This window comes from Molossus molossus, unplaced genomic scaffold, assembly GCF_014108415.1.
Source record: "Molossus molossus isolate mMolMol1 unplaced genomic scaffold, mMolMol1.p scaffold_m16_p_12, whole genome shotgun sequence".
NCBI classification, from domain to species: Eukaryota; Metazoa; Chordata; class Mammalia; order Chiroptera; family Molossidae; genus Molossus; species Molossus molossus.
This window is the reverse complement of record NW_023425347.1, coordinates 94681545-94788742: the sequence shown is the minus strand read 5'-3', so window position 1 is coordinate 94788742 and position 107198 is coordinate 94681545. Positions and strand designations below refer to the sequence as shown.

At 54.2% G+C, this 107198-nt stretch overlaps 4 protein-coding genes across 6 annotated transcripts; all 4 read left to right on the top strand.

The window, feature by feature from the left end:
* Positions 1-6695: 6695 nt before the first annotated feature.
* Positions 6696-47408, top strand: PLEKHM2 (pleckstrin homology and RUN domain containing M2). 3 transcript variants are annotated; one of them, XM_036256915.1, is made up of 20 exons: positions 6696-6765; positions 30141-30247; positions 30605-30714; positions 31215-31314; positions 31872-31959; positions 32717-32903; positions 34290-34349; positions 37163-37388; positions 38376-39218; positions 39641-39710; positions 39839-39929; positions 40441-40505; positions 40679-40767; positions 41560-41692; positions 42419-42609; positions 43010-43075; positions 44589-44748; positions 45467-45643; positions 45710-45826; positions 46495-47408. In XM_036256915.1, the coding sequence occupies exons 1-20, from the start codon at positions 6706-6708 to the stop codon at positions 46627-46629; spliced, it is 3075 nt and encodes a 1024-aa protein (XP_036112808.1). In that variant the 5' UTR covers positions 6696-6705; the 3' UTR covers positions 46630-47408. The 3 variants fall into 3 exon arrangements, with proteins under 3 accessions (XP_036112808.1, XP_036112809.1, XP_036112810.1); XM_036256916.1 differs by lacking the exon at positions 34290-34349; XM_036256917.1 differs by lacking the exons at positions 45710-45826; positions 46495-47408 and having other exon boundaries at positions 42419-42601; positions 45467-45572.
* A 1272-nt stretch (positions 47409-48680) lies between these two features.
* Positions 48681-52943, top strand: SLC25A34 (solute carrier family 25 member 34). Its single transcript, XM_036256837.1, is given in 6 exon segments — positions 48681-49232; positions 49722-49787; positions 49878-50030; positions 50337-50471; positions 51020-51233; positions 52918-52943. Coding segments are annotated over 6 exon segments (1008 nt in total). The 5' UTR covers positions 48681-48818.
* Positions 52944-52965: 22 nt separating this feature from the next.
* Positions 52966-56870, top strand: TMEM82 (transmembrane protein 82). Its single transcript, XM_036257356.1, has 6 exons — positions 52966-53088; positions 53224-53296; positions 53474-53648; positions 54267-54684; positions 56308-56495; positions 56743-56870. Exons 1-6 carry the CDS (start codon positions 52998-53000, stop codon positions 56830-56832), a joined length of 1035 nt encoding a protein of 344 aa, XP_036113249.1. The 5' UTR covers positions 52966-52997; the 3' UTR covers positions 56833-56870.
* Positions 56871-69135: 12265 nt separating this feature from the next.
* FBLIM1 (filamin binding LIM protein 1) lies at positions 69136-91026 on the top strand. The gene is made up of 8 exons (XM_036256909.1): positions 69136-69169; positions 73229-73498; positions 79710-79891; positions 80884-81001; positions 82279-82448; positions 84504-84682; positions 86102-86219; positions 90913-91026. The coding sequence occupies exons 2-8, from the start codon at positions 73249-73251 to the stop codon at positions 91024-91026; spliced, it is 1131 nt and encodes a 376-aa protein (XP_036112802.1). The 5' UTR covers positions 69136-69169; positions 73229-73248.
* The last annotated feature ends 16172 nt before the right edge of the window (positions 91027-107198 follow it).

Below are 107198 nucleotides of genomic sequence, written 5' to 3'. Positions count from 1 at the left end.
CCTCCAGGCCGCTGTCGACCTCTCTGCCTTCACCTCCCACGTCCTCACTCAGCTGTGCCCTGACCTCCACGCTGGACCTCACCACGCTCTCCCACCTCAGGGCCCTTCTGGTTGTTCCTGGTCTGGAATGCTCTTTCCCTAGACACCTTCATGGCCTTTTCTCTCCCTCCAGGTCTTGACTTAAATACCACCTTAGTGAGGTCTTCTCTGGCTACTTTGTTTGTTTGTTTTTTATCCTCACCTGGGGACATTTTTGCATTTATCTTCAGACAGAGCAGGAGGGAGAGAAGGAGGAAGAGAGAAAGAGAAACAGCGACGTGAGAGAGACACACCGACTGGTTGCCACCCACACGACCCCAACCAGGGCCGGGGACAAACTACAACCAAGGTACTGCCCTTAGCAGGAACCGAACCCGGGTCTCTCTGCACCATGGGCCTATGCTCTAACCACTGAGCAACCGGCCAGGGCTTCTCTGGCTACTTTTTATAAAATTGTAGCCACTCATCTCACTTTATCACTTCCCTTATTAATTTATTAATTTTTCTCTTTAGCGGTGACCACTACCCAACATACTCTGCATGCCATTTCTGTACCTAGTTTATTATCTAGTTTATTATCTATGCAGGTTTTAGGGATTCTAGACCAGGGTGACTGTTGAGTTTGAATTGAATGTCGCTTTTAAAAGACAAATGATATTCTGAGGTTAGTAAGTTTGCAGACATCCATGTGGTGTAGTGCTTTTTATTATACCCACATAGAAGACTAAATTGGGACATTGACAGACAGCATCTCTCTGCTAATGGTTGTACAGATTGACCATAGTTCTTCACGCACTACTTCCTAGAATGGAAAGGCCCATCAGGTATAAAGAGAAGCAGCCTTATATCTGGCCCTGGTTCTCTTTCTGGCCTTTTAATTCTGTAGATGGCCAAAAAAACAAAAACAAAAAACAAAAACATTCTGCATTCCTATTGAATTAAAAATTAATCAGAAGATGTCAATTCAATAAACAGTATCACGTGCCAGATTGCATGAGCTGAGCAAGGTGCGTCTTCCTGTGGACCTCACATTATGGCAGTCTCTTTGCAGAAGGACAACAAACAGAATCCCACGTAGTAATAAATTCCGTGATGAAAATGTAGTAGATTGGCATGCTGGAAGGGACTAGAGGCTACTTACTGTTGAGCAACCAATGAGACAGGTCTGAGAAGTTAACCTTTGAGATTGGACAAGACTCCCGCCACATGAGGATTTGGGATGTTTTATGTTAGTCCAGGCTGATGAAAGAAAAGTCAAAATCTCAATGATTTATTACAAAAATAAGTTTTTATTTTGCCTATGTGATAGTCCAAGACAAGCATTCCTGATTGATAGGCAGCTCTCCTCCATGTAGTGATTCAGGGAACCAGGCTCGTTATGTCTTGTAAGTCTGACATCCTCTTTGTTTCATCCTACCGGGTAGAAGCAGCAGCACCGTGGAGAAGTCCAGCCTAGAAGTGGATCACTTTATTTCTGTTCACGTTTCTCTGGAGAGAACTTGATAGTAGAGTCATGCCTACTGGCAAGGAGGCTGGGAAATGTAGTCTAGCACTGTCTGGTGACAGTGCTACCACTGTGGAGAGAGCAGATTGGGGTGAACAGCTAGAGACCTCTGCCACACTGGGAAGAGCATCCCAGCAAAGGCCCTCAGATATGTACACACTGGCATGTTTGAGAAACAAGGTTGGTGGGGACTGGCTACACCAGCAGAGAGATTAAGACATGAATCAAGGACACCGGCTGGGTCAGATCAGCTATGGCCTTGGAGGCCAGAGAACAGAGTATGGATGGCATTCCAGATGTTAGGACAGAAAGCTGTTGGAGAATTTTAAGCTAGGATGTTGACTGATAACCCAGTTTTCACCAACTCTTCTTGCTGACTGGACAGTACTGAGGAAGGAATTGGATGTTCAACATTTTTAAATAAAATCACGTGAATTAAAGCTGCCTTGTTTGGGTTTACTCAGTCCCAGAGTTGTAGATTGTACCTGTAGATGCTAAAGTTAAGATGGAGGAACCTGGGCCACTGCTGTTAGGTACAACCAGCCCCTCCTACCTCCCTCTCTCAGATGGGGATCAGCTTCACAAGCCTAATAGACAAGGAAATATTTATTCCCTCCTCTGGAAACACAAATATATTTGCTTAGAGTTGGGGGGAAGGAGAGAAATTGGTCCCATAAACCATCCTCCACTTGTTTTTTTGTTTTGTTTTTTTACAGTCCTGTCCAATGATCTTTTTTTTCTTATCCTCACCTGAGGACATTTTTCCATTTTTTGTTCAGGTAGAATGGGAGGGAGAGAGAGGAAGAGAGAAAGAGAGAGAGAGAGAGAAACATCGACGTGAAAGGGACACATTGAGTGGCTGCCACCCACATGACCAACCAGGGCCGGGGACAAACCGCAACTGAGGTACATGCCCTTAGCAGGAACCGAACCCAGGTCTCTCTAGACCGCAGGCCGACACTCTAACCGCTGTGCCAAACAGGCCAGGGCTCCAATGATCTTTTAAGGATGTGATAGGATGACGGTGCCAGAATGTTTTTTTTTTCAATCTCTTTCCTCTTGGAGGCATAACACATCTTCGGAAAGAACAGTAAAGGAGTCTGGTGGGCCAGGGCTAGGGTCTCTCTCTGCTCTTGCCTTTCTCCCCAACTTCTTCCTGCATCTAGTGGAGTTTAACAGAGGAGACTTAGGTTGAAGACAATATTAAATGAAGAAGAAGGAGGAAGAGGAGAAGAGGAACAATAACAACAAAATCATTTTTCCTGTGTCACTGGTTTGGAAACTAGGAGTGATTTGCCCGAGGCCCTGGCATGAGTCCCTTGAGGCTTTTGATTCTTGATGCCTCAGAATCTCGTGCACTTCACACGTGATCAGCAAAGTCTTGAGCAATAAATGACGGGGCTTCAGTGATGAGTCTGAGTGACTCCCAATAACAGGATTCATAGGCATCCTGGTTTGGGGTGTTTTGTGTTTTCGTTGTTTTGTTTTTGAGTTGCCTTGTTGTTACAGGCAAGGACCGATTCCACATTTGAGCTGTAGGCATGGGACAATTACCTGCGCATGAACATCCACACTCGGCCCGTCTCCTTTTCTGCAGAAAGTCACGGAACGAAGATTTGCCTCTCTTCTCCCACCCACTCACACACCCATGCAAACCTTAGGAACCGGTAGGCTGTGAGACCAGATGTTCCTCCTGAGTGTTGTGAAAAGTTGAATGAAACCCTACCCAGTGTAAAAAAAATGAAAACAATATGGCAGAAATACCACCACCCTCTCACATCACAAGGATACAGCCAAGCGATAAAAACTCCTGTTGAGCCCTGGCCGGTTTGGCTCAGCGGTTGGAGCGTCGGCCTGCAGACCAGAGGGTCCCGGGTTCGGTTCCCGCTAAGGGCATGTACCAAAAAAAACAAAAACGCCTGTTGAAGCTGTCATGTGCCCAAGCACATGACAGGAAGGTGGTGTCGGGCAGATGCTGCCCACACGATGGCTTGCTACCTAACAGCAGTAGAATCACAAAGCTAGTTGGTTCCACTTTGGACTGAATGGATTCCCGTGAGCCGGGGTTGCATCCAACAGGCTGGGGCCTGTAGGCACCCTACCATGGGTGGAGTAGGAAGGGAGTGCACCAAAGCTCTGAGACTGGTCATTCAAGCTGGCGTTCCTCCTACTTGCCGCAAACACCTTCAGACAGCTGACTATTTCCTCGTTCAAAGTGAAGTGTCCTCTGCGCTCAGCCTCTTCTCTACGGGTCCAGTATCCATTCTGCCCCTGCACGGCTCCCCGGAGGCTATTTCTTATCTATCTAACTCAGGACTAATAAGCAAATGCCCTGACTTTACAGATTTTGCTTCTTTCTCGAAAGGGTTAGATCAAAGGGGTCACCTCCTAGAGTAATGTGAAGAAATGAAAAGATATCCTTAGCTCAGAAAAGGATACAAATGGTTTCTGGGCTCCACTATTGGCTATATGGCTATATAATTTTAGGCGAATTACTCCCATCCCTTAATTTCTTTCTTTTTTTCTTTTTGTTGCTGTTAAATTATTCCTGATTATGTTTTCAATACTAAGATAAATGAATTTTTTTTTTATCCTCACCCAAGGACATTTTTCCATTTTTTGTTCAGATAGAGTGGGAGGAAGAGAGAGGAAAAGAGAGAGAGAGAAACATAGACGTGAAAGGGATACATCGAGTGGCTGCCACCCACACGACCCAACCAGGGACAGGGACAAACTGCAACCGAGGTACATGCCCTTAGCGGGAACCAAACCCTGGTCCCTCCGGACCGCAGACCGATGCTCTAACAGCTGAGCCAAACCAGCTAGGGCTCTTTCTTTTTTTTTTTTTTAATTATTTTTTTATAATATCGATATTGGTATTTTTTTCTCAATTTTTATTAATTTATTTTTGTTACAGATGTCCCCCCCAGACACCCTCCTCCCCATCCAGCCCCCTATCTCTCAATTTCATCTGTACAAGAATGTTGTAAGGGTACATGAGACAAATGTAAAACATTTAGTTCAGTGCATCGCACAAGTCGGTATCCCTCAGATCGTCATCGTCATTCCTGTTAACAGCTCTTGCCCTAGATCCTGAAGTGGTAATAAGAGGCAGCTAGCCCAGCTTCTCAATTAGCTGTTCTCTTTCCTTTTCCAGACATACTATTTTTGAAAAAATATGTTTTTATTGATTTTAGAGAAAGAGGAAGGGAGAGGAAGAGAGAGAGAGAAAAACATCAATGAGAGAGAACATCGATTGGCCACATCCTGCATGCCCCCCACTGGGGATAGAGCTTGCAACCCAGGCATGTGCCCTGACCGGGAATCGAACTGGTAACCCCTTGGTGCATGGGTCGATGCTCAACCACTGAGTCACACCAGCCAGGCTTCCTGACATACTTTTGTTCCCTATTCAGTCACATAAAAACAAAACCAAAACTGCCACCATCTTGGGCCTCTTCTGGGGAAGCTGAGAGATAGGCAGAGATCTCTGAGTGTGTACGGGGTGGGGTCCATTTAGGATAAGCTGTAGAATCGGTGTTTCAGACAGGCGCTGAAGCAAATAGGTCTGGGAGGGGGAGGCGGTGGGGGGCAGTGGTAACTTGAGCAGCGAAGAGGAAAAGCTGGGGAGTTGAAGTTGAGAAATGGGGTATTGCCCGGCTGGTGTGGTTCAGTGGATTGAGCATCGTCCCATGGACTGAGAGGTCCCCAGTTCGATTCCTGGTCAGGGCACATACCCCAGTTGCAGGCTTGATTCCTGGTAGGGGCATGTCAATTGATATTTCTCTCTCACATCGATGTTTCTCTCTCTCTCCCTTCCTCTCTCTCTAAAAAATCAATGAAAACATTTTTTAAATTTTAAAAAAGGAGAATTGGGGTATCTTAAGAATAAAAAGAGGAATGACCATTTAGCAATATTTACATATATTGAATCATGCTGTATACCTGAAACTAATGTTGTCAATTATAACTCAATTTCTTGAAAGTGAAAAAAAAAGTATATATTGACGTTTAAAAAATTAAAAAGGAGAGATGAAAGGATGTATCAGGAATATATTTAGGACAAACCAATAAGTGAGCCAGGTGCGAGGCTGAGAACTCTAAGTGTAGGTGCTTCATAAGAGGGTGGACTTGGAGAGGGGCCTGAGGCAGGGGAACGGGTGTGGGTTCCAGGGCTGAGGGAGCGGGCGCCCTGAGGACGTGGCGGCTGGCTCAGGGGATGCAGGCAGGAGGAGGAAGGGGCCTTGGCACAGCAGGTGAAGCACGGAGGGTGTGTTTTGGAGGTGGGCAGGGGCACCAAGGACCTGACAGCGTAGGACTGAACTGTGAGGGGGAGGGACTGAGCAGTGACGGGCCAGGGAGGGAAGGAGGGCTGGGGGCTGGGGCAGGTGGTGCCGGGGTCTCCAGGCTCCTCCGAGCCAGGGGTTCTGGTCGGTGCACTGGAGGGGTCTGGGGTCCCAGCGTGGCGGGCCCTTTGAGCTAAGGAAAGGGAGGGTGTAGGTGGGGTCTCCACCAGGCTGAAGGGGTCTCCAGCTGGCAAGGCAGGCAATGTGTGTGGAGGTTCCAGGGCCCCCGCTGGAGGGGTTGGAGGGGCTTGAGGTCGCTGAGGGCTGGGCCGAGGTCTGTGGGGTCCCTGGGGTCTGTGGGCTGAGGGGGGTCTTGGGGTCCCTGGGCTGAGGGGGTCTTGGGTTCCCCAGGGTCTGTGGGTGGGGTTTCGGGGTCTGTAGGGGTCTCAGGGTCCCTGAGGTCTGTGGGGGTCTCGGGTCCCCAAAGTCTGGGGGTTTCGGGGTCTGTAGGGGTCTCAGGGTCCCTGAGGTCTGTGGGGGTCTCGGGGTCCCCAGGGAAGGTGGGGTTTCGGGGTCGAGAGGGGTCTCAGGGCCCCAGGACCCCAGAGCGGCGTCCCCGCCGCCGCCGGCCCAGGCGCCGCCCCGCCTGACATCAGTTCCGCCGCCGCCGCCGCGCAAGCCCGCGGCCTCCTTCCCGGCCGCGCTCGGGAGCCGCCGGGCCGCGGGAGCGAGGGGCCGGGCGAGGCGAGGGCCGGGCGGCGGGCGCCGGGCCCTGCGGCCGGCACGACGGAGCCCCCGCACGGCCGGCCGCAGCGGTTGGCGGCGGCCCCGGGCCCCCGGCGCGGGAAGCGGCGGCGGCGGGGCGGCGGCGGCGACATGGAGCCGCGGGAGGTGAAGGACCGGATCCTGGAGAACATCTCGCTGTCGGTGAAGAAGGTGAGCGCGGCCGGGCCCCTGCCCCGGGCTCGGGGCCGCCCTTCCCTCCGCGACCCCGCCGGGCCGGGCCGGGGCCGCTCACGTGAGCGCCGCCGCCGAGCTATTTTTAAAGAACAAAGTTGAGGTCAGCGCCCCGGGAGCCTCCAGCGGCCGGGCCCCGGGCCCTCGTCCCGCGGCCGGGCTGCAGGGCCCCGGCGGACCCGGCTGCAGCATCTCGGGCGGCATCGCCGCATCCTCGGCCTCCGCCGCTGCATCTCCCAAAGCCCAGGCGGGGCAGAGGCCGCCCTCGCGGCTTCCAGCCCCCGGCCGGCCGGGCGACATCGCCTCCCTCCTCGGAAGCCCCCCGAACAATCTGGCCCAAAGACGGCAGTTTTGAGGAGGCTTCTCAGAGCTGCGGTGGGGAACTTGCAGCACCTGGGGACTGCGTTTCGGTTGGGGACTTCCAGGACTTGGTGACACCGCAGGCCCCATGCTGGGGGGTCCCTGCAATAGCATCTCTGTCCCAAGTCTAGGCAGAAAGAAATGTGACTTGTTGAGGGGTGTGCCTGAGGAAGTCAGCTTGTCTGAAAGAGGGTCAAACTCTAGAAGGTAGAGTTCATAGTCACTTAAAGCCAGACTGAAATAGACGATCATTTCAGGGTGTTGTTGGTTTTCTTCCCTAATTTGAATTCCTAGATCACCTGATAGTCTCAGAAACTGGGGGTGACTGGGGCGAGGGGGCTTATCAGGTTATTTGGTCACTTCAGCAAACCAAAATGAAGAAAATGAATTAAACCAACCATTATATTTCAGTAACTTTTTCCCACTTCAATTCCCCAAAACTAACACAGGGAAGCAGTTTGACCTTTCATAAAGATCAACATGGCTTAACGAGAAAAGTAGATTCAAAACGCTCTTACTAAAATATTCCTTTAAAAGCACAGCTAAAAGTAACATGGTAGACATCCAACAAAAGTTTCGTTCATTTCGTTTTCCTGAGCTTGGCTAATGCAATTGGGGCATCGTTTTTGCTTACTCAAGGAATGCAGAATGAGCAAATACTCTGTTAAAATGCAATGCATTTCGTAATGGAAGAGAAAGAAAGATCGCTGACTTCACTGATCTCATCTGGGCTGGTTATGGCTTCAGGTAGGCCAGGCGTTTTGTCTTTGGATTTCCAACAAGTCATTGGGGACAGCCCCAGGTAGAAAGGTGGTGGATGCAGACGCCCTGACATCCATGTAAACATGAATCTTTTGAAGGCTGAGATCCACTCTGTAAACCAGAGGAGTAAATTATGAAGGAGTTGTTTGTCGAAGTTCTTGTCACTGTATGGGTTTGGACAAGCACATTTTATTGAGCTGTAGTCCATGCTGGAAGACACGGGATGCACACTAGAAACCAGAAACCCATCCCTAAGTACTCCGCAAGGGAAGGCCTGACTGACTAGCATCATGCTTAGGAACATGGATTCTGGAGCCCAGCTGCCTAGGTTGAATCCCTGCCCTGCCAGTTAATAACCCTATGATCTTAGGTAGGTTCCTCAACCTCTCCATGCCTCAGTTTCCTCACCTGTAAAGCAGGGATAAAATAGGGTCCTTTTGAAGAGGTAAGGGGGTTATGTATGTAGAGTGTTCTGCACGGTGCTTGACCCAGTCTCAGTAAGCTGTCTTAGTCTGTTTTCGCTGCTGTAACATACTACCATAGACTAGGGGCTTATAAACAACATGCATTGATGGGTCACAGTTCCCCTCCTCCAGGTTGTAGACTGCTGATTTCCCCCAGTGTCCTCACATGGGGGAAAGGGTGTGGGAACTCCCCTGGGTTTCTTTTTTTTTATGTTTTTACTGATTTTTTTAGAGAGAGAGAGAGAAACATCGATGTGAGAAAGAAACATTGATCGACTGCCTCCTGCATGTCTCCTACTGGGGATCGAGCCTGCAACCTGGGCATGTGCCCTGACCAGGAATCAAACGGGCGATCTCTTGGTGCATGGGTCGATGCTTAACCACTGAGCACACCAGCCAGGCTCCTGGGTTTCTTTTATAATGGTGCCACCCTCATGACCTAAGCACTTCCCAAAGGTCCACCTCCTAATACCATCACATTGGGGGGGGGGGGGATGACACAAATGTCCAGCCTATAGCATTAGTGGTCGTCATTTCCATTTGTTTGTCATAGTGCCAATAGCTCACTTTTACAAGATCTGAAGCTGGCTAAGTGCCTCACCACCTAAAGGCTGTTATACAACACCATCGGGACTTGTCACCTACTTCCTTTGTATGCTGCGTCTCAGAGAACTGTTTTCTGAGTCTTGCACCATGAGGTGCATTTGGTTTCCTGAACCAGAGTATCTGCTTCTCATAGGAATCAGTTAGTTCGATGACAGCAGTAGGCGTTGAGGACTAGCGGCCTTGGGGGCAGGGCTGTCCCGGAATACCAGGGTCTTAAATTTGTTATCCAGCACTGTAAGAGTGGCTTCGCCTTTTTCTTCCATCCTACTACCAGTGAAATGGTCTTATTGAGTCTTGTTGCACGAAGAAAATGAGATGTGTATTTTTTTTTCTTTTGAGAGAGAGAGAAACAGATGTAAGAGCAAAACATCCATTGGCTGTCTCCTGCATGCCCCCTACCTGAGATTGAGCTGCAACCTGGGCATGTGCTCTGGAATTGAACTGGCAACCTTTCAGCCTAAGCATCCCCACGGAAGTGGAGATGTCCAGGTAGTCTTCTGAGAACAGCAAGGAGACAGAGCAGTCTCAGGAGTGCGGAGGGTTCTGCTTGATGTGGCTGGGACGTGCTTCCATGAACACTGTACAGCGTAGTGGATGCCACACCGGCTGGGGCAACAAGTGTATTTCTGTAAAAAAATAAAAAAGATCCATTGTGTGTTACTATGTTGGGAGAGGATAGTTTAGAACTCTTGTTGAAGTAGAATATACCTGCATCCTGTACACTGGAGTGAGTTCTCCCAGGGTGCACACGTTCACATATGCACCTAGGTCGGGAGACAGAACATAACCAACATCCCAGAAGCACCCCCACCGGGGTTCCTCTCCCAGACACCACACTCCCAAGTGTAACCTGTCTGCCCAAGCACTGCTGTCAGGTTCAGCTGTTTTCACACCTAGATGCTGTGATGACGAACATACACTGTAACACCTGAGAGGTGAAATAGCTGTTATCCTACCTGGATCCGAGGGAGCCTGTGTTCTGATATGAAGGCAGGATTCCTGGGGGTTAGATAGAGAGAAGAGTTTAATGGCACAGGTAAATGAAAATGGTCACAATGAAAGCAAGTTCCATGTGTTGTCAAACGGGAAGAAAGTAGCAGAAACATCCCAGGTGCAGAAAATAAAGCTTGCGGTTGCTAATTTGTTAATTCAAGAGAAACGTCCGAAGTCAAAGGCTGTTGGCATTTTGCATTGGCATGGTTCTAACTAAATCGCCTCTTCTCCAGGGGAGGGAAGGCAGTGGTTTTCATGGGAGTTTTGTTTTGTTGTTGAGGAGTGTGGGTGTCTGTCGCATGCATGGACAGTCTGAGCAAAGGCTTTGTGCTGGGAGAAGCAGCCTCTGCCCCCCGCCCCAACAGTTCATATATTGGTTGGAGGGAGAATTTTAAAAATCAGCAGGGCAAGGAGAAGCCCTCGGAGGAGAAGGGCTTAACTGAGTCTTGACAAATTGGTTGAGAGAAAGAGAAGAAGCAGGCATTCAAGATAGAAGGAACAGCCTGGCTGGTGTGGCTCAGTGGTTGAGTGTCAACCCATGCACTGAGAGGTTGCCAGTTCGATTCCTGGTCAGGGCGCATGCCCAGGTTGTGGGCCCGATCCCCAGCAGGGACATGCAGGAGGCGGCCGGTTGATATTCTCTCTCATCGATGTTTCTATCTCTCTCTCCCTCTCCCTTCCTCCCTTTCTAAAAGGAAAAAAAAAAAAAAGATAGAAGGAACAGCCTAAGCATCCCCACGGAAGTGGAGGTGTCCAGGTAGTCTTCTGAGGACAGCAAGGAGACAGAGCAGTCTCAGGAGTGCGGAGGGTTCTGCTTGATGTGGCTGGGACATGCTTCCACGAACCCTGTACAGCGTAGTGGATTCAAGCCCCAGTTCCACAGGGCACACACCTGGGGCTGGGTTTGTCGCTGACTGTGTTGACCCTGGCAGATGACTGGACCTCAGCTAGCCTCAGCAGTGAGAACTCCCTCATGGCGTTGGCATGAGAATGAAATCACCGGAGATACCACACTCACAGCATGCAGCACAGAACCTCGCACTTACCAAGGCCTGAATAAAACATTAGCTGTCCTCCTCACCTGCGGGCACCTGTGTGAACTCTGCGTTTACGCTTGGGCCGTTTTCAACGTTCTCACACCACACTTTTCTGTTTCTTCAAGCTCAGGGTTTGTCAAACTTCTTAAAGGGCCAGTTGGTAAATGTTTTCAGCCATATCGGTTCTGCCCTTGCAGCTGAAGGCAGCCATAGGCAGCCCATACTTGTCTGCAGGTGGCTGTGTTCCAGTAACCCTTTGTTCCCGGTAGTCAGACCACGGTTCTCCAAGCCTCCCATCTTGAGCAATTGGCTTCTCAACCCGACACCCCTGTCGTGCTGATACCTGTGTGATCAGTCACGCGCCTCTCGGGACGAGCAAAGGAGAGTGTGCGAGGATCAGTCAGCTGACCGCTGTTAACATCTCAGGAAATTGTGCTGTGAATAGTTTCGTGTTTTTTAGCTTTTGTTTCTGCTTATTATTATTAAATTTTCAAATTTTACCGTACATTTCATTTTCTTCATTTACATTCCATTATTATTAAATTTTCAAATTTTACCGTACATTTCATTTTCTTCATTTACATTCCATTTCCTTTTGGTTTTTAAAGTGTTTATTTATAGATCGAACAGTACATTAGACATGTACTGTATATAAGAAAGGTTAAAACGGAATCATTTGGGAGTTTGGAATGGATTAATTCAATTTACATTATTTCTTTTTTTTTTAAATGTAAGCAATTTAAATTTTTTTTTTTATCCTCACCCGAGGACATTTTTCCATTTTTTGTTCAGATAGAGTGGGAGGGAGAGAAAGAGAGAGAGAGAATCGTCAACGTGAAAGGGACACATCGAGTGGTTGCCATTTGCACGATCCAACCAGGGCTGGGGACAAACTGCAACCGAGGTATGTGCCCCCAATGGGAACCGAACCCGGGTCTCTGGACCGTGGCCGACACTCTAACCACTGAGCAAAACTGGCCAGGGCCAATTTACATTATTTCTAATGGGGAAAAAAATGCTTCTGTTTTCAAATAGCCTTCCAAAACTAATTGAGTTCGAGAATCAAGGTTCCACTTATAGGCTGCAGGCTGGATTTGACCGGCTGTCCTTCATATATGTATGTGCGCGTGCGCGCAGAAAAGCCCTCGCCAGGGTAGGCTGGGATCACTTTCAGAGAAATTGGTTTGACCAGTCCAAGAGAATGAGGATGAGACAAGAGAATAAGACTTTCGCCTAAGAAAATGAGCAGTTGTTTTATTTATTTATTTATTTATTTATTTATTTATTTAATCCTCACCTGAGGACATTTTTTCCATTTTTTTGTTCAAATAGAGTGGGAGGGAGAGAGAGAGGAGAGAGAGAGAGAAACATCGGTGTGAAAGGGACACATCGAGTGGCTGCCACCCACACGACCCAACCAGGGCCGGGGACAAACTGCAACCGAGGCACGTGCCCTTAGCAGTTGTTCTAAAGAGCACACACACACACACAAAATAAAGAGCACACAAAGAGCTCAGAAGTGTGTCAAAGAAAAAGTAAGTGCCCTGGCCAGTTTGGCTCAGCGGTTAGAGCGCCAGCCTGCAGTCCAGAGGGACCCGGGTTCGGTTCCTGCTAAGGGCACGTACCTCGGTTGCAGTTTGTCCCCGGCCCTGGTTGGTCGTGTGGGTGGCAGCCACTCGATGTGTCCCTTTCACGTCGATGTTTCTCTCTCTCTCTGTTCCTCTCTCTCCCTCCCACTCTATCTGAACAAAAAATGGAAAAACGTCCTCGGGTGAGGATAAAAAAAGAAAAAGAAAAAGTAAGCAACTCCTGTTCTCTGTCTCCGCAGCCTCAAGTCTGCTCCCTTTGAACAGGGTAAATAAATGGATTTTAATAAAGTAACCATCCTTCAGAGAATGTTGCTGGGCTGTGACAACCTTCCCTCGTCTAGGACCCCCCAGGTCTTCCACAAACTTCAGTTCAACTTCCCTACCAGTTCGGGCTGGTTGAGGTTTTGCTTCTGGCCCGGCACACCCTGCCTGGGAACGGGGACTCCCAGCTGGGGTCGGCTGGGGAGTGAACAGCAGCTGCCCAGCCTAGCCTCAGGGCAGCTGTGGGCGGTGGGCTCCCCGTCCCCATTTCCCACTCCTGTAGATGGGTTAGACCTGCCAAGACATGAAAAATTAGCTAGGGCGGCTCATTTCTAGAAAGGACCTGGTAGTTAGAGATAGTGGGAGTTACACTGACCATTTGGTTTTCATCAATTGTTTTATTCTCTCTGGTTTCATGGAAAACTCTTAAGAGTTTTAAATATCTTTTTTTTTTTTTTTATCCTCGAGGACATTTTTTGATATTTTTGTTCAGATAGAGTGGGAGGGAGAGAGAAACATCGACTTGAAAGGGACACATCGAGTGGTTGCCACCCGCATGACCCAACCAGGGCCGGGGACAAACCGTAACCGAGGTACGTGCCCTTAGCAGGAACTGAACCGGGTCTCTCTGGACCGCAGGCTGATGCTCTATCGACTGAGCCAAACCAGCCAGGGCGAGTTTTAAAGATCTTAAGAGTTCTGCCCGGCCCATGTGGCTCAGTGGTTGAGCATTGACCCATGCACCAAGATGTTGTGGGTTCGATTCTTGGTCAGGGCACATGCCCAGGATGTGGGCCTGATCCCCAGTGGGGGGCATGCAGGAGGTAGCCAGTCGATGTTCTCTTTCATCATTGTTTCTATCTCTCTCTGTCCTCTCTCCTCTCTCTCTAAAAATCAATTAAAAAAAAAATTCTGAAAACCCCTCAGGAATCCCCTGGGCAAAGCTCTAAAGAAAATATCTAGCCCTGGCCGGTTTGGCTCAGCGGTTAGAGCGTCAGCCCGCGGACCAGAGAGTCCTGGGTTCAGTTCCCGCTAAGGGCACGTACCTCTGTTGCAGTTTGTCCTCGGCCCCGGTTGGGGTTGTGTGGGTGGCAACCAGTCAATGTGTCTCTCTCACACTGATCTCTCTCTCTCTCTCTCTTCCTCCCTCTCTCCCTCCTGCTCTATCTGAAGATAAATGCAAAAATGTCCTCGGGTGAGGATAAAAAAAAAGAAAGAAAATATCTACACACACATTTTATAAACTGAAGGCTAAGGGTCAGGGGTGCTTCTCCTCACTTCCTCTTCCCCCACCCGAGTCCCAACGTTGACAGTAGCTATTTCTCTGCGCCCCCCCCCCCCCCTCACTGAATAGAGGCTTTCTAGCGAGGGGTGTGAGGGACCGAAGGCCTCCCCGGGCAGCACAGATGTGTGCACCTGATCCTGGGAGTGACCCCAGCCAGGCCCAGCGTTAGCGACCAGTGGAGAAGTGTGAGCTGCCCTGCCCATTCCATTTTAAGACAGTTCTCCTTTTACAGAATGCTTCTCTAACACTAGGTTTCTGTTTGAGGCCTCGTGACACTGTGGTCCTGTCCCTCTTTCTTCATGGCCTGGCCCTGTCTGATGATGGAGAAACTCACCTGCACCGGGGTTTAGACACACACGGGTTGCATCTGGCAGCAGCAGGCCCCTGGCAGTCGGGGTGGGCACGCTGCCTCTTGTAGTCGCGCTGTAGTCACAGTTACTGCTTGGAGTTTCGGATGGAGCCGTGGCGTGTCTGCAGCCCCACCCCCACCCCTCCACTCCCTGGAAACTCGTCCCGCTCGAGCCCATTGGGAAAAGAAATTCCCAGCAAAATTGAAAATCTTGCTGGCAGACAAAAATGTTAGGTCTGGTCCAGCCGGTGTGGCCCAGTGGTTGAGCGTTGACCCATGCACCAAGAGGTCGCCGGTTCGATTCCTGGTCAGGGCACATGCCCAGGTTGTGGGCCAGATCCCCAGTGGGAGGCATGCAGGAGGCAGCCGATCGATGTTCTTTCTCATCAATGTCTCTCTCTCTCTCTCCCTTCCTCTTTCTCTAAAAATTAATAAAGAAAAATAACTTTTTTTAATGTTGAGTCTGGAAACTAATGTTGAGTAAGGGGTGGCAAAGACGTGTTTTTACGTGGAAAGAAAGAGCTGGTACTGGGAGTGTGATCACTGTGGGAAGAAAGGTTGGCATTTGTAGGGGCTCTTGGGTGGGTCATTCTTCGCCCTCGAGGCTTTGGTGCTCATCTCCGGAGTTACCACCATGCAAGAGAATGGTGCCTCCGAAGCCGGCGGTGCCCTTGTGTCTGGGAAGGCAGGGGGCGCTTTTCTCCCTTCGGTGGCCTCGCTGCTGCTGGAGCAGGTTTCTCACGTGGGGCCGGAACCCCAAGTCCAGAGTGGGGTGACCACCTCTGGGCCCAGAGTGCCCCTCCCTGGTTTGGGTGAACTTTCCTTTCCAACCTCCTCCTCACTGCTGCTCACTCACAGTGCAAACGTCCTGGAACTTCCCAGAACTGTTTGGGGCAGGAGAGTAAGGACCATTTCTGGGAGAGTCCATTTGGCTGGAGCTGAAGGGTCAGGTCACTGACCTGTCAGTTATTAAACCACCTGGGGTCCTGGCCCCGCCCCACACACACTCTCCCAGTTGTATGGACTTGGACTTCATCTTCTTTCCCTCTGCTTCCAAGTGTTCGCCCACATCACAGAAACTCACTGGGAAGAAAGTATTCGTGCCCTGTAATCTCCCTTTCTCCTGAGTCACTGAGATTCTAAGAAACCCAGTAGTATATGAGAACAAGGAAAGGACTCTTAGAGAGTTGAAATCCACAGAAATCTCAAAACTTAATGTTTGTAAATTGTGAACCTCTGTTTACACTGTTACCCTAAGTTCTTTATTTCTGCTCTTGGACTAGGAAGGCATGAAATGTGCAGACACCGAGAGGTCGGGGAGCCATACTACCAGAGGGACCCTTCCCTTGAACGCACTGTTCAGACACCTGCTGTTCACACACTTCCTCAGTCAGGTGCACAACAGACTTACAGGCTGGATCGTGATCCCTTTGAATGCGTGAGGGAAATGAGCTTTGAGGAGGAACCTGCCCAAGGTTATAACCCTTGTAAGGGGCAGAGCTGGACTGGAACCATTTTTCTGTCTTGCTGTGTCCCTGGCCCTTTTCTGTCTCCACGATGTCTGTCTTGAGATTATAACAGATAATCTGGGTCAACCTTGCAGGCCAGTCTTCCATAAAGCCCTGTTCACTGAACCAGTATTTGTGGGGTGACTGTGAAGTGCTGAGCTCTCTCCTAGTCCCAGGAATCAGCAGAGGACAGAGCCCACCAAGTCCCTGCCCTCTTGGGACTTACACTCTGGAAATAGGAACAGACAGTAAACAAGTCACAGTGGGTTAGGCCTCCTGATGTCCTTTAATAACCATGTGGCTTTGTCATGCTATAGGTACAGCAGAGGAAAGGGAATGAAAGATGAACATGGATCAGTGAAGGTTCCTAGGCTTTGAAAGACTGATTAAAATGAGGCTTTGAAAAACTCCCTCCCTCTCCCCGCCGGTGCCACACACCCTGGACGCGGAGCGCTCAGAAGGCAGCCTGCAGGGTTTCCCGGCTCCTGCTTCCACCCAGCAGCCAAGCGGGCGTAGAGTCGTGCGCGCCTGGTGGCTGGTTGGCTGCTAGGTCCCTGGCGTTTGCCTCGTGGCAGAGCCTCCTACCATTTCCCTCCTCACTCCAAAGGAGGCCTTGGTTCCTCCATAAGAGGTCAAGGCCCTGTGCTGAGTTCACAGGCAGAACAATCCTAGAACCCTGGGGCTGGGACACTCCCCTGCCAGGAAGGAGAAGCATTTAACTGATTTTGGACACCGTGTTCTGTCAAATGACCCAGGAGATCCGTGCCTAACTCGGCCAGCCCCCTCCTGCTGTCATTGTCCCAACGCCCCAAAGAGAGCATAAAAAATGAAATCCAAGTACCTGCTTTATTCAGCTTTTCTCCATGCATGCCTTTTTTTTTCATTGATTGATTTTTTTAGAGACAGAAACATCGATGAGAGAGAACATCGATTGGCTGCCTCCTGCACGCCCCCTACTGGGGATCAAGCCTACAACCCAGGCATGTGTCCTGACCAGGAATTGAACTGGGACCTCTCAGTCCATGGGACTGACGCTCAATCCGCTGAGCCACACCAGCCGGGCTCCCCCTGCATATCTTTCAACAGAGTTGCCAATAAAACAAGGACCAGCCAACTGTCCAGCAAAAGGGCCGATGAGCAGTGATATGGGAGCTGGAAAAGGAAGCTGAATACTTGGGTGTATTTAGTGGTAAATGAATGGTTAAGGAGCATCGATTTCACCCAGCTTGCTTAAGGAGCAATGTGGGCCCATGGTAAACGGACAGACACGCTTTATGACGACTGTGGGTGGGAGGGTGCCAGTCAGTCCCAGGATGCCTCCCAGCCTGGGCACAAACCCATCCCGGGCAGGGGCATTGGCTGAAGGACAGTGTTTTTCATGACCACTGAGAAACCAGTAGTCATTTCTGAATCACAGGATCACTGATTGGTTCTCATACATGCGTGAGTTCTAGGTCCTCTAGTTCTATAATCTACTGTAATTGATTGTCACTGGGAATAAAATACCTTCCAGGCTAAGGTGGGGTGGGATCTCAGGGACTTGAAAATTCGGAGAATAACTCAGAAGCACTGTGGTTACCTGCGTTGGTGGAGCAGGCGACACCTCGCGTTGTTTGGGAAGAAAGCAGTCAGGACATTCTGGCATTGTCCTGCGTCCCCCAGCTCCCTTGTGCAGAGCCTCGGGAATGGTCCAAGGCCCCGACTGCTCAGTCCCTCTTAATAAGGTGTGGGGACAAGCACTTTCCAGGTGGGTACAGCAGGTGCCCTGGCCTTCGCTTTGTGCCCAGGTGGATGGGAGCAGCGGGGCCCAGGGGTGGCTCAGGAGGGGGCTGGCCGAGGCCCTGCAGTAAAGTACAGGACCACTGGACAAAGCCAGGAGGTGTGAGAAGACTCTTCGCCTCCCTGGGCCCCAGTCTCCCTGCCTGCAAAATTTGGGTCCTGGCTACGTGATTTTTTTATTTTTCCTTCTGGTTTTCAGCGTATTCAGAAGTCAAAGTTCCACTCACTGATAGCCTGTCTCCCACTCACCCCTTACTGAATGAGAGGCTTCAGGAAACTGCGCAGCTAAGAGGTGTCTCAGGGCTCCTCTGCTCTTAGACCCTGAAATCCTCCAGCCTGGCCAGCGCCCGGCCTTGTCGAGCCCAGGGAAGGTTCTTCACAGGAAGGCCGTGAGCTCCGGCCTTCTGACCCTTGGATCATGTGAAAGGGGCATAATTGCCCTTAGGAGCTTTGCTACAGGACTTCAGGCTGCCTGCCTCATTTGACTATATATTTATTTTTAAATCCTCACCCAAGAATATTTTTCCATTTATCTTCAGACAGAGTGGGAGAGAGAGAGAGAGAGAGAGAAACACTGATGTGAGAGGAACACATCGATTGGTTGCCTCCCGCACGACCCCACCCAGGGCCGGGGATCAAACCGCAACCAAGGTGTGTGCCCTTGATCAGAATCGAACCCGTGACTCTTTGGGCCACAGGCTGATGCTCTAACCCCTGAGCCCAAACCGGCCAGGGCTCATTCGACTATTTGTTGACTTGTTTAAGTTGATTTGGTGGCTCTCGAAGGGGTTGTTGGGTGGTTCTAACCACACCAGCCCTTCTGCAGCTGCCACTGTCACGGGTGAGCCTTTCTGGGGTCCCTCTCTCTGGGGGAGTCCAGGCGTCAAGGTGTGAGGACATCCCAACCCCAGGGGTCATCCATAAGTAGCATCACACAGCTTGAGCTCTGCCTTTCTTTCCCCTGAAGGTCAGCAGCCCGGAGGGTCGGTTTCACCCAAGTCGCCACACGCTGCATATGACTCCAAAGGCAAGGCAGGCGGCTCTCTCTCTCTCTCTCTCTCTCTCTCTCTCTCTCTCCCCACACACACACAAGACCCGCCCTGGCCCACGGGCCCCTGCAGCAGTGTCCAGTGAGGCGCACCTCGGGGATTAGGTGGCCCAGAGGGTCCTGCAGCTCAGGGTGGCTCCGAGTGTGAGTTGAGCTCAGGTAGCAGCTCCGTATGATGGATTTAATTTTTAAAAGCGGTGATTTTCGGGCAGGTGGCAGTCCACCTCTCTTCTATTTGGGGTCTTTTCCGCGTTTGGATTTCCACCTCCTAGACATGGACTTCTGAGGCTGTTGTAAACTTGCTGCTGCTTAAGTCAGCTGGTTGCATGGAGCCCCCAGGGAGACTGCTGTTCCCTGGCGACCTCGTCCCGGCCGCTCCTGTGTGCGAGGTCCGGGCCTTCTGTGCTGATCGGGGTGGAGGCGGCAGCACTGAGCCCGCAGCCAGACTTGCGACTCCCCTGTGGTTGGGGCAGGGTTTCATCCTGCTCTGTGAATGTGAGTGGGGCCCCTCCCTCCGCCCTCCCCACCCCCCACCGTGCAGCCTGTGAGTAGCTCGCAGGGTCTTCCGTCTGGATCTCACCGGGCAGCCTCCCGGCCTCTTTAGTCTTGACTGACCAGGGGAGAGAAAGTAGGGCACCTGCAACCGTCTTCTTTTCGTGTGGCTACTTCATGCTCTTTCCCAGCTCTTCTGAGCCTTCTGTGAGGGACGGTGCTGGGAGGGTTTCTCGTACCAGCCCCAGCACCAGAAATCAGTTTGCGGTTGTGCGTCTGTAAGAAAGAAGGTGGAGAGGGCCGGGCGCTGGCAGCTCAGGCAGAGGGTGGGACGAGCCCTGATGAAAACGCTCTGAGTCAGGCTTTCTGGCCTGCTGGACTGTGCCACCCACATTTCCCCGCAGCCACGGGGTCTGGCGCCGCTCGGGATGGCCAGTGCTCCCAGCATGCTCGGCAGGGAGCACCGTCCTCCTGACTCTGAGAGCCTGGGGCGGGCTGCGCCCAGCTCTTCCTGGCCTGGTGCCCCAGCACCCAGAGGACGGGGCAGGGAGGAAGGAGCGGCGGGGCCACCCCGGGTGTGGTCTGAGAACAGGCCTGAGTTACGGGAACCACGGCTTTTACAGTTTCTCCAAATGACTTTAAATCTTAATCCTTCTCTTCATTCTCAGCTGACCTTGCTTATATAAAAAAAAAAAAAAAAAAACAGCAATTTTTTTCCTTTATCCTTTATTGATTTTAGAGAGAGAGGAAGTGAGAGGGAGAGAGAGATGGAAACATCATGAGAGAGAACACGGATTGGCCGCCTCCTGCATGCCCTCCACTGGGGTTCGGAACCACAACCTGGGCATGTGTCCTCACCGGGAATCGAACTGGTGACCTCTTGGTGCCTGAGTCGATGCTCAACCACTGAGCCACACCGGCAGGACTGCCCTTGCTTATTTTTAAATATCCCTCTTTTGAGAACATTTTCATCCCCCCACCATCGAGTGTACCAGCTGTCCTGCATCTGGGCTCCGTCTGTGGCCACCACCGCCCTGGGCAGCGGGTCCCATCCTGCCCTTCCTGCCCAAGGACTTGACGTTTTACTCCACCCTCATTTTCTTGCCACCCTTTTGGCAGAGCTGGTCAGAGGGTTTGTCTGTATTGCTGTCTCCTCTTCTCCCTCCCTCCCTCCCTCCCTCCTTTCTTCCTCCCCACCGCCCTCTTAACCAAGAAGAGGCAGTACTTTACAGAGACTGAAGCCCCACGCACAGTTCTTACCGTCTCACGGGCCGTCTGTGTCTGCTGAACCCCCACCCCTTTGTTAATTTGAAGCAGATCACAGGCATCCATAAACTTTTCAGTAAACGCTGCTCGAAGATGAGGATTTTTCCCTCACATCACCCAATACCACTATCCCACCTTTAAAATTTTTTTTTTATCCTCACCTGAGGACATTTTTCCATTTTTTGTTCAGATAGAGTGGGAGGGAGAGAGAGGAAGAGAAAGAGAGAGAAACATCGATGTAAAAGGGACACATCGAGTGGCTGCCACCCGCACAACCCAACCAGGGCTGAGGACAACCTGCAACCGAGGTACATGCCCTTAGTGGGAACTGAACCCGGGTTCTCTCTGGACCGCAGGCCGACGCTCCAACCACTGAACCAAACTGGCCAGGGCCACCACCTTAAAAATTTTGATAATAACTTTTTCTCAGTACCATCAAATATCTACCAAGTGTTCAAGTTCCAATTGCCTCATCAATCTCACTCTAAAAATACCTCATTTGCTGGAAGCAGGATCCAAATAAGCTCTGACCCTCCTTGACGAACTCCTACCAGGCTTTTGTCCTACCCCATTGCCCAAATTGCTTTCATCTGGGCCAGTGTGACTCGGTTGAGTGTCGTCCTAAGCACCGTGCACCTAGAGGTCCCAATTTGATTCCCGTTCAGGGCACATGCCCAGTTTGCCTACTTGATCCCCAGTAGGGGGAGTACAGGAGGCAACTGATCAATGTGTCTCTCCCTCGTCAATGTTTCTCTCTCTCCCTCCCCTTTTCTCTAAAACCAATTTTAAAAATATATATTTTTAAATAATTTAAAAAATATTTTAAAAAGTCAAAATGAAGACTCAAACCTTTTAAAAAATTGTTTACGTCAAGGTCCCCAGCACCTCCCTTCATATGGAAATGTGACCATGATGAACTGATCATTCCCACCCTTTGCAAACTTTCTTTACTTGGAGAAAGTTCTGGGGTGCAGCCTGTCCGGATTTTCCTCCCGCCTCACTGGCTGTGCCCCCTCAGTTTGAAGCAGTGACCCTTACCCCTGGCTGTACTTTAGAATTACCTGGGGAGCATTGAAAAGAAATGCGTGTTCCTGGGCCCCGCCTCCAGTTTCCGATGTAGTTGATCAGGGAAGGTGCCTGGCCATTGATTGCTGTTTCCCTCCCGTTCCCCGGCGGTTCTGCCGTGCGGATTGGGTGAGGGCCCAGCTCTGACAGTGGCGTGCCCTGGCTCAGTACCCAGGGCCACTCTCTGCACTCCCCCGATGATCTCATCCAGTTCCACAGCTCTAAATACCACGTGAAGGCTGATGGCGCTGACCTCTCCCTGAACCCCAGGCCCACTTATAGAACTGTCTCCTTGACACCCATCCCCACTTACATATGCAATGGGAATTTCGAACTTGGGACCAGAGCAAAACTCCACCCCATCCAGAAATGGCGCCCCCATTCTGTTGCTCAGACCAAAAACCTGAGAATCATCGTTATCACCTTCCTTTGTCTCATACCCCACATCCAATTCATCCGTCAACCCCGGGGCACCACCTGCGGAGTAGATCTTGCATCTGACCCTTTCTCACCCCCAGCTCTGCAGCCAGCTCCAAGCCTCCGTCATTGATCCACGCTGGCGACCGCCTCCCAACCAGCCCCCTTGGCTGTGCACACACCACACTGAAGCTTTGGCGGCCTCGTAACATTCATATTGTATTATGTTACTTCCCTGTTTTCTTTTAATTTTTTAAATTGTATTGATTGATTTGAGAGAGAGAGAGAAACATCAATTTGTTGTTCCATTTATTTATGCATTCATTAGTTGATTCTTATAGGTGTCCCGACTAGAACTGAACCCACAACCTTGGTGTATTGGGATGACACGCTAACCAACTGAGCTACCTGGCCAGGGCACTTCCCTGTTCTCAACCTTGCAGTAACTCCTCATAATACTGGTAATAAAACATAAAGTCCTTACTATGGCCTGTATGCCGGCACATGATGTGGCCCTTGGCTGCCCTCTGACATTATCACTCCCTGAGCTCCAGCCATACCTGTCTCCTTACTGTTGCCCCCGCCCCAGGACGTTTGCACCTACTATGCCTCTGACTCTTCCCCCAGCTACCTCGGCAGTCATTTTGTCATCAAGATCGTCTCTGACCCTATATTTTTAACAGATCCCTTGATCCCTGCTTTGTTTTTACAGTATAATTATTCCCTGACACAGTATTATATATTTGCGCATAGTTTTATCTCTGTCTGCCACTAGGACGTAAGTTTTACAGGGAAAGAATTTCTGTGGAAGACTCGTATCTGATAGACGCATAGTAGATGCGCAGTACGTATTTGTTGAAGTATATGTATCTTCAAGGCTTGAGTCTCTCCTTCTGGCCACTGCTGAACTGAGCTATGGGCAAGAGACAGGTCCCAGCCCACCTGTCCCAGGTGTGCATTCCTTTCCACCTCTGCTCAGGGGCTCTAGACTGGAGGTCATCAAACTTGTTTCTAAAGGGCCACATGGTAAATACATTCGTTCTACAGGCCATATGGTATCTGCTGTATCTACACCACTCAGCTGTCATAGCCCAAAAGCAGCTGAAGAAAATACCAAACAGATGAGCGTGGCTGTGTTCCAATAAAACTTTATTTACAAAAATGGGCGGTGGACCCACTGGCCATAGTTTGCCGACCCCTGCTCCGAAATGTTCTGCCTTTACCCCAAATCTACATGGACAGAAAGGACACGCTCAGAACTACTTGGCAGTCTGGTCAGCAGGGTGGATTTCTTCCCAGAAGTGGGGGCAGCTCCTCCTCGTGTTAACCAAGCCATACACATCCTCCCTGGGGAGCTGTCAGCATGAGGCAAAAGGAGGGAGAGTCATGGGCAGGCTTCTTACGATGTCGCTTTTCAGTTCCTGTGACTTGTACGAGAGGGGACTGCAGAGTATAACATTTTATATATATTATTCATTCAGGGATCTTGAACCCAGCTTAGATGAAAAGATTTCAAAATCAGGTTCTACCACTTACTAGCTCTGTGACCTATTTCATGGGAGTGCTGTGATGATTAGTTTAAATAGTATTTGTAAAGTGAGTCATCATCACAGCTGCTAACATTTATTAAGTGTTTTCAAGGTATTATGCACTTTGCCATGATATAAAGAGTATTTGAACCCTCACAACAACCTATGGGGAGGGTATTATTACTAAGCCCATTTTACAGATGAGGGAACCGAGTTTAGAGGAGTTAAATAACTTGTCCAAGGTCATTCTGTGAGTGAGTAGCAGAGCCCACATTCAGATCTAAGTTGTGTGACCCTGGAATCCACACTCTTAGCCACTCTGCCGCCTTCCTAGTGTCCCTAACAAGCATTCAGTAAATGATGACTTGCCCGGCTGGTGTGGCTCAGTGGTTGAGCGTCGACCCATGCACCAAGAGGTTGCAGGTTCAATTCCTGGTCAAAGCACATGCCCACATTGTGGGCCAAATCCCCAGTGGGGGGCATGAAGGAGGCAGCCAATTGATGCTCTCTCTCATTGATGTTTCTATCTCTGTCTCCCTCTCCCTCTAAAATCAACAAAGAAAAAAATTTTTTTAAACCTGTAAAAAATAAAAATAAATAAATGATGATTCTACCCAGCTGGTGAATTGAGTGTCGTTCCATGGACTGAGAGGTCCCGGTTCGATTCCTGGTCAGGGCACATGCCCAGGTTGTGGGCTTGATCCCCAGTGGGGGGCATGCAGGAGGCGGCCAATTGATGTTCTTTCTCATTGATGTTTCTATCTCCCTCTCCCTCTCCCTTCCTCTCTCTCTCTAAAAAAAAAAAAAAAATCAATAAAACATTTTAAAAAATTAATGATGGCTCTAATTATAGCGGATTTAGCTCTAGCAGGAGGCACTGTATGTCATCGAACACTAGGATAAAAGTTGGTGATTGCTCCCAGGGTGAGTGAGGGTCACGATGCTCGTTCCGTTGCTCCTGCTGCTCAGGAGCCCTCATTTAGTGTCCGCGTTCCTTCCACTCCTTGTTTCCGCAGAGCCTGGGGCTCGCAGAGCCTGGGGCTCTTGCTGGTGCAGTAAGCGCTACCTGCTGAATAGCTCTGCTGTTTACCCTTCTGTCCTGCTGCGCGGATCAGCTCCCCAGGCAGGATCAGGCTGTCGACAGCTCCTGAAGTTCTGCCATCCTTCCACAGACATTCCCATTCTTCCTGCCCCTCTCAAGAACTATGCTAAGTTGGAGCATTGATTCAGAATCTCCCTGTCCCCTGAGAAAATGGAAACTTCTTTCAGCCTGCTGTAAGAGTGGTTAGAAAACAGGCTTTGGAACCACATGCTAGGGAACTAGCGAACAGAAGGTCAGTCCTTGAGAGCAGAGTACACCATCCTGTCTTCTTGGTACCTGAGTTTATTTATGTTTAACCAAGTGCTGTGTCGTTGGTTTGACAAAGACTGTGGGCTCATAATTCCTAATAATCGTGATTAATGTTTATGTAGCACTTGCTGTCTACCAGGACCCTGTGCCAAGCCTTTTACGCAGTTTATGTCATTTGCTCCTCCACACCGGCACGGTTCAGTGGAACTTTCTGTAGTGGTGGGATGTTCTGTATCTGCTCTGTCCAATGTGGTGTCCACCAGCCACGTGTGGCCTCTGAGCATTTGAAAGGTGGCTTGTGCAACTGAAGAATTTAATTTTCTTTTCATTTTATTTTAATTAATTTAAATTTAAATAGTTACATATAATTAGTGGCTACTGGTCCAGCCGGTATGGCTCAGTGGTTGGTTGAGCATTGACCCATGCACCGAGAGGTCGCCAGTTCGATTCCTGGTCTGGACACATGCCCAGGTTGTGGGCCCAGTCCCCGAGGGGGGCATGCAGGAGGCGGCCAGTTGATGTTCTCTCTCATCGATGTTTCCATCTCTCTCTCCCTCTCTCTTCCTCTCTCTCTCTAATCAATAAAGGGAAAAAAAATTAGTGGCTGCTAAATGGAGAGTTGTAACCCATTTTCCAGACGAGAGTTAGAGGGTTAACCCATTTTTAAAATGAAGGTTAAGTAATTTGCTAAAGGTGCTCAACTCTTGTAGCAGAGCCAGGCTTTGCACCCGTGACCCCTGCCAGAGCCCCCACTCTGCACTACCATGTTATACCCCCTTTCTATCTTTCTATTAGACTTTTTACATGAATTGTTTCCCGGTTGCAGACTGCTGCCTAATTCACAATACTGTGTGTCTGTGTGTATGTGTGTGTATGCAACCCACCTGGAAATAAATGTACAAGACCTATGTAAAGAAAGCTGTAAATGTTACCAAAGGAGCCTGGCCAGTGTGTCTCAATTGGTTGGGCACCATCCTATGCACCAGGAGTTCACTGGTTCTATTCCAGGGCAGGGCACATGCCTGGGCTGTGGGTGTCAGTCTTCAGTAGGGGACTTGCAAGAGGCAGCCAGTTGATTCTCTCTCATTGATGTTTCAGTCTCTCCCTCTCCTTTCCTTTCCATAAAATCAATAAAAACATATTTTAAAAAGTAAAATAAAGCCCTGGCCGGTGTGGCTCAGTGGTTGAGCGTCGATCCGTGCACCAGGAGGTCGCCGGTTTGGTTCTCGGTCAGGGCACACGCCCAGGTTGTGGGCCCGATCCCCAGTGGGGGGCGTGCAGGAGGCGGCCAGTCGATGTTCTCTCTCATCAGTGTTTCTATCTCTCTCTCCCTCTCCCTTCTTCTCTCTCTAAAATCAATAACAAAAAAAAATTTTTTTTAATAAAATAAAATGAAGATTATGGGCCCTCATTTTAAAAAAAACTTACCAAAGGAGTCCAGCTGGTGTGGCTTAGTGAGTTGAGTGTTGTCCCATGGACTGAGAGGTCCCGGTTCGATTCCCAGGCAAAGCACATGCCTGGATTGTGGGCTCGATCCCCAGTGGGGGGCGTGTAGGAGGCAGCCAGTCGATGTTTCTCTCTCTCTCTCCCTTCCCCTCTCTCTAAAAAAATAAATAAAACATTAAAAAAAAGAAAAACTTACCAAAGGATATAGAAGAAAACTTGTATAAATGGGGGGGGAGGGGGGGGAGGGAGAGAATTCCATGTTCCTGGATAGGAAGACTTAGTACTGTATTACAAAAGTACCATTTCTCCCCACAAATAATCTCTGGATTCAGTATATCTCTATTCCATATCCAAAGGGGAATTGTAATGAAATTTGATTCTAAAGAATGTACCAGAATGGTCAAAACAGTTTTGAAAATGAATTTGGGGGGTGGGGTAGACTTGTTCTACCCAAAAGCAAAAAAACATTGTAACAAACAGGATTAAATTCTTAACGAATACAGAGCTGCAGCAAATAAGAAAACACAAGCAGCCAGAAGATCAGGCAGAGGTTATGAATAGGTAATTCACAGAAATATTACATTCAAATGGCTAATAAAGATGTTGAACTGCATTTGTGATCAAAGAAGTACAATTTAAAACAATTAAGTACTGTTCTTCACCACTGGGACTGGCAAAAATTAGATGAATTAAATCCGGTGTTGGCCAGCATGGTAGGAGTGTAAACTGACCCAACCTTTCAGAAAGGCGGATGGCCGGTTCCAGCCAAGTTGTAAATATTCATGTTCTTTAGCTCTGCGGTTCTACTCCAAGCACTCACGGTGCAGAAATACCCACACAGGCATCCACCCACGTTTGTTGCAATATTTTGTGTAATATCAAAGAATTGGAGACAGTAGCCATATCTAACCTGGTTAGGGCACAGTACCTCACATCTTAGAATACAGTGTGGCTATGAACATGGATGGAGTGGCCCTGGCCGGTGTGGCTCAGTTGGTTGAACATCATCCTGTGCACCTAAAGGTCATCAGTTCGATTCCTGGTACATGCCCAGGTTGTGGGCTTGATCGGAGTGTGTACGGGAGGCAGCTGATCGATGTTTCTCTCTCTCTCTCAAAAAAAAAAAAAAAGAATATAGTGGATCTGCATGTAATGATACAGAAATATGCACTTGATGTATTGTTAAGAAACAGCAACTTTCAGGAGCAGGAGGTTTTTATATTTACATTCGCTTCCATATCACTTGTATTTTTATGATGAGCAAATGTTGTTTCTGGAATTTTTTTTATTATTATTTTTACTGTGAAGAAAGTACTTTATTTATTAGAATAAAACATGCCGAGCTCTGCCGGGACACAGAGGTCATGCTAATGTGTGAGCCAAGGATTCTTTTCTTGCTTTAGTAGAAAAGATAATAAGCTGCAAATCACTAGCACGTGGGGTTGGCTTGATTTAAAATGCACATAAATATAAGAACAAAGGTCCAGGAAATCATTGTATTTATAGCTTGCCTACATTAGTCAGTGGAAAGGCCCATACTGTTCCCAAAATAACAGGTGGGAAGTCCATGTATTCTGGTACCTTCGCTGAAGCAGAGGCATGGTTGTCACCTTCTGTTCCTTCCCTAGACCCTAGCCTAGTCTCCCTCGTCACTGGGAGCCAGGGGAGCAGACAGGCCCCTCTGACAGGACCCCCCCCTTCCCACCTCCAGCCCAGCTCCACAGCAACTGGCTCAGGAATAATTTTTTTAAGGTATCTTTTTTTATTGTTATTAATCCTCACCCACAGATATTTTTCCATTGATTTTTAGATAGAGTGGAAGGGGGAGAGACAGACAGACAGACAGACATTGATTGGTTGCCTCCCACACGACCCAGACTGGGGCTGGGAATCGAACCCGAGACCCTTCGGTCTGAGGGCTGACACTAACTGCTGAGCCAAGCCAGCCAGGGCTTGAGGTACCAGCCTGAGAAAGGAGTCTGCCTTCCAGCCGTGGCTCCCTCACTCAGCTGAAAATCATAGTGAAGGACAACTTCCACTGGCTTTAGCCACCTTCTCTGCTTAAAAAGAAAGAAAGAAATATTTTAAACTTGCCCTGGCTGGTTGGGCTCAGTGGCTAGAGCGTCAGCCCTTGGACCAATGAGTTACGGGTTCGTACCTCGGTTACGGATTGGCCCTGGCCCTGATCGGGGTCGTGCAGAAGGCAACCAGTTGATGTGTCTCTCTCACATCCATATTTCTGTCTCTTCCCTCCCTCCCTCCGTATCTGAAGATAAATTGAAAAATGTCCTTGGGTGAGGATTTTTTTTTAAACATTTTAAACTTTTCCATGTTTTCAAGTGTGATGGTGGGTATGGCTACTTCTGTAATGAAGAAAATGAAGAAGCCCATTTTGCCCTTTGAGTCAGGGAATGACACTAGATCTCTGAAGATCTTTCTAACACTAACATCTAAGCCTCTCTGATCTCACATTTCCTTGGATTCTCTCTCTCTCTCTCACACACACACACACACACACACACACACACACCCCAGCCCCGCCACTGGCGCTGTGGTTCTCGGTAGCCAAGTGGATGGGAAGACTTCCAGCCGTTGCTGCGCGGGAGGGAGCGAGTGGTTTTCACACTGCTCTTCCTTCCCGTCCTGGGTCCTGGAAACCACTCCTCCTGGGGCTCTGCTGCCTGCTTCTCAGGAGGCAGGACAGACCCCAGGGGCTGAGGTCCGCCCTGGCCAGGCCTGCCTGACCCACAGAGAAGAGAGGCTGTTTCTGCGGGGGGCGAGTGGCTGGCCCCTCTCCGGCGCGCGTGTGAGTCGCTGTGGTTGCTGCATCTCGCCTGCTGCTGCCTGTCTCCACCAGGGCTTCAGGAAACGCTTGAAAACACGTTTGTCCAGCGCCAAGAGCTTAATCCCGAGATGAGTGTACAGGGATGGGTGCTCTTTTGTTGTGTCCCTGCCCCTCTGGCCGCGGGAAGGGCGGCAGCAGACCAGAGTGTGGCTGAACTGAAGGCGGAAAGACTTCCCCTAGGGTTTTACTTGAAAGGCGCCCCTGCTCACCAGGTGCAGCCCCAGCGTCTGGGCTTCTTTGCCTGAACTCAGCCGGGCGGGCTTGCTCCGAGCGGCATTGATCTCGCCCGCTGTCCACATCTTTACCAGACCAGCCTGAGAACAGGGTCCTTGGTTTAGGGCTTGACATGAGCCTGGCATGTACCCAGGTCTATATCCAGCCTTGTCAGGTTCCTCAGGCAAACCCAGTGTCTCACATCAGCTTCTTGCAAGAAGACTGTCAGAGCAGCTGCCCCCCAGCTCCCCCAGCCCATCAGCCCGTAGTTTGTCCAGAGAAGCAGCTTGAAGCAGGGCCACCGTGTTGCACAATCCGCGGGTGGGGCGTTTACACTGGGCGCTGGGGCTCATTTACGTAACACTCTAGGCTGTGCCCCTGGGGTTGTGTAGCTTGGGGACCCTGGCTGGAAGCCTGGTGCCACCTGAGGCCTCCGCATGGACGGTGACCACCTCGCCAGCTGTCATTGTGCAAAGCACTTACGGGGCACCTGTTGGGGCCCCGAGCTGTAAGGATACAGCCTTGGTCCCTGGACCCTGAGGTGCGGGCAGTTTGAGGTGGGTTCCTGAGTCGGTCACCACGAATGTGTCATTTGACCATTTTTCTCAGCAACCTTCTCGATTCCAGGACTTCTGCAGCCCTCCTCTTTGTCCATGTCTAATTTGGCGTGTGTGGTTTTCCCCCTGCAGCTGCAGAGCTACTTTGCTGCGTGTGAAGACGAGACCCCTGCCATCCGGAACCACGACAAGGTCCTGCAGCGTCTGTGTGAGCACTTGGACCACGCCCTGCTGTATGGGTGAGCTGTGAGCGTCTGGAGAGGGGACGGTGGGCACCGCCCGGCACGGCCGCGGCTGCAGGGCCTCCAGAGAGCAGGCCCCGGCCTCGTCCGCCTGCAGTTTCTCCCTGCCCTTGGCAGAGCCGCAGGCTGGCCGTAGTTACACGGGTGAAATGTCCCTGAGCAGGCATAAGTGACGGGGGAGAGAGCTGGCAGCAGCTGCAGTGACGGGGCGAAGGCGCGCTGTTGCCTGCAGGTCCCGCTGGGCACCCATTGCTTTCGGCCTTGAGCTCACCACTGACACAGCCGGTGGACCAGCGACGGCATCTCCCCGGGGAGCCCTGTTCAGCTAGAGCAGCTCCTGTCCTGTTTTCTCAGACTGCAAGACCTCTCGTCGGGCTACTGGGTGCTCGTGGTGCACTTCACCCGGAGAGAGGCCATCAAACAGATCGAGGTGCTGCAGCACGTGGCCACCAACCTGGGGCGCAGTGAGTAGTACCCGGTGGACGCTGGGAAAGGCCAACTCCGCCCTCCCTGTGGGTAGCTCGGGCGCAGGTGCCAGTGCCTCCCACGAAGCCTCTCTTCCCTCTGCACTTGGCAGTTTGTTGGAGCACCGTGGGCGGGGTGAAGGGGAGTGATGGGGTGAAGAGAACCAGACTCCGAGCGAATCCCAGCCCGAGCACATGTGTCTCGCTTCCCTCCCTGAGCGAGGATCAGTGTTAGCCTGCGGGATCGTGCAGAATCCTTGCATTTGTCAGCCCAGCCAAAGTTGGCGATCTGCCCTCTTTATCAGAGCTCCCTGGGCAGCCACAGGCTGGGGGCTGAGTGGGAAAATAAAGACTTCAGGGGTGGTGGCACCCCAATAGGAGGCAAGGCTGTTGGAACGCATGGTCCCCTCAGCGGCTCTTTCTTTCCCTCCTGCCCTTGTTTGGCAAAAACGCCACACCCTGACCAACCTTCCCTCCAGTGACTCCTGCCCTTGTTGCAGGCCGGGCCTGGCTGTACCTGGCCCTCAACGAGAACTCCCTGGAGAGCTACCTGCGGCTGTTCCAGGAGAACCTGGGGCTGCTGCATAAGTACTACGTCAAGTGAGTGTCTGGTCTGTCTCTTGGGGCCCCAGAGCTGCCCTTGAGCCGCGTCCCAAAGACTCTTGTCACGTGCAGACACCATGGTATGCCACATCGGAGGCCCAGCCTGGCGCTGTATGCCGAGGACATATCAGTGACCGCCACCGGGCCGTCAGCCGTGCCCGTGGCAGCTTTTGCCAGCGTGCTGGTGGTCCAGCTGGCTCGTGTTTAGCAGTCTGGTGCCCTGCCTCTGCCTGATCCTCTCTCCGGGCCTCAGACTAGAATGTGCGACCTTTGCTGGGGTTGCTGCAGGAACAGGGTATTTATAGCAGCTGCTGAGAGCCAGATGGGCCTTATGCTGCAGGCCCCAGAGCTGAAGACGCTGGCGGTAGCGTGCTGCGTGGCCCCAGATGCACTAGGAGAATGCTGGAAAGGGGTGGACGACGGCTGCATCAGGCTGGGTGCCCTCGGGGAAAGGGGACATCACATGTCCCATTGCAACACAGCCAGGTGTTGGCGAGGTAGGGCCACACTGGTAACCAGACCCAGAATTACCATCGCCCCATCTTGTGTCACAGGAATGCCCTGGTCTGCAGCCACGATCACCTGACTCTCTTCCTGACCTTGGTTTCTGGGCTGGAGTTCATTCGATTCGACCTGGACCTGGTGAGACACCATGGCTCTCGCTGCTTTGCAAGTTGGTGGGGGGGGGCATGGTGTCATTTTTCAGGTCCTTCTCAGGGAGCCGGTTGGGTTGACCGGGCCTGAGCGACCCTTGTTTATGCAGGTGAGGGCGGGGTTAGGAGGAGTGAGTGGTGATTCAGGGGGTGATTCTCTCTTGGCACCGAGGCCAGGTTCCCTGGCTCAGCTGGCTCCTTCCTATCTCTGTCCCAACTGGGAGAAGAGCCACACTTCTGGGGTCCTCTCCTTGATGTCGAGGACGTGAGTGTTTGAGACGGACCAGGCAATTCATCCGCGTGCCTCCGGGGTCCTGGAGTTGTCACAGACGGTGCCGCCGGGAACCAGCCAAAGGGGCCCAGAGCCTCTGGGACTCGGGCTTCTGGGTGGATGCAGCTGCCCCGTCCTAATCGGATCCTGGGTCCCTGCCCCATGAGCCCTGGCTAAGAAGGAACTTAGCTACTGGAGAGGAGCGGGAATTAGGGGAAATGTGCAACCTAATAGTAAGAGGTCAAGGAGGGGTTAGAAGAGGTCAAGTTGGGCCCGTCATCTCTGTCGGCTTTGCGTCCAGCTTTGGAGCCACACCCCTTCCAGGACTCCCTTCAGCAGCTTGTTTCTGAAGTTAGTACCGTAAGCCCGTTGGTTTCCCAAAGACAAGCTAGCAGGGGGAGGATGCGACAGGCAGGCCCGTGCACTCCCAGCTGAGCCTCCCGCCGCCCAAACCCGCCTTTCCCCTCTCTCCCAGGACGCCCCTTACTTAGACTTGGCCCCCTACATGCCTGACTACTACAAACCTCAGTACCTGCTGGACTTTGAGGACCGCCTTCCCAACTCGGCCCATGGCTCGGACAGCCTGTCGCTCAACTCCTTCAACTCCGTCACCTCCACCAACCTGGAGTGGGACGACAGTGCCATCGCCCCGTCCAGCGAGGGTGAGTGGCCCCAGGCGGAAAGGAGCCAGGCCTCGGCTGTGACCCTGACCCCAGAGCCACTGCACCCGGCTGGGTGACGTCTGTCCTGGCTGGCTCTGGTCCGGCAGAAATGGAAGTTTCACAGGGCCAGCCACTTCCCTGTGTCCTCCGAGTGCCTGTGGTGGCTACAGAACTGGCTCTGGAGACAAAAGCCAAACCCTCTTCCAGAAGGCTGCAGTCGCATGTCCGGGCAGTTTTCTGAGTGAGGCGGGATTAGCGGGAAACTTCCTGTGATCACAGGGGTGAGCGGTTGCCTGCCCTGGGGAGGTTGTCCTACCCCAGACTCTAGGCCGAAAGAGTCTGGGGAAAGCTAGGGAACCACGGGAAGAGAGGAGAGCCCGGTGCTGCGGAGTATCGGGCACCTGCCCCGTTCTCACGTGTCCGTGCCATGTCTGGGGCTCGCCTGCTCGTGGCAGGACGACTGCACCAGCCCATCGAGCCTGAAAAAGAACCGGCACATCCGGAGCTCGTTTTGCTGTCTGGATCCAAAAACTTATCGAACAGCTTGGTTCCTAATCAGGGGTGGGGAACCTTTTTCCTGCCAAGGGCCATTTGGATATTTATAACATCACTCCCGGGCCATACAAAATTATCAACTTAAAAATGAGCCTGCTGTATTTAGCCAGACTCATTTGGTGAGGTGAGTGATGTTAGCTGGGATTGATTTCGAGGGCCTTATGCAGCCCTGGGGCCGGACGTTCCCCACCCCTAAGTTAGGCCTCCGTGTTCTTTATCAAACTGGCTGTTTCCCATCTTCATCCCTTGTGGGAAACCAGGTGGATTCATCCCTGAGCCCCAGCTCACCCCCAGGGAAGGGGCTCCCCAGCCTTGCATCAGCATGGAAACGCTGACCTTTTTCTTTATTTCGAACTGTGCCACGGGCCATGCCCCAGGGAGAGGGCCGTTACTGCCAGACTTGCCGTTAGCAAGGGTTGCTTTGCTCCCTGTGCAAGACGAAGGAGGGCAGGGCCCCTGGCGGCCTCCGAGAAGCCAGAGCCACGGGCCTCGAAGGAGCAGCGCCCCCATCTCAGCCGCTGGGTCCGCAGGCAAGGAAGGCCCGGGCTAGAAAGAAGGTCGGGTGCAGGGGTGCTGGTCTCTGCCGGAACCTGGCTCTCTGCCCCCCCCCCCCCACCGGATGTCTTCCTGGCGGGTCAGAGGCCACTGGGCCAGTGCCTGAGCTGAGGCAACTGGGGTCCTAGTAAGTCCCCCGAGGTGGGTTGTTAGACAACATGTAGAAAGTTTAATGTTCTCCTCTCTTGTTTTCTCCCATGTCTCCCGCCCTATTGCCCCTCCCGCCTGTCCCTCCCCGGCCTGTTTCTAATCCTCAGTTTTGTCCCATTTCTGTAGATTATGATTTTGGAGATGTGTTTCCAGCAGTGCCGTCTGTACCCAGCACAGACTGGGAAGGTGGGACAGAGTCCGCTCTTACCCTCTTCTCCTGTTTTTGCTATGTCTCCATGCCAAGCTTGCTGCATGATTCAAAATCAGCTCGTTATTTGTAATAATGTCAATGATCGTAATGAAGCCAAGGCTGGTGTTCTGACAGATGGAATTCTGCAGGAGGGAGCGTGACCTTTAGCCCGAGGCAGATCCCCAGGGCAGGACCGCTGCCCTTGTGCAGTGGCCCTGTGGGGTCACTGAGCGACTGCTTTCCAGGTGCCGGTCGGTGTGCTGGGGCGCGGGGAGCCGCCAGCATGTGGGCCCTGGAGGCCTGACCCGGCCAGCGGAGGCTCGTTCCGGAGAGCGATGCCTTTGAACCTGCGGGTGGAAATTCCTGCAGGTCAGATGCATTCCTGTGTCTGAAGCATCAAGCAGCAAAGGCAGAGGGTTTGGTTCCTTCAGTCCATTCTTAGTGGCTTCCTCTCAGACATTTTTGAAAGAGACTAAGGTCCAAATAAGGGAAATTGCCCCTGTACAGATGAAACTTCCTACTGGGAGATTCTCTTATGTTTCAAAGCAAATAAATGAAAATAAACTCCGTCCACCCTCCCATGGCGTCCACTAGGCGGCAGTAATGCTTGAGCGTTTTCCTGCCCCCACTTCTGGGCTTGTGAAAATTCGAGAAGCTGTTCCTTCCATTCCCGCGATCACTCAGAGCACAGGCACGTTTTGGAGAAGGTTCATGCTTCCTCCTGAAATCTGAGGCCATAAGCAGACCCTGTGTCAAAGACCCTCTTGCCCTTTGGGCCGCTTCGCTCAGGGTGGAGCGAGGGCCCAGCCTCTGGGAGGGGGAGAGACAGGCACCTCCCCACGGCTCCAGAGCTGGCCCCTCGTTATTAGGGTCGTGATCTCTGAGTAATGGACAACCAGTGATCTCTTCCCGAGGCATGGGCGTACGAAATTGCTTGAGTTTGAGGGAAATAAGTTGGCGTTGGGGAAAATGAGTTACGTCGTCTGGCATCACAGAGCCCCACGTCTTAGCTGAGGTTAGTTTGACGTCCAGAATTCCATCGCGACATCACGTGTCCTCTCAGCCTCTCTTGCAGCAGACATGCCGGCATTGACATTGCCCCTCTGGTTCTAACAACTAACCACTCTCCTGACCCAGCTACTTGTGCCTGCTGCAGTTGCTTTACAAGCAGGGCCTGACCTCCCTCTGCAGCCCTGCAGAGCTCCCTGTGGCCTGAGACCTAACAGCCCAGTCACACTGCTTGCTCGGCTGGGCTCCAGGGCAGGGTGAGATTTGTCCCAGCAGTGATCTCCTGCCTCCGAGTTCCTTGAGCACCAAAGAAGTCCTGAGCCCGCCCCGACTGCTTGCCTGGGAAGGTCTGGTCTTCTCCTTGGACCCAGAGGGAAGCAGGACACGAGGGCAGCTCCAAGTCTGGGCCCCGGGGTGGGGGTTGGGTGGGTGTTCCGTGGTCCTTGGCTCCTTTCAGGACGGGCAGGTACCCCAGCCTTGACACCCACCACGTCCGGTGGTCTGCTCGCTCACCTCTCGGACTCCTCCCCTGACAACTGCAGGTCTCCAGGGGCTAGAACAAGATGTGTGGGCTTTGCAGGAACCTTTTCTGAGACCGAAGGGCAAGGTTTTCTGCATCTGTGGTCCCAGGACATGAGAAGAAAGTCTCCACCTATTGCTAGTGTTTTTCTGGCAGAACTGACGATCGCTTTCAGCCCCTCATTTGTCCTTATATTAAAAGACAGTGACATGCTGTGTCAGCAGACAGCTGCTGCTAGTTCCACTAGGACGTTGACAGTAGTTGGGCCCTCCCGGGCGAGGCTGAGGGTGGGAACATGCTTGCCATGTCTCCTGGGCAGATAATGGCCCGTAAGATGTGTATAGGGTGGTAATGGAGCGTGAACAGCCCGTGACCCAGCCGTTGACCCTCACACCGGCTGTTCCAGCAGCCGGGCCTCAGTCTGCTTGGGCAGCTCCCACCTGCCACCAGATACATGTCCCGGGTGCTGTTTCCTGCTGGTACTTCCTGTTCCGGTGACCTGGGGTGGATCCTTTAGGTAGACCAGCACCTCCTCCCCACCCAAGGGGAGAGCCTCGGGGGCCTGGGGGCCAGTGAGGCCTTTATGGGGCACCTGGTCCTGCCCCCCGGAATGTGCAGGTGGGTTGTCAGGGAGAGAAGCAGCCACTGAATGGCCCACGAGGCACTGTTGGGGGACAGCCACTCTGCACACCTTTCTTGTCCCCGTCACATCTCATCCCCTCTCCTGTGCTCTGGCCCCTTCTCTGTCCTGCTCCACGTTCCTCACCCTGGGGCTCCCTCTCAGCCTCTGCTCCACTCCGCACCCCTCATTTTCTATGATCTCTGTTCTTTCTTGTTCCTTTTTATCTGCCTTTGTGGGGGACCCTTCAGAGGACTTCGGGTATCTCAGCCCTGCCAATGCCTTGTGCTAAAGGGGCTGCTGGGTGCCCCTCACACCCTCCGGGGGAGGGCTGTCAGGTCAACCTGAGAGGTGTGTGGCCTCTTCAGGCACCAAGGTCGCTGTCCTCGAGGGGCTTCAGCCTGGAGCTCTGAATCAAATTTGCCCAAATCGCTGTAGCTCCCGGGCTTCTGGTGGTGACGTGGCCCCTCCAAGTTGTGCTTACACCACAAACCCCACGTCCTGTAGGGCTGGGGCTTCTACTCTTGAAACGGGGCCACCCCAGTCAGACTTCCCTGTGGGGAACTCCCCTGCCTCCCTCATGAGAAAAGGCATGCTTTGGGGGCTGGGTCCCCGGATGGTGTCTGACGGGCTGGGCTGCCTCCTGTTTCCTGTCCTCCCAGACGGAGACCTCACAGACACTGTCAGTGGTCCTCGCTCCACTGCCTCGGACCTGACCAGCAGCAAAGCGTCCACCAGGAGTCCCACCCAGCGCCACAACCCCTTCAATGAAGACCAGGCGGAGACCGTCTCCTCCTCTGACACCACCCCTGTGCATGCCACCTCTCAGGAGAAGGAGTCCCACACCCCCGAGCTGCCAGACACCTGCACAGAGCTCGAAGTCATCAGGTCAGCGGTGGGGGGGGGGGGGGGGGAGCATCTTGGTGACCATTCTGTCATCACTTTTTAGTCCACACGGGTAGTTTGGCATCTTCCCAGAGACGAAGCACCGCCCCCTTCCTTGGTAGTCCTTTGAGCGGGAGGAGACAGCAGGCCTGGGAGACCAGAGGTGCAGGCAGCAGCCATGGCTGGCTGGGCGCATCTGTCCAGTCCACCCCAGACCACAGAGCCCTGCAAACCGGACTGCGTTCCAAGGGAGTTCTTAGACGTTAAAGCACCATTTCTGAGATGCGCACTACTTCGGGTTCGGCATGGCTCGTTCAGGAAAAGTATCTTTGACATATCAGCAGGAACATGGAAGGGGAGGTGGAGGCGGATGACAGTTGGGGAGCTCCCGGGCTCCCTGACCTCCCGGCTCCTGCTCTTGAAACTCTCGCTCTGAATGAGAAGTGCATGGGGCCCCTCTTCCACGGGCTGGTTCGAGTCCAGAGCAGCTTGAGCCGCTCAGTCCTGGGGTCACTCAGCCAGGCCCACTGCAGCCAATTTGGGACCAAAGAGTGGGTGCCAAGAATTTGAGCCCAAAAGACTACACTTCTGGTTGAATTGCCCATGATGATACCTGATGGGGAGTGAGGTCAGCTCAGGGTCCACTGCCCACATCCTAGGGGAGGGCTGAGTAGAGGCACCATTGGTCTGACTAACCATGGTCTGTTCTTGCCTGGAGCGCAGCCAGCTGCATGGCGGACCTGCTCGGGGGTCCCCCTGGCTGCTGCCCTCGGCGCCGCCTCAGGCTGGTCCCTGCCTCTGCCAGCCATCGGCCTGAGCCGCCGCTGCCCCAGCCCAGGGCCCTGCACCCAGCACTGCCCAGCAGCACTGAAGCTCTGGCCATGCCCTCAGAGGTCACGCACCCAGGATCACCTCCTTTGACCCCACCCATCAATTTCCCTCAGTACTGTGCTGCTCAGATGTTCATTTCTCCCATCATTTCTGTCCCAGGGTCACCAAGAAAAAGAAAACTGGTAAGAAGAAGAAGACCAGATCAGACGAGGAAGCAAGTCCTCTTCACCCAGCCTCTGTCCAGCACGCCGGCGCCAGGAGCGGGGACGGCGACAGCCGGGTCAGCAGCCCAGGCCTGGGGCGGGGCTCACCAGACACCACCTTTGCTTCCCCCCAGGAGAAGGGGGAGGGGCCCGGCAGCACAGCTGAGAGCAGCGAGCGCTCCGAGCCCAGCCAGATGGGCCTGCTCATCCCTGAAATGAAGGACACCTCCATGGAGCGCTTGGGGCGGCCCCTGAGCAAGGTCATCGACCAGCTCAACGGGCAGCTGGACCCTCGCACCTGGAGCTCCCACATCGAGCCCCCCGACCAGCCCTTTCGGACCGGCTCTCCGGGGGACACCCCGGAGAGGCCGCCATTTTGTGACTTTAGTGAGGGGCTTCCAGCCCCAATGGACTTCTACCGCTTTACCGTCGAGAGTCCAAGTACTGTTACATCAGGTGGCAGCAACCATGACCCTGCAGGGCCTAGCCAACCGCTGCATGTTCCTGGTAGCCCTGCGGCTGCTGGCCAAGAAGAAGCGGGAGGAGGAGGAGAGGGACAGGCGCCTCCACTCCTAGAGGACACCCTGGAGGAGGCTCAGGAGCCAGAGACCCAGGAACTGGAGACCCAGTTGCCCCCAGTCGGTGAGGGGCTTGTGGCTGAGCAGCAGCCTGGGACCCAGGAGGCTCTTTGCCCGCTCAAGCGAGACCAGCCCAGCCCGTGTCTGAGCAGCGCTGAGGACTCTGGGGTGGATGAGGGGCAGGGGAGCCCTTCTGAGATGTCCCACTCTGCAGAGTTCAGGTGAGCAAGGCTGTCTGTGCTGCTTGCAGGAGACACTCCCAGTCCTTGACGCAGGGCCACCGGTGTCTGTCCCCCAAATAAACTCCGTGTAACTCCCGCCAGACCTAACCTGGGCTGGGAGGTAGGAAGGGTTGTGAGCTTCCCCTCCCTCATTTTGGCTCCTGGTTGGGGGCAGAGCCACTATAACTGCACTGCTTCTGGGTGTCTGAACCGCCTCCGGGTGCCTGTACCACCTCTGGGTGCCTGTACCACCTCCGGGTGCCTGTACCACCTCTGGGTGCCTGTACCACCTCTGGATGTCTGTACCGCCTCGGGTGCCTCTATCACCTCTCTGTATGTGCATCTCCTCTCTGCCTGTCTCACCTCCCCCACCCCTGCCCCAGCCTGACACCTGACCCTCCCCACACTTGTCCCTCTCACAGAGTAGACAACAATCACTTACTCCTGCTGATGATCCATGTGTTTCGAGAAAACGAAGAGCAGCTCTTCAAAGTGAGTCCCAGGAGCTGAGGAGTGAAGGAGAGCCCGGGCGGGGAGGGGCGGGCCCACGCGGAAGGGGAAGCCCGCTGCCCGCCGCCCAGGCAGGGGCCATGGTACCCGACTGTCTGCTCCCCCCGCAGATGATCCGGATGAGCACGGGGCACATGGAGGGCACGCTGCAGCTGCTGTACGTGCTGCTCACAGACTGCTACGTCTACCTGCTCCGGAAAGGTGCCTGCCGCCCCCTCCCCACCCTGGCGTCTCGGCTGCCTGGGTGTGGTGATGAGAATGCATGCCTTGGTGTTGCCAGCAGTCCCAGCAGCCCCAAGACCTGAGCCTGGAGCCTCCCTCCAGGAGCACCCCTGTCATTCTCCTTCAGATCACAGGGCACAGATGGGTCTTCTGGGGAGAGGGCCCAGGTCTTAGAAAATGGGGCAGGAGCCCTGGCCGGTTTGGCTCAGCGGTTAGAGCGTCGGCCTTTGGTCTGGAGAGACCCGGGTTTGGTTCCCGCTAAGGACACGTACCTCGGTTGCAGTTTGTCCCCTGCCCTGGTTGGGTCGTGTGGGTGGCAGCCACTCGATGTGTCCCTTTCACGTCGATGTTTCTCTCTCTCTCCCTCCCTCCCCACTCTATATGAACAAAATATCAAAAAATGTCCTCGGGTAAGGATAAAAAGAAAAGAAAAAAGGAGGAGGCCAAAGAGGCCCCTGTGGGTAAGAAGCATTGGGGTCTCCTCTCCCAGGGGCCACAGAGAAGCCATACCTGGTGGAAGAAGCCATTTCCTACAGTGAACTTGACTACGTGTCGGTGAGTTCAGGCATCACAGTCCGTGTTTGCTGTGGGGCCCAGCCCTCTGGAGCGCTGCCTGGTGGAGACCCAGGGTGCGCGTCCTCCCTCCCAGCTGGCTCTCGGTCTGGCACAGCTGCCTCCGCCGGGCAGCGGCCAAGCCCTGCGTGCGTGTGAGCTGGGGTTTCCGGCAGGTGGGCCTGGACCAGCAGACGGTGAGGCTGGTGTGCACCAACCGCAGGAAGCAGTTTCTGCTGGACACGGCTGACGTGGCCCTGGCTGAGTGAGTGACGCACCCGCCTTCCCCTGCACCGGAGAGGGCATTGGCCACTGGCGTGCCTGTGCCCTGGGCTCCCCACCCTCGGGGCTGGGCAGTGGCCGTGTCATGCGAAGTGAACAGACATGCTCCCTCTGGACTCTTCGGTCTAGTCAGAGAGGCAGGAAGATGAACAGGCATGCTGACCGTTTGACTCGTGGTCAACACAGGCGACTGCTGCTGGACTGTGGCATCCCGCCCCCGCCCCCGCCCCACACGAGCTGCATGTGATAAGATCATACTGCTGTTCAAGTCCAGCCGCATCCCCGTGTCCAGTCTTCCCTCACTGTCTAAACCCAAGGCCCGCCCGGCCGGTGTGGCTCAGTGTTTGAGCGTCGACCCATGCACCAAAAGGGTCACCAGTTCGATTCCCGGTCAGGGCACATGCCCAGGTTGTGGGCCCGATCCCCAGTAGGCGGCGTGCAGGAGGCAGCCAATTGATGTTCTCTTTCATCTTTGCTTCTATCTCTCTCTCCTCTCCCTTCCCCTCTCTCTAAAATCAATAAAGAAAAAAATATTTAAAAAACCCAAGGCCCCTTGCCCATTGGGAATGTTAGGCTTTTTCCCAGTCCCCATCAGATGTCCACGGACTGCTGTTACATCATGGCCCCGCCCGCTGCCCTGAGCCCTGGTTCCAGCCAGGTCCTTCCCCCAAGTTTCTGTGACCCAGGCAGGCCAGGAGCCCCCAGCAATAAGCCTTGTCTGTTTGAGAGGTGGAGCCCCCCAGGCCTCTGACAACAAACCCCACTCCCTATGCAGGTTCTTCTTGGCTTCACTGAAGTCAGCCATGATCAAGGGCTGTCGGGAACCACCCTATCCCAGCATCCTGACCGATGCCACCATGGAGAAGCTGGCACTGGCCAAATTCGTGGCCCAGGAATCTAAGTGTGAGGTAAGAACCTGAGGGGGGGGCGCCCTGGCCGGTTTGGCTCAGCGGTTAGAGCGTCGGCCTGCGGTCCGGAGAGACCCGGGTTCGGTTCCCGCTAAGGGCACGTACCTCGGTTGCAGTTTGTCCCCGGCCCTGGTCGGTCGTGCGGTGGCAGCCACTTGATGTGTCCCTTTCACATCGATATTTCTCTCTCTCTGTCTCTTCCTCTCTCTCCCTCCCACTCTATCTGTACAAAAAATGGAAAAATGTCCTTGGGTGAGGATGAAAACAAAAACAAAAAAACAAAAAAACAGATTCGCCCTGGCCGGTTTGGCTCAGCGGTTAGAGCGTCGGCCTGCGGTCCGGAGAGACCCGGGTTCGGTTCCCGCTAAGGGCACGTACTTCGGTTGCAGTTTGTCCCCGGCCCTGGTTGGTCGTGCGGGTGGCGACCACTCGATGTGTCCCTTTCACACTGATGTTTCTCTCTCTCTCTTCCTCTCTCTCCTTCCCACTCTACCTGAACAAAAAATGGAAAAATGTCCTCGGGTGAGGATGATAAAAAAAATAACAGAACCTGAGGGGTGGATGTTTGTCCCTGAGACACCAGCCCTGGTATCAGGGTCAAGAGGTACAAATAGAGGTCTTTAGCATTTCTCCATCACCCCTCCACGTGGGGTGTGCCCTTGCTCCCTCGGGGGCCCCTCCTGAGGCTGACCCAGACCTCGCCACTGTCCACTGCCCCGTCCCTAGGCGACCGCTGTTACTGTGCGCTTCTACGGGCTCGTGCACTGGGAGGACCCCTCGGACGAGTCCCTGGGCCCTGTCCCCTGCCACTGCTCACCCCCTGAGGGTGCCACCACCAAAGAAGGCATGCTGCATTACAAGGCGGGCACCTCCTACCTGGGCAAGGAGCACTGGAAGACTTGCTTCATGGTACTCAGGTGGGAGCCCCCGCAGCTGGGCCTCAGGCTGGGCCCTGAGGTTGGGGCTGCCAGGTCCCCGCAGGGAGCTCTTTGCAAGGGTCACTGATGAGAAGGGCGCAGTGGGCGGCTCCCTCCTCCACAGGGCCTCGGAGGACACAGCCCAGGGTAGGAGAGCTTCTCGGTAAAGCCAGCCATCTTTGGGGCCCACCCAGGGGCTCCCACCCCATGCCACCCCAAAGAAGCCTGCCTAGAATGCCTCAGGCCGAGGCCTGGGCCGGGCCGCCCCGAGCTGTCCCGGGAGTGCTGTCCCTCCTCACCCGCCCTGCCACACGGGCAGCCCCCCTGGCCTCGGGTTCTGGACTCCCCCGACCCCCAGTTCCTGGGCAGGCCTCACCCCTGCCATGTTGTGCCTCTGCAGCAACGGGATCCTCTACCAGTATCCCGACCGCACCGATGTCACCCCCCTGCTCTCAGTGAACATGGGGTGAGTCCGAGCACTGGGCTGGGGAGGTGTTGGGTCTGGCCGAGCCCGGGGCCCGGGGCGCCTGCTCCCCCTGGCTTGAGCTGGCTCTCCCTCGTCAGCCTAGCCCTCCCTGCACCCCACTCATCCAGCACACCTGCCCCCTGGCCTGTGCCCCGTCCCGGGGTCCTGCCGAGCTCTGAGGACTGCAGAACCGAAGGGTGGGGAGACGGAGAGCTTCCTCTCGGGGTCGAGAGCGTCTGGCCTGGAAAGGGTCCGGTCTGCCGGGGGGGAGGCAGCCCCCAGTCTGCTAGGGGAGGGGTCCCCAGTCTGCTAGGGGAGGGGTCCCCAGTCTGCTAGGGGAGGGGTCCCCAGTCTGCTAGGGGAGGTGGTCCCCAGTCTGCTAGGGGAGGGGTCCCCAGTCTGCTAGGGGAGGAGTCCCCGAGTCTGACAGGGGAGGGGTCCCCAGTCTGCTAGGGGAGGGGTCCCCAGTCTGCTAGGGGAGGGGTCCCCAGTCTGCTAGGGGAGGTGGTCCCCAGTCTGCTAGGGGAGGGGTCCCCAGTCTGCTAGGGGAGGGGTCCCCAGTCTGCTAGTGGAGGCGGTCTCCAGTCTGCCAAGGGAGGGGTCCCCGAGTCTGACAGGGGAGGGGTCCCCCAGTCTGCTAGGGGAGGGGTTCTCAGTCTGACAGGGGAGGGGTCCCTCAGTCTGACAGGAGAGGGGTCCTCAGTCTGACAGGGAGGGGTCCCCTAGTCTGACAGGGGAGGGGTCCCCCAGTCTGCTAGTGGAGGCGGTCTCCAGTCTGCTAGGGGAGGAGTCCCCGAGTCTGACAGGGGAGGGGTCCCCCAGTCTGCTAGGGGAGGGGTTCTCAGTCTGACAGGGGAGAGGTCCCCTAGTCTGACAGGAGAGGGGTCCCCCAGTCTGCTAGGGGAGGCGGTCCCCAGTCTGCTAGGGGAGGGGTCCCTCAGTCTGACAGGAGAGGGGTCCTCAGTCTGACAGGGAGGGGTCCCCTAGTCTGACAGGGGAGGGGTCCCCCAGTCTGCTAGTGGAGGCGGTCTCCAGTCTGCTAGGGGAGGGGTCCCCCAGTCTGCTAGGGGAGGCGGTCCCCAGTCTGCTAGGGGAGGGGTCCCCCAGTTTGCTAGGGGAGGGGTCCCCCAGTCTGACAGGGGAGGCGGTCCCTTCTCTGGGGAGCTCCCGAGCGGACGGGAAGATGGACACGCACTTGGAGAAACCATCAGGCCTGTCCAGGGACGTGAGGACGTACTGGCCTGGGAAAGCTGGGCTCGGAGCTGGCTCTCAGCCCTCGCCTGGCCGTGTGCAGGTGTCTAAAAGGGTCGGGCGATTCTGGACATGAAAGGTGTTGCAGACAAAGGCGTGGGCTGCCCACTGGCTTCAAGCCTTTCCTGAGAGCCAGGGGGTCCGGATTCCTTCTGGTGTCCCCACCCTGGGACTGGGCCGGGCCCCGCGCCTCGGACCGCCCGGGCTCCCACCCTGGCCACCCCTGCCTCCTCGCTCCGCTTCACCCCCTCCTCTGGCCCAGGGGGGAGCAGTGCGGCGGCTGCCGGAGGCCCAGCACCACGGACCGGCCCCACGCCTTCCAGGTCATCCTGGCCGACCGGCCCTGCCTGGAGCTGAGCGCCCAGAGCGAGGCTGAGATGGCCGACTGGATGCAGCACCTCTGCCAGGCCGTGTCCAAGGGGGTGAGCTCCTGCTCCACCGGCATCTGACGCCCGCCCGGCGGGGTCCCTTCCCACACCCACACCAGTCATGGAGCACCATGAGGGCCCAGGGGACAGCCCAGGAGCAGACCCTGGCGCTCAGGGCCTCCTGTGCCCGGAACTCCCACCGGCACCCCATCCCCACTGTGGCCCGGAACTCCCACCGGCACCCCATCCCCACTGTGGCCCGGAACTCCCACCGGCACCCCATCCCCACTGTGGCCCGGAACTCCCACCGGCACCCCATCCCCACTGTGGCCCGGAACTCCCTCCGGCACCCATCCCCACTGTGGCCCGGAACTCCCTCCGGCACCCCATCCCCACTGTGGCCCGGAACTCCCACCGGCACCCATCCCCACTGTGGCCCGGAACTCCCACCGGCACCCCATCCCCACTGTGGCCCGGAACTCCCACCGGCACCCCATCCCCACTGTGGCCCGGAACTCCCACCGGCACCCCATCCCCACTGTGGCCCGGAACTCCCACCGGCACCCCATCCCCACTGTGGCCCGGAACTCCCACCGGCACCCCATCCCCACTGTGGCCCGGAACTCCCACCGGCACCCCATCCCCACTGTGGCCCGAGGTGGGCAGCGCCTGCCTGACTTCCGGAGGGAGGGGCGGGAGGGCTGGCGGCCCAGACGGGACTTCTGATGCCGACCACCTGCTGGAGCTCCAGCTGGCTTCTCCCGCCCTGCAGGTGATCCCGCAGGGGGTGACTCCCAGCTGCATCCCCTGCTGCCTGGTGATCACGGAGGACCGCCTCTTCACCTGCCACGAGGACTGCCAGACCAGCTTCTTCCGCTCCCTGGGCACCGCCCTGCTGGCCGATGTCAGCGGCGTCTCCACGGAGCCTGGCCGGGAGTACTGCGTCTTGGTGAGTGGGGGAGGGGGGCTGGCCCCGCAGAAAGGGGGCTGCCTGCTCACCCGGCCCTCTCCCCAGGAGTTCTCCCGGGACGGCCAGCAGCCCCTCCCGCCCTGGGTCGTCTACTTGAGCTGCACGTCTGAACTGGACCGATTCCTGTCTGCACTGAACTCCGGGTGGAGAACCATCTACCAGGTACCTGGTGCCCAGGGCCTGCGGGGCAGAGCTGTTCCCTAAGGACAGGAGCCCTGTGTGGCACAGATGGAAGCAGGACTTGGGGGCCTTTGGGACACACCTTTCCTGCACTCCGGGCCAGACACGAACGTTCAGGGCCAAAGGGCAACCCTGACTCCCAGTGAGTCTGACTAAGCCAGAAGTGGAACCCAGGACACGCCATCCCTGACCTCCTTGGTTCCATTCAAAGAGCACAAATTAGCCCTGGCCAGTTTGACTGAGCGGTTAGAGCATCAGCCTAGGGACCAGAGGGTCATGGGTTCGATTCCTGGTCAAGGGCGTGTACCTGAGTTGCAGGTTCAATCTCCGGCCCTGCAGGAGGCAGCCAATCGATGTGTCTCTCTCACATCAATGTGTCTGTCTCACATTGATGTTTCTCCCCTCCACCCCCCTTTTGCTCTAAAAATCAATGGAAAAAGATTCTTGGATATTCTGTTAAAAAAGGAACTGAGTGCTGAGGCAGATGCTCCAGATAAGCAGGGCCTGCTGTGGGCCCGGCCCTCGGGCGGAAGGGGAGCTGGGGCCATCACCTGGTCTCAGCCTGAGCCGCCCGAGCGCAGGAGAGCAGGGCGGAAGGTCTGCCCCGGAGCAGAGGGGCTGGCCGGCTCACAGACCCCCGCCCGTCGCAGGTGGACCTCCCCCACAAGGCCATCCAAGAAACCTCCAACAAGAAGTTCCAGGACGCCCTGAGCCTCATCCACAGCGCGTGGCAGCGCAGCGACAGCCTCTGCCGTGGCAGGGCCTCCCGGGACCCCTGGTGCTGAGGGGCTGCCGGCGTCCTGGTGGCAGGACAGGCAGGCTCGCCGATCGGCACTCCCGTGTTTCTCGGGGCCAGGCTTCCGCCCCATTCCACAGCCCCTCCCCCTCGGGCAGCGCAACCAACGAGCGGAGCCTGAGACGGTCTGCCCTCCCGGTCCCCCGAGTGGGTGCTCGGCACTGGGAAGCGCCAGGGGCAGAGGGTCGAGCCCTATGGGCTCTGTATTTGCACAGCCCCCCGAGGGCATGGCCTTAGTCACGCCATCTCTTCAGGATGGCAGTGCATGTCATGTTGACCCTGAGGGCAGCAGGACAGGAGGGCAGGAGTCCCTCTTCCTCTCTTGGGCCCGGGGGCAGAGGCTCAGGCTGCCCCAGGCCCTGAGTGCCTGGCCTCCTTGTTCGTGTTTGAACATCCCCTGGCCGTGCGGGGAGCTGGGACACAGGTCTCACTGCATGTCTCCTCACTGACTCCCCGAGCACACTGCTGCCCGCCTCCCAGGGCTAGGGCCGGGGCGGGACTGGCCCTCCCTGGCTGCCAGGAGGCCCTGCATGTCCCCTGAACCTGGCAGTGCCCGTGGACCTAGGAAGCAGGCTGTCCCCTTTCACCGGGAACAAAAGGGAGGGACGGGGGCTTGGAGGGGAGCAGCCTGGTGGCCATGCTGGAGCCTCCTGACTGCCCCTGCTTGGCTAGAGCCAGGCCCTTCCCAAGAGCTTTGTCAAGGGCCCTCTAGGGGGACGGAGTCAGGTGGTTTGGGGTTTGTTTTTTAAAATAAAATAGATATGTTATATTGCCAAGACTTGTCACTGGCCCTTTTTGACTGGGGCGGAGGGGCCATCCATCCCTCTTCTCAGGCCCTGTCTCTCCGTCCTTCGTTCCACAAGTGCTCACCAGCCGCCCGTGTCGTGTGCACAGGGAGCCGGATCCCCTGCAGCCTGTGCAGCAGCCAGGCCGGGAGTGTCTGGGCCGGACCTTTGCCCTCCCTCCTGTTTCCCGCAGTGGCCAGGGGCAGGGCAACGGCAGTGGGGGGCATGTCTCCACCACCAGGCAGGCTCTTCGCCTCCCAGCCTCCCGGCTCGGGGTGCACACCAGCCACTCTGGATAAGCCGTTCCCAAGCCCCCCGTTGAGCTGCTGTCGGGGGCTGGCTAAAGGATGCCAAGCCTGCCAGGCTAGGGGAGCCATTTCCTCCAGGGCCTCACACCTGGGAGGAAAGGGGTGGGGGGGGGGGCTACAGAGGTGGGTTCCAGGCAGGACGGCTCTGCCTCTGGTTTTGACTGGGCTTGGGGTGAGGCAGGGTGGTTCTGGCCCCCGCCTGAGCAGCCTGGTGCCTGGCAGCAGTGTCGGGGGTGGAAGGGCCCCTCTCACCAGGTACAGGGGCCGTTCCCATGCCAGGGCTCGCGCAGAGAAAGCTACAACCCAGGAGGTGCCGAGGGACACGGGAGCCTTATTTTCCCATCTACCACCCAGGGGCCCTCCAGGCGGGGGATGTGGACCGCCGGGTACTGTTCACACATCTCTAACCCTCCAGACCCTGAAGTGCGTACGGGTATCCCGCTTCACAGAGGGAGAGACGGAAGTTTAGAGAGGGGAGGTGATGTGCCCTGGGAGTCAAGGTCAGCCCTCCACCTGGCTCTTACCGACAGTGGGACCAAAGACTGGAGCCAGGAGAGGGGACGTCACACAGCTACAAGGGTGGGCCTGGGCAGTTGCTGAGTTGCCTGGGCAGGCTGTGGCCAGGAGCCTCCCAGGACAGTTGCTCAAGCCCAGAGCTCTAAGCTGCAGCAGGACTGGCTGAGCCAAAGCAGGGGGGGGGGGGGGCCCCGGCCCTTTGCCCCAAGGCCAGAGGAAGGGCAGGAGGACAAAAGGGGCAGGAGGCGGTGTCCCGGCTGATTGGCACCATCTCCCCGCCTCCAATCTCTGGTGTAGGTGAACTTTCCCCCAGATCCCAGGGTCTAGGCCCGCCCTGGCCGGGAGGTGTGGAGAACAGAAGCAGCCAGGATTGGTCAGAGTGGCAGGGGTGTGTCCCAGGCACCAACAGCCCCAGCGCTGAGCACAGCAAGTGGACTCCCGGGGTAGATGAACCTCCTGGCAGCTGCGGGCCTGGACCCCCGCCCTCCAGACATGGCCCCAGGCCACCTCGATCCCTAGCCTTTCAGGGGTGCGGGCAGCCTAAGCGCCACCACCCCGGGGTCTGTGCCATGCCCCTGACCCGGGCACAGCCCGCTGCGGGCGCAGAGGAAACGGTGGCCCCGACTGTGGACCTGGTGCTGGGCGCCTCCGCCTGCTGCCTGGCCTGTGTCTTCACCAACCCCCTGGAGGTGGTGAAGACACGGCTGCAGCTGCAAGGGGAGCTGCAGGCCCCGGGCACCTACCCGCAGCCCTACCGGGGCTTTGTGGCCTCAGTGGCCGCCGTGGCCAGAGCAGATGGGCTGTGTGGCTTGCAGAAGGGGCTGGCCGCCAGCCTCCTCTACCAGGGCCTCATGAACAGCGTCCGCTTCTACTGCTACGGCCTGGCCTGCCAGGCTGGCCTCACCCAGCAGCCAGGTGGCACCGTGGTGGCAGGTGCTGTGGCTGGGGCGCTGGGAGCCTTCGTGGGGAGCCCCGCTTATCTGGTGAGTGCCTTGTCTCCACCATCCCGTGACCCAGCTCCCTCCGGGGCTCTGCAGCTTCTGTAAACAGGTGGGGTGGGGCCGGCTGGGTGGGGCTGCTCCCTGGAACTTCCCTGCCCAGGCCTGCAATCTGCCCCGGGCACCAGGACCTTGCCCCATCCTCGCTCCCCTGAAGTCCCCACCCTGGGTCCTGAGCTCCCACGGAGCCATGGCCATGGAGGCTGGACTGGCACCTCGGCCTCTCCCTTAGTCCTCAGAACAGTTCTCAAAGGTGAGCACACGGAAGGTTAACTCGACCCAGGCCAACTCTGGAGACTCACCCCAACCCTGTTTCATGTATCCCCTAAGCAGCAGCTGTGGGCTCCTGGAAGTCCAGATGCCAGGTGGGCTGCAGTCTGCCCTGGGCACCAGGGAGGGGTGACCTCCACAGACAAAGGTCTGCGGGCTCTCCCAGGACTCCAGCCCTAAGCCCTCCACCCCCTCTGCTCTCAGATCAAAACGCAGCTGCAGGCCCAGACGGTGGCCGAGATGGCCGTGGGGCACCAGCACCATCACCAGGTGGGACTGTCACTCCCCAGAGCTCCCTGGGCTGGGTGGGCTCCTGGGCGGGCAGGGGCTGCCCAGTGACCCTGTGCCCTCTCCCCACAGAGCGTCCTGGGCGCCATGGAGACCATCTGGCGGCAGCAGGGCCTGGCAGGTCTGTGGCGGGGTGTGGGTGGGGCTGTGCCCCGAGTCATGGTTGGCTCAGCTGCCCAGCTGGCCACCTTCGCCTCTGCCAAGGCCTGGGTGCAGGAGCGACAGGTGAGGGGCCAGGGACAGCTGCACCTACCCACACAGATGCACAGGAGAGAGGACGACCACCTGCCTCCTTTCTCCCTGTCTGGGTCTGAATCACACCTGGACATCTCCAGCTGGACCCTCACACAGGGAATCCCAGGGGGTGGTGACAGACAGAGCCCCTCCAGACCCCTGGGCCCAGCAGGAACGGGGCGTCAGCAGTGAATCCCAAAGCTGTGGGGGCGAGGGGGTGGCTGGGGGTCTTGTCCTCTGGTCTGGAGGTGGGTGGAGGGCAGCAGCAGGTATCAGCAGCCTGGACCACCCCCACAGTGGCTCCCAGAAGACAGCTGGCTGGTGGCTCTGGCCGGAGGCATGATCAGCAGCGTAGCTGTGGTCGCGGTCATGACCCCCTTCGATGTGGTCAGCACACGGCTCTATAATCAGCCCGTGGACGGGGCTGGCAGGGTGAGCAGGGGCCAGGTGAAGAGGGTGTGGGGAGCTGGAGGGGACCCTTCCACACACACACACACACACACACACGTGAGGTGTGAACGTGCTGAGCACCTGGACTTGATTCCATCCTCACAACCACCTTCATGTTCCTGATGAGGACACTGAGGCTCAGAGATGTCAAGTGACTTGAGGTCACCCTGCTGGTAAGGGGAAGAGCCTGCGCAGGAAGTCAGGCCTGACCCCACGGCCTCACACACAGGCACCCGCCGTCATGTACGCTGGTGCCCAGCACACCGATCTCCTCCAGAGGCTGAGTTTGGACAAAATCTACCCGTGCACCACTAGCCTAACTGGGCCCTGGCAGCTCCCTGGGCTGGGTGGGCTCCTGGGCGGGCAGGATGCGGCTGTCTGAAAAAAGGGACCTCTTTTTAAATGTTGCAACCTAAAGGGCCATCTTCCTGTCATTTGCCTAGCTTGGGGGGTGCCTTTTCTGAGGTGCCACGGAAGCCCTTACACACAGACAGACCCTGTGGTGACACCCACCCTGTGTCTGTCCCCAGGGCCAGCTGTATGCGGGCCTCGCTGACTGCCTGGTGAAGATCTGGAGACAGGAGGGCCCCCTGGCGCTCTACAAGGGCCTGGGCCCCGCCTACCTGCGCCTGGGCCCCCACACCATCCTCAGCATGCTCTTCTGGGATGAGCTCCGGAAGCTGGCCAGATAGGGCCGGAGCCGGGCACCTAGGCGGCGTCGCTCAGCCCCACATCCTGATGCAGGTGGGAGTGGCCATCTCAGAGCCACAGGCCCAGGCTCTGCCACCGGCCTGGAGAGTGTGGACAGCTCTGGTCCACCCAGCCCCGTGACCCCCCACCCTGCTCCGAATCACTGCCCATCTATTCTCCAGGAAGCTCTCTTTCCTTCCTTCTCCTTGGGGTTGCCTCTCCCAGAGCCTCATCACCGTGAGCTGGGCCACTTACCCGCGTCAGCTCACTTCAGCCAAAACAACCGTGTGAGGTGATAAAATCCTCTGAGCCGAGGCTCAGACGGGTAAAGGGCTTTGATGGAAGCCTCACAGCTTTGGAGTAGAAAGGCAGGACTGGAACTCAGCCCTCGGCAAGGACCAGACCACGGGGTGGAGTGTCCCTGAGGGATCGCAGCAGCCATGAGGAGACCCGGGGTGCACCGGAGGCGCGTCATCCTCCGGGTAGTCAGAGCTGCTGGAGCAGGTGCCTCAGCCTGGGCGGCTGTAACAACAGACGGTGATTTTCCCACAATCCGGAAGCCAGATGTCCCCGGTTACGGGCTCAGCAGGGTTGGTGTCCTCTGAGGCCTCTGTCCTTGGCATGTAGATGGCTGACTTCTCCTTGTGTTTTTCCTTCGGTGCATGTCTGTGCCCTGACCTCCTCTTCTAAGGACACCAGACACCTCTTTAAAGACAGACTCCAACTACAGTCCCATTCTGAGGTCCTGGGAGCTTGGGCTTCATTATATGAGTTGGGGACACAATTCTGCCCACCACATTCACTAAGGACTTTTACTGAGCGCCGCCCCCAGGCGCCCAGCGCTGTGGGCATTTGCACAGATCGTCATGACAACTCTGAAGGGGAGCCCTGGAGAGACCCGTTGTTCAGATGAGGAGGCTGAGTCCAGGGCAGGGGAGTGACCTTTGTGCTACAGAGGCGGACACCCAGGTCAAGCAGCCTGAACTACCTTCCCTGGGGCCCTCCTACCAACACTCCAAACCAATAAAGTTTTCTATTTTCTTTACTTCAGTGACTCCCCTCTGCCGGCAGTCTCAGTCTCCACAACCCCTGAACCCCCGAACCCCCCGACCTCTCGGTCTCCCCTTCTCCCAGAGCCCCCTCCCTGGCTACTTTAGTCTGGGAAAGGAGGATCCAAAAGAACTGGGAAGTCCAGCCCCATCCCCCCTGGCCCGGGCGAGGTCTGCCACCTAGTGGACACAGAGAGAATAGTCGCGGCGGGCAGCCAGTGGCTGAGGGGAAGGGGCCCAGAGATGGAGCCCAACCTCAGGCGGAGGGGGGATAAAAGTCTGCCTCCAGACTTCAGGCTGAGAATAGAGCCTGCCCTCAGGAATGTAGGGGAACAGATGCCCCCTTCCAGATTTGGGGCTGAGAGGACCGAACCCAGATCTAAGGCTGGGGGACAGCAGATGACTAAGGACAGACAAGGTCTGGGCTTCAGGAAGCCCCTGTGGCAAACCTTAAGGGAGGGTGAGAAAATCGGGTACCAGACTTGAGCAGGGACAGAGATAGAGACCAGCCCCAGAGGTGCCCCTTCGCCCCATCTGCCCAGATGGGAACACCTGGGCAGCGGTTGGGAACACCTGGGCAGCGGTTGGTCCCACTGTCCCTGCAGCTGCAGGTTTACGGCCTCTGACTCTCCTCCCCCCTGCCTTCCCGGCCCTGGGCCTTTGACCCCTCCCACCCCCCTCGGCTCCAGGCTCCACTGACACCTTTGCCCGGTGACATCAGTCACTCCGGTGCAGACCTGGCCCTAGGCTGGGGCTGGATCTGGCGGCCATGTTCTCCCTGCCGTCCCTCCCCTCCTGGCTCCCTGGCCTGTCCTCCCTCGAGTGGGGCTCTGGCCTCCTCCTCGACTCTATCCTGAAAGGTGAGCATGTCCTCCCCACCCCCTCCAGGGCCTGCTCGGAGCAGTGCAGGGTGGACCCCACCCACAGGTCTCCCAGCACCTGGGTGGCCCCTCCTCTGACCCTGCCCAGCATGCTTACTCTCCCTCCCACCTCAGGCCTCACCGGGGCCTGCGGAGTCTTCGTCCTCAACAGCCTCCTGAAGGTTTACTTCTTCGTGGGCTGTGCCAAGTGAGTGCCACCTCCCCTGCCCACTCCTGGGCCCCCAGCTGCGACTCTAGTCTATGAGGGAGGACTGGGAGCAAGACCGCCCGTCCGGCCAGGGAGTGTGGCTGAGGACCCCGGGATCCCCTCCAGGGCCCAGGCTGATGGGTCGACCCCTGTGCCTGCACCCACTCTGCCCCTCAGCAACCCGGAGCGGCGGCTGGAAAAGGAGCGGCTGAGGGCCCGGTGGGCCTCGCTGGAGACCGTGCACCTGGCCGGGCTGGCCCTGATCCTGGCAGTCGTGGGGACCCGGGTGGCCTCCCTCGTGGTGCTGGAGTTCTCCCTCAGGGCCATCTCCACGCTGCTCTCCCTGGGCAAGGTGAGGCTGCAGGAGGTGCCCGCTGCCTGCGATGGGCCCCGGTTTTCACCCCAACACAGACAGCTGGGCCCACCTGAGCGTCTCCCCTCAGCACCCCTCTGAAAGACTGAGGCCCGAGGACAGCTGCCTCCTCGGGCTGTGACTCCCAGGCCCAGGGCCCACTCAGAGTGGATACGACCCAGCTCACGAAGAGCTTCCCACAAACTAGACTGTTTGCGTTCATCGTTCCACTATCCTCACAACCACGGGGGTAAAGGTTTGCGTGATCCCCGTTCCACAGGTGGGGAAGCTAAGGCTCAGAGAGAGTAGGTGCTTGTCTGTGGCCAACCCACAGAAAGTAGAATGAGGCTTGAAACCAGGTGTGCAAGGCTCTGAGCCTCCACCTGCTTCAGCACACACACCCCGAGCAATACCATGAATGAAAGTAAGCTGAAATGATCCCCTTAGGGCTGGACATGAAGGCAATGTCCCCTCTTTGGGAACGATCTTCAGGGTTCCTTTGGGCTCCAGCCTCCTGTGGCCTGAAGTGTTTGTACCCCGGCACCCCTCGGTGTCCCAGTGGTGAGGGCAGACCTGAGCCCCACCATTGCGGCCCCTCTTCTGCCACCTCCCCGCCAGGGCTCGCGGAGCACCGAGAGGCTGCAGCTGTACCTGCTGAGCCAGTACTCGCTGGGCTGCGGGCTGAGCTGCGGCCTGAGCTTCCTGCAGGAGGGCGCCCCTCACCGCACCCTGAACCTGCTGCTGGGCCTCGGGCTGGCCGCGCTGCTGAGCAGGGCGGCCCAGCGCCTCCGCCGCCACGTCTGCCGCCTCTACGAGCTGCACAGCAGCCAGCGCTGCTGCGGGGTCTGCCTGGGGCTGCTGACGGGCGCGCAGGGCCTGCCCTCGCTGCTGGGCCGGGCCCTGGTCGCGGCCTTCGCTGTGGGCGACCTGGCGGCCGTGGCCCTCATCAACCGGGACTTCCTGAGCACCTCGGAGGCCGTGGGCTTCTGGACGCCGCTCACCATCTGCTACACCCTGCTGGTCATCTACATGCAAGGTAAGGGCACAGGCGGGGTCCCGGGCACTGCCCCGCATCCTGCTTCCTGACGTGGGCCCAGCACTGCTCTAGATCCGGGGCGGCAGACAAGCCGGCCCACCCCTACGGTCCCAGAGCGCCTGGCCTGGTGGCAGGAGCCACGTGGTGGGGCAGCCCAGAGAAGGTGCAGCGTACAGTGGGAGCCCTGAGGACCTTGAAGGGTAAGCAGGAGCTCCCGGAGAGAGGCCAAGGGGACATGGCCTTGTACACCAAAGCTCAGAGGCGAGAGAGCGTGCCTCCATCAACTGAAGAAAAGCTGAGCCCTGGCCGGTTTGGCTCAGTGGTTAGAGTGTTGGCCTGCGGACCAGAGAGTCCTCGGTTTGGTTCCCGCTAAGGGCACATACCTCAGTTGCAGTTTGTCCCTGCCCCGTTGGGGTCATGTGGGTGGCAGCCACTCCATGTGTCTCTCTCACATCGATGTTTCTCTCTCTCTCTTCCCCCCTCTCCCTCCCGCTCTATATGAAAATGCAAAAATGTCCTCGGGTAAAAAACAAAACAAAACAAAAGGGCCGGGAGGGAGGGGGAGGGGGGAATCAGTGGGGGGAAAAGGAGAAACATCTGCAACAAAAATTAATTAATAAAAAAAAAATGTCCTCGGGTGAGGATAAAAAAAAAAAGCTGAGTGTAGCTGACACCCCAAGAGGGGCTGAAGCTGACGAGGTTCACAGGAGCCTGATGGGGAGCCCTTGTGGGCCAGGCTGGGCAGTGAAAGGCCATTGCAGGGTTTTAAGTGGGGGAGAGCGACCTGGTCAGATCTGGGCTCTAGGAAGAGCCTCCTGGCTGCAGAGTGAGGATGGCAGGAGAAAAGGAAGGGCCGTCAGGCAGGGAGAGCAGCAGGTGCAAAGGCACTGGGGTGGGAATGAGCTTGACATGCTCCCTGAACAGCAAGGAAACCAGGACGGCTGGGGGTTTGAGCAACGGGGAACAAGCCAGGGATGAGCTGAGGCCAGAGAGTGGCGGCAGCCAAGTGGAGCAGGACCTCACAGAGGTTCTAAGGAGTTTGGAGCTTATGCCAAACGCAGTGGGAAGTGCTGGAGGGGGACAAGCCGAGGAGTGATTCCATCTCACTGGTGTGTTTGGAAGGGCGCGAGCTGTTGACTAGACACTTGAATTGTAGGGTCAAGAGCAGAAGCCAGGAGCCCAGTGAGGGGGCTGCGACAGGAGATGAGGATGGCTGGGACCCGGGTGGGGCAGTGGAGTGGCGAGGTGTGCTTGAGTGGGGATCTGCTTGGCAGAAAGTGTTGACAGACTAACTCATGGATCAGCCACAGAAGTGCAGGGGAGGAGTCAGGCGGACTCCTGCCGCGGGAGGCTGCGCTCTCTGTCCTGACCACAGGGGGCGCACACTAGCCCGAGGCTGGCAGCTGAGCGGTGAGGCCTGGGAGACAGAAGGGCCTAGTGCCCTGGGGGCTCGGAGTGGGGTTGGGAACGGAAGCAAGAGAGAGGCTGGTAGGAGAGGGAGGGGAAGGCTCGAACTGGGGAAGCCGGGTGGGGAGCTGGAGATCTAGCCCTGATCCAGCTGGACCTCCGTTTGGGGCACCGGTCGCGGCAGGCAGGTGGTGACAGGCAGTGTGTCCCCCACAGAGGAGCAGCGGCAGCACACTGGCCTGCAGAGCCAGGTCCAGACGGTGCTGGTGCGCATGGGTGGCCTGTTCGTGCTGCTGCTGACCGTGGGCCGCTGGCTGGACCTCCTGGGTGTGTTCATCTCCCTGCTGGGCGAGCTCTGGTGCCTGGTGGGCGTCCGCACTCTGCTTGACCTTTGCCAGATACAGGTGTGCACCCCGCCCCGCGCATCGCGCATCGCTAGACCCGGGCCCATGTTCAAGAGCTGGGGCATCCTCTCTTGGGGGAGGGGCAGAAGGAGCTGGAATCCCCTCTCTATCACCAGGTGTTAACCTTTGACCTGGGCCCCAGAGGCCCTGAATGGGATAAAGGTCTTAGATAAATGGAGGCCCGATATCCCCCAGGGGTAGGATATTGGGGGTTATTTTTCATCCTTTCTTCCCTGCCTCCCCTCAGGATTTTTCATCCCAGAGGCCTTCGGTGTCAGCTCCCAGCCAGCCCTGGCCCTCAGCACCTGCCCAGACCCAGGAGACGGCCCCCTCCTGACCTGCCCCACAGAGGACTCTAGTCTGTCCCAAGCCCACCCAGTCCCACCTGCAGGCCTTGGGACCAGCACGCGGCCTGGAGGCAGACTGGCAGGGTTGGCCCCCACCTGGCACTCGAGGTGGGCACTGGAGCCCCCCGAGATGGAGGGGAGGCTTTGAGGTTAGGCCCTCAAAAGGTGGGGCACCTGGAGACCCCTGGGTCAGTCCTTTACTGAGGGCGGGCAGGACACACAGCCCCCTCGGACCTGCTGCAGGGGCTCGGACACGGGGGAGAGGAGCGAGTCGGAGTGGCTTCCCCCTTACCGGCCTCCCTCGTCCTCTCCGCAGACAATAAAGATGTTGTTCTCAGAGACCTGTGCTCAGAACCATGAACAGGCAGAGGGCAAGAGGCTTTTCTGAGACCCAGCTCTTCTGGCTCAGCAGGCTCCTGGGATATGTGTCAGGAGTTTACTATGTTTTGTTTGTGTTTGCTTGTTTCCTTTTATTTTTTTAGAGAGAGAGGAAGGAAGAGAGAGAAACATCAATGTGAGAGAGAAACATCAATATGCTGCCTCCTGCACGCCCCCTACTGGGGATCGAGCCCGCAACCCCGGGCATGTGCCCTGAGCAGGAATTGAACCAGGACCTCTCAGTCCATGGGACGGTGCTCAATCCACTGAGCCACACCAGCTGGGCTCATTTTGCATTTTTTAAAAAAACTTCAAATTCAGAGTAAATAATGGGTTGTAATGAAACAACAATGGAAGTAGAAGAAGAAGAAGAAGAAGAAAAAAAGAATTGGGGCCAGGAAAACTAACAGGTGGGCATGAAAAATATGGCAGGTTCTGGAATGTGGTTCTGCCCACCTTTTGTCCAGTGTGGCCCGAGGCTCCATCAGGTCTTGGTCTCCTGGCCCAGCCCCCAACCCCCAGGGCAGCTTGGTTCCTTTCCCCCGCAGGGCCCATGGGGCAAAGGAGATGGCCAGCCAGGGGCTTCCTAGGGTTAGGTTGTGAGGGTCAGGTTGTGGGAGGGGCGGGGAGGCACGGGGAGGACGTGAGGCTGGAGAAGTTTCTTGGAGGACTCCAGGCCCCTATGCCTCTCGCTTCTCAGAGAAGGCCACTGTGGTCCCCAGACGGCTGTGCTGGAGCAGACAGTCTGGCTCAGGACTTTCACTCCCCGCCTTGGAGCACACCTGGGGTACAGGGTGGGCTGGCCCCCAGGTTGGGTGGGGTAGTTTCAGCTGATTCCTCCAGGGGTGGCCACCCAACTGACAGCTTGAGCCCTACCTCTGGTCCCCTGCTTTGTCCTACTCCGAGGAGGGCCCTCCCAGCCCCAGAGTAGCTGAGGTGGGGGACAAGGCTGTGGACCCCCCACCCCCAGTAGAGGACTCGGCTCCCCCTGTGCCTGGAAGTGCGTCAGCTCCCTCTGGGCAGGAAACTTGCCCCAGTCTAGGAGGAAATGGCTCAGTTAGGTGGGCACAGGGCCAGCTCCTTGCCAGACCCAGACTGGGCACCAGGTTCCAACGGTCCCAATGTTTTTGCTGGAAGGTTCCCTGGTCTTCTGGCCCCCACGAAGCCTAGCACCCAGTGGAGAAGGGCTGGGAGGGATTGGACTCCGCGGGCCTTTCCTTTTTATGGGCACAGGGACTGTTTTCCAAACACAAATTGGGGCATATGGGCTGGAATCGGATTCTTTTCTTATCTACTAAATTATTTTTGTGAAAAGCCTGACAAGGGTATAAACATTAGGTCACTCTAAGTGAGGCATTTAGCAAATCTTCGTACAGAACACAGAGAAGCAGGTCTGCCATCCCGAGGACAGAGGAGATCCAAAAGATACGGTCTGGACCAGGGCAAGACGCAGCAACTTGAGACCCCGAGAGCCCAGATCCTGGCCCTTGGCCGGCGTCCTTCCGAAGAGGTGGGAGACCAGAGTGCCCGGTTCCTACTGAGAGGGCATGATGGTAACCTCTGGGGCTGCTGGGATTGGGGTCAACCAGCTACCTCCCTCCTGAACCCCCACTTCTGGCTTTTCTGAGCTGTAGCATGGTCCCTCGAGGGGTGTCCTGCGTTCCTTTCTCCAGTCATTCATTCACAAGTAATTCTGAACATCCTGAAAGGAAACAGAGTGATAGGGGCTACCCAGCAATGGAAGGAGGGTATGTTTGTTATTTATAGCAGCATAACAAATGACCCTGAAAACCTAGCAGCTTAAAATAACCACCATTTATTGTCTCACTTTGTGTGTGGGGATCTGGGTGCAGCCCGCGGGTCCTCTGGCTTGGGATCTCGCGCGGGCCACCGTCAAGATGTTGCCCGGGACATACGCCACCCTAAGGCTCGACTGGGGAAGGATCCGATTCCAAGCTCACTGCTGTGGTTGTTGGCAGGATTCACTTTCTTCGGCTGCTGGGGAGGGCATCGGTTCCTCTAGCTGTTGGCCAGGGGTCTCCCTCAGTTCTTTGCCACATGAGCCTCTCTAGAGGGTGACTCACAACGTAACTGCTGGCTTCGCTCAAGCAACCAACCAAGTGAGGGAGAGAGAAGACAGGATAGAAGTCACAGTCTTTCTGTGATCCAGTGTGCAAAGCAACATCCCAGCCCGGCCGGTGTGGCTCAGCGGTAGAGTGTCAACCCAGGCACCAAGAGGTCATCAGTTTGATTCCCGGTCAGGGCACATGCCCAGGTTGTGGGCCTGGGTATGCAGGAGGCGGCCAATCAATGTTCTCTCTCACTGATGTTTCTCTCTCCCTAAAATGAATAAAGAAAAAATTTTTTTAAAAGACATCCCATTCTTTTTTGTTTTATTTTATTTATTTTTTAATTAATTAACTAATTTATTTTTGTTACAGATGTTTCTCCATTTTCCCCCAATGACATCCTCCTCCCCATCCCCCCCCCGCCCCGTCCCCAGCTTTGTTGTCCATGTCCATTGGTTATGTGTACATGCATATAAGTTCTGTGGTTTATCTCTTCCCCCCACCCTTGTTTTATTTTTTATTGATTTTATTTTATTGTTTATTTATTTTTCTTTATTGATTTTAGAGAGAGAGAGGAAGGTAGAGGGAGCGAGAGATAGAAACATTGATGAGAGAAAACATCGACTGGCTGCCTCCTGCATGCCCCCAACTGGGGATTTGGCCCACAACCTGGGCATGTGCCCTGATCAGGAATCGAAGTGACCAAGTGACCTCTTGGTGCATGGGTCAACGCTCAACCACACAGGCTGGGCTATTTTTATTTATTTTAGAGAGAGAAAAGAAGGGAGAGAGAAACATCAATTGGTTGACTCCTGCACGCCTCCTACCGGGAATTGGGCTCACAACCTGGGCATGTGCCCTGACCGGGAATCAAACTGGCAACTTCTCATCACAAGGGACAATATTCAACCAACTGAGCCACATGGGCCAGAGCTCTTTTATTTCAATTTTTTTTTTTCATTGCCCTGGACGGTTTGCTCAGAGGTTAGAGCGTCAGCCCGCAGACCAGAGAGTCCCGGGTTCATTTCCCGCTAAGGGTATGTACTTCGGTTGCAGTTCGTCCCTGGCCCCTGTTGGGGTTGTGTGGGTGGCAACCAGTCGATGTCTCTCTCTCACATCAATGTTTCTCTCTTCCTCTCTCTCTCCCTCCCGCTCTATCTGAAGATGAATGCAAAAATGTCCTCGGGTGAGGATAAAAAAATTTTTTTCATTGATTTTAGAGAGAGAGGTGGACATCTCACTGTTTTTGCTGTGTTCTATTGGTTAGAAGCAAGTCGCCCTGGATAGAAGGGTGAGGCAGAGGTGGGGACCCATGGGAGCCATCTTAGAAGCTGCCTCCTACAGAGGGCTACTTTGAGGAGACTTGAATGGACTGCTGGCCAAGCAAAGAGCTGAGAGAAGAACCTTCCTGGCTGAGAAAATAGCACATGCAAAGGCCCTGGGGTGGGAACAAGCTGGGGGAGTGTGAGGAACAGAAGGGACCTTACCATGGCTGAAGCACCACGGAGAGGATGGCGTGTTGGTGAGGTCACAGAGGTGGGCAGGGCCAGATCACTCAGGGCCACAGTGGGGTTCAGATGTGATCCCCCTGATGGGCAGGCGGCAGCTGAGGGTTTGGACAGGAGACCACATAATCTGATTTACATTTTTAAAGACTTCCTCTCCTGGCTGCATTTAGAATAGACAAGTGCAGAAACAGTGCTCCAGTTTGGAAACATCTGGAATAACCCAGGTGAGAGGATGAGGTGGCCATAAGTGGTTGGATTCTGGACATTAAAAAAAATTTTTTTTTCTTTCTTTATTTTATTTTATCCTCGCCTGAGGACTTTTTTTTTTATCCTCACCTGAGGACATTTTTCCATTTTTTGTTCAGATTGAGTGGGAGGGAGAGAGAGGAAAGAGAGAGAGAAACATCAACGTGAAAGGGACACATCGAGTGGCTGCCACCCGCACAACCCAACCAGGGCCAGGGACAAACTGCAACCGTGGTATGTGCCCTTAGCGGGAACTGAACCCGGGTCTCTCTGGACTGCAGGCCGACGCTCCAACCGCTGAGCCAAACTGGCCAGGGCTTTTTAAAATTTTTTTTGCAGTTATCCTCAGATAGAGCCTGAGGGAGAGATGGGGGAAGGGAGAGAGAGAAGCATCAATGTGAGAGAGACACATCAACTGGTTACCACCAACACGACCTTCAACTGGGGCCGGGGACAAACTGCAACCAAGGTACGTGCCCTTAGCAGGAACCGAACCCGGGACTCTCTAGTCCGCAGGCAGATGGTCTAATCGTTGAGCCAAACCAGCCAGGGCTCTTTATTGATTTTAGAGAGAGAGGAAGGGAGAGGGAGAGAGATAGAAACATTGATGAGAGAGAACATCAATTGGCCACCTCCTGCATGCCCCACATTGGGGATCAGGCCCACAACCTGGGTCTGTGCCCTGACCGGGAATCGAACCGGTGACCTCTTGGTGCATGGGCCGACGCTCAACCATTGAGCCACACCAGCCGGGCTGGATTCTGGACACATTTTTGTAGAGTTGGTAGGACTTCCTAGTCAGTTAGATTTGGGTTTGAGACAAAGAGAGGAGCCCAAGGGCTTTGGTTTGTGACCTGGACGGCTGGCTGAAGGAGACGACTCTGCGGACAGGGCGGGCTTATCTCACACCAGCGTGGTCAGCGTCGGTGGAAGGTCCAGGTGCTGGGAGGTGTGTGACGTGGTCTGGGGTTCAAGAACCGCTCTGAGAAAGAGCTGTTGTAACCAGTCCTAAAGGATGAGAGGGAGTTGCCAGGCCAACGGGGTAGTGGGGAAGCCCAGGCAGGTCTCAAGGCTCCTGAGTGGCCTGGGGGCTGAGGAAGGTTCACTGTGGCTGGAGCAGAGCCATGAAGGTTAAGGTCGCCAGTGGAGGACGTCCTGTAACCCAGGTGGACTGAGCCTGCATAGCCCAGGGCCACGGGAGGGGTTTGGCACCTCCCACCCAGAGCTGTTGTAGCCACAGAAGGGCTGGGCTGGGGGGTGGGGGTGCTGCAGGGCTAGTGCCCTTTATCCAGATGGCCTGGCCAGTGTGGAGAATGGATGGCAAGAGTTAAGAGCAGGGCCAGGCCGATTTTAAGGGCCCGCTGTAGGGAAAAGAATACAGTTCACGTGAAGGTGAACACTGACCGAGAACAGCAGGCGCCGCAGATAGCTGGAGCCCTGGAGGTGTGGTCCGTTCTTCCAACATGTCTCTGGGCAGTTTGCCAGGAACAGTTAATGGAAAATGCTGAATGTAACCTGGCTCCCCCCCACCCCAGAACACTCTATAACTCCCAGCTATCTGCCCCCAACCCCAAGCCTTCACCAGCACCTGCAAGTGAGCGGCCTGAGCGGAAGTTTCATTCACGTCTCAGGAAACCCACCTCCTGCTCCGAGAGAAGTGGGGAGGCCACCTGGGGCAGTGGCAGGGTCGAGGCCATGTTACACTTTAGTAAGGAGGGGTCTCAGGGATTGGGGGTGCTGAAATACAGGCTGCCAAGACTGGAGGGTCCCAGTGGGGTGGAGGTACAGGGAAGGGGCTGGGATCAGTGAGGGAACAGGGGCTCAGCCTTGGCAAACAGCTGAGGGCTTGGGGCACACTCAGGGACCTTCCAAAGCGAGTGACACCAGGATTTCGTCCTCTGCCCACAGAAGGGGTCAGACCTCCAAGGCCTGGACCAAGGAGGAGCCCTTCGGGCCCACGGAGCCTCAAGCCCCCGGGGCCCACCCTGCACCTCCCACCTCTCCCCCCAAAGCCCGTCAGATTGCCTGAGCGCACGGCCTGGCCTGGGCACCAGCAGGTCCCCGTAGACAGCTCAGGCCCCCGGACCAGGAGGGGGTTAAGACGCAGATGTCACCCCCAGGTCTGGGAGGCTGGGCCCATTCTGGCTCAAGTGGACACAGGCTGGGGCCTGAGAGTGGGGGTTCCACGCGGTTGTGACTGTGGCTCGGTTAGATCCCCTGGTTTCTGAATGTTTCTCTACAAACTTGACCTGTTCTGTAAAGGGGTTCGGAGCCAGGCTGCCTGGGTTCGAATGAAGCTCACTAATGGATGTGACCTTGAGCGAGTTACTCTCAGTTTCCCCTTTGTTGAGAGGACCGAACAAGATGATGGAGAGGGGGCGCTTCACTGGAACTGTCTCAACCACACCTCTGATGTGAAGGGTCAGCACACACGTTTGAGGAAGGGGGTGAGGAGGGAGGTACTGGCTCAGGGGACAGAGCAGAACCAATCTCAGGGAGGGAAGGAGTGTCCACCAGCTGGAGAGGTCAGCACATGAGCATCTCACTGAGAGAGAGCCCTTTTCCAAAATGTTTTTCTTTTTATTGATTTTTACAGAGAGAGGAAGGGAAGGGAGAGAGAAATAGAAACATCGATGAGAGAGAACATCGATTGGCCGCCTCCTGCATGCCCCCCACTGGGGATCGGGCCCACAACCTGGGCATGTGCCCTGACCGAGAATCTAACTGGCGACCTCTTGGTGCAGGGGTCACTCAATGTGTCTCTTTCACATCGATGTTTCTTTCTCTCTTCCACTCTCTCTCTCCCTCCCTCCCACTCTATCTGAACAAAAGGTGGAAAAATGTCCTCAGGTGAGGATAAAATTTAAAAAAAAAAGACACAGCCCTGTCCCCGTTCTGGAATGCGTATTGGTACAACCCCGCAGCCTTGGGACATGTCCGTAGGGTGGAAGTGACTCCTCAGCCTACCTAGAGGAACCAGGGGGGCTTCTCAAAAGTAGTGATAAAGGAGCAGAGTTTGTCAGGAGGTGATTCAGCCCCATGGGTCTCACTGGTCTTCATGATTCCACTTTAAGCAAAAGCAAGACACTGTTGTTAACTGGTTGGAAAATAAAAAGCAAGGAAAAAAGGAAGGCATTGGCTCCAGACACCTAAGGGCGGATTGCATGCATGGCTGAATCCAGCAACTTAAGTGATAACATCAGTTAACCTCTGCCCTGGCTGCTTTGACTCAGAGGTTAGAGCGTCGGCCCACAGACCAATGAGTTTCGGGTTCGACTCCAGCCAAGGGCACGTACCTCAGTTGTAGTTCGTTCCCAGCCCTGGTGGGGTCCTGCGGGAGGCAACCAGTCGATGTGGCTCTATCACACATCTATGTTTCTCTCTGTCTCTCTCTCTCTCTCCCCCTCCCTCCCACTCTATCTGATAATAAGTAGAAAAGAGTCCTCAGGTGAGGAATTTTAAAAAAAATCAATTAACCTATCCTTTTCTATCATCTTTGCTCTCCTGTCCTCCATGTTGGTCCAAGTGTTGGCAAAAATGGTGCTAAGCTTGCATTTGACAGCCTGGAAAAATACTGCTTCTTCCCAAATAGTTCCAGCCAGGCACTGAGCATGGGGGTGAGTTTCCCCAAACAGAAACTGGATGCTGTTATCAGAATCTGGAAAGCGATGCTGGCTGACAGAAGCCATGATATCCCTTAGGTTCTAGCAGGACTGAGTCTCTTCCTTACTTTGTCCATCTCCCTAGGATGCCCTGAAACTTCTCTTTTCTTTTTTTTTAAATCCTCACCTGAAGATATTTTTCCATTGATTTTTTTAGATAGAGTGGGAGGGGAGCGAGAGAGAGAGAAATATTGATGTGAGAGAGACACATCAATTGATTGTCTCCCGCACAACTCTGAATGGGCCAGGGATCAAACCTGCAACCGAGGTACGTGCCCTTGACCTGGAATTGAACCTGCAACTCTTTGGTCCCAAGGCCGATGCTCTAACCGCTGAGCAAACCAGCCAGGGCTGAAACTTCTCTTTTCTATAGGATGGGCAAAGGAAGGGAACTCACCTCTGAACACCTAATAAGCACCAGGCATGTGTGTCCTCATACATCATATCAAATCCACACGATGAAGCCACAGGGAGGTACTGCTACCCTCAGGTTATAAGAGGAAACCGAGGCTGAGAAAGAGGTGACTTGCCCAAGATAACAGGCTGGCAAATGGCAGAGCTGAGTTCACTCACAGATGCTGATGTTACTCATATCTGTGCTTGCCCCACCCCGCCCCTACTGCAGCGTGTGTGGGGGGGGTCCCACTTCTTTATACTGATGCACCCCTAGTGCAGGGCCCCCCGACAGCAGGTGTTCAGGAAATAAGTACTGAACTGACCTGACTCCAAGCAAGCAAAGCGGAGGAGGAGGTAGGGGCGGAGGCAGGTGGGGGCTTCTGAGGCTGTTTGCTAAGGAGTGGGTACCCCCTCCCCCGACCTGGATGTACAACGTCATGCAGCTGCACATCTAAGCAGCCCCAGGCCGGCCTTGACTGCTGTGCTCTGACCTGGCCCAAGCAGAGCCCACCAAGGGGAAGGGCAGCTGGACCGATGCTTCCCTTCCTCTAGGTCTCTGGGTCCCCGAGGACTTCAGCTCGGGGAACCTCGCCTGTCCTCAGATCTAGCTGCACAGCATAGGGACCAGTGAGCAGGGGGCTCTGGACACCAGGCGAGGTGTGAGAACAGCCAGTGCTCCATTCACTGAGCGGGACACCCACCCTGGGGAGGCCCTGTGCCCAGCGGTTCTGCTAAGGGAGCATTCCCATCCGTGGGAGGGCATCCAGCCCCGCTCCCACATGTGACAGGTGAGGAAACGGAGCCATGGCGTGGGAAGGAACTGGGCCAAGGTCACAGCCAGCATCAGAGAGCCGGGAGTTAAGCCTAAGTCTAACCTCAAAGCCCCTGTTTCCCCTACTGCCTCCCTTCCTCTGTTCTTCACATGACTCTTCCTCATCTGGGTTTAAATGCCACCCACCTCCCAGAGAGGCCTGCCCGATGCTGGCCTGCCCCTGGTTCCCTGCCTCAGAGCCCACTTCACTGTTGGTAATTACACTAATTGCTGTTATGTGCCTACCGCCACCCAATGAGCTCATGGGGACAAGGATTGATGGTGTCTGACCTGATTCCCTGAGTTCCTTCACTTGTGCCTGGCACACAGTAGGTGCCCGATCAGTGTGTGTGAGATCAAAGCCCTCCTCCCACAGTGGACAGCAGATGCCACGCTCCTTGGCAGACTGGACAGCAGCCACTGTCCCTACAGCTTTGGATCTTGCCCCCAAACCTCTCTCCCACCCCTTCCCTGCCACCCAGGGTCTCAGCTGCCTGAACCCTAATAGAAGGTTGAGCCTCTTGCTTGGAAGAAAGCTGGTCTGAGGCTGGCAGGGAGGGGGAGGGGAGCAGGGCCGGAGCTGGCGGACAAAGGGCGTGTGTTCTCATCCAGCGCACTTCCTGGGTTTCCGCTGCAAGAAGCTTGGCACCTGCCGAGGTGACACTCCCCTGGGGTGGTGCGGGAGACCCTTGGCCAGGACGCTCCTCTCCACCTGGGAGCAGCGGCACAGGTGAGACAGGTGGCCAGGGGTGTTGGGTGGCAGGTAAGTGGTGGCAGCTGGACCCCCACATTCCCCTTTGACCTTTCCCCATCCCAAGCCAGCCTTAGTCCAGAGCAGATGGGACGATGCCTGGGTCCCAGAGTCTGTGAGACCTTGGCCAAGGCCCCAAATCAATTCTTTGGTGCCTGAGGGCCCCATGTTGGGGTGCAGTGAGGTGGCTTGGGGGATATCCTGGAGGTGAAGGAGGGCAGCTGCATTTTTCTGTTTTACATAAGCTTTTGGGTCACAGAGCACTTGAAAAGGGGCTTCTACAGCCCCAAGTGTCTGAAAACCCCTGGGTCGCGCCTTCCTCCTGCGGCCATTCCCATCTCTGGCGCCCAGTGGTCCCTCCTCCCCCCTGCGGAAGGCAGAGGGAAGTCTTGCCTTAAAGTGGGAGGCACAGGGGCCCAGCCAGGAATGAGCCGGACCAGGGGCTCAGGCAGCGAGGGGGTCACTCTCCCTCTGCCTCCAGAGCTCGGGTTGCCTCTCCAAGCCTCAGCCTCCAGGAAGGGGGGCAGCCTCACAGCTCTCCGGACTGGCAGAGCAGTGCCCCGGGGGGCTACTGGTCTGGGTTTGAATCCAGCTCTGCCTCTTGCCCCTTGTGTAGCCTTGAGCTGCTCTGGGCCTCAGTTTCCTTGTCTGTGAAGCAAGAATAATCAGTCCCGCCGCACAGGGCTCTCCTGGGGATCCAGTGGAAAGAGGCCTGTAGGCCAGACACCGGCTGCTGTGGGCGCAGAGTGGCTGGGAACCCAGGGCTTTCTCCTTGAGTCCGCCTGCCTGCTACACTGGCCCAAAGAAATGCGTGAGCAGGAGTCTGCAGCACAGACACAAAGAGTTAATACTGAGCTGGCCAATACCTGGTGTGGAGGTTACAGGTTCCATAGGGCAAAATCACAAGACACTGTGGGTTGCGGGTAGGGGGTCGTGCTGGGAGCTGATTGGTCGGAAGTGAGGTAAGGGTAATAAATCATTTCCTCAGCTTTTGAGGACAATTCTGAGATCTTTTCCTGTGTTTCTCTGTCTGCTCTCATGGGAAAGTAGCTAGTAGGTCCACTGTAGGGCTCAGGGGCTGAAATATAATTTGGGTCAAGATGTTATCTCTAACCTGCCAGAGGTCCTGCCTGGGGGGGGGGGAGGTTGCTGATTATGGGGTGGGGGTGGGGGGCTAGGTCTCTGAGGGTTGCTGATTATGGAGGGGTTAGGTCTTAGAGATGATTTCTAGAGCTAGGTTTAAAACTAAATTTAATCAAAGTCATAGGGGCCCTGAGTTTCAGCTGTGCCGATCAAATGAAAACAGGATGACAAAAAGTGGGTGAGGAATTTAGGGAGGCAGTAGGGGGTGGAGGAGCATGGGGACAGTGTTCTAGGCACCCCCTTGACAGCCCCCATGAGCATGAGCCCCTCAAGAGCAGCCCAAGAGCCAGCCTGGCCAGGGTGCTGCAGCTTCGGGCTGGCCGAGGAGAGCCAGACCCTGCCTGGCCTCCCCCCAGATGGCACTGGGTCCAGTGCTCCTCTGGCCTCAGCCACTGTGGCTTTAATCAAAAGAACAATCTGTTTGCCTCTGAATCAGACCCAGATTCCTTTTCCCAGCAATGTTCGGGAGGCCTCCAGGGACTCCGGCCGCCTATCCTGGCTCCATCTGCTGCCCGGGGCCCAGGCTCAGCTTCCCTCCCACTGCATTATCTATCCGCTCCAGCGTGGGGAGGGGTGCAGGAGGTGGGAGGGAGTCCACCACAGGACAGTGATGCCATTGCCACCTGGGCCCTGTTTACCAGGTCCTGTCTACCCTGGGACCCACCTGCAGAGGGCTTAGGGTCCAGACAGGTAGTGGCAGCTCAGGACAGCAAATCCAGGTGACCTGCTTCACTGGCACCCTCGGAAAGAGCCCGGGGCCCAGCGTATGCTGAGCGCTGTCTCTGCTCCTCACTGTCCTCAGCATCTTTTACCCCCGCCTGACCCTGCGAGGAAGGCGGCCATACTCCGCTTTGCAGACAAAGCAACTGAGGCTCAGGAAGACGCAGTGACGGGCCATGGAGCCCGGATCCACCTGACTGTTAGGACCTTGGTAAATTCCCGGCCAGACTGAGGTGTAGGCACCCCTCCCACCAGCCAGGGCAGGCAGGGCCACCAACCCAAGTGACCTAGGAGGGGGAGGGTGGAGACCACTCGGCGCTCACTGTACACGGGGTGGGCAGTGGGGAGCCTCCCACCCTCCAGGCCCGGGCAGGGAAGGGAGGAGGGGTCGAGGGAACAAAGGGAAGGGGAGAGGGTGGCGTGGGGTGCGGCCAGCCAGGTGGGGGGGCAGGTAGGGGCTGCTTCCGCCCGGCGGGAATCCCGGGCCCCCTCCCCCAAGCCTCACCTTTTATGGTAAGGCGGCCGGGGCGGCGGGGCGGAGGGAGCAGGGGGCGGGGAGGGCGGAGGGCGGGAGGCCCGCGCTCCTCCCGGCTCTGCGGGCTCCGGCAGCGGATCGGAGCCGGCCCGGACGCAGGCGGCCCAGGTAAGCTGGGCTGGGGGTGGGGGTCCCGTCCCTCCGTCCTTCCGCCCTTGCCCGGGTTACACACAGGTGACAGCACGGGCAACCCCGGGCCGGAGCCCACCCCGCCCCCAGCCGGGACCCCAGCCCCGGCGCTCCTGGAGGGGGCCTGCGGGACCCGGGGCGGGGGACTGTCCTTCCGTCTCAGTCCCTCGGTCACTGTCCCGGAGGGGGGAGGGCTGGTGTCCCTGCCCGGGAGCGGGGCGCCAGAGGCAGGGGTGGGCTGGGCGGAAGCTCCCGCACAAAGAGGACAGCGTCCCGCACATGGATCGAATTAAGTCCCCGGCGGCGCCCCACGGTGACCCGGCCAGCCTCCCTCCTTGGCTGCTTGCGGGAGGGCGTCGGGTTTCCGGAGTTCCGGGGACCTCGGATCCCCTTGACTCAGCCCGGGTCAGGCGAGGGGAGGGAAGGGCTTCAGGACTGCCCCTCTGTGGGCCTTGGTCCCCGTCCTGGGCGGGGAAGGGGTGAGCCTGGGCGGTCCCCAAGGTGTGTGCGTCTTGGTGTGGGTCCTCCTCCAGCCCAGGCTGAGGACCCCGGGGAAAGGCTGGGCAGCGCCTATATTCCTCCTGTTCTTAAGGATGGAAGCGAAGTCCTGGTCCTCCCAGGCCCCCCAGGAGCCCAGCCCCCAGGGCCTCGCCTCTCCCTCCAGGGCTGAATAACCAGCTGTCCTTCTCTTTGCCCTAAGTACCTAGTACCAAGATCTTGAGCCAGCCACCCTTTAGGACAGACCTCATTATTCTCACTTTATAAAACACTGAGGCCCAGAGAGGTTCAGTGACCTGCTCAGGGTCACCCAGCAGGAAAGAGGTGGAGCCCGTGTGAACCCAGCTCTGTGTGCACCTTCCCTTTTCTTGGGGTGGGAGAGAGGAAGGAGGAACCCCTATCCAAGGCTGCAAGGACCCCTGCAGGGGCTGAGGGGATACAGTACCACCCCCACCTCCAGCTAACTTGAATTCTGAGCCAAGCATAGACTGCTTTACCAGAGTATCAAAGAACAGAGCTTAGAAAGAGTTCCAGAGTTTTGAGAGGGGCTTAGCAGTAGGATGGGGGAGGGGACACTACCTGGAGCCCCTGGAGGCCCTGGATCCTCTGAAGGCTGTGCCCTGGGCTGCAGCCTAAAGCCTGGGTGGGTGGCTGGCTGGATCTCAGCCTCCTTCCTTCCTCTTGACAGGAAATGACTTTCCTTCCCTTTGTTCCCACTTTCTCTGCTTACCCAACTGGATCTGAGATCCTCCCTCTGGGGGAGGAAGGATGGGGGTGGAGGATCCCCTGGACCCAGCTGGCTGGGATCCTGCCCACAGGAAGCTTTTCCACCTGTACCCTGCTGCAGGGTGACCGGGGGGCCGTGGGAATAGAGCACCCCTTTTCCCGGGGCCTGGCTGCCCCAGCCGCCCAGGCTGTGCAAGGTCCCAGCTGGGCCCCTTCCCTTGGGGCCTGAAGTCTCTGCAGAAACCACAGGGAGTGGGGGGATGTGCCCAGCTGTGAACATCTGGCTTCAGCACTGGGACTTTTGCCTTAGATGTTTTCGGAGAAACCAGCAGATCCAACTTCCTGGGGTGGAGTGGGGGTCAGAGCAGGGTGGGAAGGAGGCAGAGAGGGCATCCACAGTAGTCTCTGGGGACAGCCCAGAATGCACTGACCACAGGATAATGGGTCCCGGTTGGGCCATTCTGGGGTGAATACAGGCCTGAGAATTTGGGGGCTCTCATGCCATCCAGGGAAGAAAAAGTGTGTCTCAGGTCCAAGGACACCCTGTGGACTCACGTCGGATTGTGCTCCATTTTAATTCCTCTTCCATGGATGACCTGGAAAAGTCACTTAACCTCTTGGGGCCTCCCTGGCCCATCTGTAAAGTGGGGACGGAACAGGCTGAGTGAGAATTCGGTGAGTTGAGGCACAGAAAGCTCTGGGCACAGTGGTTGGCACACAGCAAGCACTTTATCAGCCAGTGCCCTTGTTGTTTCTTATAGGTAAATCTCAGATGCTCTCTAAAAATTGTTTATAAGAACAGATAATGAAATTTGCAGCAAAGTATTATACCAGACTATGACAGCCAATATAAGCATATGTACTTCCAAACATCACACACAAAGCAAGAAACAAAAGAGAAGTACTTTAAAGAACTTTTGGAGCTTTCTTCCTATATTGGTTTCTTTTTTGGAACAGATAATTTGTTATCAGACTGAGCGATACATTTTAACCAAACAATGTTAGAGTAATTTACAAGCATATGGTGGTGTTTTTGTTACTATTATTCTCCGTCAGTCACCAAAATTGCCCACAGTGGCCAGTTGGAGTTTATATGGAGGGAGGCCTTTGGGTGGCCACTTGGGCTCCAAGTCCACTACTAGGGTCCCTCAAGGCTCTCACCCCTGCTCACCAGCCCCACTTCTTGAGGTTTGTTCTCTGGGTCCCTATTTTCTCTCCTCTCCGTGAACCTGTGGGCTAGGCTTTGGGGTCTTGTCAGGGTGACCCAATTGGAGAGAGAGAAAAGAAGGGCATGTTCCCCCCGCTGGGTGCCAAGTGCAGGACCCTGAGCTGAGTGGGGTTGACTGGCTACCCCACAGCCCCACTTCAGCCTTGGCCCTGGAGGCTACTCTCTGTTGGAACAACCTGAGAAATGAAAAATGGGCTCTTCCTGGTCGGGGTGCTGCCTGCTCCCAGATCCTCACTTTGATGCCTGTACTATGAGCTGGACTCAGGTCATACAAAAATCACAGACACAGCTGATAGCGCACGAGGTCACTTATGGGAGGGGGGACAGACACGATGGCAGTGAGCCACCGTGCCCTGCGATGGGCTGTCATCGCCCTGGGAAGCAGACAGCTGCCCCAGGAAGGAGGTAATATCTGAGCTGGCCTCTAAGAAAATTGAAATTCACATTGTGCTGGGGCGAGAGAGGCAAAACACTTGGTGGAAAACACTCAAGGCAGGTAAGGGGGGGAGTTAAAGAAGGGTAGTCGTCCAGGGTAGTCCAGGGTTGAGGCCAGGGGAATTTGGTACTTTATCTTAAAGGTAGTAGGGAGCCATGGAAGGCTTTTGAGTAGAGGAGAAAGTGTCAGCCTTACTCTAGAACGATCACTCCATGGACAAGGTGGGAGGCAGGATTGGAGCCCATTGAGGCACCTGCCTGAGCCAGGGCTGCAGTTTGGGAAACGGGACAGAGTGAGCGATTCCTGCAGGAGAGTCAAGATTTGACGAATGTGGAAGCTGATGGTGGAGAAGAGGATGCTGGCTGTGGGTTGGCCCGGGGAGGGGAGAGCAAAGCCAGTTGACCAAGAACACGGGCCCTGGGTTTAAATCCAAGTCCTGCTGCTGCATAACCCTGAACACGTAACTTCTCCTCTTTGTCTCTGTTTCCTCATCTGTAAGATGGGAACTGTAATGGTGCCTCTCCCCCAGCAGCGTTGGGAGGATTTATGGGTTAATGGGTAGAAAGTGCGGAAGGCCCAGAGTAGGTCTCAGGGAAATGCTGGCTCTGATTGTTCTTCTGTCCCCGCTGCCCCCTAGAGGCCAGCCCCGATGCTCTGAAAGCTTCCTGCTGTATCCCTCCCAGGGAAGAGCTGGCCTGAACCTTGGGACTTCAGCTCTCCCGGGAGAATCGGGACCCCAGGCAAGGGAGGTCACTTGGGATGTGACCTTGGGCTGGGATGGCAGTCAGCTTGCTCGGGTGGGGAGCTGGAGGAGCTGCTCCTTCCTCACACTTTTTACTGGAGGAAAATTAATCATTCTCGAGGTGAGCAGGGCAGGTTGCCCTTTGCTCCCCAGGTGTGCAGGTTCAGGGGCGGGGCAGTCAGGACTGTTGGGTCGCACCCTGTAGCCAAGTCACCTGGTAAAGACCTGTTCTCCCCAGAAGGACACCCCCAGCCCTTTCCTTAGCTGGGCTGGGTCACTGGCATGGGGTGGCCACTCCTATCTTGTTAGGAGGAGGAGGCCCGTGCCCCAGGGCAGGGGGTCTGTGTGTCCAGGGGGAGTGCACCCCTATGCCCAAGCCTCGCCTGAGCCACGTTCCTCTCCACCCAGCCCCACCAGGAGCCGAGGCAATGGCCTCGAAGCCTGAGAAGCGGGTCGCCTCGTCCGTCTTTATCACCCTGGCACCCCCACGTCGAGATGAAGCTGTGGCCGAGGAAGTGAGGCGGGTAGCTTGTGAGGCCCGGCCTGGCCGCCCCTGGGAATCTCCTGCCCCCACGAAGACACCTGGAGCTGGTTCAGCAGGGAGGCCCAGTCCCTGGACACCCTGTGGCAGGGCTGCAGCCACAGTGCCAGCTGCGCCCCCCCAGCTGTCCAATGGCGGTAAGAGGGTGGGGACTGGGTGGGAGACCAGGTCAGCGGTGCACTGAGGTAGGGGGAAGGGCAGGCTCTGAGATCATTCATTGAGCACCTACTATGTACCTGGTAGACTCTGGAACCCATCTGCTTGAGTTTGAATCCTGGCTCCTCCACTTCTTTTTTTTTTTTTTATCCTCACCCTAGGACATTTTTTTTTTCCATTTTTTGTTCAGATAGAGTGGGAGGAAGAGAGAGAGAGAAACATTGACATGAAAGGGACACATCAAGTGGCTGCCACCCACATGACCAACCAGGGCCGGGGACAAACTGCAACTGAGGTACATGCCCTTAGCGGGAACCAAACCCGGGACTCTCTGAACCGCAGGCCGACGCTCTAACTGCTGAGCCAAACCGGCCAGTAACTCAGTATCTTGAGTTGTGATACTGATAAGCCACTGAATCTCTCCTCCTCAGCTTCCTGATCTGTAAAATAGGGATAATGATTATTCCTTCGGCAAAGGGTTGTTGTGAGGATTAGATGAGTTAATACATATGCTTGGCCCAGCACCTGTCACATAGAAGTGTTAAATATGTTACCTGTTGTTATTATTCTGGGCCAGACTCACAAACAAAGAGACAAAGTTTTCAGCCCCCATGAAACTTATATCGTAGTGGGGGAAACAGAGATAATAAAAATATAACATATAATGTCAGGAAGACGCAAGTGTTATAAGGGAATAAAACACAGTGAAGAGGTAAGGAGGTTCAACTTTTTTTGGGGTGGTCAGAATGGTGCCTACAAGGAGGTATTCAGCTAAGACCTGAATGACAGAGTGGAGCTGGCAGGGGCGGGGGAGCTTGAAGTACAGTGGAAACAGCATGTGCAAAGGCCCTGAGGCAGGAATGAATTTGGCAAGTAGAAGTACCTGAAAGGTGATGTTGTTCTCTCTAGGGCTCTGCTGTTCTCTTGCTGTGTGATCTTAAACAAGCTGTTTCCTCTCTTGGTTTCCTCCTCTGGAAGATGGAAATGTGGTCATGTACGTGAAACATCCATGGCAGAATGGATATTTCATAAGTCAGGTTTTCTTTTGGCTACTCTTTTTTTCTTTAAATATGTTTTCATTGATTTTTTAGAGAGAGAAGAAGGGAGAGAAAGAGATAGAAACATGATGTGAGAGAGAAACATCAATCCGCTGCCTCCTGCATGCCCCCTACTGGAGATCGAGCCCTAAACCTGGGCATGTGCTCTGACTGGGAATCAAACTGGTGACCTCTCAGTGCATGGGTCGATGCTCAACCACTGAGCCACACCAGTCGGACATACTCTTTTTTTTTTTTATCCTCACCTGAGGGCATTTTTTGCATATTTATCTTCAGATAGAGCGGGAGGGAGAGAGGGGGCAAGAGAGAGAGAGATAAACATCGACATGAGAGAGACACATCGAGTGGTTGCCACCCACACGACCCCACCTGGGGCCGGGGACAGACTGCAACCGAGGTACATGCCCTTAGCGGGAACTGAACCTGGCACTCTGGTGGTCCGTGGGCTGATGCTCTAACAGCTGAGCCAAACCGGCCAGGGCCAGACATACTCTTTATTTATTTTTTAAATTTTATTTATTTATTTTTATTCTCACCCAAGGACATCTTTCGATATTTTGTTCAGATAGAGTGGGAGGAAGAGAGAGAGAGAAACATCGACGTGAAAGGGACACAGCGAGTGGTTGCCATCTGCACGACCCAACCAGGGCCGGGGTCAAACTGCAACCGAGGTACACGCCCTTGGTGGGAACCGAACCTGGGTCTTTCTGGACCGCAGGCCGACGCTCTAACCACTGAGCAAAACCGGCCAGGGCCAGACATACTCTTTAAAAGGCTGCTCACCTGGCCAGTGTGGCTTAGTTTTGATTCTTGGTCAGGGCACATGCCCAGGACCAGGTGGAGGGCATGCAGGAGACAGCCAATTGATGTTCTCTCTCATCGATGTTTCTATCTCTCCCTCTCTCTAAAATCAATAAGAAAAAACATTTTAAAAGGTCTGCTCGCTTGCCTGGCGAGTATGGTTCAGTGATTGACCATCGACCCATGCACCAAGAGGTCACCGGTTCGATTCCTGGTCAGGGCACATGCCCAGGTTGTGGGCCCGATCCCCAGTGGGGGACATGCAGGAGGCGGCCAGTTGACGTTCTCTCTCATCGATGTTTCTATCTCTCTCTTCATCTCCCTTTCTCTCAAATCAATAATAAATAACTTAAAGGCTGCTGGCGCCTTGGCTGGTTTTGCTCAGCGGTTAGAGCATCTGCCTATGGACCAGCACGTCCCAGGTTCGGTTCCTGCAAGGTACCTCAGTTGCAGTTTGTCCCTGGCCCCAGTTGGAGTCATGTGGGTGGCAACCACTCGATGTGTCTCTCCCACATCGATGTTTCTCTCTCTCTCTCTTCCTCCTTCTCTCCCTCCTGCTCTGTCTGAAGATAAATGCAAAAAAAGTCCTTGGGTAAAGATGAAAAAAAAAAAAAGGTTGCTTGCTCTCCTGCCCTGGCTGGCACCTGCCCACCCTTCACAGCCTATTGCCTGGAACCTGAGGCAGGTCCTGGGAGAGGCCTCATTCCTGCTATGTCTCCCAGTCAGGTTCCTGACTCACATCAACTCCTGCGGAGTGTGGTTCTCATGCTTCAGCAACACAGCATCCGGGGGGCTTGTTCAAACACAGCCAGCGGGCCCCACCCCGGCGTTTCTGATTCAGCCCGTCTGCGGTGAGGCCCACGAGTCTGCATTTCTTACGCGTTTCCAGGTTATGTTGACGCTCTGGTCGGGGACCACACTTTGAGAACTATTGTTTAGTCCAAAGGCATGAAGCAGGTAGAGTCGTGGACTAGAAGAGGAATTCTCAGAGTATGGCCTTTGAAGCAGCAGCGTGGGGAACTTTTCGGAAGATGTAAATTCTGAGGCCCCCCCCTCGCCTGCTGAATCAGGAGCTCCGGGTGGGGCCCAGCCCTCTGCCTGTGAACAGCCCCCGGGTGAGTCTGTGGTGTGGTGCTCCCAGGGCTAGAACTAGCTTCCCATCTGTGCAGGCCCCTCAGCCCTGGGGACAAAGGAGAGAGGGTCAGGACCCGCGTGGAATGGACGAGAAAGCTGAAGCCCAGAGAGGCGCCCCAGCGAGTGAGCAGAGAATGGGCCCAGCGCCAGGCTTTACGGGGCAGGGCCTGGGGCATGGCCGTGGGCACTTTCCGTCTGTTTTCCATGAGTGTCTCGGGCAGGGCACAGGGCAGCCCGGCCTCGCTGGAGCTGGCCTACGTGTGCTGTGGGGACAGGAGGTGGGCAGAGTGCCTCCCTGTCCTTTCTCCCAGGACACCATCTTTCATTTTTTGAGAGAGAGAGAAACTTCGAATGGTTGTCTCCATACTCCAACCAGGGATGGAACCCGCCACCTTTTTTTTTTTTAATTTTCAACCGAGGTTGTTATTTTTTATTTATCTTTAGATAGAGTGGGAGGGAGAAAGAGAAACCTCGAAGTGAGAGGGACACATCAACTGGCTGCCTCCTGTACCACCCCGACCAGGGCCAGAGACAAACCGCAGCCAAGGTACGTGCCCTTGGCCGGAATCAAACTCGAGACTCTGGTCCACAGGCCAACGCGCTACCACTGAGCCAAACTGGCCAAGGCTGAAGTAGGTATTTTATTTTATTTTATTTTATTTATTTATTTATTTATTTATTTATTTATTTATTTATTTATTTATTTTATCCTCACCTGAGGACATTTTTCCATTTTTTGTTCAGGTAGAGTGGGAGGGAGAGAGAGGAACAAAGAGAGAGAGAGAAACATCGACGTGAAAGGGACACATCGAGTGGCTGCCACCCGCACGACCGACCAGGGCCGGGGACAAACTATAGCCGAGGTACGCGCCCTTAGCGGGAACCGAACCCGGGTCTCTCAGGACGGCAGGCCAACGCTCTAACCGCTGAGCCAAACCGGCCAGGGCTGAAGTAGGTATTTTAAAGGAAATACCAGCTCAGCTGGTGTGGCTCAGTGGTTGAGCATCGGCCCATGCACCAAGAGGTCCCCGATTGGATTCCCGGTCAGGGCACATGTCCAGGATGTGGGCCCGATCCCCAGTGGGGGACATGCAGAAGGCAGCCAGTTGATGTTCTCTCTCATCGATGTTTCTATCCCTCTCTAAAATCAATAAAGAAAAAGAATTAAATAAATAAATATAGGAAATGACCGAATGCCAGTAATCAGGTCATTTCCGCCCCAATTCTTCAGGGTCCAGCTCTAAATGTGGCCTTTTTTTTTTTAACATAACCAAAAGGCCAATCAAAATCAACAAGAATACCTTTGATTATCTAGTACACTAGCCATGATTAATATACCTGAATTGTCATAAAAATGGTCTTTAAGTGTTGGGTTGTAATGGAATGAATGAGTTTCATTATGTCTCGCCTTTCTTTTGAGATATAGCTCTCAACCAGAATTTTTAGCAGTTTCTCATCTGCAAAATGAGGGGAATTAAATGAGATGATTCATGCTTTGAACCAGGATCCAGTAAGGTCTTTTCCAGGGCCATCCAGTAAAAACATTGTGAGTCACAAATGCAAGCCTCATATGTAACTTAAAATTTTCTAGGATCCACGCTGAAAAAAGTAAAAAGAAGTAAGTGATCATACTTCTCATAATATATGTTATGCAACCCAATATATAAAAATTATCATTTCAGCCCTGGCCGGTTTGGCTCAGCGGTTAGAGCTTAGCCTATGGTCCAGAGCGACCTGGGTTCAGTTCCCACTAAGGGCATGTACCTCGGTTGCAGTTTGTCCCCGGCCCTGGTTGGGTCGTGTGGGTGGCAGCCACTCGATGTGTCCCTTTCACGTTGATGTTTCTCTCTCTCTCTCTCTCTCTCTCTCTCCCCCTCCCTCCCACTCTGAACAAAAAATGGAAAAATGTCCTCAGGCGAGGATAAAAAAAATTATTATTTCAGCCCTGGCCGGTGTGGCTCAGTTGGTCAGGCATGGCCCTGTGCACTGAAAGGTCATGGGTTCAGTTCCCGGTCAGGGCTCGATCCCTGGTAGGAGGCAGCCGGTCCGTGCCCTGCTCTTGTATCCATGTTTCTCTCCCTCTCCCATCCTCTCTAAGAATCAATAAAAAGATTACCAAAAAATATATACTGTATTTTTTAAAAAAGATCATTTCAGCGTGTGATCATTATAGACTTGGTGGTGAAGGATTGTACACTCTTTCCATCCTGAACCTTTCAGCCCATCTCAGTGTGGACTTTTCATGTGCTCCGCGGCCACCCGTGACTGGTGGCAACTCTGGGACAGGACAAATGTAAACATTGTATGTGGTCATTTTTCTCTAAAGTCTCTTAATTCCAAGGAAGGCTCCTCCCTCTGTCTCTCCCCTGCCGCTGACTTGCTGCAGAAATATGCTGGTGTGTCTCTTGGTTTCTTTGTGGTCTCCTCCAACCTGCCCCCCTGTCTTCCAAGTTCATTGTAAATGCAGGTTAAGCCTAGAGACCGGCTTCGATTGCTTGGTTTTGGTTTACGTTTTGGGGCTTGTTTTGGTGAGAGCATTCAGAGGTGGTGCCTGTACCTAATCACAGCATAACGTGGGTCCGAAGACCCCGATGTCTGCTGAGGTCTTTGTGGGTCCGGGTGGTGGCAGTCTGACCCCTCCTGGAGAGTTCTGTATTAACCTGCCTGACAGTCATTACCTGACTCTATTGTGTAACGAGGCGCTGGTTCCCACACTTGCGTGGCTTCAGCACCCCCCGGAGGGTTTCCTAAGCTCCACAGGCTGGGCCGCACCCCGGAGTGTCTGCTTCTGCCGGCCTGGGGCAGGCCTGGAAGTTGCATGTCTAACGTGGTCCCAGGTGCTGCTCTTGGAGAACCACAGCCTTAGAGGTTGGTTTTGCTTGTATCCGCAGAAGGGCCTTCTAGCAAGGGTTTGGGGCATGCTAGCACCCAGGTTGGGGAGGGGCTGCTTCGACAGCTACTGTTTTGTGAGCCTGTGCCACGTGCCAAGCCCGCACCTGCATCATCTCATCATTTTCACAACAGCCCTAGGCAACTGATACCCATTCTCCAGTGAGCAAACTGAGACTCAGACAGACTAAGTCTCTTACCGGAGGACACATCAAGTCGGTGGCAAAGTCAGAGTTGGACCCCAGGTCTGGGTGACTCTGGACCTGAGCCCTTAGCCACCACACTCTACAACTTCCCCTTCCGGTTGCAGGACGCTCTCTTCCTCCTCCTACCCTGGATGGCGAGGACGCCCCCGACCTGGACCTCCTCCCTCCTCCGCCGCCCCCACCAGTGTACCTGCCTCCTGATGACGAGCCCTCTGCCTCGATGGGGGCACAACTCATTTCCGACTTAGAGCAGCTACACCTGCCCCCACCCCCACCACCACCACAGGTACTGACACCCCTGTGATCCCTGATGGAGCCCCGTGGCCCAGGGGAGGGAGAGTCTATGTTTTCTGGGCCTTTAGGGATTTTAAGCCTGGAGATAGTTTGGTCCGTTCTCCTGCTTAAGGACAGTCTCTTTTTGTTCAGCCGGTGTGGCTCAGTGGTTGAGCGTCGACCCATGCACCAAGAGGTCGCTGGTTCAATGCCTGGTCAGGGCACATGCCCAGGTTGTGGGCCCGATCCCCAGTGGGGGCATGCAGGAGGTGGCCAGTCAATGTTCTCTCTCATTGATGTTTCTGTCTTCCTCTCTTTTCTTCTCTATCTAAAATCAATAAAGAAAAATTAATTAAAAAGAAAAAGGGACCGTGCCTTTTCGAAGCTCTTTGAGGCTGGTGAAAATGGATGCACACACACTTTTCCCCACCAGGTTCGCCCTCCAGCTCTGAGAAGACATTTCCCTGGGTCCAACCCAAAGCCCTTATGCTGCATACGAAGCCCTTTTATTTTCTTTATTGATTTTTAGAGAGAGAGAGGAAAGGAGAGGGAGAGAGAGATAGAAACATCGATGAGAGAGAACACTGACTGGCCGCCTCCCGCATGCCCCGCACTGGGGATCAGGCCCACAACCTGCATGTGCCCTGACCAGGAATCGAACTGGTGACCTCTTGGTGCAGGGGTTGACGCTCAACCACTGAGCCACACCGTCCGGGCCAAAGCCCATTTTTAATCCCCTGCCCTTAACAGAGGTCACTGTAGAAGTGGGAGGGACTCTAGGCCAAGGAAAATCCTGATTCCTGGAACATCCTTAGAAGTAGAAGGAAGTAGCTTAGACTGGTCAAAGGAGCCCAGACACGGAGCTGGGAGACGTGGGCCTCAGTTTGCTCTGTACCATGGGGCTCATTGTGCCTGGGGTCACCGGCTGAGGAATGGAGCTGAGAGGGCTGGGGGGGTCCCCACTGGATGACTTCTCTCCTACCCCCACCTCCTGTGTCCCCACAGTCCCTGGCGGAGGGGCCTCCATTCCAGCCTGGACCCGGCCGTCTCAGGCCCGCAGAGGAGGAGCTGCCGCCTCCCCCAGAGGAGCCTGTTGGCTTCCCGGAGAGAGAGGCGTCCACAGGTATGGGCACAGGGCTGGGGGCATTCTGGGTGGTCCCTGGGGGCCTCGAGGGGCTGGCATGAGCTTCCAGGTGGGAACTAGGACAGCCGGGACCACACATGTCTTCCCCAGGTCACGGCTCAGTGAAGGGCCTTGGCGTTCAACACCAACTTTATTTTTATTGTCTTAACTGTTATCCCTTTAGAACTAAAATCCATTAAAATTGATCACCAAATTTGCTATGATGGCAAAAATACCTTGAATTGTTTTCACTATTATATTTTTTGAATCCATAAGACCCTCACATAGTGCAGAAGAGAAAGCATGAGAGGGTACACAGTGATGTCTTCCTTCTGCCCCATCCCTGCATCACCGTGTCCTTCCAGACCACCCCTGTTGTTAACGTCTTGTGTGTCCTTCCAGATGTATTTGATGCATATGTAAGTAAATACAAATATGCACCCACTGCTCACTGCCCACACCCCCCACTTTTCCACAAATAGGAGCAAACTCCGGTGCTGTTCTGTACATTCTTTCCTTCCGGCATCTTAAAGCTCATTCCATGTCAGGACATATAGTGGCTCCTTGTTCTTTTTCACAGCTGCATAATATTCCTTAACATGGCTCTACTGTGCATTTAACCAGTCGCCTATGAATGGGTGCATAGGTGGCTTCTTGCTGTAAAAAATAAGGCTGAGGTGAATTGTCGTGCATGTGGGTCCTTTTGCGCGTGTGCAAGTTTGTGAGAGAAATTCCTAGAAGAGGAAGTACTGTGGCCAAAGGGTGAGCGCATTTGTAACTTGGATATTTTTTGCCAAATTGCCCTTCGTGATCAGCCCGGTCTACACTCGTGCCAGCATGCCCCGTGTGACCATTTGCCCACAGCCTCTCCAGCACCGTGTGCTATGCATTTTGTAAACAGTATCAAGTGCTCACCATGTACCAAAAGACCTTGCTACTCCAAGGTTATAAAATAGTTCTGTGGTTTCTTCTAGTGCTCTTAAGGTTTCATTTTCCACATCTTTGATTCATTTGGAATGATCTGGGTATAAGATGCCATGAGGGAGGCTTCCCCCCAACTTTAATTTTTTGCAGATGATAACCCAGTTGTCCCTGTTTTTAAGGGCCATTCACATTGCTTTTTATTGATCCTCATGGCCCCCCCAGGAGACGAGATCACACTCACGACCCCCAGGGGTTCAAGGCAGAGACCTGGCACTCTGGGCATGTTCTGGGTGGTGACCACGCACAGTACTCCCAGGCTGGGCACGTCATGGCCTATGTCTCTTCTACCCCAGACATCTGTGCCTTCTGCCACAAGACTGTGTCCCCCCGAGAGCTGGCCGTGGAAGCCATGAAGAGGCAGTACCACGCTCAGTGCTTCACATGTCGCACCTGCCGCCGCCAGCTGGCCGGGCAGAGCTTCTACCAGAAGGATGGGAGGCCCCTCTGCGAACCCTGCTACCAGGTAACCCCCTGCAGCCGCTCCCCAGGTGCTGGCCCTGAGCTGGGCACTTGGGAGACGTTATAGTATTTCATCCCCCACAACCCTGGGAGGTAGGCACTACTGACCCATTTCACAGATGAGGAAGCTGAGGCTCCGAGCGGGGAGGAGCTCAGCCAAGGTGCATTACTTTCCTGTGACGGCTGTAACTTGACCACAAACTGGGCGCCAGACAGCACACATTTACCCTCTTGGAGCTGGGGGTCGGAAGTCCAAAGTCAGTTTCACCGAGTCAAAATGCAAGTGCTGAGCTCTACCCCCAGCCCCCCAACTCCAGGGGAGAATCCATTCTCTTGCCCCTTCTAGCCCCTGACTCTGAATTCCTGGCGTTCCTGGGATCCTTTGTCTGCTTCGAAGTCAGCAGGGTAGCATCTTGCTTCGGTGTCTTATTCCTTCTGTGTCGAGTCTCCCTCTGCCTCCCTCCTACAGGGACACGTAGGATGGCATTTGGGGCCCACGCAGGTAACGCAGGAGACTCTCCCCATCTTAAGGTCCTCGACTCAATCACAGTGCCATGTGAGGTAGTCACCGGATATTTTGGGGGTTACTCATTTTTCACATAAGGTCACACTCCAGAAGGTGGTGGAGCTGGGGTTCCATCCCAGGCCCATCTAGTTCTGGGGCCCACCTTTGGCCTTGCTGCTCTCACTTCAAGCCGTGAGGTTCTGACGCGTGGTCCAAAGGGGGTGGTCTGTGTCACCTCTGGGTACCGAATGCTAGTTTGGGTGCTAAGGTATCCGAATCGCTGACTGCGATGGCCTGAGGGGGCGTTTTCGATGTGTACAGGCTGCCCCAAGCACACCGCCCGGATGTCCTCCTGGATTGGTAGCACCTGGTGATCTGCATTTTAACAAGTCTCAGGTGCTTCTGGCATACACTGAAGTTTGGAAATGACTGATTTGAGGGCTGAGTTTAGGATTTGGGACTAGCTAGAGAAATCAGAATGATCTCATCACAAGCAGTGAGGCATTATGGGCGGAGGAAGGAGCCGGACTGTCCCACCCCTCTGACCCCCTCACTGTGACGGTGAGGGATGTCCTGCCCTCCTCCCTCAGCTTAGAGCCAGGTAGGGGTGAGGCAGTGAGGGGAGGCAGGGGGTGGGGGGCAGCTTACAGCTGGAGCAGCCAGGAGGACTTACTTGGGCAGTGTGCTGGGGAGAGAAGGGCTGCCCCGGGAAGGGAGGGAAGGGGAAATGCTGCCCCCCAGGAAACTACACCTGTCAGATGAAATGAGGTTGAAATGAACAGGAGCACAGGAAGGGGAAGAGCCATGTCTGGGAGAAGAGGTGGACAGACCAGAAGGAGGCCGGTTGCTCTGCCTCGGTAATCTCTCTCATCCCTCCTCATTCCAGAATGGATTTGAGGCCGCTGATAAGATGATAAGACTGCACGTATACCTACCGCCAACAATAATGCTGGACGTGGAAAAATTCGTTGAGAGGGTAGATCTCATGTTAAGTGTTCTTACCACATAAAATTTTTTTTAAAAAATACCATGAGCTGTAAACTAAATACATCAGAACAGAGGAAAATCAAAGTAGAAAGTGAGAAGAGCCTCAAGGCAAAGTTAGTACCCCAAATATATGCATAAAGGACCCCTACAGTTGTTCCTAGAAGTGGAGCATGGAATTTGACTCTGAGCTTCCAAGTGGCCAAATGGAAAAGGGAAAGAGTTTCAAGGTTTATTGTCCATGAGATAAAAAGCACACCAGTTCCTCTAGGAATTCCTTTTCCTGACTCAGATTTAAGAGAAACTTCTGTGGGCCCTCGTGGACACTGGCCTCAAGCATTTTCTAGTAACAAAACATGCAGTCATAGCTTCAAGGCAGGATTCCTCACTGCGAGCTAAGGACACAAGGCCAAGCTTGGGGGACAGTAGTTATAGGCCAGCTGCATGAATTTGAACTCCTCGCCTGTACCCCTGGCCTTCTGAGCCCCTTCTGAGCTGGTCAGAAGCCCCTTGTGGCATGGAGTGGGCACACGCATGGGATGGCTCTGAGGCAATGGCCTTCTGTCCTAGGACACCCTGGAGAAGTGTGGCAAGTGTGGTGAGGTGGTTCGAGAACACATCATCAGGGCCCTAGGCCAGGCCTTCCACCCAACCTGCTTCACATGTGTGGCATGTGCCCGGTGCATCGGGGATGAGAGCTTTGCCCTGGACAGCCAGAATGACGTGTACTGCCTGGACGACTTCTACAGGTACGAGAGGGGTCCACGCAGTGGGTGGGCCGGGAGGACAGGGTGGGACTCAGACAGAATGGAAGAGCTGAGCCTGAGTCCTGGGGCTGGATCAACACTTTCCTGCAGAAACCCGATCTGCCTGTTCCACACACACCCCCATGTCTAACCACGTACCTGATGGCAGCTAACTTTTTGAGCACCTAAATTGTGCCAGGCACTCCACTCTGGTTAGGCCTTTTTTTTTTTTTTTTTTTTTATCCTCATGACATTTTTTTTCCCATTTTTGTTCAGATAGAGTGGGAGGAAGAGAGAGAGAGAAACATCGACGTGAAAGAGACACATTGAGTGGCTGCCTCCCACAAGACCCCAACCAGGGCGGGAGACAAATTGCAACCGAGGTACCTGCCCTTGACCGGAACCGAACCCTCAACACATCGGTCTGCCGGCGACGCTCTAACTGCTGAGCCAAACTGGCCAGGACGGGTTAGGCCATTTCATCCTGAAAACGAATTTAGTGGTCAATTCAATACAGAGAGCGTTGCTGAGTCAGGCGGTGAAGCACACACACATCACCTTCTATCAGGCAGGAACTGTTAAGGGTTTCATTTGACCAAATGTGGAAACTGAGGCATGCAGCAGGGAAGTCCCCCAAAGTCTCGGCGGCGCTGGTAAGTGTAGAAGCTGCGACTCAAACTCCCGTCAACCTGAGTCTGGGGTCTTACACTCCACCCCCAGACCACAGTGCCTCCTCTCTGAGGAGGGGCCATAAGAAGCCCCCCGCTCTCGGGACTCTCCGAGAGGCTCCTTCCCTGACCCTGAGCTGCTCGCTGCCCAAAGGGAGAGACAGATGTGCCTGTTAAAAAGAAAGGAGAGAAGCCCATCCGGTGTGGCTCAGTGGGTTGCGCATGGTCCCATGGACTGAGAAGTCCCAGATGAATTCCCGGTCAGGGCACAGGCCCCATTGCAGGCTCGATCCCCAGTAGGGGGCGTGCAGGAGGCAGCCGATGGATGTACCTCCCTCACATCAACATTTTTATCTCTCTCTAAAATAGTTTTTAAAAAGAAAGAGAAGAAGAAAAAGCAGTGACCTGTAATACAAGACAAATGAAAGGGGCCCCGGCCCCACTGAGCTCACAGGAGATGTCTGCTTTCTCAAATACACACACACACACACACACACACACACACACACACACCCCGTCACTTCCTTGCCGGGAGCTAATTATACCCTGGGAAGCGGGGTCTAATTACACGCGGCTCTCCATCCGCTCGGGCCTGGAAGAAACAGGCATCGGCGGCTGCAGCTCCAGGTGCGGTCACATAGCAACAGGGCTGAAATAGCGCTGGAAGCTGAACTAGAGCCAGCCCCGTTCTGACGGCTAATTTCTGTGGTTGTCGGCGTGAGCGCCTCCCGAGCGTGCGTTCCTTTCCCTCTAGGAAGTTCGCCCCAGTGTGCAGCATCTGTGAGAATCCCATCATCCCCCGGGACGGGAAGGATGCCTTCAAAATCGAGTGCATGGGAAGAAACTTCCATGAGAATTGCTACAGGTGCGAGGTGAGTGGAGCAGAGAGTTAATGCCAGGCTGCAGGTCGCGTTCAGTCGCCGCGAACCCTGGTTGAAAGCTTGCGGGTGCCAGGCCCTGGGCTGGGACAGTCTGGGCAGGGGCTCGGCTGGCAGATTGCTCAATGTCCGGTAGCAGAAACAAATAAGAATGGACATAATTACAAAGAGTCTATTAATCAGAACTCTTTGGATTAATGATAGAAACTAAACCTACTTTCCGCAAGGAAGGGAACCACAGGAAGGATCATGGTGATATCATTGGTGATGTTAAATGATATAGGTAGGGAGCTCTCTCTCCATTTCTCGGTTCTGGTTTTTTATGTGTTTGCTTCATTTCTCTTCCCGTGAGCTAACATCCTCTGTGAGGAGGGGGATACAGTACATGGCCACGTTTGGGCCAGGTTTGCATCCTTTTCATTTATAAACCGCATCCAGGGATCCCATTCAATCCCAAGAAGGCCTCTGACTAGCCCAGTTTGGGTCACATGCTCACTCTGGACCAATCACTGGCCAGGGGCTATTATTAACTCTCTCTGGGCCCAGGGAAGGAAACCTATGAACCAGGAGTTGAGCCCTGGCCTGTTTGGCTCCCCTGGATGAAAGAGTCCCGGTTGGATCCTGCCACTGCACCTACCTCGGTTGCGATTTGTCCCCGGCCCTGGTTGGGGTCATGGGGGAGGCAACCAATCGATGTGTCTTTCTCACATTTATGTTTCTCTCTCTCTCTTCCTCTCTCTCTCCCTCCCACTCTATCCGAAGGTAAATGGGGGAAAAATAAAGTGCTAAGTTTAAAAAAAAATAAGTAAAGAAACGAGTTGATACAACTATCGGAAGGAAGAAGGGGATGCTGGACAGACTCACACCACAGATGTCCTGTCCGGGTGCAGGGAAAGAGCTTGTATCGATCAGCTTTGGGACTAAAAAGGCAGTGGCGGAGGCTAACGAAGATGGTGGAGTCAAAGGCACCCTTGGAGAGGAAGTGATGCTTACCCTAGGTCCTGCAGGATGAGTAGGAGTTTGTCAGATATTCAGAGGGGAAAGGAAGTGCAGAAAGAGGCAAGGGCCTGTAAAAACCCACTCTGTCCTGAGCACACCTGAAGAACCAGAGGAAGTGGAAGTTCCGACATGCATCTGAAGTGCTGAGTGTGGAGGGTGCGGTCGGAGAGCAGGAAAGGACCCCGTGTTCCAGGCGGAGGAGTCTGGTCCTCCTGCTGCAGGCAGGGGTGAGGCTGAGATGGGAAGGCTGGTTAGAAGCTGGTACAGTACTCCCAGCAAGAAGTGCCCAGGAGTTGCATAGGTCTCCACACTCGGAAACCCTGAAGCTCTGCTGTTACCGTCTTGAAATTCTTTTTTTTTTTGGTACATGCCCCTAGCAGAAACCGAACCTGGGACTCTGGTCCGCAGGCTGACGCTCTAACCGCTGAGCCAAACCGGCCAGGGTGAAATTCTTCATTTTTGAACAAGGGATCTAAATTTTCATTTTTCCTGAGATCCTGCAAATTATATAGTCAGTCCTGTTGGGGAGGCTCTAAAGAGTCACCTACCTCTTCCACTGTCACTTCCATGTCACTGATGTGTCTGTTTTCTCTGGTGATGGCAACAAAGGTGGCAATTTTTATGGGTGTCACCTAAGTGGGGACTCCTAGAGCAAACCTCCTAATCGGCCAGGGAGTAACTCTAAACATTTATTCATACAGATACATGGAGCCAAGAGGCTGTTTCACTGCGTGTGACAAGGGAGCTTGCTCGAGAAGTTGACAGATTGCTTCATAATTAGGTTGTCTTTGTTGGTTAGTCCAAAGTTCGACTGATAACGCATCTTGAAAGAACAATGACAAAAAGCAAGTGCTGTTATCGCCACCATAGCCACCATAGCCTCCATGAGGTCCAGTGGTGATTAGCATTTCCCTGAGCCTGGTTAGTGAGCAATAACCCCTCCCTGCTTGTCCTTGGTCCGCTTGGCCGAGGCTGCCGAGAGCGGTCCCCGGGCTGCTGCAGGGGGTCAGAGTGTGGACTCTAGCAGTGACATTTCGGATGGGAAGGCTCAGACCACAGTGGCCTGTAACAGACTTGGGGTGCTATTTCTCTAGGAAGGGTTTCTAGGTGCCATCCAGCATCCTCTCGTCATTCCTGTTCATTGTGGTCTGGGTTATTTATTCCCCCTGCTGGAAGGGTAACAATACTTATACCTGGGTTGTGTTTTTTATTTCATTAAAATTTTTAAATGTTTTTCTTTATTGATTTTTATTTTTATTTATTTATTTTTATTATTATTATTATTTTATCCTCACCCAAGGACATCCTTCCACTTTTTGTTCAGATACAGTGGGAGGGAGGGGGGGGGAGAGAGAGAGAAAGAGAGAGAGAAACATCGACGTGAAAGGGATACAAGTGGCTGCCACCCACACGACCCAACCAGGGCCGGGGACAAACTGCAACCGAGGTACGCGCCCTTAGCGGGAACCGAACCCAGGTCTCTCTGGACCGCAGGCCAACGCCCTAACCGCTGAGCCAAACCAGCCAGGGCTCTTTATTGATTTTTAAAGAGAGGGGAAGGGAGAGGGAGAACGAGATAGAAACATCCATGAGAGAGAACATCAATTGGGTGCCTCCTGCATGCCCCCTACTGGGGATTTGGCCCACAACCTGGGCATGTGCCCTGACCGGGAATTGAATTGGTGACCTCTTGTCTGGCCGGTGTGGCTCAGTGGTTGAGCATTGGACCCATGCACCAAGAAGTCGCTGGTTCAATTTCCGGTCAGGACACATGCCTGGGTTGTGGGCCTGATCTCCAGTGGGGAGCATGCAGGAGGCGGTCAATAGTTGTTCTCTCTCATTGATGTTTCTATCTCTCTCTTCCTCTTACTTCCTGTCTCTCTAAAATCAATAAAGGAAAAAAAAAAAAAAAACTTCTTAAAAAAAAAAAAGAATTGGCGACCTCTTGGAGCATGGGTCGATGCTCAACCACTGAGCCACACTGGCTGTGCTGGGTCGTGTTTTTTAATTTACAAAATGCTTTCATGTACATCGCCTTATTTAATCCTATGATGATCTTGCAAGATGAGAGTTGTTGTCTCCATGTAACTGAGGCTGGGCAAAGTGGTTCCAACCTTGTTTCTCTGGGCCCGGTCTAGCCAGCCTTCGGCCACCCTACAGCTCCTTCCCGGATGGTGTGACTCGGTCATAGTTGAGGTGTTTCTTCACTTGATTCTAATTTAGAAGAGGTCACATGTGCCCCTTTGGGACTTTACATTTGGCGCTTGGTGCTCTCAGAATGCCAAACAAGTGGCAGATGGGAAAAACAGACCCTGGCATTGAATAGTCCTTGAGGGACGCGAGGTGCAGTTGCAGAAAAGAGACACACGAGGGCGCCCTCTGCTGGCCTTGCTGGGTTAGAATGGCACCGGTGTGCCCGAAGTTGTTTCCATGGGGACCAGCACCTCTGAACTGATTAATGCAACTTCCAGAGCTTGCCAGCCATGCCTTGAACCGGGTTTCTGGGTTAGTTAATTGTCCCCATTATTACTCCCCGGCATGTGCCCTGGTGAAGCTCCACTGAGGTGTGCAGGTTGGCGGCAGAATGGTGAGCTGAGCCCTGGCCAGTATGGCTCAGCGGTTCGAGCATCGGCCTGCGGACCAGAGAGTCCCAGGTTCGGTTCCCGCCGAGGGCACGTACCTTGGTTGCGGTTTGTCCCCGCCCTGGTTAGGGTCCTGCGGGTGGCAACCGGTCAGATGTGTCTCTCTCACATCAATGTTTCTCTCTCTTCTTCCCTCTCTCCCTCCTGCTCTATCTGAAGATAAATGCAAAAATGTCCTTGGGTGAGGATAAAAAAAAAAAGACTGGTGAACTTAGCAGGTTAGGCTCCAAATCCCATCTTCCACGTTCTGAAGTCCTTTGGTGATTTGAAACACTGGAATTTTATTTATTTTTAATTTTTTTTTCTTTATTGATTTTAGAGAGAGAGGAAGGGAGAGGTAGAGAGATAGAAACATCGATAAGAGAGAACATCGATTGGCCACCTCCTGCATGCCCCCCACTGGGGATTGGGCCCACAACCTGGGCATGTGCCCTGACCGGGAATTGAACGGGTGACCTCTTGGTGCAGGGTTGACGCTCACCCACTGAGCCACACCGTCTGGGCTGAAAAATCTGAATTTTAAAGTTGGTGCCAGTGTTGAAGCTGTGTGGGAAATGGAGCAGTGAACAGACCTCTGGACCCTGAGTCTGGAGACCTGTGGGCAGCCACAACCCTCCCCATCTGGGCTGGATTCGGTTATGCAGAAATGTATTATTTGCCTGATGTGCACTAGCCTGGGCGGGATCTAGCAGGAAACAGGGTGACCACCTCGCAGAGGTTACGTCCTATAGGGCTGCTGGGCATTTGTTAAGCCTCTTCTAGCTCTTTCCGTGATCCCTCAGGGGACACCTCCCAGTGTCCTCAGTTCGCCCCTCGGCTGACGCTGCTCTCACGATCACAACCCCCTGGGGGTGAAAGCCCGTGTGCCCTGTCTTCCCTGAGGGGGACCTGGCCCAGCTGTCCGGGAGGACAGGAACATTCCTCCCCCTTCGGGAGTGTGTTCTTCAGTTCATTTCATCAGCAGACCCTGGGCGAGCCCCCACCCTGGGCAGTCTCCGTGCTGCGCTCAGGCCTGGGGTCCACCTGCGTGTCCCTTGTCCCCGCAGGACTGCAGGATCCTCCTGTCTGTGGAGCCCACGGACCAGGGCTGCTACCCGCTGAACGACCGTCTCTTCTGTAAGCCGTGCCACGTGAAGCGGAGTGCCGCGGGGTGCTGCTGAGCGCCCGCCGTCTGGGGCCCTGAGCCGCCACCGGCCCCGTCGGGGTCCCGTCTCTGACTTGGTTTCCCTTCCTGACCTGCTCTTGCACACTTTATTTCCGAGCCACAGCCGGGACCCGCCCATCCGTCTGGGACGCAGGGCTGAGCCGCTCCAACCCCAGCCTCCTCCCAGCTGAGTGGCGGGTGGCCGGCGGCAGTGCCTTCACCTCTTCGACCCGCCGGGCGCTGCCTCCATACCTGAGCGTCACCCCGGGGTGCTCATGCCCCAGGCTCTGGCCCCTCTTGCACGCTGGCCTTGACCCCCCCCCCCATTTCCAGGGGTGAGTCGGGGCAGGTCTGGTGGCACCCTGTATCCCTAGCAATGACACTTTAGCTGTCCCATAAGGGGTGTTGAGGTCAGCTCTGGCTTTCAGGACAGAGCTGTTTGAGTAAAACTCCAAGGTCCCTTAAAAAGCGCTTTTAAAAAATTTTTTAACATTTGAATGATGGGAAACATTCCTTGGGTTTTTTGGAGGGGTTGTATCTCAGTAGGAGATGCACAAGAATGTGAGCCGGTGGTGGCATGGCCGTGGGGAACGGCCTGGGGAGCCTGGGGCCCAGGCCCGGCTGTGCACCGGCCCAGGGGCAGGAGGAAAGGGTGAGGTATGCTGATGCCCAAGGACCAGAGCACCCTCCCCCCTGCCTCCTGGCACTCCTGTGTGCGAGGCGGCTGGCACTGATTGGGTGCCTGTTTGACAGAGAACTGGGTGCGGGTGCTGTGGGTGTTCCTCTGCAGCCTTGACTGGGGCCGTGCACCCCCCCACCCCACTCCTTCAGGACAGCGCCAGGGGGTGTCCTTTCACCCCTTGGTGTCTCACTTGGACTCTCCCCCCAAGGCTGCCCTGGGACCACTGCCTCTTCAGGCCACACCTAGAAGATCCTTCTTCCCTTTTAAGAAATCACTTTTGTTGCTTTGTAACCTCTCAGGCATTTTGTAGGGTGTGAACAAACAAGATGTACTTTCCTCCCTGGGGCTGCCTTGAGGCTCCCCAGACTCCTCTGAGGATGCCTCGGGCTCCAGTTCCGAGAGCCTGTCTGCAGAGCCCCTTGGGCTTCAGAGAGGAGCAAGCTTCTTGCCTGAAGCTGGGAGTGACAGCCCCGAACTCCAGGCATCCACGTGCCACCTCCACGACCGGCATAATCAAGGACCTCATAGTCTCGCATTTCCTTGGTATTTTCTTTAAATCAACATCCTGATTTTCACTCACTTCCAACTTCAGTCTTGTGCTAAACTATATCCATGCAGTCACATTGCTGATATGCTAATTATATTTTTTCCTACTACACATGAGAATAAATGTATAACTATTAGAAATCCACCTGTGTTCTAAGACCTCGCCTAGCTGGACACGAACCTTTGGTGCCAGCCCTGGGAAAATGTCCGCTGGGCATCTGCTCACTGTGGCACGCGTATCCAGAAAGGGCACCTCCTTTCCTGCAAAGTGGGGCTCGGCTCAGCGGTTCGGAGAACTCACACCCAGCAATGAAGACTTGCACCCGCCCACTCGGCATGCCGCTCCTGGCCACGGGCTGCCCCATAGGGGTTGGCCGGCTGCAAGCTGTCCAAGGTGGAACCTTTGCCGTGGGAAACCATCCAAATCTTTTAGCGGAGTCAGTACCCACCCTCAGGATGTGCTCACTGCACACGAACCGGACCACCGGGGCTTGCTTGGTGGGTGCAGCTCTAGAGAGGAGGGCGTGTGGCAGGAAAGAGCTCTGGGCTTGGGGGGGCAGGCAACTCAGGTCTCAGACTTGGTGCTGTCACTCAGTAATGTGGCCTACTTATTAACCCTCGGAGCCTTGATCTTCTCATCTGTAAGATGGAAACAACTTCATCTATATATAGGTTGCTGGGATGGACAGATTTTGGGCTGGTGGGTTGCTGACTAGTTAACGAGTCACCTGCTCCATCTGGAGCTGGCTAGCAATTCTTAGCCCTTCCTCCTTTCATTCCTCAGTGGTCCTGTTGCAGCCCATCTGGCAGAGAGCACCAGGGCCGTGCCCCAGGCAACAACGTGGTGTTTGCTGTGCTCGCTGCTGCCCACGGCCGGGTTTGGAGGGACTCAGAACTTGGGCAGGTGCTGAGGAACTTGGGGAGGATTTAAGGAAGTGGAGGTTTGCTCTGAGTGTGTGCTGTCAGGAAGCAGGGATAATTCTGTGACTGAGAAGATTTTTTTATATCTAGGGTGTGGTTCCACAGCGTTGCTTGGTAGGGAAGCAACAGTCTCGCGCGATGGGGTGCCGGTCATTTCTGCAGTTGGCCCAGGGGTGCTGTGCTCAGGCATGGCTACCGTGAGCTGTGAGGCTGGAGTATGCCCAGGCCCACCTCTGAGGGCCAGGCCAGCTCCTGTGGTCAGGGGCCACTGGTTTGGTCTTTCCGATCACTGAACTGCAACCCTGTGCTGCGATTCATGACGTCCCAGGTTGTGTCTGGTGGGTTGTGTTTGGAGGGGTGTTATGTGGACGAGACTCTGGGGCATGTCTTTGTCTTCCAGGCTGCACATTTATAAATCACTTCATAAGGGAACACGTGCTAGGGAGATTTCTGCAATGTGAAATAAGCCAGTCACAAGAAGACAAATACTGGATGATTCCATTTGGATATGGTACTTAGGGTAGTCACACTCATAGAGACAGAAAGTGGAAGGTACTGTTTGGAGAGAACTCCAGAAAGGAGGGCGGGGGCGGTGGCATGGGGAGTTTAATGAGTACAGAGTTTCAGTTTGCAAGAAAAAAAGTTTTATCTGGCCGGTTTGGCGCAGTGGTAGAGCGTCGGCCTGCAGACCAATGAGTCAGGCTCGATTCTGGCCAAGGACACGTACCTCGGTTGCGGTTCGTCCTCGGCCCCGGTCAGGTCGTGCGGGAGGCAACCCATCAATATGTCTCTCATGTCGATGTTTCTCTTTCCCTCTCTCTCCCTCCCACTCTATCTGAAGATAAATAGATTAATATCCTCGGGTGAGGATTTAAAAAAGAAAAGTTGGTTTTTTTAAAATTTGTATTTATTGATTTTAGAGAGAGAGGAAGAGAGATAGAAACATCAATGAGCAAGAACATCGATTGGCCACCTCCTGCATGACCCCCCACTGGGGATTTGGCCCACAACCTGGGCATGTGCCCTGACTGGAATCGAATCAGCAACCTCTTAGTGCAGGGGTCAATGCTCAACCACTGAGCCACACCAGCCGGGCATAAAAAAAGAAAAGTTTGAAGGTGAATGGGGAAATGGTTTCACAATAATGTGAATCTACTTAACGCCACTTAAAAATGGTTAAGATGGTACATTTTGTTTTGTATATTTTACCACAATTAAATATATACATGTATATTTAATGCTCCGAGAAAGAGGGGACTGACAAAGTGATGTGGGAGTCCTGAGGTGGGGCGGGTACCTCTGATTGGGGTCCTAGGAAGGCTGGCCAATCCACCCTTCAAACCCAGTGGGGTGCTGCCTGCTGACCTGGGCTTCCTGAAGGCAGGAACTGTGCACAGCCACTAGAGGGCAGCATGGGCTTGCGAACTGGCCATCAGCGTCATGCCTTTCATGGGGGTCCTCAGCTTCTCCAGATGCCCGTCTGTGCGTGGTTGCAGGGAGGATGACAGGAGAAAGCCAACTGGAAAACTGGCATTGCTGCAGCTAGTCCACACCCTCTTGGAGGAAGACCCATGTCTGGAGACAATTCCTCATCTGCCCGAACTCCTGTCTGCGGGGAGGGTCCCACCTGGGAGCTCCCATGCTGACAGCTGCAAGTCGGTACCTGGGCACCTGGGCACCTGGGCTCAGTGACAAGACTGTGGGGTTGCTGGGGTGCCCAGGGCTTTTCTGTCACCCCTTCCCAGGGCCCCCTTACCTGAGGCTATACCTAGGTGTTCAAAGGTGTGAACTCCACCCAGCATGCACCAGGTCCTCCAGGGCAATTGAATGCTGCTTCCTACACTGCTAGGAACACAAATGGTGGAAATGAGGGCTTAATGGAGAGCAGACAGGGATCAGGATGCGGGAGAGACGAGAAGGCTGGGTTGATGTGAAAATATCCCAGTGACCACAGGACATTGTCAAAGAAATGGTTTTATCAATTTAAAATACACTTCTCACCCGGCCAGTGTGGCTCAGTGGTTGAACGTCGACCCAGGCACCAGGAGGTCACCGGTTCGATTTCCAGTCAGGGCACATGCCCAGGTTGTGGGCCCGATCCCCAGTGGGGGGCATGCAGGAGGCGGGCAATTGATGTTCTCTCTCATCGATGTTTCTATCTCTCCCTCTCCCTCTAAAAATCATTAAAGAAAATAAGTTTTTAAAAATCATTTAATGATGTAGGTACTATTGCCATCCCAATTCAGAGACAAGGACACTGCGTGTCAGAGAGAGGGCGTAACTACCCAGGCTGCCCGGCAGTCAGGCTCAACCAGGTACAGTGAAAACCGCAGGCCTCTGCTACTGTCCCAGGGCACAAACACACACATTCTAGAATGTCCCAGATGCCACCATCTCGCTGAAAAAATATGTTCCAAATGTCTTGTGCCCTTTATCTTAACAGCTGCTGCTCTTAGGCGTAGGCCTCTCGCTCCCCAGTTCCTTCGGAAGGCACTCTGCATTGAGTGTGTGAGTCAGACTCATCCCCTGTGCGGTCATCGAGTTGGAGACTGGAGTGCACCCTCTTCACGAACTTCCTCCTGCAGAAAAAATGTGCACGTCAGTGGAAAACTACATACTGTCTGCAGCCCACCTTCTGGTCGTCAGACTCGAGCCTTTCGCTGTGTTTGAGCTGTTTTACAGCTGTAAACTGCAGGTTGCTGATAAGTTCTGTCCCACCTGGTCCTCCTCAGCCCCTTGTGGAAAAACCAGTCTCGCTCCATCTGCACGTTCATTTCCGTATTCCTGACCTATGCACGAGAAGGTGGTTCTGTTGCCCTTTGGGGCTAGCCGGTTATAACAAACACACCCCTCTGGTTCCCCTAGGAGTCAAAGAAAATGTTTAGCACGTTGCCCTGGCCGGTCTGGCTCAGCGGTTGGAGCATCAGCCTGCGGACCAGAGAGTCCCGGGTTTGGTTCCTGCTAGGGGCACATTACCACACACAAAAAATGAAAATGTTTAGCACGTTGATTTTATATCTGTATGGAAGTCATGATTTTACCTCTTTTTTTTTTTTTTGCATTTATCTTCAGATAGAGTGGGAGGAAGAGAGGAAGAAAGAGAGAGAAACATTGATGTGAGAGAGACACACTGAGTGGCCGCCACCCACTTGACCCCAACCTGGGCCAGGGACAAACTGCAACCAAGGTACGTGCCCTTAGCAGAAACCGAACCAGGACTCTCTGGTCCGCAGGCCGATGCTCTAACTTCTGAGCCAAACCAGCCAGCGCTACCTCTTTTTGAAAATGTTCATGCTTCATCCGGTGTGGCTCAGAGGTTGAGCATTGACCCATGCACCAAGAGGTCGCCGGTTTGATTCCCGGTCAGGGCACATGCCCAGGTTGTGGGCTCGATCCCCAGTGGGGGGCATGCAGGAGGCGGCCAATCGATGTGCTCTCTCAGCGATGTGCTCTCTCATCGATGTTTCTATCTCTCCCCCTCTCACTTCCTCTCTCTGTAAAAATCAATTAAAAAAAAACAATTTTTTTTTAAAGAAAACGTTCCTTCTTCTCTCATCGGGTGTGTATGGATGGCTCCTTCAGGCCAGGAGAGGGGCGTTTAGGGGTGGTAAGCAGCAGGCAGCTGGCAGCTGCCCCCTCCCTCACAGTCTCTGAATGAGGGGGGAGGGTGGCTCTGCTCAGGTAGATGGGACAGGTCTTTTTTTTTTTCTTCTTTATTGATTTTAGAGATGGGGAGAGAGAGAGAGAAACATCGATGAGAAAGAATAACAAAAGGCCGCCTCCTGCATGCCCCCCATTGGGGATCGGGGCCCACAGCCTGGGCATGTGCCCTGACAGGGAATCAAACTGGCGACCCCTTGGTGCATGGGTCGATGCTCAACCACTGAGTCACACTGGCTGGGTGGGACAAGATCTTAAAAAGACCTAGGCACTCCCTCTGCTTGAGCCGCTAATCAGCTACTTGACCTTAAGACCACCCGCTAGGCCTGGGGGTGAGGAAGGACGGTAGAAACTGATGTATTTCCTGAGTTCTTGTGTGGGGAGAGGCTAGAGAGGCTGGATGATGGATCACCCCTGACGGATGATGGATCACTCCTGACGGATGATGGATCACTCCTGACGGATGATGGATCACTCCTGACGGATGATGGATCACCCGTGACGGGAAGCAGGTTTCAGTGGGGTGAGGAGGCTTGTCTGGACCTGCAACCATGTGGCTGCCTGGGAGGCCCAGGCTGTGACCTGCCTGCTCCTCAGGGGCCACAGCACAGCCACACTAACAGCTGCTGGGGGTCTGGCCCCCGGCTTCTTGGTGCGTGTCCCATGGTTTCTTCCCAACACCTCTGCGTGGAAGGCTCTGACCATCTCCCTGCAACAGGCTCAGGGTGATGTCATGCCCAAGGACACACAGCCAGTGGCCACAGTGGGACCACACCCTAGGATTTCTAACTCCCAGTCTTTAGGGCATGGTCAAAGCAAGGTCTGCACAGGGGCCTGTCCTGCTCCCCATCAACGTGCCCAGAGGGTAGGCGGTGGAGCCTCATTCACACATAATCCTTAACAAAGAACGTGGGGCTGGGGATATCTGGGCTCCTTGGCAATGATGCTGCTGAAGGTGACAACCAACAGCGACTGTTTCCTGGGCAGTGGGTGCCCATGGACATATCTCATTGAGTCCTTGCTGCTGCCTGGAAGTAATTACTCCTGACCCGTCCTTCAGACAAGGAGATTAGGGCTCAAGGTCACTCCACTAGTGCCTCTGGCCCTGAATGCCACACCTAACCCCTTTCTTCCAGGCCTTCAGACTCCTGACATGTGCCCAGCAAGCCTCTATCTGTGAAACAAAGATAATTACCATTATCAACACATTTCCAGAGATTAAACGGCATCTGACTAAATGCAACTGTGGGTTTCCTGCGTCCTTATGTAAGATGTAACAAAAGGGGAACTGTGGGAGGGTGTTAGGAACGTTTCTGTGCATCTAAAGTTACTCCGAAATTAAAAGTTTATTTTAAAAGGTAACTGGATAGCCCTGGCCGGTTTGGCTCAGCGGTTGGAGCGTTGGCCTGCAGACCAGAGAGTCCCGGGTTCGGTTCCCGCTAGGGGCACGTACCAAATATAAATAAATAAATAAATACATACATAAAAAATAAATAAAAGGTAACCGGATAAAGGGGAAAGCCTGTGCTCCCCAGGAGGCACTGTCTCACGGATACGAAGACACAGAACTAGAGGTTGGGAGGAAAGAAAAGGCCTGGAAAGGGAGAGGAGAGGGCAGGGAAGGGGAGATGGGGACCCAAACTAGTTCCTGTGGATTCCTGTCTCCAGAGCTGGAGTGAGCTTCTGGTGGCCCCAGATGGCCAAGGCCAGGCTGCCAGTGTAAACAAGAGCTTTGGGGCTAGTTTGGGGCTGGTGCTCCCTAACCTGGTGGCCTCCAGGGCCTGGGAATGCTGGGGTGGGAGAGGGGCTCCCCCCCACCCCAGCAACCCCATGACAAATGCCAAAATGGAGGTAGGTGGCGAAGGATCTCAGAAAATCAGGATGACCTTTAGCCAGTGTAGGTGGCAACTTTTTTCCCTTCCGTAAACGGAAAAGGGATTCCCGGGGGGGGGGGGGGGGGATAATACAGCCCGGAATCTTGCTGGTTCTTTAAGCCAGTGGGATCTTGGAAACTTCAAGCCCACAGGGAGAGACCGGCCTACTGGGGAGAAACCCGAGAGGTATTCGCCTGAAGGCCCGATCAGCAAGCAGGCTGTCTGGCAAAGGCCGGGGAAGGTTAAGAAAGTTTGGGGCCTGTGAATCATGGGCCAGGCAGCTTGTGGCAGGCTGGAGCCCGGCTGGAACCGCTCCCACCAGCACCCCTCCTTGGCAGGGAGGAGTCAGGGGTGGCCTGCACCAGGCCCATGTGAGGGAAGAAAACCACAGCTCCAGCTTGCCTGGGGACCTTCCACTCGATTCACTCGTTCATTCAGAACAGATGTATTGACCCTTGTGCGTGCTGGTCACTGCCCTGGGCACAGTGCGGTTGAATGAGGAAGAGGAAGGAGAACCACCTCTGCTGGGGGTGCACACAGCTGGCAGGTCACAAGGGGAAGGCAGTGGGGAGTGACGTCCGAGCTTGGGCCCACGGATGGCAGCACTCGGCCAGCTGAAGTGCCGTGTGAAGAGCACACCGCGTGCCCTCGGAGCTGGGCACAGCTGAGTGTTGCTGGGAGTGCAGGAATCGCCGGGGATGAGGTCCAGGTGTGGCAGCAGCAGACCATCAAGGGCCTCAGGCTGCAGGACTGTTTCCCGGAGGGCAATGCGAGAGGGAGGAACCCCAAGCGCTGGTAGAAGTCCAGGGCTGAGGAACCGGTAGGGCAGGAGGAGCCTGGAGGCCAGAGAGGGTGTGAGACCTGCCAGGCTCACACAGCTGGTTAGTTACCATGTCCTGCCTTCCAGACTGGACTTTTCCCACCCCTCCCTCTCTCTCTATGATTTCCCGAGACCTACTTGTAAACGCACCTGCAAACCTCTCAACACACCGACACCGAGATGGAGGAACGGAGGGTGTGGGCAGGCGGGGGAATCAGGTCAGTGTTATGAATAGACCGACCCAGGTTGGCTGGTCCGGCCTGGAGGGGAGGCAGGCTTCCTGCAGAGGTAAGAGGTGACTTGCCCCAGATGGAAGAAGTGAGTCACTGGGGAGCCAGTCTGACACTTCTTCCTTCCTCTGGGCTTTGATCTCAGCTCCCCGGAGGGAGGTTCAGCCTAGATTCCCGGGGGCAGCCATCCTGCTGTGCTCAGACTGAGAGCTGGCCGGCTGCCCCCTGCAGCTCCTCCTCCACCCTCCCTTTCTCCGGCCCTGGTAACTTTCCGTCTGGGCCCTGTGGGCTGACTCCGGCTTGGCCCATTACATAGGACACTGGCTGCAGGAAGTTGTAAGCTTCCCTGTCTTATTGCTGAGCTTGGCCATGCGTGTCACTGCCCTGTGCCACGTCCCCTCTTCTCCCCGGGAGGATGAACCAATACGGCAAAGAACTCATAGCTGCCCAGCCAGTGGAACAAAATAAATGACCACAGGGTGGGTCTCCTTGGAGACTGGGTCACCTGGACTGAGGACCAGAGATGATAACCCCAGCAACTAGCACTGATTGAGGGCCTACTATGTGCCTGGTGCTAATGTCGCCAACAGCCCAGGATGCAGAAACTTGACTCTCCCATTTTAGAGGGAGTGACTGGCCGTGACATCCGGGCAGCAGCAAGGACCCACTCGAGACGCCTGCCGTGACTTTAGTGAGACCCCTGGCAAGGTGGAGTGTTTTCTCCAGCCGCAGGCAGCTGCCCAGCTGCAGGGCAGCGGAGTCGAGAGCTGGCTTTGACGGTGTTGGGTTCTGTCTGGCGAGACCGGTGATGCGAACAGCCAGGCGGGTTGTGGAAGTGCCTGGGTGGGGAGGGCAGAGAGGAGTGGGGGACCGAGGGGCGGTGACAGCAGTGGGCCCGTGATTTCTGGAGTGGAGGTAGTAGAGGGAAGGCAGGAGGTGAAGGTCAGAGGTCAGGTGGTGCAGGCACCGGTCGTGGGGCTCTGAATATTGGGGTGCCACTGCTCTTAGGATGTGAGTTGTTGGTTCCACTTGCGTCCCCAGTGCACAGGCCACACAGGGGCCCTCAGTGAATAGTCACGGAGTAAATGAATGGCTGCTTGGGAAGTCTGGTGGGGTGGCTTACAGGGTATTTTATTTTCGTTCTTTAAAAAGAAATGAAACAAAACTGCCCTGGCCTGTTTGGCTCAGCAGTTGGAGCATCGGCCTGCGGACCAGAGAGTTCCAGGTTCGGTTCCCACTAGGGGCACATACCCAAAAAATAATTAATAAATAAATAAATAAATAAATAAATAAATAAATAAATAACTTTGTGGAGATCTAATTCACATACCACAAAATTCAGCCTTTAAATTTTTTTTACCAGTAGTGTTGGTTATAGTCATAGAGCTGTAGAGTCATCCCCATATCGAATTTCAGGACTTTTGCTCAATGCAAACAGAAACACTATACCCGTAAGCGGTCTGCATCCCTGCCCAGGTCCCCTCCCCCCTGCCCCTGGCAAACACTAATCTACTTCCTGTTTCTATGGGTTTGCCTATGCTGGGCATTTTTAGAAACAGAATCATACAGTACCAGGTCTTTTGTTGTTGTTGTTGTTGTTCAAATAGAGTGGGAGGGAGAGAGAAGAAAAAGAGAGAGAAACATCGATGTGAAAGGGACACATCGAGTGGCTGCCACCCACACGACCCAACCAGGGACAGGGACAAACTGCAACTGAGGTACGTGCCCTTAGTGGGAACCGAACCCGGGTCTCTCTGGACCGCAGGCCGACGCTCTAACTGCTGAGCCAAACTGGCCAGGGCGTTAGTACCAGGTCTTTTGTGGCTACTTTCACTTAATATGTTTTCAAGGTTCATCCATGTTGTAGCTTGTGTCAGCCCTTTGCTCTTTTAGGGTTGACTTATGTCCCACTGTATGAATGTGCCACACTTTCTCTATCCATCTGTCAGCTGATGGACACTTGGGCTGTATCCATGTGGGGCTATTGCGACTATTGCTGCTGTAAACATTCATGCGCAGGTTTTTGTGTGGACATACTATTTCTCTTGGGTGTGTACCTAACAGATGGGTCAATATTTACATTGTTACTAATTGGAATACATTGTTTACAATGAGCATATAATTCTTTTACAAGAAACCCATTTATTAATAAATCATTTTTCTGGAAAGATAAGCTGAATCCATGGGGAAAAAAAATAATGGCCCACAAGTTGAGATAGGGAAGACATAAGGACCGGAGGAGGCCAGCACCCGGTTGGTATGTGACTTTAAGCAAATGACCACCCTTCTCAGGGCCCCGCTTGTGAATGGAGCTGGAGCAGGGGTGGGCGGGGGTGCTGAGGGCTGAGCTAGAATGAAGGTCTCTTAGGCCCCTCTCAGCCCTGGCAGCTCAAGATCTTGAGGAAGGCTGGGTTCTGTCCCTAAAGGAAAAATACCAGAATACTGGGAGTCTAGGCAACAACGCCAAATTCAATCCAGAATGCTTTAGGTCACACAGCCTTCTGATCCCTAATAGAGATGAATCAATATTTAACTCTGCCATTTTTCTGTTACTCTCAGCCTAACATGTGCACACAAATTCCTGGGCACCTTGTTAATGTACAAATGTTGCATCAATAGGTCTGAAGTGGGCCCTGAGATTCTGCAATTTTAATGAGCTTCCAGGTGACATTAGTGCTACTGGTACATCCATGTGAGAAAGAAACATCAATCAGCTGCCTCCTGCATGCCCCCTACTGGGGATCGACCAGTAACCCGGGCATGTGCCCTGACCGGGAATCGAACCAGGACCTCTCAGTCCATGGGTCGACGCTCAATCCACTGAGCCACACCGGCCGGGCCCAAGACTGAAATTTAAATAGTAAAGCTCTATCTTTCGTCCCCAGGGGATGAACTTGCCATTATTTATGAGGGAAACCTGTCCTTCTTGGATGCATTTTGATGGAGCTCTGGTAGTTGTATAAAGCGTAGCAGAGTAGAAGAACGAAGTGCTTAGGACTGTTCCAGGAGGTATGTGAGGAGAAATATGTCATTTAATCCCTTCAGTAACCCAGTGAGATTAGAAGGCTGTCCCCATTTTGCAGATGGCAGAGTTGTGGTGTGTTCTCCAGTCTGACTCCAAACCCAGTGCTCCAGCCCCTGATGTTCAGGGAGCCGCTGCCTCCCAGCCACGGCCATGGCAACAGTTGCTGGCCCCACGTAGAAAAAGGGTGTCAGATACCTGCGCCCTAAAATCTGCTCCTATGGGCATGCAAATGTATGCAACAAAGATGTTCCTGGCAGTTTCGTTAATGCCAGAGAAGAGCTGGAAACCCGTGGACGCCTTGGGGCTGCTAAAAGACGGCACAAAACCATACACACCACCTTCCTGTCAACTTCCATCACCTGCCATTTCTTTCTTGGTTTTCATTACTAGTTGTTGATTTGTTTCTTGTCTATGTCTGTCTCCGCCACTAGAATGTACATTCTTTTAAAGCAAGGACATTGCTGTGTCCTTATCTTCTGAGTCTCAATAAGTTGATATTTGTTGAATGAATGAACCTAAATATTCTGAGAGAGCAAGTAAAAAAGCAAGTTGCAGAATGGTGTACACATAGAATGATTCTATTTAAAAAAATTTTTTTCTTTATATTTAGAGAGAGGGGGAGAGGGAGAGAGAGATAGAGACATCGATGAAAGAGAACATCGATTGGCCGCCTCCTGCATGCCCTCCACTGGGGGTTTGGCCCACAACCTGGGCATGTGCCCTGACTGGGAATTGAACTGGCAACCTCTTGGTGCATGGGTTGATGCTCAACCACTGAGCCACACTGGCCGGGCAAATGATTCCATTTTTATTTAAAATGCTTGAATGCAAGTAGAGAAAAGTCTGTAAGACTACCTACTAATTATCCTGGGGACTGGGACTGGAGATTAGGTGTGGTGATTCCCATTTTCATTGTTTCATTCTGACCTTTTTACTATAAGCATGCATTTCTTTAGTAATAATAAAAATAAATGCTCTTGGATTTTTAAAAAATATATATGTTTTTATTGATTTGAGAGAGAAAGAGAGAAACATTAGTCAGCTGCCTCCTGCACACCCCTCCTGGGGATCGAGCCCACATCCAGGGCATGTGCCTGACCGGGAATCAAACCAGAGACCTCTTGGTACATGGGACATCGCTCAATCCACTGAGCCACCCCGCCGGGCGGAATTGCGTTCTAACACAGACTCCAGGGAGCTTCCGCACCCCTCCCACCACGAGAGGACACAGCAAAAAGACATTTGTCTGGACCGGGAAGAGGGCCCTTGCCTGCACCGAATCTGCCGGAGCCTTGATCTTGGATTTCTCAGTCTTTGGAACTATGAGAAAATGAAGTTCTGTTGTTTACAAGCCACCCAGTCTACAGTATTTTGTAACAGCAGCCCAAACGGACCGAGACAAACATGTATTTGCATAATTGAAACAAAAACAACAAGAAGGCAATGTGTAGGCGAGCTGGCTTACAAGCCAGAGCAGGGCGCACAGCCTCCCTCTGGCCCACAGACCGGGGCCACTGCACCTGGCTGAGCCTATTTCTTCTGCTCTCCTCCCACCACACAGTGAGCAGTGCGACAGTCTCTGACAACTCTGCACAGGAGTGGAAAACAGGCGATCTGCTTTCAAGACCAAAAGACCAGCCCTGGCCGGGTAGCTCAGTGGACTAGAGCATTGTCCAATACACCAAGGTTGTGGGTTTGATCCCCAATCAAGACACATACAAGAATCAGCCGATGAATGTATAAACAGAACAACAATGCTGACTCTCTTTGTTAGGCGGCATACATGCCTCATTATCCCACACAGGCTAGAAGGCATGGTGGTGAACTTCTTTGATAATGATCTCCCCGACAAATATTGGTGCAGCTGCGGAGAGAACATTAGGACTTCCTCCTGTATTCAAAGAGTTGACAATGGCCCTGGCCCAAATGGCTCAGTTGGTTGGGCATTGTCCCATGCACTGAAAAGTCGCTGGTTCAATTCCTAGTCAGGGCACATGCCTGGGTTGCAGACTCGATTCCTGGTAGGGGGCCTGCAGGAAGCAGCTGATCAATGTTTCTCTCTCACATTAATGTTTCTCTCTCTCTCTATCTCTCTCTGTCCCCCTCCCTCCCTCTCTCTCTCCCTTCTTCTCTAAAAATCAATAAAAAAAATCTGTTTTAAAAAAGTTGACAATGTATAGTCACAAGTGTAAAAGAAAAAAAATACCTCCAAATAAGCATCCTATAGAGACTAAGAGGGCCCTGGGATGTTTCTGGGGCTCCCAGTACAATGCCATATGAAGAAATGCTAAAATAGGTTTATAAAAATTATAGTACATTTTAAATGCTTCATTAAACAGATGAACGCTTTTAAGACACACATAAATCACAATGCAATTATGTTAGTCAGAAAATGGTAGGAGTGATACAGATATTCGTGCATGACAGATCACAGGCTGTGTGGTTTGGAAATGGGACACAGTTTAAGGTCATCTGATGAATGTCTTTCACTCCCGTCTGGTGCCTAGCCGTGTCTGATCATTTTCTGTCATATTACATACCTATTTTGTTTTCATCCCCACACTTATCTCTATCAGAAATTATCTTATTTTCTAGTTTGCCAAATTAATCCTTTATTTTTTTATTTTATTTTTTAGAGAGAGGAAGAGGGAGAGAGAGGGAGAGTAACATCATATGAGAGAGAAACATCAATCGGTTGCCTCCTGAACATGCCCTGACTGGGGATTGAACCCACAACCTGTGTATGTGCCTTGACTGGGAATTGAACTGCCATCCTTTGGTGTACAGGAGAACGCTCCAACCAACTGAGCCACACTGGCTAGGGCCCCCTTCAGAATATAAGTGCCATGAGACAGGAATCTTCTCCACCCACTTTACTGCTAAGTGGCATGTGGTAGGCACTCTATAAATTTTGATTCAATGAATGGATATGGGATATCTTTTTTTAAAAATTTGTTTTCTTTATTGATATTAGAGAAAGAGAGGAAGGGAGAAGGAGAGAGATAGAAACATTGATGAGAGAGAACATGGATTGGCTGCCTCCTGCATGCCCTGCACAGGGGATCAGGCCCACAACCTGGGCATGTGCCCTGACCAGGAACTGAACTGGCGACCTCTTGGTGCATAGGTCAATACTCAACCACTGAGCCACACTGGCTGGGCAGATATAGGATATCTTCATTTATGTGAGTTGAAGTGTGGGTGTGTACACACAGTGGGATTTAGTGCTAAGGAGACTAAATTCCATAGAGAATGATGATCCCCAAGGAAGACTAGCAGATCTCTGGGGTCCCCCTAACCCTGGCACCCTATGAATTCAGGGATTTGTGGGGTATGAAAAGGCATTTTCATTTCTATCTACTTTTCTCTCTGAAGGATAACATTAAGAGGAAAAAGGCTGTTCAAGCGGCCATTGCTAAGTAAAAAAGCAAGGTTCAGAAGAGTTCATCTAAAATGATCCCATTATTGCCCAGCTGGTGCGGCTCACTGGTTGAGCGTTGACCCATGCACCAAGAGGTTGCCAGTTCAATTCCCAGCCAGGGAACATGCCCAGGTTATGGGCCCGATCCCCAGTGGGGGGCATGCAGAAGGTGGCCAATTGATGTTCTTGCTCATCAATATTTCTATCTCCCTCTCCCTTCCTTTCTCTCTAAAATCAATAAGGAAAAAAAATATTAAAATGATCCCATTATTGTAAAAATCAATACTAATGTTACTAATACTGTATAGAAAAGGTTGAGGAATACACACCACATTGTTGATGGTGTTGACTCTACATTTTGGGGAGATTTTACTTCTTATGCTTTGTATTTATATAGAGCTTAAATCTCATGTATTATGTATTATATTTGTAATCAGTGAAGAAAGCTAAAAAGTAACCTCATTCCATTGAAATGTTTTACAATGTATTACACACTTTCCTTTTTCCTTTCTTCCTGGAAAGTTCTGTTTCGTTTATGGTCAAGATGATCAAGTACAGAAATGCTCCCAAGGGCATTTGAAATAGGCAGAGTTAATTTGTCTTTGAGCAGAATACCCCTAGAGGACAGGACCTTGAGCTGATTTTAGGCTGTGTAAAAGAATACGTGTAATGTATTTAAGTTAGGAAGCATGACACACTGTGAACGTGGTGCTCGATTTAGGAATTAGAACACTGCTGCTAATGTCTTTCTCTGTCCCAGCCCCTGAGTCCCTTCCAGAGGAAACCATTATCCTGAATTTTGTGTTTTACAGTCCTTTCTTTTTATTGTCATTCCCTTTAAAGAATCATCTTAATGCCCTGGCCGGTTTGGCTCAGCGGTTGGAGCGTCAGCTGTGAACCAGAGAGTCCTGGGTTTGGTTCCTGCTAGGGGCACGTACCAAAAAAAAACAAACAAGAATCATCTTGATGACTGCATACATCCTTAATCAACATGTTTGTGAACATTCAT

Coding starts and splice junctions, on each gene's coding strand:
- FBLIM1 (XM_036256909.1), top strand. CDS start 73,249: ATGGCCTCGAAGCCTGAGAAGCGGGTCGCCTCGTCCGTCTTTATCACC. Junction 79,892..80,883: donor CACCCCCACCACCACCACAG/GTACTGACACCC, acceptor GTGTCCCCACAG/TCCCTGGCGGAGGGGCCTCC. Junction 82,449..84,503: donor TCTGCGAACCCTGCTACCAG/GTAACCCCCTGC, acceptor CTTCTGTCCTAG/GACACCCTGGAGAAGTGTGG.
- PLEKHM2 (XM_036256915.1), top strand. CDS start 6,706: ATGGAGCCGCGGGAGGTGAAGGACCGGATCCTGGAGAACATCTCGCTG. Junction 31,960..32,716: donor TTCGATTCGACCTGGACCTG/GTGAGACACCAT, acceptor CCTCTCTCCCAG/GACGCCCCTTACTTAGACTT. Junction 41,693..42,418: donor CCCAGGAATCTAAGTGTGAG/GTAAGAACCTGA, acceptor CCCCGTCCCTAG/GCGACCGCTGTTACTGTGCG.
- TMEM82 (XM_036257356.1), top strand. CDS start 52,998: ATGTTCTCCCTGCCGTCCCTCCCCTCCTGGCTCCCTGGCCTGTCCTCC. Junction 53,297..53,473: donor TTCTTCGTGGGCTGTGCCAA/GTGAGTGCCACC, acceptor TCTGCCCCTCAG/CAACCCGGAGCGGCGGCTGG. Junction 56,496..56,742: donor TTGACCTTTGCCAGATACAG/GTGTGCACCCCG, acceptor GCCTCCCCTCAG/GATTTTTCATCCCAGAGGCC.